General features: G+C 42.1%; 1 protein-coding gene, 2 long non-coding RNA genes, 1 other non-coding gene and 1 pseudogene across 5 annotated transcripts; 2 read left to right on the top strand and 3 right to left on the bottom strand.

The window, feature by feature from the left end:
- Positions 1–18,577: 18,577 nt before the first annotated feature.
- LOC121459816 lies at positions 18,578–34,770 on the bottom strand. 2 transcript variants are annotated; one of them, XR_005975979.1, is made up of 5 exons: positions 34,673–34,770; positions 26,065–26,132; positions 23,808–23,928; positions 21,772–22,004; positions 18,578–18,711 (listed from the first exon to the last, which is right to left on the bottom strand). It is a non-coding gene; the product is annotated as an uncharacterized LOC121459816 (long non-coding RNA). The 2 variants fall into 2 exon arrangements; XR_005975980.1 differs by lacking the exon at positions 34,673–34,770 and adding an exon at positions 27,111–27,174.
- Positions 34,771–58,590: 23,820 nt separating this feature from the next.
- LOC121459817 lies at positions 58,591–64,715 on the bottom strand. Its single transcript, XR_005975981.1, has 4 exons — positions 64,597–64,715; positions 63,583–63,744; positions 61,943–62,108; positions 58,591–58,698 (listed from the first exon to the last, which is right to left on the bottom strand). It is a non-coding gene; the product is annotated as an uncharacterized LOC121459817 (long non-coding RNA).
- On the bottom strand, positions 61,738–61,866 carry LOC121459956. The gene has a single exon (XR_005976017.1). It is a non-coding gene; the product is annotated as a small nucleolar RNA SNORA44 (small nucleolar RNA).
- A 26,163-nt stretch (positions 64,716–90,878) lies between the features above and the next one.
- Positions 90,879–141,442, top strand: Peli1 (pellino E3 ubiquitin protein ligase 1). The gene is made up of 7 exons (XM_041669131.1): positions 90,879–91,285; positions 130,877–131,016; positions 131,135–131,264; positions 135,085–135,186; positions 138,126–138,323; positions 138,409–138,597; positions 139,127–141,442. The coding sequence occupies exons 2-7, from the start codon at positions 130,946–130,948 to the stop codon at positions 139,691–139,693; spliced, it is 1,257 nt and encodes a 418-aa protein (XP_041525065.1). The 5' UTR covers positions 90,879–91,285; positions 130,877–130,945; the 3' UTR covers positions 139,694–141,442.
- LOC121459255 lies at positions 99,189–100,528 on the top strand (annotated as a pseudogene).
- Positions 141,443–144,179: the final 2,737 nt, after the last annotated feature.

Here is a 144,179-nt window from a genome sequence, read left to right as displayed (position 1 = left end):
GGTGAACTATCAAGAGCAAAGACGATCCTGGGTGAAATAGCTGTGTACCTGGTTTAGATTTGCTAATAGAAGCCAGAGAAAGGAGAAAACACTAGACAGGAGGCTCAGGATGAATGTATACTTCAGCTCAGCTTCCTGGAGAAACAGGGATCCCTAGACAGTTACGTATAATGCTGCCAATATGGCTGTCCAACCACATTGTAAGCCGGTGGATCTTGTCATCTGCTAATACTTTTCTGCAGCATGCTTCTCAGCACCTCTAAGAACTCTATTATGTCCTTCTGTTAATAATTCTCCTCATATTAGATGTGATGTGAGATATCCTTCAATATATGTGTTACTTTTATTGGATAATGAATAAAACTGTTTGGGCCAATGGCTTAGCAGAGTAAAGCCAGGCAGGAAATCTGAACAGAGGTATAGAAAGAGAGTAGGTGGGGTCAAGGAGACTCCATGTAGCTGCCAAAGGAGAAGGACGATGGAATCTTACTGGTAGGCCACAGGCATGTGGTGATACAGATGAATAGAAATGGGTTAATTTAAGATGTAAGAGCTAGCTAGGAATATGCCTAGGCTATTGGCCAAATGGTATTGTAATTAATAGTTTCTGTGTGGTTATTCAGGTCTGAACAGCCAGGAAATGAATCAGCAGTCTTCGCTTACATAGACACTTAGGTTGGTTTCCATTGGGGACACTATCAGCCTGTAGCTAAATCTCTGCACACAAATCCAACTCTCTCTCTATTGAACAATGAGACAAACATCTCCAACTCTATTTGAGGAAAGCATCATCAAGTCACGGTTGGATTTTAAACTCATTTCAAAATTAAAATTAGCCCCTACCCCATCTTGCCAGTCAAGTCACCAAATGGCCTACTTTGTTTCACAGGAGGTGAAAACCACAAGTACTTAGAAAAGACGTTTTAAAATTTCTACTAATGAAGAAAGCTTGAAAATTTTTCCTTAGGAACACGCTGTGCATGATATTTTACCCAGGCCTGAGATCAAAGCCTCTAATTCAAGGGCCACAAAGCTAGTAACTTAAAAAACAGCATGGAACTGCATGTTTATTTACTCGCGCCAAGATGCTTCAATATTTATTCGCTTTGCTTCAATCAAAACTGAAAAAAGCTTTGGGAGGGACCATCTGGGAGCAGTTACATCTTGTCCAATGGAAGCAAATAGTCTTTGCTAGAGTTTAAAAGTATATGTGACTGAATGAGACTCCTATAAATCAGCTGTGGATCCTGTCATATTTCCACGAAAAAGCTCAAGTTTTCTACATTAATGAGCTTTTTAATGTGTCGATGTGGTGGAGTGTTTTGTTTCTGACCTTTACTGCGTAACACTCTTCCTGGGGAGCTGGGAACAAATCTCTGCTCACACTGAACAGAAAACTGACAACAGACCAAAGTATGGATACCATCAAAGTCCGACTTTAGTGAATCAACGAGTTTTATTGGGGTTATTCACAGAAATATGGGTGCATACCTGACTCTAAGACGGTGTATCATCAAAGCCTACTCTGGTGAGAATGACAGCTCGTGAAAGCTGGAAGCTTGGAGTTCACCTCTGCCTGTAGTCACTCAGCAGGCTGGGAAATGTTCTTTCCAGACAGCCCAGTTGGTCTGAGCCTCCTCCAGGCAGCTTGTCTTGTCTGAGAGTGTCTCTCAGTGGTCCTTACTGCTGACACAGGCTTGAAAAGGGAGCCTGAGGGAATCTGGACAACTTCAAGGATTTCCTGAAGACACCGGGTTGTTTACTTACAGAGCTTAAGGCCTACCCTGCAGGACGGAATCCTTTGCCTCCCGCATTCTAAAAGGTGTCCAACTCTCAAGCCTTTGGGACCCACTTACCCACACCCACGCCACCAGGGCAAGCTCTACGGTTTTGCCCAGGCAAGGTGCTGGGCCTGTTCTCCTGAGTGTTGTAGTTGGTGAGGCACAGGGCCAGCCTTCCTGCCTGCCATAGGTGGCAAGAGGCAGAGTGGGGAGATCTTTTCCTCACCCATACAGCCACAAGGCAGGGAAGTCTGGGGGTGGGGTCAGCTCTCCTGCTCTCTCTCTGTGAGGGCCAACTCACCTGCACCCTGGGGGCCAACAGGGTCAGTTTAAATGTGGTACTCAGGTGAGGTATAGGGTCCGGTCTCCCAAGAGCTGCTGCTGGTGAGGGACAGGACCAGCTCCCCCTCTTTCTTGACCTGGGGGCCAGCTTTCCTGCGTGAACTAGGTGGCAAGGGGTGAGGAGCCACCCCTCCATTGCCCACCACACCACAGACAGATATTGGAGCTCTGCTCCTTGCTGCCTGCTGAAGTGAGTGTGCTAGCCACACTGTGCCCTGCTGGTGATAACGAGGGACAGTTGGCTGACTGACCAACCCAGCTACCACCCAGGCCCAGAACCAGGGCTATGAGTTAGCCCACCCCAGCATCCACCTCATCTATAGACTACTGGAGCGTGTGAAGACATCCAGACCTGCAAATCCAAAGTGGCGGAATCTCCATGACACAAGACAACAACAGGAAATCCAAGAGGAGTCCAGGATTGTTAGTGTAGTGGAAGCCAGAGGCCTCAAACCAGACTCATTGCAATGAAAGCTTACAAGCAAAGATGGATGGACTACAGGATGAACTGATACAGTATAGCTTCTACACCAAGACAGTTTTTTTTCTTTTTTTGTTTTTATTTTGCTTTGTTTTCATTTTGTTTTATTGAGGGGGCGCTGCAAGGGCAGAGGGAAGATGTGAACGGATGGGGAGATGAATGGGATTGGATTGCATGATGTGAAATCCACAAAGAATCAATAAAAAGTTAAAAAAAAAACTAAAACAAAATTTACCCCTAATCGTGGAAACCGCTAACTGATCCCCCAACCTGCCAAACCTTTCCTGCTGGCTGGCATCTTTCAGATCTTTATGCTGTCAGGTGAATGCTGCTGTAGGCGGGTGGGCATGTGTGTGTGGTGTGAGCCTGTGAGTTTCTGCCCGGGCATGTGTAGGTCAGAGGAGAATGCTGAGGTCCTCCTTTCTTGTTCTCCTTGAGACAAGGCTCTCACTACATTGGAAGCTCACCTTTTCTCCCAAGCTGCCTGGCCAGAGTCCTCGGGACCCACTGACTTCATCTCCGGATGCTGATGTTACAGGCACATGCAGTCATACCTAGCCTTTTTATACAGGTGCTGGGGATTTAGAGTGGGGTTGTCATGCGTGTAAACCAGGCATTCTTACTCAATAAGTGATTTCCCCAGCTTCCCGGGGAACTAATTTCATGGCTATGACAAAGGCCTTAAGATAGTGTACTAGAACTCTGATGGTCAAAAGATCCTGGTGTAGGGGAATATGGTGGGGGCAGGAGAGGTGGCTAAGTGGTTAAAGGGTTCTGGCTGCACTTCCAGAGGTTCTAGGTTCGGTTCCCAGCACGCGGGGTCATTTGTACGTCAGTCCCATGGAATTTGACACACTTTCCTGGCCTCTATAGCACTGTTTGCAACCGGTGCATAGAAATACACATAGGCAAAACACCCACACTCATGAAAATAAATAAAATTGAAAAATTATTTTGTTAGAAAGCACAATGAACAAGAATTTGTCTAAGAAATGTATTCCATGAACTCTGGTTTCCAGAAACAATGCCAGAATTATAGAAGCGATTTTCATACTCACCTCACCCCAAGACAGTGGGAGAGGTACTCCTGCCCATCAGGGGAAAACTTTCTGGATCTAATCGATAAGGTTCCTCAGATCACTGCAGCCTCGACTGGGTGCCGCTTCTGCCTCCAGTGGGTGCTGCTTCTGCTGCTCCCACCCTCCTCAGTGACCTGTGCTCCACAGACTCAACCTTCGGGGGTCCACTCTTGTTTGGCATCCCACTGTCACCTAGAGCTGGGAGTTACCCAGTAACTCTGCTGGGTTGGCATCCTGGTGTCACTGGCAGGTTCAGCCTTTGTATTTTTCGTTATTCTCTTATGTAGTGAATTAAAGTTTTCATTAGTTTACCCTCTGCTGTCTGCGCGCTTCATTCTTTTTTTAAACAGCTTTTATTGAGCTGTATATTTTCCTTCACTCCCCTCCTTTCCACTCCTCTCCCTTTCTACCCTCTCCCGTGGTCCCCATGCTCGCAATTTACTCAGGAGGGCTTGTCTTTTTCTACTTCCCATGTAGATTAGATCCACTATGTCTCTCTTAGGGTCCTCTTTGTTGTCTATGTTCTCTGGGATTGTAATTTGTGGGCTGGTTTTCTTTCCTTTTGTTTAAAAACCACCTATGAGTACATGTGATAATTGTCTTTCTGGGTCTGGTTTACCTCACTCAAAATGATGTTTTCTAGATTCATCCATTTGCCCCCAAATTTCAAGATGTCATTTTTTTCTGCTGTGTAGTACTTCATTGTTTAAATGTACCACATTTTCCTTATCCATTCTTCGGTCGAGAGGCATTTAGGTTGTTTCCAGGTTCTGGCTATGACAAACAATGCTGCTATGAACATAGTTGAGCACATGTCTTTGTGGTACGATTGAGCATCCTTTGGATATATACCCAAAAGTGGTTATTACTGGGTCTTGAGGAAGGTTGTTTCCTAATTTTCTGAGAAATTGCCACACTGACATCCAAAGGGGTTGTACCAGTTTGCATTCCCACCAGCAATGCAGAAGTGTTCCCTTTTCTCCACAACTTCTCCAGCATAAGTTGTCATCAGTGTTTTTGATCTTGGCCATTCTTAGAGGTGTAAGATGGAATCTCGGAGTTGTTTTGATTTGCATTTCTCTGATGACTGAGGATGTTGAACATTTCCTTAAGTGTCTTTCAGCCATTTTAGATTCCTCTGATGAGAGTTCTCTGTTTAGATCTGTACCCCATTTTTAAATTGGATTGTTCTTTTGATGACCAATTTCTTGAGTTCTTTGTACATTTGGGAGATCAGACCTCTGTCTGATGAGAGGTTGGTGAAGATCTTTTCCCATTCTGTAGGCTGCCATTTTGTCTTGTTGACAGTGTCCTTTGCCTTACAGAAGCTTCTCAGTTTCAGGAGGTCACATTTATTGTTTCTCTCAGTGTCTGTGTTACTGGGGTTATACTTAGGAAGTGGTCTCCTGTGCCAATGCGTTCAAGTATACTTCCCATTTTCTCTTCTATGAGGTTCAGTGTGGTTGGCTTTATGTTGAGGTCTTTGATCCATTTGGACTTGAGTTTTGTGCATGGTGATAGATATGCTTTCTTTTTTCCATTTTATATTTTTTGCCTCTTTGTCAAAAATTAGGTGTTCGTAAGTGTGTGGATTATATCTGGTTCTTCTATTCTGTTCCATTGGTCCTCCTGTCTGTTTTTATGCCAATACCAGGCTGTTTTCAGTACTGTAGCTCTATAGTAGAGTTTGAAGTCAGGGATTATGATGCCTCCAAAAGTTACTTTATTGTACAGGATTGTCTTAGCTATCCTGGATTTTTTGCTTTTCCATATAAAGTTGAATATTGTTCTTTTGAGGTCTGTGAAGAATTTTACTGCGATTTTGATGGGCATTGCATGGAATCTGTAGATTGCTTTTGATAAGATTGTTATTTTTGCTATATTAATTCTACCTACCCAAGAGCATGGGAGATCTTTCCATTTTCTGGTGTCTTCTTCAATTTCTCTCTTCAGAGATTTAAAGTTCTTGTCATACAAGTCTTCCACGTAGAAGTTAGAGTTACTCCGAGACATTTTATGCTATTTGTGGTCATTCTGAAGGGTGTTGATTCTCTGATTTCTTCCCCAGCCCTTTTATCATCTGTATACAAGAAGGCTACTGATTTTTTTTTTGAGTTAATCTTGTATCCTGCTACATTACTAAAGGTGTTTATTAGTTGTAGAAGTTCCTTGGTAGAATTTTTGGGGTCACTTATGTGAACTATCATATCATCAGCAAATATTGAGAGTTTAACTTCTTTTCCGTTTTGTATCACCTTGATCTCCTTTTGTTGTCTTATTATTCTAGCAAGAACCTCAAGTATTATATTGAATAGATATGGAGAGAATGGACAACCTTGTCTTGTTCCTGATTTCAGTGGGATCATTTTGAGTTTCTCTCCATTTAGTTTGATGTTGGCTGTTGGCTTGCAGTATATTGCCTTTATTATGTTTAGGTATGTTCCTTGTATCCTTGCTCTCTCCAAGACCTTTATCATGAAAGGATGATGTATTTTGTCGAAGGCTTTTTCAGTATTTAGTGAGATGATAATGTGTTTTGTTGTTGTTGTTGTTTTCAGTTTGTTTATATGGTGGATTACACTGACAGATTTTTGTATGTTGAACCATCCCTGCATGTCTGGAATGAAGCTGACTTGATCATGGTGGATGATTTTTCTGATGTATTCTTGGATTCAGCTTGGCAGTATTTTATTGAGCATTTTTGCATAGATGTTCATGAGTGAGATTGGTCTGTAATTCTCTTTCTTAGTAATGTCTTCGTATGTTTTGGGTAACAGGGTAATTTTAGCCTCATAAAAAGAGTTTATCAATGTTCCTTCTATTTTTATTGTGTGGAAAAATTTGAGGAGTATTGGTATTAGTTCTTCATTGAAAATCTTGTAGAATTCTGCTCTGAAACCATCTGGCCCTGGGCTTTTTTGGTTGAGAGACTTTTGATGAATGTTTCTATTTCTTTAGCATAATTATAGGTCTATTTAATTTGTTTATCTGGTCTTGATTTAATTTTGGTAAGTGATATTTATCTAGAAAATTGTCCATTTCCTTTAAGTTTTCCAATTTTGTGGAATACAGGTTTTCAAAATATGACCTAATGATCCTCTGTATTTCGTCCGTGTCTGTTGTTATGTCCCCCTTTCCATTTCTGATTTTGTTAATTTGGATATTCTCTCTCTGCCTTTTAGTTAGTTTGGATAAAGTTTTGTCTATTTTGTTGCTTGCCCCAACCCAGGGTTCTGCTCACTGCAGACTCTTAATACACGTTAACTGGCTGAGTTACTACTCTTCAGACGTAATAAGCAGATGCTAGGAAGCACATTCTCTCCCAGTCCCCAGCTGAGCAGGGATGGAGATGAGGGAGCTGCCTTTGAGTCACCTGTGCTCTGTAGGTAACCCCAATAAACTCACTGGTTCATCAGGCCGGGCTGGGGTGTAATCATTTGTTTGCTCTGTTGATGCCCTGGCTGGAGTGAATAGATGCAGTCTCTTCCCAGAGAAAGTTGCACAACATTCCAAGGTGAAGTTCAGCATCTAATTAGCTAAGCCCATGCATGCCCTCCGGAGAGCATGTGTACTTTATACTCCTCCTTTATATTTGCAGATCCAGACACATAGCATGGTAAGTAACATTATGGTACCCAAACAGCCACGGGCCACCACTGGTCTGGCCCACCACTGATGAGACCAGAAGATGAGAAGCAAAACTCTAAGGTAAATGGAATCTGAAGTCTGGACCCAGAGAATCTTCAGTTCCTTGACTTTATAGCTGAGTAAATTTGAATTGAACTTCTCAGTCTCTGGAGGTTGACTCAGGAGGTAGGAGGTTCCAGGTTCAAGCAAGACACTGTAAATGGCCACAGAAGATTGAGAAGAGACAAGTTCTCATGGAGAGGGTATGAGCTCAGGGCTCAAAAGTGCTGGCTTCATATCCAACCTTAACATTCACCGTCTAGACCTTCAGCAATCTAACTGCTCCCAAACTCATTTTCCTCATCTATGAAATGAAAACAATAATGATCATTTTGTAGTGTCTGTGGAAATAGAAGGTGCGATTTGAACTGGTGGCTCGATGGCATTTGGGAGATGAAATAGCAAAAAAAAATGTTGGTCATAACTATGCCCCTGAGAAGATCAGACCTTCAGAGGTGGCAGGAAGGTTTCTACTGACTCACAGAAAGCAACTTTGAAGTAATTACTAAACATAAGCAGGGCATTCAAGCTGCAGGTCACGAGGACATGTTTTTCAGCGTGAGAAAATGCTGTTCAGCCACACACAAGCGCATGTCACCCTTGACCCAGAAAAGGATGCCCCCGCTTCTCCTCACCACCTACGCTGCGTACTACCTGCTGGTATAGCATAAACCTCATAGACTACATTTGCACAACGGGTTCCCAAGATTGAGGCCAGATGTGCTATAGTCTTAAATTTGCTGAAACATCTTTAGGAAGAGAAGTAAGTTACTATATGATGTCTGTATCCAAAGGAATGATTTGTAACAGGGCTACCGAAAAATGCAGTTAGGGAGTATTCTCTTCCAATCCAAATCTGCAGTAAACCAGCCCTGTGAGCTGCTTTGGGATTTTGTTTGAGAATTTAAGAGTTGATAACATCTATATCGGTGTTGGAGGTATCCCCTCTCACACTGGCCCCGTTGCACAGGGAGTTTATATTTCCAAATGAGAGATCCTTGGAGAACTGAACCTTGGACTCACGAGACTGCAGATTTTGGATAGTACCAGTGTAAGAAAACCTCAATGGTTGTGGCAGCTTGGATGGAAATGGCCCCATAATGTAGGAAGTTTCTGTCCCTATTACCCACTCCCAAATAACCACTCAGAGACTTAATATTAATTACAAATGCTCAGCCAATAGCTCAGGTTTATAATGAATGAGCTCTTACAAGTAAATTAACCCATTTCTTTTTCTTTCTTTTCTTTTTTTGGTTTGTTGTTTGTTTGTTTGTTTTTTGAGACAGGGTTTCTTTGTATAGTTTTGGTGCCTTTCCTGGAACTCTGTTTGTAGACCAGGCTGGCCTCAAACTTCCAGAGATCCTCCTGCCTCTGCCTCCTGAGTGCTGGGATTAAAGGCGTGTGCCACCAACCACCACCTGGCTTAAATGAATCCATTTCTATTCATCTATGTGCTTGCCCGAAGCTCATGGAATTTACCTTTCTGGCATGTCTTGTTTATTCTCTGTCTGACTGCTGAATCAATGACTCAACCCTTCTTCCTCCCAGAATTCTCAGTTGGCTGTCCCACCTATACTTCTTGCCTGGCTACTAGCCACTCAGTTCTTTACTAACCAATGAGAGTAGTATATATTCACAGTGTACAGAAGGAATGTTCCACAGCACCATAGGTTCAGAGGGAGTAACACTATTAGGTATGGCTTTGTTGGAGTGGGTGTGTCTTTATTGGAAGAAGTGTGTCACTAGGAAGTGGGCTTCGAGGTCTCAGACACTCAAGCCTGGCTAGTGTGTCACCGTCACTTCCTGCTGCTGGCAGATCTAGGTGTAGACCTCTCAGCTCCTTCTCCAGCATCATGTCTGCCTGCTTCCTGCCATGATGATAATGAACTAAATCTTTGAAACTGTAAGCCAGCCCTGATTAAGTGTTTTCCTTTATACAAGTTTCCATGGTCATGGTGTCTTTTTACAGCAATAAAACACTAACTAAGACAGTGGTCTTCTGACCGTCTGAATTACAGCCAGTAACCTCTGAACCCATCCTGACTGCACAGGTGCTATTTAACAGAGAATCCATTTTGAAAATGTGAGAATTGCCTCTAAAGGGCAGTCATATTTAAAAAGAAAAAAAAAAGCATAATGATTATCAATTTAAAAAGAGAACTGAGCCCACAGTGAGTCTGATGTCCTTGTGACTTTCTTACTCCTTTAGGTTGCCGGAAGTCAGACCACTGCAGGTTGAGGAAAGCCAAAGTGGGCTTCTAAATTAATTTACGAACTTACGATTTCCTTTGACATGGTCAAAGCTAAGCTTTCTGCAAGGAAGTTTTCTCAGTAATCAAGGCAAGAAATTCCACCCTCAAAGATCTTTTCCAGCTTACAGCAACAGCTCTGGTTGCACAATATCCCGTTTGAGTTCTTTTTTTTTTCTAAATTAAATTTCACATTTGTAAATGTTGATCAACAAACTGGTCCTGCCCTTGTTCTTGGATTTCCTGAGACATCCTGGACGGTTGGGGGACCCTGCAGAGCTGTTTAACTTGAAAGGGCTGGGTTTCCTCTGCCTTCTCCTCAAGGGTGCTCCAAGATCCATTCTGCCATCTTCCTTCGCTTTCTTGCCTTACACTTCCACACTGCTCTTCGATGCTGGCAGTTCTTGGCCTCCTTCTAACTCTGGCTTTTCTCCCAAGTTTCCCTTCTCTGTAGTCAAATGCATCGTGGTCATCTCTGCCTGGATGTCCCTTTCTCAGACTCGCTGTGCACATAAGACAGTCTTCTCTGTTGCACACCCCCTCTTGTAGTGTTTTTCCCAGCTGGTGCCGAGTTCCATCTGTGCACAGTTTTCCAGGAGCACAGCAGAGACTCTGAGGATAGTGGTGGTGGGGCGATTCCTAGAGACTTAAGTATATTAGTTGGGGCAGGGCGGGCCATGCAGAGATAACAAAGAAAAGCAATTTTCAAAAGAACCCCAACGAAAAACTTGTCAATTGGCCAGTTTTCCTGCTATAAAACTAGGATCCAGTCAACCTCTGTCCCGCCATCTCAGGGTCAGAGCTCTGCATGTCCTAGGATGGGGCAAGAGGCATGAAGCCCGCCAGGCCTTCCCTTAGGTCCCTTGAGCCAGAAGCAATGATCCCTTTCCACTGTTCTGCTTGTTGAGAATCTGGGTCCCTGTGTTGAAGGTTGTCCCAAGGGACTGCCTACGGTCACGCGTGGTTTTGTTCACCCACGGGGCTATGTCTTGGTCAGTGGGAAGAGAGTACAAGGCGGTTAACACGATAAGGAAGACCCCTGTGTTTACACCTACCTGAAGTTGCCAAGATTCAGGTGGAGATGAAGGAATGGCAGGTAGCCTGGGGCAGCAGGGGAAAGCTTGTGGGTAGTCTGGGGCAGCAGGGGGAAGTCTGTGTTCCTGTGAAAGGAGGCTACTTGGAGAGAAATGCCAACCTCAGCTTTAGAGCACCCAAGGTGACCTTGGTGAGCAGCGAAGGAATCACACGTGAAGTTGCTTAAATAAAAATGTATTGCCACGCATAAAAAAATTACAAACCCAAACAAAAACCCTTTGTACTGTTTGTAGAAAGTCTGCATTTACTTTCAGCTCAAAGTTTCTCTAGTGTTTTCTGTGGAGGGAATAAAAATTTAAATTAACTGTTAAAAAAAAAAAGAGTTTGGTCATTGTCTCAAGTTAACTGTGAAAGAAACTAGGGCAAACGTTCTCACCTGTTCAGGAAGAGGGATCAAGCAACCAGCAACCAGCAGCCAGCAACCAGCAACCAGCAGCCAGCATGCTTATGAAGTTGTAAAGAGTTAGCAACCTGGAGGCCAACGGGGATTCAGGGATTAAAGTGTGTTGTGGAGAGATGGTGGATGGACGGGTCAGGAGAGACAGGAAAGAAAAGAGAAAGTCAGTTTCCCACTAAGAAGGGCTGGGCAGGGCAGGCAGCTGCAGGTCCTAGCGAGGGAAACATTGCAGAGTGGAGGATAGCAAAGACCGGAGCCAGAAGGGCAGGGAGTGTGGTCTGTAGCAAACTTAAGATTCAAGAAAGGAGCTTGCCTTCAGAACCATCCTGGGGTTGGATCTCACTCCTTTCAGAATCAGTCAAGTGCAGACTGGGACCAGCCTAACCTGAAAAGCTCCCTGTGGCGCTGTGATCCGTCCCCTCAGGTCTGGGTGGCACATTTCCTCAGGGCAGCGCCCTCCAGCTCCGCTGCTCGGTCACCTTTGCTTTCTTTCTGGGGCAAGGCTTTCCCCTAATTTGCTGGATACCTTTGATTGGCCCTTTGGCTTCTGATGGGACTCCACCTTCAGCAGCGCTCCCGCTGATTGACCGTGCCCTGTTTGATCCAGATCTGTCCAGTCAAAGATAAATTAGTAAGAAGGAAGACGAGGTTAGTAGAGTCCTTGCCTAGCCCTGGGATCAGTTCCCAGACAAGCACAAAGTGCTTCACTACAGGCGGGACAGTTATTCATCTCTGTGCGGAATCTCTTCCTCCTCAGAGCGAATCCATTAGGTAGGTATACAGCAGAAATGAAGGAGGCAAGAGGGCCATATCCACAGAGCTAAAGAGCGCAAGCAGGACTCGGAGTTCAAATGTCTGGCTTTTAATTACTGTGCTATCCTAAATGAAGGATGGGGTGGGAGGGTGCGGTGGGGATAGAGACAGCATAGTTTTGTGATCGAAAATAAATAAATGTGCGGAGCAGATGTAATCACAGAGAAGGGAGAATCGCAAAGCGGGAGGTGCCACCAAAGGAGAGAAGGCCTCCAATTAGCACAAGCACTTTTCTGTTTCTAGTTGGACAAACTCAAAGAGAGGAGACGCCTGTGCGCTGGCTGGTGGGTGGAACGAGATTTGAGGTCCCTTGAATTACAGCGTCTAGGCTTTAAGTCAGAAAGGCTTGGGTAGATAGCTCTTGCACTGGGCCACAGGGAGGGTATCTGAAGTCAGCAAAGCTCACAAAACAAGAAATGTGGAGAGCCTTTGGGTCACCCTTTCCGCTGCTCCCCGCTGCCAGAGACCCTCGGCAGGCAGGGCCACACCCTCTGATGAATATTCATGACCCCCATCACTTGACTAGGCTGGCTCCTGTAATTGGCCACCTGACCGATGCGAACGCTATGAAGTAGCCCAACACAAAATCGTGAACATTTTGAGATTTTAAACAGATTTTATTTTTCTTGTGGGTTCTGATTTGTTTAATTTTGACTTAGTGATGCTTCTTTGTAGAAGACAAGGTGGTGTGTCGGGGTCAAAAGGTCAGACATCCTGCTAGGGGTTCAAAGACTTTTATAACGACTCTGAGAGAGAGGAGAAAGGAGGGAGCTGGCCTTTGAAGACTAAAAGAAGAGGAGGCACGCATAATCTGGGCTTAGAGAGAGGTCTCCAACTGCTAAGCCAAGCCCCCCACCTCACACCTCATTTGTGACAGTGCACCCTGCCCCTTGGATGGATCAAGTCTTTCAATCCACTTCTAAGCCAACATGGTGCAAATACTGGACTTTCCCAGACAAGCTCTGTCTCTAGGAGACAGGAACATGACAGACGGGCTTCCGTGCCGTTTTCATAACTCACACATGTATTTCAGTTAGTTCAGGCTCCAATCAGCTCAATACACGGTTGAGACACTGGTATCATTCAGTGTTATGGGCTATCAATTTTTAAAACCATTAAAGATACACTGGTTTATAAGCAATCAGATTGGCCATGTGTTAATACTTGTATTTGGTTTTCTGGATTTTGATTGATGGAGATTTTTTCCAGCACTGATAATGTATGTTAGTAAATGCAGGTGACTGCTTTGTGTACAAGGTAGGCTTTGGAGAAAACCGGAGCCACTGTTTTCTATTGTTATTGCTGCATCAAGAGTTCACTTTAGAACCCACTTAACAGAAATTACTGGAAACGTTCTTGAGTACATCTATTCCATTAGTTCCTCTGCTTCCTACCTACAAACTAGAAATGGACGAAATCACATTATAAGAGGAAAACCAAAGACCAGGGTAGGCTGCAGCATGAAAGCATTAGCTTCGCTACCCAATCAGTCGCCCCAAAGCACTGAGCAAATTGGCACCGCTGTGAGCAGCCTCTGGCAAGTGGGGTCAAAGTCAGAGAAAGGGCACAGACAAATGTCCCAGTAATGCCTGTCTGGACTTTACAGCCAAGCTCACCATTAATCCCAAGCAGAATTCCAGATAGGACAGTTACACAAGAAACTAGAGAGAAAGTTTACAAGATGGCCACTGGGATCCGATAAGAACTTAAGGAGGTGGGGAGAGGAAGGGGCGAGGTCAAAGTGGCGGCTCAGCATTAAGAGCATTTTGCTGCCCTGCAGAGGACTCTGATTCAGCTCCCAGCGCACATGGCAGCTTCCAGCCCTCTGTAATTCTAGTCCCAGGGTATCGACACGGGTTTCTGGCTCCCAAGAGAACCAGGCATACACATGGTGCACATGCAGGCATGCAGGCAAAACTCTCTCTCACACAAAATGAACAAATCTTAAAAAAAAAAAATTTTCTAAGGACTGGTCAGACTTTATTCCTTTAAAATAATTTCAATGAAGATCTGAAATTTATCACAATCCAAAAATCAAATCAAATAAAAAGTCTCTCTGCCTCCTCCATGCTCCTCCCTGTCCCCTGCCGAATTGATATTCAAAATCTCCTAGCTGAGCTTATAAAAGTCAAAGAGGCTAGACATAAACATATAAAAACTGGATTAAGTACAAAGGTAGTTCCAATTACCCGTGAGTGATTTGTTTATGACTACATGCATATCTTTGTACGTGTGAACACGCAGTACGAGCATGCCTTGGGAACTGCATGCCTTTCATGCTATGCTCTGCCTCTTACTAGCTGTGTGAGTGCATTGGACATTCCTGGGTTTCAGCTTCACAATTGCAAAATAGGAATAGAGTAAGTTCTTCATGCATACTGAAGAAAAAAAAACATGTGACGTAGGTACCAACAAAAGGCAATCAATATTAACAGTGTATTTTAAAAGGTAAAAGTGAAATGTAAAGGGTTAGATAGATAACTCAGTGGTTAAGAACACTGGCTGCTCTTCCAAAGGGCCTGGGTTCAATTCCTGGCACCCACATAGCTGCTCACAGCCCTTCATAACTCCAGCTCCAGTGGACCCAGGCTGCCTTTTGGCCTCCACAAGTACCAGGCACATGGCATACAAATACACATGCAGACGAAACACTCAAACACAAAAAATATTTTTAATTCAAATATAAATCATGAAAGAAAAGAATAAAATTCTAATTTACTGAAAAAGTAACATATAATAACCAAATATTATATTTCAGGGACAAACTGAAGCTTCTTAAGATAATTGACATTATCTTAAGCTAAAACGAACCATCTCAATTAACTCTAGTTGGTCAGATCCTATTTAAAATTCCCCGGTCCTTTCCGGTTAGTATACTTGAGAAAGAGCAAGGGGAAAACTACCTAACTTCTAGAATGGTTCAAGACCCCAAACAATAATATCAGAGAAATGCATGGAAGAAATGATGCTTTTATCTAGAAGAAGAAGTTCCACGACAGCTGTTGGTGTGTAGAATGACATAACCTTGATCCTCAGAGCACCAAACAGCAGGATTAGAACAAATGATTACCACGAGATAGAGAGGAGTTACTATGGGATACATTTGTAATTCAACACATAGAAGAGGAGTTCAACAATGCAATGAACATTCTTGGAGAACAGCAAACGCACAAGTACTCATAGTAATTCCATGGGGAGTAGGGGGTGGAACCCAGTGTGAAGAAAAGAGCAGAAGACTCTGTTGCACCAGAGAAACCAGTATCCCAGTCTTAGAGTTCATGATGCTTCCTAGCTGGTCAGGCATGACTAATCAATGACCACTCTTTTTCTTGCAGAGCTAAGCTAGCCTGGCAATCCCTTCAGTACAGTGCTTCCAGCCATGATGATTAACTCACTGAAGTTGACTACCCGCCCAACGCAGATGACACCTTGATGTCCTAAGATGCCACCATTTAGAATTTCCCCAATTTCACAACTTTATGTCTATAAATTAATTAGAACAAAAGTCATAGTTAAGCACAAAGGTACTTCCAACTACTCATGTGTGCATTTGTTTATGTCTACATAGCTATCTTTGTACACATCTGTATATGTGGACCTGTAAAGCATCTCTTGGTCCTAACACAAAATGAAGATCCCATGAGGGAAATAACGTGCATGGACCACATGATCCTTTAAACCATGGATCTCAGCTGTTGATACTTTCTGACATTGTTTTACGGGTACCCATTCATTTCTTACCTGGAGAAATTTCAGGCTTTTTCTACCTTTTCCCAAACTGTATAAAATTCCAAATTTTATATCTGATACCTCCACCCTAGGCCTCAGAGAATGAAACAGGAGAATTATGAGTTCAAGGCCAGTCTGGGCCACATGGTGAGTCTGACACCAAGCTGGGCTATATAGTGAGGCCCTGCCCCAAATTAAAAATAAAGAAGAAGACAGGTCAGTACAGACAAAAACCTAAGGAAGAATGCATGCAGAGAGGCTGCAGACAGGTAAACCTGCTGTACTGATAGCCACCGCTGCCCTCTCCACATTGCCTTCAGGAGTGGACACGGTGTCGTGGGCCCATCCAGGCAGGACAGTTTTTTAATATAGAGCTCTGGTCACAAAGGAACTCTGTCACGTCACATGGGTGTGGGAAAGTTTATGGGAAGAAATGAGTGGAAGCCTGCAACCCATCACTTCCCTAGATTCCCAGGATCGAAAGCTTTGGAGCCAGGAATGGAAATCCCAGTTGTTGCTGACCCCCTCGCTGGTTGCTGCTTTTAGCAGCTGGATCCGGACAGAGCAGACTCTGCTGGATGGGCCAGAACCCGACCGGGGAAGCTGTCAGTCTCCGGCTAGGAATGCTGGGTAAAGGAGGAGGTACCACACTGCACGTCTCACGGCTAAAACCCCCTGACCTTAAATTATGACTCCGTTTACAGTATCGTCTTTTGTAAGGATCGAACGCCATTATGTTAAGATTTGGAAAAGAAAGCCAGGAACAGATCTCTTCGAGGATGTCTTCCCACCGGATAATTTTGAAAAAATAAAAAAAAAATCCATTCTTTTGGAGCCATAAAGCATGAGGAATATAAAGGCGATTCGTCTGCTCCTGTGTTCAACTCTACTTCTGCCTTCTATCAGCTGTATAAACTTCGGTTTCCCTTTCAGTAACACGGGAATGGTTTTTTTAAGTGAGGTGTGCATTTAACACACCATAAACTAGAACGGCCGAACATGGAGCCCACTCACCAGCGAGGCAAGGCTCCAAGACGCTGGTGAGCTGGGCAATGTGCTGCATATAAATTAGAGCCAGAACCTCTTTTAAGGATTGAAGACTTCCACTTTTCATTTCCGTTTCCTTTCCTCTCTTGATGGTTGAGATCATCTACCCGGTGCCTCCCTTCTTGTGCCAAGCTACGACCGCTTGCTCTAAGATTCTCCGTGGCTCCATGGTGACCCCCCATCCTTGTTAACACCCCTACATTGTGAGAGCCCAATTCCATCTGTCATTTGATGGATGCATAGCCATCCCTCAAGGGGTTAGTAAATGCCTCTTCTCTGAAGCGCCCTTCCCTTTGAAGCATAATGCAATGTTATAATTTGACTTTCAAGAACCACTCAGGATGGAAGGAATGACCAGACAGGTCGGCACATACACGTTCCCCCACTCCTTCCAGGCCGGCTCGACTATAAATAATATCAAAATGTGTCCTAGATCTAGCCACAAATCACCTAATGATTTTCTACTTCTAGGCTCTCAAGAGCCCATCTCTTAGAAAGCAAAGCTAATGTGTTTGTTTCTGCCCCCATCCCTTTGAATAATAGACAGAGGCTATTATACCTCCAAAGAATTTTAAAAAATCATCTAATAACACAAAGTAATCCAGGTAGAAATCTCTGTTGCCCTCCCAACTCTTTCCTCACCGTCTGTAAGATCCTATAGGTTTGAGTCATAAAATGCAGCAAGTTTTAAGACTCCTAGCTCACCAGAAGGACAAGCTATTTAGAAATTAGGTCACATCTTAGGGCTTCTTGCCAGACTCTTGGACAGGAATAGGAAGATCATTGCCAGAGTATCTTTGAACACAAAGAACAATGAGAGATAATGTTCTGTCGGGAAATGCTCAACAGCTATATCCCTTGTGTGTGGGGGTCACTTGGAGTAAAAATTCCCCGACAAAAATAAGGGGCCTGAGTAGAATGCATCCAATGTCTGCCTTCTATGGAACAGATTATTTCTGTGTCGGGTTTGCTATTGTGATTTGTATTTCCTGTGCTTTGAGCTCTGCAGGATGGGTTGAAAGGGGTGGGGGTAAACAGATGAACTTGCGTTGTTTCAACTCCTCCTCGGTTTGCCCACCCCTTCACCTCCCTGAGACACACATAGAGCTCCATTCCTCTAGTTCACGCCTCAAGGCGTCCTTACCCCTTTAAACATGACGTAATGTCATGGCGTCGTAACTTTCAAAATCCACTCCGAAGGGGTGGAGACACAGGGCCAGGCATCCATTCAGGACTTCGTGTCATCAAGTGGCCTTTGCAAGTGTAGCTCCCTGCTCTTATTAGGAAAAAGAGTAAGTTCAAGGTCCCACAGCATTTAGCAACTGGTACCTGTTGGCCTCAGTTCAGACCCAGAACCTGCTTATGATGGAGTTCCCAGGACAGATTTGCAAATCATCAGCTGAAGCCCACGTGAAAGATGGATCCTGTAGAAACTTCGTCCGCCTGCTGTTCTTTGAAGATGTGCAGTCTAAGGTTGTGTGGCCAGTTGACAACGGTTTTAGGATAAGAGAAAGAGACAAGGAGCCCACCGGACTCCCAGAAGTTGCAAACTGACAGTACTCTTCAGATGCATGGCAAGGGACAGAGCATCTGCTTCCGGGCACAGAGGTGCACTGTGGGCTCAGGCAGGCTTCTGCTTCCGGGCACATTGAGGGCTCAGGAAGACAAGTGTAATTTCCTCCTGCACATCTCAGTGAAACTCTGAAACTGTCTAGGGTTTCTTGTTATTTTTCATAAAAAACTGCTGCCAAAGCATTTCAAAACTCCGGTGCCTGGTTGTCTCTTAAAAGAATAAAGCTCCTTGGGGAAGTCCTATTCCAGGAGAGATCGATAGAAAATGTTAAACTGTCAGGGATAAATTATTTTATGTATAATTTTATTTATTTATGTATTGATTTCCATGGCTTTTAGGGCTGCTAGTAGCAACAGAGGAAAGGCTAATCACTCTGGAATGTGCGTGCCCTTGGAGCATAGCCCCAGGGAGCAGGGAGCTCGCTGGTTAGTCGAAAGCCTGTAATAGGGAGAGAAAGTTTCCTTCAATGTAATGGAATCCTCCATTTCAGCTCTTCGTTAGCATTTATAAGACAAACAATACCAGGAATGGAACATTTAGCAGCCATCTGCTTTGCATGCAGAATTGGACGGAATGATTCGCATGCAGAGTGCTACTTTAATCATTTCTTTAGAATACTGCCAGAAGCATTGTTCAATGAAAAACCTCTCTTTAGTGCAGACACATGCCAGGCCACAGTTCTGCTGTCACAGTCCTTATGAGCAGTGCTGGCTGGGAAGTTCTATTTTAGAGACAGCATATGCAGTGTTTGAAGAGACCGCCATGGGATGGAGAAAAGATGCAAGAGAATTCTGGAAGCATCTACTACCTGCATTCCTTAGTAGACTGGATTTGTTCCATTGCTACATGCCCCCGCATTCAAGTTCCTCTCTGGAACCTTCTCTGAGCTCACACTATAGACTTCTCTATGGTCTCGTAGCAAGTCATGTGACCTTCCTGGACAACACGAACTTTCCACTTTACCTTCCTGATGTTTGTGACACTGCCCAGTCCTCTCCAGGACTGCCCTGAGCGCTTCTTTGGAGGTGTACCTTGTCCATCCCCGCAGGCCCCATCTGTCACTATGTTCAGCACACTGTGCAGTCCCTAAGTAGTCGTTGATGTGAGATCTCACTGGCAAGCCTCTCCTATCCCTGGCTGAGCAAAGACCAAAATCAGTACAACAAAGCCAGGTCTGTGGGGAGAAGAGCGGGAATCCACCAGGGGTTAATTCTCAGTCAATCACGATTCAGTCAGTGTATACTTAGACGGAACTGCTGAAACTGCCAGGAAGCTTCAAGGAAAAAGTACAGAGGGCAAGTAAAAGACAAAAATACAAAGCAGGCAGGATTTTATCAAAGTTTTTTTCTTCCTGATACCATCTGTCTCCTCCTGTCTGGTTTCCTGTTTCCTTCTTTGCTCATTCGCTCTGCCCTGCCTGTGTATCTAGTGCCGTTCTTACCACTATATGGCTGTAAGTAATCAGGAAATGGAGCTGAAGTCTGGGTTGTGGTAGGACTTCAAGGATGTCCGCTTCCCAGAAATGGATCACAAGGGCTGCCCTTAGGTTCTTAGAGAATGCATTTTAAACCTTAAATTTATTTAGTGTGCGTGCATCTGCATGGTCAGAGGACAACACATACGATTGCTTCTCTCCACTGTGTGGGTCCTGGAGATCCGATTCAGGACCTCAGGCTTGGTAACCAGTTCCTTTACCCACTCAGCCACCTTGCTGGCCCCTAAGCTTTTAGAAACAGGAATGGGGGCGGGGAGGATTTTGAAATACGGTGATTATCAAGGACTTGAGAATAAGGGGGTCCAGATATCCCTACATTTGGACCCAGAAAACAAACTGTGGCCCTGTGCCATCCCCCCATGCTACCCCTGTATGTGGAAAACAGGGGGATCACAAAGAGATGCTAACTGGAAGGTTAATTCTTTTCTCCTCTCATAAGAGTTTCAGTGTTGCGATCTGGAAGTGGGAAGTAGAATGTGCTCTTTGAGAAACTACTGGAAGGGAGGCAGGAAGAAAGGAAAGGAAAGGGGGAAAGGGAGGCAGCCGATGTCTCTGGCTGAGTCCCGACGGCTAGATCTGTCAACCTGGCAACCCAGATCACCTGGGAGGAGGGCTTCTGGTGAGGGATTGTCTGCACCAGTTGGCCGGTGGATAGAACTGTGGGAATTGTCTTAATTAAGCTAACTGGTTTGGGAAGACCCAGCCCTCTGTGGCAGCCCCACTCAGGAGGCTCTAACAGTGGAAGGGCCCCAAGCACACACGTTGGTGAGCAGGTCTGTATTCACTTCTCTGTTCTCTACTGTGGGTGTGCTGTGTCCAGCTGCTTCACACCCCTGCCACGCTCGCTTCCCCACATCGATGGACGGTAAGTTGCTCCTGAGTCAGGGTTTCTATTGCATGACTCAAAGCAACTTGGGGAGGAAAGGGATTATTTAATATATAACTCTCAGGTCATACTCTGTCACTGCTGGAAGTCAGGGCAGGAGCCCAATGCAGGAACCTGCAGGCAGGAACTAAAATAGACAATATGAAGGAGTGCTGTCTTATTCCTCATAGATTGATCAGTCCACTTTCTTATTCCACTCAGGACCACCTGCCCATGGACATCACTGCCCCCCTCCTCTCTCTCTTTTCTCCCATGGTCCTGGCCCTCCCACACCAATCATTAATCAAGGAAATGGCCCCCAGGCTTGCCTACAGGCCATCTGATAGGAGAATTTTCTCTCCTGAGGTTTCTCTTCCCAGAGAACTGTGTCAAGTTGACAAAACAACCTAGCCACCAGGATATTTCATCACCACAACAGAAATGAAGTAGGACACTGAGCTGGAGAAGGACAAGTGGCCTCAATCCCTCCACAGCCTACTGGTCTAGCAGGTCAGTTTGGAAAACAAAACCGAGTCTCTGCTGTGAGTCGTTCTGCAGACACTGCGAGTCACCTGTCACAGAGTCTCCTCCATTGTCAAAACATCTTCTAGAATCTTGAGGGAAACAGTATGAGAAGCCTAAACTAGTACAATGAATAATATTGCTTTCCTCCACATTAGATGAAAGTTCTGATAATATACAAATCAAAAAGCAAGAAGGCACAGACTGTCAGCGTCATGGTGGCTGCAAAGCAACAGATTTTGAGAGGGGAGAGCTGAAGTGGACAATCTAAGTGGTTCTTGTGGGCCTCCACATGAAAAACCTAAGTGCCTACCTGTGTGAGCAGGGCAAAGCCTGGAGACTCGGGTTATATTCGCATGCAGGGACTGGCAAAGACTGAGCCAACAGGAGCCACACTATAGCTGACTTCCTTATTTTCTTCCCTGTCTAGTTATGAAGACAATGATGATGGAAACTTTAATCTCACAGCAACTACAAGAGCAGCTTCCCCAGCTAAGTGCCTCGCGTTCCCCGGAGCAAAGAAGGAATGAAGGGAAAAGAGAAGCTCTCAGGGATGACAAATATTTAAGGGGATCTACTTTATGGGCAAATGGTGGGACTTCGTTCCGAGCCAAACCTGGTGACAATGTGGCACTTCCCCATCGGTGTTAGTTGTTAGTGAGGACACGGGAGGTATTTGAATGACTCTTGAAGAGATGGCAGCATTCCTGGGGTCTAATTCCTGCTTGTGAAGGCAGCGGATGGAACGCATTGGCTGCCTGCGTTCTGGTATCTGTGCTCGCATCTTTGGGTGACGTTACAGTCGCACCCCATGTGTCAAGTGCTAGATTGTGTTATTGATCATCAGGCCTGCAGGGAAATAAAAAGAGCTCGTTATCAGGGAAAATTTTAAATCTATCCAGTTCTGAAAAGGAATGTCACAGTTCTGGCACAAAAATACTGAACCAATTTTTTTTAAAAAAAAAAAAAAAGGAGAACCAAAAAGAGATTATATTTCTTAAAAATCTGATCAGTATCTTACCCAAAGAAATAGGTTAAAATCATCAAAGGGGAATTCCAAAAAACAAAATCCAGAAAGACTGGTGAGGGGCTTGGCTAGTAAGAAAGACAGAGGACCCACTGAAGGGATCACAGCACAGTGCTTATGAGCCAGCTCCCCCATATAGTTATCCACATGTGTGTGGCTGTCTACTGTCCACACCACACCTGTTCTTAAAGACTTCGGCTATCATCTTCAGATACTGAACGTCTTTAGAGACTCGAAGGGCAAGATGCGGCATGCCCGCCCAAATCCATGAGCCTATATATCATATACAGTAGTTTTGGCAACAAGTAATGGAAAATAGATTCAAACTGGCTCACACAGGGGTTGGCAAAGAGCAGCCTGTAGGTTGGCCACCTTTTCTACCGGAACACACCGACATGTTCCCTTCTGGCAAAAGAAAGAGTGGTTTTCCCCCTAGGTACGGAAGAGAAATTTTCAATCAGACTGTGCCAATTTAGAACACGTGTGTATCACTGGAGCGGAGTGCATTTTTGACCCACGTGGAAGCCTGGGTAAAGGTGGGTGGCTCGCACACAGCAAGCGACGAGAAATGCAGAGTGGATGGTAAGTACGTGGGTAACAGCTTCTAGCCGCTCCACCATCTCCCCTCCACCTTCTCCCAATCTTTGCTTCTATCTCTATCTCTGGCTTTTCTCTCCTCTACCTGGTTTTACGTTTTCCAATACCCAGTGGAAAATGCAATTGAAAGTCTCTCCAGGGGTGTCAGGCTTCCCTCTCAAACTAATGCCTCATTTTCTCAGTCTGATTTTCAAGTTTTAGAGATAACTTTTGGTTTCCTAATCAAGGTTAGAATCATCCCTCAGACAGAAGTGGGGCCGTGTTCTAAGGAGTTCTCATTATACCTACAGGAGCAGATAGATTCTTCAAGAGAGAGAAGGATGGGCAGGTAAGCCCATAGGTATTGACTAAACAAATTTATTATGTCAGACATAGGTCAACATTTCCATTCTAAGTAACTGATTGCATTAGGGTTATTTTTTGTTTGGGGAAATACAGACATTTAGACAATATGTGCCTTCCCTATGAAACTCTAAAGGTAGGAATGTGGTTTGGCATCCCGGCCCCTAAATACAGTACTAGTTAACCTTGACTCCATGGCCCAGTATGGCAGCGAGCACATACGCTGTTGTAGGCAGCAGCAGAAGGGAGGTGCTAAGAAGCGGCAAGAGGTACACACCAATTGTCATTAAGGAAAATTCCAAAAGACGACATATCCAAGTTGAGCAACCCGAATTCCCAAACTGGAAAGAGTTTGAACACTGAAATGACACCACAGTTGGAAAATCCCACATCATGAAACATCATTTCACGCTCCAAATTATTATAAATACTTTATAAAATTGCCTTAAGGCTAGGAGTATCTGAAAAATAATTCCATGTTTGAACTTGTGCCCCATTCACAAAACGTATCATAGTTTCAGGAGTGCAAGGGGGCTGGGGATGTAGTTCCACCAGTAGGCATCTTGCCTAGCACCTGTAATCCAGGAAATGGAGGCGGAGGACCAGAAGTTCAAGGTCATCCCCAGCTATTTCATGAGTTCAAGAAAAGCGGAAAAAACAAACAGAAAAGCAAATATTTAAATAACCTGAAGTCCAGAGTCCTTCTGGTCCCAAGCACTTCAGACGAGAGAAACTCCACGTCTTGTCCTCTCAATCCCTTCCAAGGGAAACAGTCTCTTTCCTTTTCATGGACACCAGTTTGCCCAGCTTAAAAAAAAAAAATCGTAGTTTCTACCACTGCAGAGTAAGAAGACACGCACTAACGGACCAACAGCTGCTCTGTGTGTTCATTTGCAAACTGTGCAAGACTAAAACCATTTCTTTAAAAAAATTGTTTTATTTATTTATTTTTGTTTGGTTTTACATCCTAATCTAAGTTCCCCTCCCTTCCCTCTTCCCAGTTCCCCCCCACACACACACTCCTTGCCTCCTGTGGACATCAGTTAGCCTTGAGACTAAGCTCCTCCTGTTCTATTAAGACTGGGTGAGACAGAGGCAGGTGGATCTCTGTGAGTTTGAGACCAGCCTGGTCTACAAGGGCTAGTTCCAGAATAAGCCTCAAAGCTACAGAGAAACCTGTCTCAAAAAACCAAAATAAAAATAAAAGACTGGAGAGGTAATCCTGTAGGAGGAATAGGTCCTCAAAACAGGCAACACGGGCAGACAGCTCCTGCTCTCGCTGTTAGGCGTCTCTCTGAAGACAAACTTATACAGTTGTAACACATATGTGGAGGGCCTAGGCCAGTCCCTCTTTAAGAGAGACATACATAGATCTACTCATAGATCTAATCTACACAAGATCTCCTGAGTAAACTGGGAGAATGAGGACCTTGGGAGAGGGTTGAAGGGGAGGGGAGGGGCAGGGAGGGGAGCAGAGGAAAATGTAGAACTCAATAAAAATCAATTTTTTATTTTTATGATGTGAGTGTTTGGGTTTTTTTTCTTTCATTTATATGTATCACTGTTTTGTTCAAAGGTATGTCTATGCGCCACTCGCAGGACTGGTGCCCTCGGAGACCAGAATAGGGTGCTTGATCTCCTAGAACTGCAGTTATGGACAGTTGTGAGCCTCCATGTGGCTGCTGGGATTTGAACCCCGGGTCCTCTGGAAGAATAGAGCTTTTATGCTGAGCCATCTCTTCAGAGTCAAAGCATTTCATTTTTATTTAGTTTATTTTATATTAACAAATAATTGTTCCTATTTCTTTCTTTTCTTTTCTTTCTTTTTTTTTTTTTTTTTTTGGTTTTTTCGAGACAGGGTTTCTCTGTAGCTTTGGAGCCTGTCCTGGAACTAGCTCTTGTAGACCAGGCTGGTCTCGAACTCACAGAGATCCGCCTGCCTCTGCCTCCCGAGTGCTGGGATTAAAGGCATGCGCCACCACTGCCCGGCTAATTGTTCCTATTTCTAAAGTACAATAAGACATTCTGGTCTAGAATGATAGAAATGGTAGAAAGAGCCCATCGGGATAATTAATTTATTGTTATAGTTGGTTGCGAGATGTCTCCTGGAGGTTCATATATTCAAGGCTTAACCCTCAGTGCAGCAGAGGAAGTCACAGGATTCTGAGGGCTCTGGTAGGAGCAGACTAGTCCATTGATGGAGTCCAGATTTGACAGACTGTTGAAAAGTGATAGAAACTCAGCAGCTGGATCCAGCTGGAGGAAGGGAATCCTCTGGGGCGTGGCCTCAGAGGCTGTATCTTACCCAGGCCCCTTCTTTGGTCTGGTAGCACGCTACACCACATGCTCCCTGCCGCGATATCCTACCCCATCATAGGAAGCAAAGCCAAGAGACCACAGGTGGAAACCTAAAGCCAGGAGACAAAATGCATCTCTCCATCTTTAAGTTAGTTTTCCTGGGTATTTTTTCAGTGATAAACAGTGAGCCTGGTTCTCTCTCACCTACCAATTCTTTTTTATTTTTTTCCTGTGTGATGAAGTTCTTTAAAATCTATTAGCAACTTTGAAGCAAAAAATCCAGTGCAATTCTCTCTAACTCAGGAAGAAAAAGGGCAGTCGTTATTAAGAAATGTAAAGGAGAGTTTAGCAAAACCACTCAGATTTATGACCTTAGGTTGTAGTTGCTTTTTTTCGTTGCTGTGATCGAACCCTGTGACCAAGGCAGCCAAGGAAGAGAGATTACTTTGGCTTATGGTTCCAGAGCGATAAGAATCCGTGAACACACAACAGAGGCAGGTGGCTCTGGCAGGAAGCCAAGAGCACACATTTTGAATCAAAAGAACAAACCAGAGAGAGTGAACTGCAAATAGGGTGGGGCTTTAAATGCTCAAAGCCCACCCCCCCAGCAAGGCCACACCTCCTAAACCTCCCCCAAATAGTTACCGACTGGGAACAACGTGTTCGAACAGATGAACCTTTGACATTCCCATTCAAGCCGCCACACCCTGTAACTGAAATTTAAATACACAGTTACTGTTTTATTTATGTCATGTGGGATATCTGTTATAAAAGCGATGCTGTCGTGCTAATGAGGAATGAGCCTCCTATGTCAAGTTGATGCCACTTGAGGAAAAATCTGCGTTATTCTGTAGGTGTCACACTATAAAGGGAGATGGATAAGCATTTCTTAAATTCTGCCTCAGACCTGGAAGCATCAAATGCAGGAAAGCACCTTCTACTGGCTCCACTATCACAATGGTCCAGACTGACCAGGGTTATTTGCTACGGAAATAGCGTCCTAGCACCGTCTGCTACCATGAGAGCTTGTAACGATTCCATCCAAGACCTCTCAACTGATCACTGACAGCCTGCTCCTTCACCGTGCGCTTCTTATGGAAAGGTGATGGACACAATCTCCTACCCTGAGGGATGCGCCAGTGGTTACTTATTAGATTTAGTAAACCAAACGAAGATCAGGTCTCATGCCTGTGAAGAAACAGAGGAGGGAAGGATTTTTTTTTTTTTTTTTTTTTTTTTTTGTGACTGAAAAGTTCCAGCAAAATTAAACTTCACTGCGGAGGTTATGCCAGCCTTGTGAGCCAACACCCTTCCTGCAGTCAGGGAGCTTGAGAGCAATTACGTCAAGTATTATCTGGCAACAAGAATAGAACATTATTCTGAGCAATAAAGTGTTATTCAAATTTGACCGAAGTACACAGATGCAGTAACATGGTAATTATTCTAAGAAAGAGTGTCTAATTTAGAAATTACCTAACCTTTTGGTTTCTATTTTTGATGACATTTGTAATCTAAATGAGCAACCAACCTGCTTCTCCCAGGCTTTTACATCAAGCTCAAAATCTGATTTGCAATTTTATTTTGAGCTCAACCTCCCATTTATTAGCATTCAGTCAATATCTTAAAGGCAGAGACATTTTAGGCCCGGATGATTCACAGACAAAGAATAGAGAAGTAAAGAAATCAGTTACATTGTTTCTAGCAAGGCAAAGCCACAGCCATGTTACCAGGAACTGTTCCTTTTCTCTGTCGTGCTGTCCCGTGAGAGGAAGTCACAGAGTGATTAATGTTTGCCCAGTGTTGAGACTTTGACCTCTCCCCAGGAACTAACAAAACAATCCACAATTGATTGTACACAGTCAGCTTCCAATCCCCCGAAAAATCACTCATTAATTCATTAGTTTGGCAATAATTTTCCAAGCTCCTGTTTCTACTGAGCTCTATGCTTAGTTATGGGCACATGAGGAAAGACCAGGAAGAACCCTCAGTCCCAGAGACTTTATCTTTCTGTGATACTGTATCATTCTTGTTATAGGAACAATCTGCAAGCATTTAGTAAATGATAGAAATACGCACAAATGACCAGAACAGTTGGATAGAATTATAGGTACTGAAACATCCCATAATGCTACTCTATTCCTATAGTAATTCTTTTAATTTAAAAAGTTGTTTAAAATACTAGTCTTATATTTTGAGTGACAAATTATTTCTTCAACTAGAGTTACGTTGGGAGGAAGCTTTATTATAAGCAATAAACAAAGAATCAGGGTAGCGCATGCCGGTATACCCAGCACCTAGGAGGTGGAAGCAGAAGGATCCTGAGTTTGAGGACATCCTGGGCTACATAGAAGTCCTATGCCAGTCTACCTTATAAGATTCTGTCTCAAAAGGAAAAAAGGCCTTCTAAGAAATACATGTCAATTATTTTAATCATATTGCAGACAGATTCTATTTTCATGTGCATCACACAGTTGTTACAGAAAAGTCACAGGAGGCCCCAGAAGGGGCATGCGTGAGAAGGCCGGGCACTGGCTTCTACAGAATGAAGAGCAGTGGGCTGAATAGCGCCTCTAACCTCTGTGCCAATCACACCGTCATTTTTACACCCTCGTGAGTGTGTGATGGCCAACCTCACCAGAACATATTCTTGAGCAGTTTCAGAAAGGCTAATTTTTAGCATGTGTAGCTTTCCTCACAGTACTGAGAATACTTCATGAAGTGTCCCCAAAGGGAAGTGTTGATCTAAACATGTAATATTTGTAGCTATCAGCACACCTGAACTCACGGTGGTCAATGGTTTCACCCAGAATCCCACCAAGTGAAACAGGTCATGTGACTTCAACAGCTGTCTAAATGCTACCAGTGCCTCCTACCAGGGACTTTTCCCTGGACACTGGCATAGAGCCAATAATGAGGCGCTTGATCATGAAATGCCACCCAGTCTGTCCTCTAGCTAAGTCCCTTCAGTCCCTCCAGAGCAGAAATACCCTGGCCATTCGAGGATTTCAAAGGAGATTACCAAAAGGGGAGGGGTATGGGGGAAAAGTGGGGCTCTTAGGGTCCTTCCACGGCAGCCCGCGAGCTGACCAGATTCTTGTAAATGCTTTATATCTGTGAATATCTAAACCCATATGCTCATTTTTTGTGACCAGGAAGCGAGAGATATACATCCCCTTTAAAGTTACTGAGTCAACACCAACAGACTTTCTTTATGCCTGCCATTCCCATCTTGGAGGTTTTGAACTCCATTCAAATGTATTTAGAGTTTCCATCACAGTAAGTCATTTCAACATATGCATAAAAGACAAGGTGGGAAATGAAATACGAGGCCAGGGTGAGGTCCTCGGAGTGCTGAGCACAGATGGGGAGAATGGTCCAGTTTTAAAGTGCAAGCAGCGCAGGCTCCACTGAGAAAGGAGGTGAGGTGATGGGACAATAAGAAGAGCATGCAGATTAAGGGCTCCCAGGTGTCTTAGGGAATTGGAGGGACAGGTAAGATTATGGCTGGGGGAGAACAAGTGAACAGGGGACTAGCAGGAGTTGAGACCAAAGAGACAGCGGAACCAAGCGTCTGGGATGGGTCACCCTTTGCAAACACCCGTTTTTACCCCAGTGAAATGGGGCAGCACTGTGAGGTCTTGCACTTACATTTAACTTAGGTTTTTCAAGCATTACATTGCCTCAGAGTAGTCAGCTAGGAACAGGCAGCCTTGTTGGGAAGCTACTGCCATCATCCAAGAGAGAAGTACTGCATCTCGAGAGAAAGCAGAAGTGCTTAAAATTAGTTGGGCGTGGATTATCAAAAGATTTGGGGAAAGGAAGAGGCATACAGGAGGACTCCAAGGTTTTGGGTGAAGAGACTACCCACTGAGCTGATATAGGCTGCGAGTGGAACAGTCTTCAAGAGAAAAGATGAAATTCAGGTCTGGACTTAAGTTTGGGATATCCATTCTGCAATGGTAAAGGTGTGAGGTTTAGGAGAAAGTCAAAGGTGGAGACGTGTGTTTAATGGATGCTGTATGATAGTCAAGGCCGTAGACCACGGAGGTCACCGACGGGTGGGGAAAGCCCAGAAGGCCAAACCCCAGGACCCTTCACCATTGTGAAGCCAGGGAGAAGAGGTAGACTAGCAAAGGGGTCTGAACAGGGAAGCCGAGGACACAATGACAGTGGTGAGGGTGGCGGTGGGGAGTAGGGGTGGTGTCCTGAAAGCCATGTGAAGAAGCTGCTGAAGACTCAACAGCTGGGCTGTCTACTACCAGCACATGTCCCTATGATGTGGCATGAGAGGGGTCCAAGGACTTCAAAAAGGCCAATCTCAGTAGTGTGGGTGAAACACCCCTTTAGGAAAAAAAGAATTAAGAGGTGTGAACAAGAGAGAAAGTAGAGACAGTGAATGCAGATTCAATTTTAGGACAATGTTACTTTTAAAAGAACACCAAAAAGGGGCACTATAGCTAATTGCATTTTTCTTAGATGTTTTCTTTGGGTATTAATGTGAAAAATTAATACTTGACAAATGAATGCATTGCTTTTTCAGGAAGGCAAACATGCCTAACGCCTAATAAATGTCTACAAAATACTGTGAAAACGGTAGAAAATTAATTTACTATTGAATGATCACAACTGTGAATATTCTTCTGCAGAAGACAGTTCAGAAATTATAAAATCAGCTCTGTGACTAAAGATAACTTATGCAGAATGAGGCCTCTTAAATAGAGAGATGTCTTGGCCTTGATCCCTCTCAAATGCTACCATTTTTCTAAGAAGGCATTTCGGAGTAAAGGAGAAGCCAGGCGCCTGTTGCCACTCCCCAACACCATGTACCACCTACAGCTGAGGTCTGGGATCCAAGACTCAAGAGCAAAGCAAATGAGTCAGTGTGCAGACGATGGGAAGGGAGGGGGAGGGGAGGAGAGCAACTGCTTCTTAGATGCCCGCGCTAATTCTGTGAGTAATTTCTTCTATGATTCTGGCGTCTTGCTCTAATAACTTCCAGCCCAAGGGTACATGTGTCTTTTTTCACTTTTAAAGCTTAATTTATTTGGGAGGGGGTGGAGGCAGTAGGTTTTGCTACTGGGTTGTTCGCCACAGCCATCAAAGACGCACCTGATATCTAAGTCACAGCCAACGTTTAATCTGAAAATACCTTTGAGAAAGGGTAATAATGAGGGCTGAGTCTGCAACCAGAGGTAAAATCTCTGAGTAAAAGGGATATGGTTGCAGGGATCCTACCTCTCCTATGTGAGCAGTTTCATTGTGTAAGAATAAAATTTGAATCGTATTTAATACACTACAGAGAAGAAATTTGGCTGATGCATTTTAAATCTACTCGGAATGCTTGTTTTCAGAATTGTGGTCATCAGAAGCTAAAGCCCCTGTGAGGAAAATTCACTGCTTGGCTAGCAACTGTCCAGGAGCCTTGCATTACATCCCACCACGGATCACTGGGACTGCAATGGCGGTGGTGACCTGGGAGGGACAGTGAAGATGTGACCCCCCTCTCCCAGGTCCACGGGAGTGCTGGAGCTGGTGACCTTCATGGAAAAGGGTCTGGAAGGATGAAACATCAGTACATAGGGCTGTGGTGACAAAGGGCGGTCCACGGTGCCACCATGTGCAGACCTGCTGACCTTCCAGGCAGAAAAGTTCGAAGACCAGCCAGCCCCAGCCAGTCATGACTAGATGGACACAGGAACATGGAACATTTTTCAATAATCAAGCAGATAAAACAATAATAATAATCTTTACCATGGCTGCCTGGGGACTGCTTAAAAGAAGAAAATGCTTTGATTGATTTTTTTCCTTGTAAGCACTACAAAAGCATGAAAACATCAAGAGTTACATTAGGCTCGAATAATACGATAATCTTCCACTAAACAATTGATTCTTACATGTTAGTTCACAGAAACAGACACGGAGGTAAGCCATGATGCATTCTGGGCCACCGGTAGCCTGAAGGTTTTCTACAGCCAGGTTTCACACGTGAAGAGCTTGTTTTACAGTATAGATCTCTCTTGTATTCAGCCAGCACCCTTGGAGGTTCCCAGTGTTCTTGGTACCCAACAATAGGCTGGCAGATAGTCCTAATCTGCTGGTCATTCTGTTTGTTGCCCACTTCTCACACACCATGAGGCCCAGCATATACCAGGAAAACCACCACACCATTTTACATAGCCCATTAAGTAAACCATGATATAATTTTTAATTTAAAGAGAGAAACATCCTTAAGGGTTATTTGGTCTGGTTTGGTGGTAGTATTCAATTTTGAAACTGAGTCAACTATGGAGGCACAGGTGTGCAGTTTCTTCCTGTGAGAGGTGGAGGCAGGAGAATCAAGGTTAGAGGGTGGCTGGAATTACATAAGACCCTCCTCAACAAACAACAAGGCTTCACATTAATATTCTGATCTGTAGATGGTTGAAATTAGAACCTCGGCAGCTTCTGTCAGATGTGCCAGTCTGGACACCAAGACAGAGCCAGGCTATTTTTGAAATTCTGGAATATTCCATCTTTCGTCTGGACACCACATGGTTCAGGAAAGGCTCTTGCCATTCTGTGAACGGTAAACAGAGGCCCCACTCAGCCCCATTTGATGGTCCTCTAAACTGTGGTCCCTTGGCCATCTGCGGATTTTGAGAATAATGTGTATCATCGTCTGGGAGGGGACACTAATGATGAATTTGCGGCTGCTTACTTAGAAGAATTGTGGGGGGCTAGATTTGGTCTGAAAGGACTTGTTTTGTAGTTGTGCTTTCTGGAACAGAACAGGTCGGAAGCCTAACCCTGGCACTGGTTACTCAGCCTCCTGAAGTTGGATAACCTGCTGAGAAGTCCTGGCAAGAGTGAAGACAGTCTCATCGTAGCCCAGGCTGGCCTTGAACTCAGAGAGATCCGTCTGCCTCTGTCTCCCAAGTGCTGGGAGGCACCACTGCCTGGCCTCTATGACAACTAGTGTGGCTAGCTCTGGATTCTGATCTTCAGGCAAGCTTTATTTGATAAAGCACAGATTTCTTTAGAGGTTTCACTTTTTAAAATACTTTTTATTTATTTTTATTTTTAATTAAGTATATGCTTTTGTGGGTATGTGCATATATGTGCAGGTTGTGAAAGCCAGGGTCTCCATTTGCCCCCGGAGCTGCAGTTGCAGCCAGATGTGCAGGTAGATGCCCTCCGTAGATGCTGGCAACCAAACTCCAATCCCCTACAAGGGCATCCACTCCCTGTCACTCAGCCGTCCCTCCAACTTCTAGTGGTTTCTTTGAACACAGACATATCTATTCATCCTAAATCAGGAGAGAAAAATCTAACGAAATTATACTTTATGTGGCTCATGATGACAAGGAACATTCCAGATACTTCTTCAGTACTGTCCGCCCAAAGCTCTCAGCAAGATTGAGGGGACTGGTTTACAAATTCAATGTCACCGTGGTCTAGGGGCGTGCGTCCCTGTATTATAAGCACAGTTCAAGTTGTCTGTCCCTTTGATAGCTTTCTAGTTCCCAGAGAGCGGAGGCCTCTGGGAATCAGGAAGTAGTGGTGTGCCAAAGAGAAAACCCCCGGATGGAGATCAGCAGTAAATCTCTCCAGGCAACACTGTGGTCAGAAGGCGGGAAATTCCTCCACCTGCCCTCACCAACCGTCCCTCAAGAAAGGTTAGAGACGGTTAGTTTGGGAAATCCCCTCAGAGACAGCAGAAAGGAGATGGAAAAGCTGCTGGCGAAGAGAATCTGTATGGAGACGCCAATTAGCAGCTGCTCCAGGCAAAGCTGCTCAGCCCCGCCTCCCGCCTCCATCCGGATCCCCTCGGGTACCCCGGGGAATTAATGCCTGGGTCTCCTGGTCCCTGGCCTGAGCCGCTAACCCAGATTCACTTCCTGCTAGGCCCTCCCGTGACCCCCGCCCACCCCCCCCCACCCCCGCTCCAGTGGGACCTGTGAGTCTCCCTCACTGTCGAGCTCAGCAAGCTCATCCGGTTTTACAGGGTTCTAATCTAAATGTGACTTTGGGGTCACATTCTTAACTGCAGTTATGCAGAGAGGAGTCCTTCCCACGGGGAAGAACACACACAGACACACACACACAGAGAGAGAGAGACAGAGACAGACAGAGAGACACACAGAGAGAGAGACACACAGAGAGAGACACACACACATACAGAGACACAGAGACAGGAGAGAGACAGAGAGAGACAGAGACACACAGAGAGACACACACACACATACAGAGACAGAGACAGACGAGGGGGGGGGGTGGAGAGGACTTAGAACGGAATATCTACAGATGAGTTAACACAAGAGAAAGAGAATAAATGCTTTCGGGGAAGGATCCTGGCTAGAAATTGCTTTCCAACCCCTGATCTACACAGGCAAGACAGACAGACACACACAGGTCAGGACCGCCGCCAGGGCTCGTAAATCGTGCCCATTTCGGCAGGACTCCTATTTGAAGTCTGTTGTGTGTGGAGGATGAAGGTCGGGCGGGGGTGGGAGTGGGGAAGTGGGGGTTGGGAGAGAGAGGTGTGAGACAGGGTCTTGCTACAAGTCCCAGGCTGGCCTCCAACTCATGCCTGTCCTTCCACCTCAGGCTCCTGGGTACTTCCAGGACGCTGGAATTACAGTTTAGCCCCACCAGAACTAGCTGGTTTTCTTTTACATGTGACTTCAATGATTGTTTCAGCAAGATGACAAAAAAAAAATTAGATTTTAGTAGAAGAGGATTTAAAACTGATTCCGTTATGACAATTTAAACTTATCTTACTATATCCTTACCCAAATGGGTCTCAAAATGTGAGGGTGTTGTAAGGCAGGAAGTACTGTGGGTCTAAAATCCTTTAAGAAACTGTGGTCTATTCGAGCACACGTGCCTTTTTATGTAGTCAGACCTGACCATTCTGTGATTGGTGATGATGAATCCAATTGTCAAATAGTTTCCCACGCCTCTAAAACACCCTGGGAAAACCACCACTTCAATGTCTTCAGACAAACTTGGTTCTTGTTCTTCTTAATTTCTGAATTTCTCTTAGGATTGATTTTCCAAACATTGAAGCGATCCTCAGATACCTAATGGCTCTGATTAGAAAAGGCTAGAAGCCTCTAGCTTGCATCTTCCTCATGATTAGAATAGTCTTTAAAGTCAGCTGCTCTTAGCAAAGAATTATGATGGTGAGACCTTAGCTCTTGTCCAGGACTACCACCCCTGAACATTCTAGAAAGTCAGTATAGCCTCAAGAGGATCTTATTTCTGTTCTTACCTGGACATCTATGACATCTTCAGTTCTCAATTTCCACCAAGGCCAAGTATATTTCTGATTTCAAGGTAAGTTTTTTTCACTTGCTTTCAGCAGTCCTGTAGTTATGAATGTGAAATTAATTAAATATCACAGAGAGAAAAAAGTCTTTGTACAGGGACAGATGCAACACGGATTGGTTGAGGCAGATTCCAACACGGATCTGGGAGTAATAAATAAATTAATAATAAAAAGAAAGCACAGGGCAGTTCAGATGGAAGCAAGCTTTTGCCTTTGCCCTGGGAAGTTTATAGTGTTTTAAACAATTGTAAACATGTCAGTGTACGTGGATACTGTTCCCATAGCAGCATGGCAACAGTTAGGAGTTTCTCAAAACATACCCAAAAGGAAACTAAAAATAGCTCGCCTTCCATATCAAAATATGCACGCATACATATTCAGGCAGTGTGCACAAAAATGATATGTAATTAGAAGGTTGCAGACACCAGACTTTCACAAGGCATGCCATAGTTAACAAAAAAAGAAAAGGGGGAAAAAAAGGAGTCTTCATCTCAGTGGGCTGAGGAGCTATTGGCAAGTGATGGCTGCCAGGGAAGGGAAAGTTGGTTTTATTCAAATGCAGCCCTTGGTAGGTGCTCCAGTGGATGGCCCTACACCCCTGTGCATGCCGGCACTACAGAGAAAGGGCCAAAACAGGAGTGTGTGACCCTGGGAAGGAAAAGTGCTCCGGCTATGGGGGCTGACGGGGGGCCGGGATTTGGTCCGAATGATGAACCTCTCAAACAATGGCTTTTTCAAAGAAAGCTACTAGTCCGGTTCTTTTAGAAGTGGGGTAGTGAGTAGGGCGTGATGGTTCGGATGCTTGGGAGGCAGTGACTGGTGCAAGTTCAAGGCCATCATGGCCTTCAGAGTGAAACTTGTCTAACAAAACAAAACTCCAGAGGCTGGAAAGATGGCTCAGCAGTGAAGACTGCAGGATGCTCTCCTGGAGGACCCGAGTTCAGTTCCCAGCACCCATGTCAGCTCACAACCACCTATAACTCTAGGAGTTCCCATTGCCTTTGACTTCTGAAGGCACCAGCGCTCACAAATACAACCCACACACAGACACACACACACACACACACACACAATTATAAATAATAAAAATTTAATTAAAAAGAAAAAGCAACAGGAGGCTAGTGATAAAGCTTTGTTGGCAGAGTGCTTGACCGACAGATACAAGGTCCTAGGTTCTAGCTCCTGCACCACAGAAAGTGGGATGTGGCCACACACAAGGTCATCCTCGGCACAGGGAGTTCCAGGCCAGCTCAGACTACGTGAGACCTGGGCTCAAAACAAAGCAAAACAAAAGCATAGGGTAGAGGCCAAGTAATCGAAGAGAAAAGGGTGGAGCATGGCTAGAAGTTAAGACTAGAGGCTCTCTTTTTCCCTCTCTGTTCCATTTTTTATTCTTTGATAATTTTATACAGGTGCATAATGGATTTTGATCACCACCCATTCACGGCTCTCTCATCCCAGCCTACTTCCTGTTAAAACCCTTCTTCCCAGCGTATCTCCCTCCTATCTTCATGTCTATCATTTATTTATTTATTTATTTATTTATTTATTTATTGGAGACAAGATCCCTGACTGTCCTGGAACATGCTATATAGACCAGGCTGGCCTGGAAGTCACAGAGATCCACCTGCCTCTCCTTCCCAGAGTGCTGGGATTAAAGGCACGCACCATTGGGCCCAACTCCTGTCTTGTTTTGGGATCCACTGAGTTAGGGTTGCCTGCTAAAGCATAGATGGAGCATTACTGATTGGAGCACGGGCAACTTCTCGGTGACTGTACCACTGAAGAAAATGACTGACTCCCCTTCCCAAAGCAGCCAAAAGGTGCCAGGTCTCCGCAATAGGGATGGGGCCTCATGAGCCCCTCTCCCATCCTTGATGAAATACTGATGGCCAAAATGGAACGCCAAGGCAACTTCAAGTCCTAATTTCCTTCCCTGTTCACCTTTCTCCTCCTTATGGCAGTATGAGGTTTGAACGCAGGAGATCACTTGTGCTAGGCAAGGGCTGGACCACTGTGCTGCCTAGAGACTTGTGGCATCAAGGACATCAGCCATGGCTTTGGCTGCTCTGACAGACACTTCCCTTGTCCAGAAGGAACTTCTGTCTTGTTTTGTCTTTTTGCTCCTCTCCAAAATTGAATGTAAGTGCACAATCTATGCTGTGATCTCCAGTTACTGCAACATCCCTCAGTTTCTTTTTTCTTTTCTTTTTTTTTTTCCGAGACAGGGTTTCTCTGTAGCTTTGGAGCCTGTCCTGGCTCTAGCTCTTGTAGACCAGGCTGGCCTCGAACTCACAGAGATCCTCCTGCCTCTGCCTCCTGAGTGCTGGGATTAAAGGCGTGCGCCACCACCGCCCGGCTCAGTTTCTTAAATCACCTTGCCTGTTTGGTTATCTTCCCTTCCCTGGATGGTGGCTGCACTTTTAAAAATAATACAGAATCAAATGTTACCCTTTTCCCGATGAACTTACTTAAACTGACACCGAAGGACTGAAATAGTGATTCCAAAATAAAGACAGAATAGCCAGTCCATGTTTTTGGACCTCCGCTGCTTGTGCTTTTTATTTATATCCAAGAATTAGGAGTATTTCAAAAACATCATCTAATGAGTATTATTACTAGAGGATGTGTTTATCATCCAAATGGAGCAACTTCTGAGGATGAAATAAGGTACTGTTTATGCTAATGCTGAGGAAGCAGTTGTAAGCCAAGACTGTCCAGGGAGCAACCACACGTTATATACAAGAACCCAAGTATGTAAAGGGAAGGGGCAATGCTCAGCTTCTTTTAGGGTCATCTTTTCCTGCAATACTTCACGACTAAAAAGGGAAGATAATTGCTTAGCCGGTGAGTAGACTTCATTGTTGGCTTGTGTTTTTATGGAACTTGCTTCATATGAAAAGCAGCTGAGCAGGCCACTTTTTCTTCAGGTCTACAGTCACAAGGTTGGGTGTCAGTGAAACCTCACCTGGCACCAACGAGTGATTTTCTTCTCTTCATCATCTGCTCTCAGCTTGAAAAGCAAAGGGGAAGCAAATGGAAGAGTGAACACATGAGTCATGGAGAAGATAATCCTATCAGTCTGGAGTGCTTTATGAAAGCACTAAAGGGGTGAAAGTATGAATTCAGATAAGAAGCCATTTCATAATGTCTATGATGTTTATTATCCAGCTTTCATTTTCTTTGCCAGGAATGCTGGCCCTGAGGGAGAGATGCGGAACAAGTGTTGAATGAGTTCTCTCTGACAAGAAAAGATGCTGTTTGCTTTCTATGTTGTTGAAAAAAGAATCAGTCAGAAGGGACGGGGTATCTCCTTGTTCTGCCTGGATCCGCCAGTAGCAAAGAGGATACCTTACACAAGTCCTTTCTCCAGGCAACAAGCCTCCGTCTTGGCTTAAAAACTCTACAAAGAATTGTAGACATCCGGTTCAACTGAAGCTTTCTTCAGTCTTCTGTAAGGAAGGCTCTAACTCTCCCCGACCCTCAGTGAAGAGGCAGCACAATTTGGGAGGCAATGTCGCCTGTCTCTATGATCTCAGATCCTGCAGCCGTGCTGGTTATCTGACCTTGGGCCAGATTATTCTACAGGATGTTGCCTAAACTCTCTGGTCCCAGGTGTCTTCCTCTTGCAAGGAAGGCAAATAATCTTTGTGCCTTCTCTAGAGCTGCTGGGGAAGCCAAGATACCCTCGTAAGTACTGAGAATATAAATGTGAGCAACGGCTGTCTCTTTGCACAGTTAGCAATGGTACCACTAGGGGAAAGTGCAAGGAACAGCAACAACGATGCTTTTGTGTTTCTACTCCAAAGAAACCCACGTGGGTACCTAACGCCAAAAGTTAATGGCTTAGCTATACCACATCCTAATTTCATCTCTGTCCCCTGAATTCAACTGTTTATTACTCTAACACTAAAGAGACTTTGCGTCATATCCACCTATCCATCCATCTGTCCGTCCATCTATCCATCCATCCATCCATCCATCCATCCATCCATCTAGTGCAGGCCAGTTAGTGTCTTGGACCACAACTAGTCACTGTAATTCAGGAAAAGCTGAAGGGTTATATTTCAGAAATGGCATCTCTTTTATAATGCCTAATTTAGAGACTAAGAAAATTCCAGAAAAATGAGTTTCTTCACAAAATTGTGAAAACCTTTAAATTTAATGAATTTCTGTTTCTAAGAGTGGGGGTGGGGAACAGGCTCTTTATAAATATCAAATCATGTTGTTAGCTACAGAGTCTGCCAGTTGGTTAAATAGAGCCAAATTCTGTTCAGTGCAATAATTACTGAATTTGACATTCACAGAGGTTCTTTTATAATTCTGGGAATAAGAAATCCACAAACTCATTAAATTACAAACTGTTTCAACCCTATTACCCTAATTCAATTACCCCATGGACTTCATCACTGCAGGAAGTCTCTAGGACAGGTTCTCCTGTTTACACTCGGTAACGGGGACTACATTCATGTAAAAGCTACCACAGTATGGCTTTTAAAAATAAAATCCAACATTAATCTGCCCAATCTGGAGTTATGGCAGACAATTCTAAGGGGATTTGATTACCCGTGCCCCCCACAGAGTCTTCTGTCTAGCAATTCTTCCTCAGCATTCAAAGACGAAACACAAAGAAAACAGGACCAATGCTTAGTGAATAATATTTGGGCAGGGGCAGGAAACCTGACCATAACAGTTACCCGTTTCTTTTGAATAATAATAGCAATAATGAGTTATTTACCAGTATTTCTTCGTTGGCCACGTCAAGGGGAACCTAGTTATTTCCCACAAGCTAACGGTTTTTACTGGAGGTTTTATTATTAAATGCAGTTAATCAACTATAGATGTCAGATAACTCCTATATTTTCAGAGAGCCCTGAGTTCTTCAAGCTCCTGCTGAAATGTCACGTGCTAATGGCTGACACAAGCGTGCTGGTGGGGACTCGCCAGGCTGGGTTGTTCCTATGGCAGCAAAATGTTGGAAAACAAGAGAGGCATGTGGTCTCAAAATATCACCCCCAGAGTATTTCATAATTACAAAGGGGGGCAGATATGTCTAAAAATGGACAAACCTGGCAGATCCCTTCTTAACCTAATGAGGACACTAACCTGGAAATGCAGGACTCCATCCTATGCCCACAGCAGGTATCACTCACAGCGTCCATGAAGCCAGGGCAAGGCCTCAGAATCCTTTTCAAGATTGATGGCATTGTCCTGCAGAAGAGGGTGAGAAGCTAAACATGGTGCCATTGCTGTCCTACATAGTGGGGAAAGTTGTGGACATGGCTCCCAGTGACACCCCTTTCTCAGTAAGGACCTTGTGGATATTTCTCAAGTGGTGCCGAGGTTTTGCTAGGGGAAATATTGAGAGTACTAGGGCTTCGCAGATACAACAGTCTGGATGGTTGTACTCAGAATACTGCCCCCCCCCACTGTGTGTGTGTTTGTGTGTGTGTGTGTGTGTGTGTGTGTGTGTGTGTGTAGGTAAAAGACAAACGAGCAAACCAAACAGCCAAAGCAAGTTGGTTACCAATTAGTCAGCGCTGCCGAATAAGATAGAACATTTTGCTGTCACGGGCAACCCAACAACAGATTATTTTTGGACTTTGAAGTATTACTTCTGTGGCTACCAAGCTGGTTAGGGTCACAACCGCATGCCCTACAGAAAAGAATCTTGCTGGGGGGAGAGTGAGTTCTGCACAGTTGACTCTGGCTTCCAAATTGCCCTCTGAAACCCAGGCCTGCTCACTGCAGCCCTTCCAATGGTGGCAGGGTCCCTCCTCTAAGACTAAGTATGTGCTTAAATGTCACTTTGCCCACCTAACAATCTCGCTGCTTGTTCCTTCCCTGGCTCAGTCCCTCCTCTGTTTACTTCCGACTGCTTATCCCATCTGGCAAGTATTTGATTAATTTGTTTCTCAGTATGGCATCTGGGAGTGGGTTGGGTCAGTATTACTGATATAACATCCATCAACTCCGACAGAGCAGGAGCTGTTCCTGAATCCTCAGCTTCTACCACAAGTCCTGGAACACGGAGCCACTCGGTAAATATCTATTAAGCAAATGAACCAGGAAATGGAGAGATAAATGAGATTCGATGTTTTTAAATATCTCCACCTCTTTGGAATTCATTTCAAAGGGGAGGAAAAGAAGGTATCAACCTGTGTCATGGCGAAAACTTGAGGCAAAACGTGAAGAATGTAGTCCTAAGTGATTGACAGCCTGGCATGCCAGGTGAGGGAGCATCTCCAGGCAGGGCTGTGCAATGCTCTGAGCAGTGGTGTGTTGTGGATAAGCATCCCTCTTTCAGTGTGATTCCTGGAGTGCTACACACTTTGTATGACTCACCTAACACACGAAGATGAATGTCCTCACCATAAAGACTTACCTTCTAACACTCCCCTGTTGTCAGCTGAAGCCCATACATACCCACAGTGTTCTTTCAGTGCCAAGAAGGACTGGAGTCAAATGGCAGGTCAGATGAACCCTTGCATCAGGGCTGAAATGACGTCTTAAAAACACAAGAATCCTCATAGAAAGAATAAAGATCAGTGTTTAGCTTCCTGTCTCCCTACTGAGCATTTCATCGCTCTTGTGGCCTCCTGTTTGGCCATGTTCTTCATTCACTCCAGTTTGTTCTTCAGGGGAAATAAAAGACTCGACCTACGAGTCAGAGTAATACAAATATAAAACATCTTCATTTGGGTGGTGGTGGCGCACGCCTTTAACCCCAGCACTCAGGAAATAGAGACAGGTGGATCTCTGTGAGTTCGAGGCCAGCCTGGTCTATAAGAGCTAGTTCCAGGACGACCAGGACTGTTACACAAAGGAAACTCTGTCTCAAAACACACACACACACACACACACACACACACACAATTTTTTTCAACAAATACAAAGTTTGCATCACGGTACCTGTACCAAATTATAGAAAATAAGTCATTCGCTGTTGTATTTTAAAACAGTTTCATGAATTTTTGTTACTAACCAGGTGACTTTATTAACTACCCTCAGGTAAAAGGAAGAGGCAGCAAGTATTGCTGCCTAATGATCTTCCCTCTTGTCTTATGTACCGAAAATCCATGGTGCTACGCATGGCACAGGCTCATTCTTGGGTTTTTCCATTGCCAAGGGCTTAGTGCTTTCCATACCGCTGCCAAGGTAACAACCAACTCACACCACACACCCACTTCCTAATTGTCACACATGTGATTTAATCTCTTAATGAAACACAGATGTTAGGGCTACTGGAATGCTGTAAGTCAAACTGCTCACTGGATATTTTGCTTTTACAGCTTCTGGTGCAGTTCAGGTGCTGCTTCTTAGCAACCTGTTGTGATATAATGCAGTGTGTGGGAAAGACCTGAGCCAGGCACTTGTCGGCACCCCCCTTCCCAGTTCAGAAAATATCCATTAAGATCACACGAAGCAGCCAAGTTAAAGCACAGTAATGCTCCCTTATCCAGCAGGTACATTTGCCAAGACCGACAGTGGATACTCAAAACTGCCGGTGAAATCTCACGAACATGTGATCAATAGAATCCCAATCAAATAAAGCAAGTCAGTGTGACTCATGGGAGGGTAGCCTATACAGCATGGATGGCTCAAGGGTCAGATGACTCACATTCTGGAAAAGACAGAGTAAGATGACTCAAAATTTCATGGCACACGTTGGAATAGCATGCAAAAATATGAAACTTCCACTTTCTGGCTTCTAGAAATTTCCATTTAATATTTTCAGGACATGAGTGACCATGGGTAACTGAAATCTTAAAGTAAAATTCCAGATAACAGGGGACTAGTACAATAGAAAAAAAAGGGGGGTGGGGATATCTGCCGAATGGAATACGTTGAAGGCATGGTCAGTGACACTCAAAGGGGCCACAGCAGGAGTTTACCAAAGCAAAGCCAACTGTTGCTGTTATCGTTTACAGACTACTGTCATGAAGCACCAAAGACAAGCATCTCCATCCCTATGGTAGAGAGCTTGCAGAATGAAACAACTAACGGTTGTCACCTAACGTCTTTATCCCTGTCTTCAATGGCTACCTAGCATTTGGCCTTCTGCAAAAACGAGAAGTTCCATTATCTGTTTTCGTGTTTGGCCTGTCTGCATCCTTTTCATATCCCATGTTCCTGACAGGAGGAAGAGGGGGTAGGCAGGGTACATGGCTCTGGGGTTGGAGGAACATAGGAATTGCTTTGGTTTGGATGTGAAATGTCCACCACAGAGTCATACGTGGTCTTCAGCTGTTGGTACTGCTCTGTGTGTGTGTGTGTGTGTGTGTGTGTGTGTGTGTGTGTGTGTGCGTGTGTGTGTGTGTGTGTGCACGTGTGTATGTGTGTGTGTGTAACATTAGGGTTACCTGGCAGATTTAGGCTCATGGGACCACAGGGGCAGAAGTGTCTCCCTCTGCTTCTGGTTCATGGGTATATAAACAAGTATGCATGCTCATGCTGCCACGGAGCTGCCTACTGCCATGAGATCCCCCACCACTGTATGTATATCCCCTCAGACCATCAGCCAGAATAAGGGAAGTAAGTAATACAGGAATTGTTAAAGCATTCACTTGACCTCCAGCTTCAATTCCCCTCTTTAGAGGAATTCTTACTTGACAGAAGGAATCCAGTGTTTCAGTGGGGCAGAGGCAGCTCATAAACTTAATGTTTTATTATCTAATTTATTAGCCTACAACTTCATCAGTTTATGGTTTTTATTATTTATTTATTTATTTATTTATTTATTTATTTATTTATTATTTTTATTGGTGCTGCCAGAAACAGACATATCTCACTGTCATGAAAAACCTTATGTTATTAAAAAATCTTAAATGCCATAATCTACAGGTCTCTGAAGTATTTGAAGACTACCTATATACCTAAAATATAGATACATGTCTATTTCACCTTGACAACATGCCTAACATGACTACAAGTTTGATTGTTATGGAGGACTAATTACTAACCTGTATTTTGTAATTATCCTAAATAGTTTGTAACAATAGCTTTCAAGGATTAGAACTTTACGTTTTTAAATGAAGTGCATAGGTACAACACCTTATGGTTATATTAAAACAAAATAACCTAAAATTTGTGGCTCAGTCAGTAGAGCATGGGACTCTTAATCCCAGAGTCATTGGTTAGAGTCCCATATTGAATGCCAAATGTAGCTGGACTTTCTTTGGACTGCCAACTCCAAATAATGACATGGAGACTTCTTATCAAAGACTGACCTTATCTTATACGTATTCCCAATTTGCTCTTAAAACTTAAATTAACACATTTATATTAATCTACATTCTGCCACATGGCTTGTTACATCTCTTCAGTACCATGTGACCCACTTCCTCCATGTCTGGCTGGCCAATTACCTGCCTCTTAGATTCTTCCCCCAATTTTCTCTCTGTCCCTAGAAGTCCCTCCTATCCTCTCCTGCCTAGTTACTGGCCGTTCAGCTCTTTATTAAGAGCACCAATCAGAAGGTGCCTTAGCAGAGACACATCTTTACAGTGTACAGAAAGATGATCCCACAACACTCCCCCTGTCGTGTTTTCCTCATCACCTGACTCCAGGAGTTGGAGAGGTGTGCCTTGCTGGCAACTGCAGTCTGTCTTAGGAGCTACCACTAAGCCACAACTCCGTAATAGAAGAAAATAGGTTTTTAATGATCTATTAGCTATTTCTTCCACACAAATTTCTGTTTTGAAGGTGCTCAGGATTATTTCAAGATCCGCTTATCAGGAAATAGAATAGCAAAAAGATTTCAGGAGCTTGTGGTTTCAGTTGTGCTGATGTTTTTTGTGTTGTTCTTCAGAGATTCTAGGGACTCAATATCAAGGCAGCAGCTACTAAAAATCTTGCCACGGTTCTGATGTTCCAAAGACCAAGCATACAGTTTAATTCTTGGTGGTTCCAAGGGGACATATTAGTTTCACAGTCGTCTGTTAGGTTTTCATGTCCAGTTTGGGGTTGTGCCATCCCTAACACAGTTGCACTTGTCTTCATAATCTTGAACTTGCACGTGCAATCCTAGGTTTGTTAGTTTGTTTATTTTCCTCAACTATTCAAGTGAGAAAAATAATTTGTCGCCTTTAAGTTCAGGTCTGAGAGTTGGAGAAAAAACTCATGGAAACTAGGAGTACAACAACACAGACCAAAATTGAAACGTGACCTCAAGAATCTCAGATGGCTACTTAGAAGTAGCTGCTTCCTCAGTCACCTGATGTGGAAGTCACATGTCTTGCTCACCCACCTCCCTCCTCCCCTACTAAATCCCTCCTATTTCCTAGCCTAAGCCTTTCACTTATGTCTCCTCTAAACCTCCTGTGGTGGCTGCAGTGTTGGCCAAGATAGTCCCAGGACTCCCAGAGAATCTTGTTTGTGTCTCTTCGGTAGCACAGTTACTTTCTATCTTAGTAGTCTGTAGACTACTGAGCATCTTTTCTCGGTAATAAGGCACTTGGAAGTAAGATCTTCATTGTGTTATCTAGCCCCATAGTACTTATCTGCCACATAATCAGTGCTTAACATTTTCATTTGAATTAGGTCAAGTTACAGATGACTTTGGGGTCCAACTCTGCAATCGAGGTCATATTCAAATAGTGCTTCCTCAGGTCTCCGACAGGATGTGCGGTTTGCATCTGCTGGGTCAAGCACACCCAGATTGCTACTTTCTGCCTCATATACCCTCCATTTCTGTCTCCATTTAAACCAAAGATGCTGATGTCACTCAGTCTTGCTTCTCCTGCTTCACGTGCTTGAAGAGGAACTAGAGAAGGAAACGGAAACTTGGCCTTGCCTGCTCCCTTAGCTTCCTTGTTTCCTTTCTTGGTTTCCATGTTGGTCATGTGGCAGCCCTGGGAAGATGCCTTAGGGTTCCTACTTGGAGGCTTCTGAAAATGTACCAAAGCTCCTATGTCGCTAAGCCTCCTTATGTATGGCCCTCCTTGTCCCCATTCACATTTGGGAGCCCCAGAATACATCCCACCCTTTTTAGTTCTTGAGAAAATTGTCTAAAGCCAGACAGACCTTTTAAGTTTCTCTATTGTTAGATTTCACACATCTCAGTGGTAGATATAAGAAGCAAAATCCCAGCTTTACAGTAAAGAAAGAGGAAGGAATCAAGGGAAAACCCAAGCTGTTGGAGTCACGGGGCCTTGAGTGTGAGCTCTGCTCTTTTCCTTTTTATCTGGGGGAGCTTGACCAAGCTAAGATGCATGTGGACCACACTCCTCAGTCCAGGATGAGAATGTTCAGTAGGCCAACTCTAAAGTCTTTCCTAGGCCGAGAAGCAGAGTCATTCCTGTGGAACCTGTAGTCTGTCAGAGGGTGATATAAAATCTTATCCCATGGATTAAGTGAAATTTACACTATTTTTTATTTTTAGAAAAAAAGATCACAAAGTACACATCCTGTCCTAATAAGTCAGAGCTCCACTTTTTAAAACTATGTGACCAGCGGAACAGTGTTTTCCCAGAGCTGCTACCTGTCATGTCTCCCCAGTGTGTCCCTTCCACCTTGCGCTCAGGAAAGGAAGCCTTAAGGTCTCAGCTTGAGGGTGGGTGGGTTCTGCTGTTTGCCAGGATGTTCTAATGTGATTCTCACAGTAGGAGCTAGAGGAGAGAAGACTCAAAAGCTCTCTGCATACAAAACAGAAAAGTCTAGCTTCCTGTGGGTGCAGGAATATGCTGCAGTTAAATGGTGGGGATTACACTTAATTTAAACTAGTCAGTCTCTGCGATCCCCCCATCCCCCCCCTCTGTGTGTGTGTGGGGGGGGGGAGCAGGAGTGAGAGGTGAAGGCATGATAGTCTCCTATTCACTCAACCAAAATCTGCAGGGACAACTAGAAGTTTCCTACAGCTAGTCAGAGAAGGAACTTGAAGGGGACCTTTCCACTCAGAGGCCTGGAGCTTGCTGCTGACTGTCCCACTAACATCCCCAAGGGCGATTATTGGATAACTGGGAGTTCAGCAAAAGGAGTTGTGGTATCTTTAGACTTTGAAGTCCAACAGAAAGAAGCATCTACTACTGATCACAATAGAATTTCCCTTGGTAAAGAACTAAGAGGTAAAGCAGAGCTCCCTGCATCTCCTGGATGTTCTAGACGAAAGTGTAATCTGAGGACTGGAGGGAAGGGGGAAGCTACCTAAAACAGGAGAAGAAGAAAGGAGGAAAGGAGGGAGGCATGAAGGGAAGAGGAGCAAGAGGGAGGGAGGACCACCATGTGAGCACTGGCACTGAAGGACCTGGGAAAGTGTTGGAAATACTGGCGACAACATAGGGACACTGCACACAATTTAAGTTGTCTTAATTGCCCTTATATATGAACTCTTCAGTGTGGCCAATACCAGCCTCAAAGGGATAAATATTAGTTCTTGGTAGGTGGGGGAATAAAGATATTATAATGTCTCAGGACTCTCCAAAAGACCACACAGTAAATTAGCAAACACGATCTGTCTGTGGTGTTTAGATTCCACAGAAAGGGGTGGAGTTTGAGGCCAGGCAAACTAAGGACAGCAACACTTTAAACGACTTCTCTAGGAAAAGGTAATGAGGGGGACAAAACCAACCAAGTTGAAGGACACTGTGCGAAAACAATCCGATTTCACTTCAGTTTCTCGTTGGTAGCTCTGGTTCCAGTTCCCTCTTGTAGCCAACCCGTGTATATTAGGTGGGGTGCGGGGAAGTCAGGCTTCCACATTCGCTCTGGGTCAGGGGCTATTCTAGAGAGCAGCAGGAGGACCTCTCTCTGGGGTGGGGGTGGCACTAACCCACAGCAGAGGACTGTGGAGACCTCTGCCAGGGGGCAAAACTGCCAGGGGGCAGGCAGTCTCCCATTGCAGCTCCTTAAACCGTGGTCCTCCCAGTCAGCATCACCTGGAACTCGTGAGAAATACACAATCCCAGGTCCTACCCCAGACCGGCTAGATCAGAAACTCTGTGGGTTGGGTGCAGCCATCTGGTTTATGACACCCCTTCAGGTTTCAGAGCCTCTGGCTAAGAGGCAGATGCCCCAAGGGCACAGGCAGCCAAACTTGGAGGGTAGATAGAACAGGAAGTGGAGGCTCAATACACAGAAATGTTCGATTACTCTCTAGTTTTGGCACATCTTTGAAAATTTCTCTTAGACCCTAGTAATCTCTGTGTTCCTGTTTTCACAGGGGAAGGAAACAACCAAATGTGGTGGGCACAGAGACAATGGAAGAGTGCACTGTGCTGGCTAGTTAGGGCCATGAGAGCAATGGGGGCAGGCAAGTGAAGACGCAGGTTGGCAGGGGAGAGGAGAAATCCAAACAATCAAGGAATCGCTTCATTTTGGGCTATCTCATCACAGGGGAAACGTCTGTAAGACTGTCTTATCCTACCTAAAAGGTTGCGTGATTTGCCCACGCCCCAAACCAAAGAAGGCAAATTAAACTAAGGCTCCCGCTGAGGCTGAAAGGCGAGGCCCACACGTCAAGCTTCTCTCCAGTCATCAAGTCCATTGCTTTTCTTCTTTCTTAGGAACTATGGTATTTTTATTTAGGACTTACTATCTTCTATTTATGAACTATTCACAATGCTTTGCACTAACTTATTATTCTCTTTCAAGTAAGAAGAAATCGGATTAGAAGCAAACGGAGTGGTAAACCCTCGTTTTGGGTCGCACCTCCTCCGTGGGCCAAGGATATGAAGAGACCGAACCCTAGATCAAGGACCCCACTTTCCAGTGAGGTCTGGTACTGACACCTCTAATGCCAGCACTTGGGAAACAGGCTAGCCTGGGCTACATAGTGAGACTCTGGTTCCATGCAGGCACACCCCTGAAAAGATGAGCGTAGGCTTCCCAGGGTGCTTTTATGAGAGCTATGGTCATAAACCAATTGCAAAAGAAGCACAGTCAATGGCTTCCAGGAACTTTATCATTTTGAGGGCTGGGGAAAGGTGGGGCGGGGGGGTGGGGAGGAATTCCAGCTCCTGGGTTAAAACATAAATCTAGACTTCAGTGAAAATACAGCAATGATTATTTTCCTGACCCAACCAGCCAGCGCTCTAGGAAAAAAAAAAAAACTTATTTGCTGAGTTTTATGAGCTTGAAAATAGGAAACATGTGTCCTGTTATTCCTAAGTAACTTCCCCCTCCTGATTTTTTGAGAGAGAGTTTCTATGTATACCTGCTGGTCCCGGAACTGGTTCTATGGACCAGGCTGGCCTTGATCTTAGAGATCCACCTGCCTCTGCCTCCCAAGTGCTGGGATTAAAGGTGTGCGCCACCACCGCCCCACTTCTGTCTAAATGAGCCCACATACGGTGTTTTGACATTGACCATCTAGAGCAGGGGTTCTCAACCCTCCTAATACAGAAACCCTTTAATACAAATCCTCGTGTGGTGATCTCAACCATAAAATTATTTTTGTAGCTACTTCATACCTATTATGAACTGTAATATAAATAACTGTGTTTTCAGATGGTCTTAGGTGATCCCTGTGAAAGGGTCTTCCCACCCTCAAAGGATTGAGATCCACAGGTTTGAGAACCACTGGGAAAAGGTTGTTGTGCTCTCTCCCCATTCTGACTCAATAACCAAATGGAAGGAATCTATGTTCATTATCTCCTCCCTGTCTAACCAGGCCAGGTGATATTTATTGTGACGTCACCCTTTTCTCAACGGCATGTGTGGCCCTGCTGACACATCAGGTTCAGGTCCTGTGAGTTCTGTACCAGGTGGATGATTGGAAGTTCAGGAAATCCTTCTCCCTATGGGCTTTTAAGTCAGGTCTCTTTGAAGATTGTACAGAGAGCTGCCTCTCTCCCTCCCGCCCCCCCCCCCCCCACGCAGACTGCCCTGAGATTTAAAGACAAGATATTCTTATGCGAGAAAGGAGCTGGTCTTCAGATGGTCTAGGTTTCATTGTTGTTGTTTTGCTGTTTTCAGTGCTCTGTTGTGTGGAGTTTTTAAATTGCCTTATATTATGAATAGGTAAGGGTGAGACATATTAAATGTCTTGCTGCCAAGTAAGGGCAGATATAAGAAACTTTAATTCTTTTTGTTATTTGTGATACTAAATTTGCCAAATAACCCGCACTTAGTGACAGATAAGACCTTCTTTCATTTCTGAAAGAGCTCCAAGCTTTCTGTGCTCATGTGTGCGCTTTTACAGTGTGCTCTCCCACAGACATTCATGCTCCAAAGCAGGCCCAGAATACCAAGTAACAATCGACTCCTTCCTTTGTCCTCTGATCAGAGATTCTTGGAGTCCAGGCACCCACATGCTCAGCCTTAAGGACTCCACACTATGGATCAGTTATCATTAGCTGAGCGAGAAAGTCCGCAGTCTACAAAGGGAAGAGGGCTGGTCTGTGAGTGGCAGATACACTGTCCTCTCCACACAAACAAACACTGTGTCAGGAGCAACTGGAGGGAACAATTGTTCTGTCCTCACATTTGTCCCCTTAGGGGCCTGCTGTATCTCTGCCAGGGGACAAAACCATGGGGTGGTTAGTTAGGTAAAATACCCAAAACAGGCACATTCAACTCCATCAAGGTTGTTAGCCACACTTATTTGAAAAGTGCTTCAGGCATCATCCAGGAGCCTGGAAGTTTGAGATGATAACCACACGACTGGACTCCTAGAAAGACCAAACCGCAGCACAAACCATCTCTCCTTATTCCAGTCAGCGAGGATTTACGGTGTCTCTTGTGAGCCAGGGGTGAGAGCACAGACCAAGATCCTGTCCTCATGGGACCTCACAACAGCTTATACTGGGAGACTCTTAAGAAATTCCCGTGACAGCTGGTCCGGGGGCAACTTCTCCAAACATGCTGTAATGTTGCTGGCAGTGTTGCTAAATCACACCATGTTCTTCAGGCACTGGCTTGAGACTTTGCTTTACTCCAGCGTCTGTATCTGGAACCAGAAGCTTACAGGGGCTAGCCATGCTAGTCCAGCTTGAAGTCTGCTTGCCAGGTTCTGCTGTGTTTTCTTTTTTATTATTATTATTTATTTATTTATTTTTTTGGTTTTTGGAGACAGGGTGTCTCTGTGGTTTTGGAGCCTGTCCTGGAACTAGCTCTTGTAGACCAGGCTGGTCTCGAACTCACAGAGATCCGCCTGCCTCTGCCTCCCGAGTGCTGGGATTAAAGGCATGCGCCACCACCGCCCGGCTCTGCTGTGTTTTCTTGAAGATCACAGCTAAACATTTTTATCTGAGGAGAACACTAACAACCAACTTTAACAGACAACTTGAGTATTTCAGTGGGAGTTTGCCAATAGTGACTAAAAGATTTAGAAAGTGCCAGAACCTCTAACAAGGGGGGGGGAGGGAAGAAAATACATATTGTTTTAGGGGTTTGACTAGAGTGTTTTCCTGAAGTATAGACAAGAGTTAAACACTGTCCCACATTCTGAGTGACTTCACTGCTGAGGAATCCCACGTTTCTTCCCTCGTTTCCTAGCAAGGCCCCATCCCATGCCGGACACTGTCTTGAAAACTTTTCCAATACTGACCATCTCAAAAAACTTCTTGCAAAAAATTTGTAAATTTTATATCATTTCTTGAATTGGGGCTTGGGATAGTCTTGAAGACACTGATGTACCCTGATTGTGGGTAACCCCATCCCATGGGCTGGGAGCTGTATGGGATAGGAGGGGGAAAGGAGAAAGTCAGCAGAACATGGATACCCAGATTACTCTGTTTCTCACTTTGCTCTGCTTCTCCCCACCATGATACCCACCGCTCCCCTCTCCCTTGCTCTTCTCTCCGTGGTGAGCTGGATCCTCTGGACCATGAGCAGAAACAAACGTCTCCTACCTTAACTTGTTTCTGTCAAGTGTCTTGGTCATAGCGACACAAAGTAGCTAATACATTCATTGTTCTGTCCAAGAAAATCAGTTTCACCTTAAGCTTTTCTTGGCACTTGGAAGAAACTAAGGTCTGTACTTTGGATCTATAAACAGAAGCCAGATCAAATCACATAGTAAAAATATAACTATGAGGAAGCAGGCATGGTGGTGCATATCTGTAGCCTTACCACTCTGGAGGCTGAGGTAAGAGGATCGCAAGTTCAAGGCTATCTCGGGGTGCACCTTGATTTCCAGGCCAATGTATGCATAGGTGTGTGTGTGTGTGTGTGTGTGTGTGAGAGAGAGAGAGAGAGAGAGAGAGAGAGAGAGAGAGAGAGAGAGAGATTGATTGATTCCCGGTATTTGGAATCCAGGTATAGATCTATTTTATCTAAATCTGATTTGGCTTTAGTCACTATAACCTATCTATATATCTACCTTTTCGTTCATTCAACAAATATTTATTGAATTCTGGGTGCATTACTCATGGATCTACCTCCAAAGATTTAGTATAAAAGGAGAATTCATGAAAAGTCGAAGGCATGGCAGGTGCTAGAGGAAAAGCAGAGGTAGAACTCTAGGGAGTCCCAAGAACAGCAGTTACTTCTTACAGGAGAGAGAAGGATCATGGGAGCCCCCAGGGCCCCATTCACTTTCTTAAAAGACAGGGCCAAGGAGGTTAGGTAGAGTAAGTGAAAGCAGCCAGCCATGAGCTGATCCCATGGAACCAAGGGTGGATGTGGTGATACTTGGTTTGTACAAATAAAGCTGGCCTGAAGATCAGAGGGTGGAGCTAGCCACTGGATAACATAAAGGTCTGGAGGTCTGTACAGACAGACAGGAAGCGATACAGCCGAGCAGAGAGCAGACAGGAGGTCGGCCCTTTTGCGGCTGAGCAGTTAGCAAGGTGAGAGTCAGCTGTGGTTTGTTCCTTTGTCTCTCAGCACTTTCAGCATTTACCACGATATCCAGCTTCGGCTTTTTATTATTAAGACCAATTAGAACTTGTGCAACAGGTGGAGGTCTGTAGGAGTCCGGAACACTATTGTACATTAGAGCCTCTCTAAAATTCAACATTGTAAATGTTTAAAATAGTCTATAAGACCATTTGCTTAAATTACATGTAAGATACAGTATGCATCCCATGGCATGCCTGGGCAGAGGCCATCTGTGACCAGCCAGGAGATGGACTGAATTCTCCCCCAGTCTTGCCATTCACAGACACCTACCCAACAAAAGACTAGAAAAAATGTTGGCAGATGATGGCAGAGCAATGAGGGCCTAGACATCCTCTTGTGGCAAGTGCCAACTCTGGGACTGTCTGAACGTCTCTGTGGGTTTGTGGGAAATCAGTGCTATCAGTAAAGTTCCAAGGTCTGAGAGATGTGTAGGCTGGAATTATGGAGGGAGCAGCATCCTCTCACTCCCAGGCCTTATAGAAGGAAACACGTGGCGCCGATATTTGTGGCTGACGCAAAGCCGTCAGTGATACATTGACCCAAGAATTCTCAATGGCTGTATGCAGCAATCCCTCCCACAGAATATTCCAGAGTTATAGTGATCTCTGTTAGTTAAATATAGTATTGCTTTGTTATATTTATGTGTGTTACTTAACTCAGAGCCTCCCAAGCACTTTGAAGAAAGAACTAGAACAAGAGAAGTAAGCTCCGGGACTGGCAACATTCCTTAAGTCTGGGCGGACCACCATGCTGTTGCCCAGGTGGACCACTGCGTACAGTTTTTGTTCTCTTTGAGGGACAGAGTGAGTCTGTAAGCATTTCTCTCTGAATGTTTGCTCCGGCTCAGGATGTTTTGAGGAGGCCGTACCGTCTTAAGACAAAACCCAAATTAAAGCTACAGCAGATAAAATTAGAGAGTCACATTCTACTTTAATTCCATGCCACCATATTTTCACGGCATCTCATTTGAGAGCGCATAATTATTTTCAGATTATCATATATCATTTCATAGTTAAGCTTGATTATGAGTTAAAACTTCCAGGGAGATTGGAATTCTACATGAAAACAAGGTTTTAATTCCTACTTATTAGCCTCTTGGATCCTTTCGTTTCCTGAACCCTCAGATCAACTGTTTCCCAGATTCTCCTCTGAGGGCAGTGGGAAAATTTAAACAGACAGGATCAGTGTTGTTTAACGTGGCATAGTTTCAAGAGACACAATTTCTCTATATTCAAACTCTAACTAGTGTTCAGTAGGGATGCATTTTTCCAAGAACATCTTGAAAATATTTCTTTAAAGAAATAATTTTTTTTAAAAAAAAAAAGTGTATTTACTTAATAACAAAGAGGCTCTTAAAGAGGCCTGAGTCAGAATGACTTGGGAAGTTCCGGATACACTGGGGCTTGCTCTTTTGTGTTCAGTTCCCACAGCTTTAATGCTTCTGATGACCTCCACTCTAAAGAGAATCAGTGGACTTGTTCACATACGTACTCAGTACGAAAGATGTCCAGTCTTATGTCTGCTCACCCCGTTTCATCTCTGTGGCGTCGGCTGATAGAATCCATCCTTTTCTAGGTCAAATGTCTTTCAGATCCTAGGTCACGGGTCATTTCCATGGGAGAAATCAGAAGACCTTAAAGAGGCCGTAAAGCCTGGGTTTCTTCAAAGAAACCAGCCTCTAGGGCTAATCATCCTTCATTCAGAGCCTCTAATTCCCACCGGCTGTGAGACCGTTTGATTGACACTTATCTAATCCAGGAGACTACTTAACTTCCATGAAGCTAGGGTTCCATGCCATTATAGTCTCGGTGATTGGAACAAAAAAACACATCCAGCAAACACTGGTTAAAATAGTGGAGTAACTTAAAGGGATTTCTCTGAGAGATTTCAGCAATAACCCTGTAGGACTGCACTGCTTAACACAGCAGCTCCTACCGCAGACGGGTGGTGAAACTTGGTCTTAAGCTAATTAAAACTGGAATTTAGCTCTTCCGTTGCACGACCCCCGTGTGAGATGCTTAGCGTCACCCGTGGCTTAGCCATAGTTGATGGTGCAGATTAGAGAGTATTTCTATCATTGTAGACATTTCTATTGGATCATGCTGTTCAAGTCAGTCGAAAATTCTACCCCGAGAGGATATTATTTTTACATGATCAATCAGATTGTTATTGTTGCTTTCATTTTAAATATTAACTGTGTGACTTAGACATTTTCAAAAACTATTCCACACTAGTTGATTGAACTTAGTCCAAACACTTCATATTTCTCCAAAATGTCCAGTAAATAATTTGGTTTACAAGGGGTCTATTATTCTGTATACTTCTCTAAGCACTCAGAAAACATCCTGAAATTGAAAATACTCCCTCCCCCAGTCTTCTAGGCCAATATACTCCTGCTCCTCCTCCAGGTCACAGTCCGTTAGGGCAGAGTGTCATACAACGGGTGGTATGGAGGGCCTGGATACTCATGTGAGGGTCTCAGGACCCTGCCCACCCTTCTGTGGGCTATAAACCATCAACAAGCTTAATGGGTCTGAACTTCTGCAAGTGGATACAGCTAAAGAACCAAGATGGTGGTATTTGGCTCAGATCTGGTCCTGCAAAACTGACTTCATGTGCAGTGGTATGTGTACACCCCCACACACACTCACACACACACACAAAGAAACGTAAAAAAATTAAAAGAACGTTACTCAACTTCATATGGAAAAACAAAAATCCCAGGATAGCCAAAACAATCCTGGACAATAAAAGAACTTCTGGAGGCATCAAATCCCTGACTTCAAACTCTACTACAGAGCTACAGTACTGAAAACAGCCTGGTATTGGCATAAGAACAGACAGGAGGACCAATGGAACCAAATCGAAGACCCAGATATTAATCCACACACCTTCAAACACCTGATTTTTGACAAAGAAGCAATAAAATCAAATGGAAAAAAGAAAGCATATTTAACAAGTGGTGCTGGCATAACTGGATATCAACATGTAGAAGAATGAAAATAGATCCATATCTATCACCATGCACAAAACTCAAGTCCAAATGGATCAAAGACCTCAACATAAAGCCAGCCACACTGAATATTCTAGAAGAGAAAATGGGAAGTACACTTGAACGCATTGGCACAGGAGACCACTTCCTAAATATAACCTCAGCAGCACAGACACTGAGAGAAACAAATAATAAATGGGACCTCCTGAAACTGAAAAGCTTCTGTAAAGCAAAGGACATGGTCAACAAGACAAAATGACAGCCTACAGAATGGGAAAAGATCTTCACCAACCCCTCATCAGACAGAGGCCTGATTTCCAAAATATACAAAAAACTCAAGAAATTGGTGTTCAAAAGAACAAATAATCCAATTTAAAAATGGAGTACAGACCTAAACAGAGAACCCTCAACAGAGGAATCTAAAATGGCTGAAAGACACTTAAGGAAATGTTCAACATCCTCAGTCATCAGAGAAATGCAAATCAAAACAACTCTGAGATTCCATCTTACACCTATAAGAATGGCCAAGATCAAAAACAGTGATGACAACTTATGCTGGAGAGGTTGTAGGGTAAAGGGAACACTTCTGCATTGCTGGTGGGAGTGCAAGCTGGTACAACCCCTTTGGATATAGCCATTTCTCAGAAAATTGGTAAACAACCTTCCTCAAGACCCAGTAATACCACTTTTGGGTATATATCCAAAGGATGCTCAATTGTGCCATAAGGACATGTGCTCAACTATGTTTATAGCAGCATTGTTTGTCATAGCCAGAACCTGGAAACAACTTAATGCCCCTCGACTGAAGAATGGATAAAAAAAAATGTGGTACATTTACACAATGGAGTACTACACAGCAGAAAAAGATAATGATATCTTGAAATTTGCAGGCAAATAGTTGGAGCTAGAAAACATCATATTGAATGAGGTAACCCAAACCCAGAAAGAAAATTGTCATATATACTCACTCATAAGTAGTTTTTAGATATAAAGCAAAGGAAACCAGCCTACAAATCACAATCCCAGAGAATCAAGACAACAATGAGGACCCTAAGAGAGACATACATGTATCAATCTACATGGGAAGTAGAAAAAGACAAGATCTCCTGAGTAAACCGGGAGCATAGGGGAGCATGGGGACCATGGGAAAGGGTTGAAGAGGAGGGGAGAGGCAGGGAGGGGAGCAGAGAAGAATGCATAGTTCAATAAAATCAATGAAAAATTAAAACAATGATTTTAGTTAAACTTATTCTTCAATTTTAATCAGATATTTTGTTTTTGAGAACCAAGTTCCAAAGCTTAAGAAAATAAAATTATAAATTTATACTTAACTAAAAGTAGTCATTTTATTGAAATACCAAGTAAACAACCCTCCCCACCCCCAGACCCTTGTGCTGGGGATAAAACTAGGGGTTTGTGCATGCTAGCCATGTGGTAAATCATCATTCTATTCCCTGATCCCTAGCAAAATTCATTTAGTACTCTAACATCCAGAGACGCATAAGAGAAAAGTTAAGATGTAAAGAATCTGTACTTCACTCCCAGAATCCAGTACACAATCCAGGACGAGCACACCAGGAGACACCTGCAAGTGCCAGTCCCAAAGTTCCACGTCTCTCCTTAGTAGGCATGAATCTATGATGTGGGGTTCCCCTCTGTATGCTGTGAATATCATTGGTTAATAAAGGAACTGCCTTGGGCCTATAGCAGAGCTGGAGGGGAACAGAGCTAGGTGGGAAAAACTAAACAGAATGCTGGGAGAAAGAAGGGCAGAGTCAGAGAGAAGCCATGGAGCCACTGCCAGAGACAGATGCTGGGAACTTTACCTGGTAAGCCACTGCCACGTGGCAATTCACAGATTAATGGAAATGGGTTAAATTAAGATGTAAGGGTTAGCCAATAAGAATTTAGAGCTAATGGGCCAAGCAGTGATTTAAATAATATGGTTTCTGTGTCATTACTTCAGGGCTAAGTGGCCAGGAATGAAAAAAGTGGCATCCTTCCCACAAATATAATCCCATTTATCAGCATAGCACCATAGAAAAAGGAAGATTCTATCAAGCATATTAATTTTAAATGATATGCTTTAAATCTTGCCAGTTTTATTATACAATGCCAAACCCAGCTTTTGGACAAGTCATTTCCTTGCACTTTCTGGTTTCAGTGAAGTTAAACATTGAACACAGCACTACTTTAAATTAATGATTTGCCCTGAGTTAAGTGTCGCTCTGGCCCCTAGGCTGGCCTTGGACTCCAAGTCAGGCCACCCTCCACACCCAGCACTACCTGCATTATTGTTGATAAGTATCCCTCGTATGCTAGAAATGATTACCACCACATCCAAACACCATCACTCTTCATCTTCTGGTGTCTTCAACCCTTCATGCTATACATCCTCCAAACTCTAGGAAAGCGAGTGTTTCCCTAAGAGCTCACCTTCGAGCCTCGAGCTCCACAAAGGGAAAAGCACTCTGTTAGCCCTTCGCAAGTGCACTTGCGGGGAATGCACCTGCACCTGCTTGGGGGCAAGTCTGCTTTTCCTGGGTGCAACCATCCTTTATGTCTCAGGATTTTTTTTTTCAAAATAGATGTCACATGTGACAAAGATAAGATTGTGCCATTTGCCCACTTGGCCTTGTGAACAGTTCAGGTCTTGCTTCGCAGAGGGTGAAGCTAGGGGCAAGTTTATCTGTAAAAGATTTTGGGGAATGGCTGGGAGAGCAGAGGGCAGATAAGTAAAAAAGGACAGAACTGAAAGCCTGTACTCCTTGTCCGCTCATTTCCATGTGGATATCAGGACCAGCCCACCTCTTCTTAATTTGTCCTCCTAGGGACCAGGGCTTGGAAGCCCGCCTGCCCTCTAAGATGTGGCAGGTAATGATGAATGAGCACGGCTGGGAGACAGACGCTACGGAAAGATGGGTGGAGACTGTGGTAGGTGCCATCTGAAACATTTACTACTTTTGAAAGTATTGAACTGCAGGCCCACTGAGTACAGGCTTTGGGGGTGAAAATTTGGGGTTTTGCTTCAGGAGACAGTTTGTATTTAGGGCAGGGATTTGTACTCTCTCCTTCAATTTCCTTTTTTTCTTTTCTTCTTTTCATGGCGTTTTCACGTGAATGGTGATGCTACCTGGTCCACAGGCTGTTAAAAACACCAAACCATTGATGCCTGAAGAGTCACCGTATACACAACCTAGAAAATAATACGCAATATCTTTCTGTTCCACTTTCCAATCATCCTGCACACGGGTCACACGGCAATGATGCTCAGAGACTTGGTGATGTTGCTCAGCCAGAGCTCCCAGGAGGGGCTGAGATGGAGAGAAAATCATGAATGGCGTCTGTTGGGTGCTCACTGTATGTCTCTGAGTAAAGTACTTCCTTCTCATGTAGTTAACTTTGTTTAAATTTTCACAGCATCGTTTATGATATCCGTTATCACTGATAACTCTATTTTGAAAATTACTCGTGTGGTGAGTTTTGTTTTACTCCACCAATTAAATTGAATGAGAACTTAGGTTCTCCAGAATCTTCTTTTTGTGTGATTCTGGGTTTCGATTAACCCAAAGTGGAATTTGCATGAGATATGGAAGACAGAGGGAAAGCTCAGTCATTGCTTTCTGAAGATCATGTAGTTAAATTGAGTATTGGACAGACAGAGGGGTCAGCAGGTCTGGCTGTCTGCTTCCTTTGTTCCACATCCTGATAAGGTTTTTGAAATCTCAGGCACCATGGATAAAAAATAGCATCACCTAATGCTTGAATGTGAAACCCTCCATGGATCCTCGACCAGCTCCTGTCTGCAATCCCATTTCACTGGTTGGACTTGTCTGCCTTCTCAAGGGACTAGCGGGTGCCTCACTCCCTCACACAGTAGCCTCTTTAGACCTTCATTCCCAGTGTCTCCCACGGGGAAGGTTCTGTTTCTCCATCTCAACCCCGATCTAAATACACGGTAATAGCATCAGGTAAAGGTAAGTAGCTTAGCTAGCACAAGGAAAGCCAGAATTGGAAGCCTTAATCTACTTTTCCGAGCATATGCTGCTAATAAACGCTGTGCAGTTTCGCCTTGAGAGAAATGAGGAAGAACGAGATGGGGAGGAAAGAGAGGAGATCAGGCTTAAAGACTGCAACAAAAGATGGAGGAAACAGGAGACAGAACAGCAAGGGGAGTGAGAAGGAAGCGGGGAGGGAGTAGGGAAACAAGATAACAAGCAATGGGGAGAGAAGAAAAGTAAGGAACAGCCAGAGCCACAGGGAAGTGGGGTACCCCTCTAGCAGTCAGCTGGCAAAGGGAGGTGGGGTAGCCCTCTGGCAGTCAGCTGGCAAAGGGAGGTGGGGCACCCCACTGGCGGTCAGCTGGCAAAGGGAGGTGGGGCACCCCACTGGCGGTCAGCTGGCAAAGGGAGGTGGGGCACCCCACTGGCGGTCAGCTGGCAAAGGGAGGTGGGGTACCCCACTGGCGGTCAGCTGGCAAAGGGAGGTGGGGTACCCCACTGGCGGTCAGCTGGCAAAGGGAGGTGGGGCACCCCACTGGCGGTCAGCTGGCAAAGGGAGGTGGGGCACCCCTCTAGCAGTCAGCTGGCAAAGGGAGGTGGGGTACCCCTCTGCTATCAGCTGGCAAAGGGAGGTGGGGTACCCCACTGCAGCCAGAGCCAAAGGGAGGTGGGGTACCCCTCTACAGTCAGCTGGCAAAGGGAGGTGGGTGCTCTATTGCCTGTCATCTGGTTGAATCAGTGCTTTTAGCCCCAAGGGGAAATTTTAGGCACGGCTAATATCTGCCGGAGGCCCCCGAATTGTAGTGCCCAGCCACTGAAAAGCGGGAGCCTTTTAGTTTTACTCTCCCAGTAGAGGCTCCTAATTCCCATGAGTATAGCTGTGTTGCTTCAGACAGAGGATCTAAGCTCTCTGGTCATTCGCTCAGGTTGAAGCCATTGTTATTCCGGTTTTCACGGCTCTGCATAGTTTTGTGATAAAAGACTTGTACAGCAGCGACTTTTTCTATGCATTTGATCTGAGTTGAGAAATCAAACATTCCAATGCAGTAGGACCCTGACTAATAATTTAATTGTAGTTCACCACACTGAAACGATTAGCAATTTAACTATGTGATGTTCAACATGAGGCATGTGGCAGATTTTGCACATAATTCCAAAATAGAGGTGTGAAATATCATTTCTCCCTGTGAACTGCTTGGTTTACCCTAGATATTTACTATGTATAATATTACGGCTGCCAAGGAAACATAGAAATGAAAAACAAGCTAAAAAATCCTGTTGAGTTTTATTTTCTACTTTGAGGCAGCTAAGGCTCTAAAAATATCCCACGCAGGGAACAGAAAGTGTTCTTCAACCGTCCTAGTGTGCACGGAGGCTGAAGGACTCCCAGGACAAAGCGCCTCACCCACACCATCATCCCACATGACTGTCCTTGCACTGTTCTCCGCTCGATCAGAAGAGCTGGGCCGTGTGCATTTGGCAAGCATGCCAGGAGAGCAGGTTTGGTGGGGAGATAGCCTTAGATGTGATCACCGCGCCCCAAGCCACTGATCCCCTCCTGAAGAGCTGGCCTCCCTGAAGCTGTGATGCTACGGCTCCTCGTCCAGGTGTCAGTTTGGAAAGGGATGAAGGGGTACCCAACTTGCTTTTATATAGTGTTCACCTTCTGTCTCAAGATGAAGCTGAGACGAATGCTTGTTTCAATATATTGCTTTATATGCAGTTATTTGGAAAAGTTACATTACACACACACACACACACATAGTTATATATGAAGCATTTGATTAGATTGCAGTGAGTTTTGCCTCTTAAAGGCTAGCACGTTCCTGGCATGGTATCAGAAGACAAAACTGTATTTATTATTATAAATAACACACATGGTTACTAATTATACGGTACTTATAATAAATAATTGATAATTATTTATCATCACTGTGACTGAGAAGAGACGGTTTAGGTTCTGGGAACGCCTTGAAGCAGCCCATCCCGCTGCAGCCACCACCACTATAACTGCAGTATGTACAGGCAATGAGCACACGTAACTGAGCACATGTTACAACAGCGTGCCGGAAACAACTGAGCACACGTGATTGAGTACATAGCAATCGGCACATGTAGCAACTAAGTACATGTAACAGGGCACATATGATGAGCATATGTAACATTTGAGCTCATGTAACTAAGAGCATCCGGCCTTTGTCTCAGACTTCTTTGTTTATTTTTTTATTTTTTACATATATAGAAAAGTCGAGTGGCAGCTGCAGGCACTGTGCTGGCCTGGGCTGTCAAGGTCTCTCCAGTTACTCTGGCATGCAGTTGGAGACCCCATGGCTACCACCTCTCATACCTCTTTGCACACACTTCTGATACTCCCTTCCCTACCTGTCTTCAGTACTCCAGAGTCTAGCCTCCTGGCTATTGTCCTGTGTGTAAGGTTACCTGTAAGTAGGGACCTGGTCTCCAGTTCCAGAGCTTGCGTCTCCCTCCCACTGTCCTCTTCTGGAGCGCGCTGTCTCATCAGCTCTGGCTGGAGTCAATCAAGACTCCTCGGGAACCCAGTTAGGATTCCTACCTCCTCTTCCCAGAGGAGAGAAGGCTGCTCAAGCTGTGGATAAATCCCAGAAACAAGTCAGCAGACATGAAACCTGGCACCACTCTCTGATTCTCTCGCTGACTCTGTCCTTGAAGGAAACCTGGAGGTGGGAGTGACCTGAAATCATTATGTTGGTTCAGTTCTGCCCTCTGTATCAGGAGTCTGGACATTTCTGCTGCCTTAGATTATTCCCTAGGGAAGTATTCCTTAGTAGAATCTGCCTTCTCATTACCAGCTGAGATCTTGGTTCTTGAGAGGAGCTCTGACTAGGCAGTATATTCATGTAGGAGGGCCCCAGTAACAAACAGCTATTATCCATTCCCATCTGGACCACCTGCATTGTCACTGAACTCTCTCCCATTGCCTCCTGGGAAAGTGGTAGCTTTTGTCTCCACTTTGCCCAAACACTGGGATTCTTCCATTTGCCCTAATGTAGTCAAGAGTTAGAGAGAGATGGCTGAAATGGACTTTCTCTTCAATGGGCAACGGGTATACTGTGTACTAATAGACAGTTCCAAAGATGGATAAGAAGTCCCAAGAACCAGGTTCAAGAAACTGAGCCAGAGGAGCTCCGGAGCTGGCTCGGTAGTTTACTTGTTGCTCTTGCAGGTGGCCCGGGTTTGCTCCCAGCACCCATAGAGCAGTCCACAGCCCATCTGTTACTCCTCCTCTGGTCTCCCTGGACACCAGACATGCACATTCACACACATAAAACAATACCTATTTTAAAAACTAAAAGAAACGAGCCAGAGAGCTGAGCATGCTCAACTACAATCCTAGCATTTAGGAGGCAGGAGGACTGTGAATTTGAAGTCAGACTGGGCTATGAAGTGAGACCCTATCTAAAAGAGAGATAGACACACACAGAAAGGGAGAAGAATAGAAAGAAGGGATGAGAATGAAAGGAAGGAAGAAGGGAAGGAACAAAGGAAGGAGACAAGAGAAAGGAAAAGAAAAATGAAATAAACCAGAACCAAGGAAGGCCAAGCGATTAGAACAGCCAAACATGCCTGGCTTTTCTGGTTCACTATCATTAATATTTTCTGTATTTCACAGGACATGATTACCAATTCTGGGCAACCCTGAACTATAGTTAGACTTTCTTTTGGGACCACCAGCTCCCCAATAATGACACAGAGACTTATTATTAATTATGAAAGCTTGACCTTTAACTTAGGTTTGTTCCCAACTAGCTCTCATAATTTAAATTAACCTGTTTCCATTCATCTATGACCTGCCACGTGGCTCTTTACCGCTCCTCCATTCTGTATGTCCAACTCCCTCCGTGTCTCGCTAGCATCTCCTCCCACAGCAGACTCTAACCTTGAGTTCCTCTCTCTCCCCAGAAGTACCACCTGCCTCGCTCTTGGCCATTCAGCTCTTTATTAAACCAATCAGGTGCCTTAGGCAGGTGAGGCAGATCATAGGTGCATCTTCACGCGGTGTAAACAAATATTCCACAGCACTAGACACTGATGTCACTGACCTGAGTGCTCTGCCATGATCCTTTCTATCCGAATAAATTGTTCATCGGCTTTGCTTCTACAGTAGATCACAGGGATGCTCCCTTATTCCTAGGAATATGGAAACTGGCCTTGCGTTTCATTGGTAGGAAGTGGGTCCTACATCCATCCATTAATGGAGTTTCCTAAAACCGAAAGGGTCCAGATATTGACACTAATATCAAAAATCACTATTGTCAACTCTAGTCAGATATGAAATCTCCTACTTTGACACAGTACCTGATCCCAAAGAATTTCAAATTTCTCTTCCACATTGTAAACTAGGCTTCAGCATTATACAGCCATGAGGCTCAAACTGTACCCACCTTGGTGTTCAGAGTTGACAGTGCTATCTGAATTACTTGTATCCAATAGGTATCCTGGGTCAAGCTAATTTTAATAACTATCTACTTGTTTAATGTGGTCAGGTCAGCTCTGCCCCTAATAATATGCTTACCTTCTATTAAGGCATTTGCACAGTTATCTAAGAGCCGAGTTGGGGTTTAAAAATAATAATATTTATTAAAGGCTCACCACATATACTTATTAATGTCATCATTATTGGAAACCAAAGCTCAGTATGGTTAAGTGACTTACCCAGAAAACTAGTAAAGCCAAAATTTAAATTTATTGTGATCTTTCGGGCTGTGTTTTTCCCTCTTTGCCTTACTGCTTCACATAGAAAACTGCGCCTTCTATAGACAGGTAAGTATTTCACAGCCAAAGGCACTACAGAAACAGGTAGATCTAAAATTATGCCTACTAATTTTGACTCAGATGCTACATGCACACTCCTTGTTTCTTGCTTAAAGGTTCCCTTTCTCTACATGCTAAACAAAGAAGGAAGCAGATGCAGAGAGCAGGAACAGAAGAAAGGTAAAATGTGTCTTGGTGCCAAGGAGACATTAAAAAGGAAAATTTTATTTCTGATAAGGTTGTTTTAAGTCACTCACACGTCCACAGCACTTTACAAATTGTAGAAGACATCAGGAACCCACCTTTAGAGGAGCTGGCTTCTTCTAAAGCAAGCAACGATTAGCTTGCATTTCTTTTCCTCACTACTGAGCTGTAATCTGTGGATGCTGCCACGCCTGGTTTGAATTTTCACTGCCAGCGCCTGATAAAAAAGTGGGAGACTAACAGTATAATAATGTAGAAAAAGAACCCGAGGAGAAACAAAGGCCAGTTACCATCACCTCGGTAGTGGTGGAAAAGGTCCAGAGGCCAGTCCAATCCGGATTCTCTTATGCTTGTTTTTATGTGTGTGACACGTCCTCAATACATGGCCCTGGTTGGCCTCAAATGGATGATCCTCCTGCCTCCATCTCGTGAGTGCTAGGTTACAGGGTATGCAGACATACCTGGCTTTTTACTCTGTAATCCTTTATCTAATAGGACAAGAGTCTTTCCCCTAAAATTATCCAATGGCACTTGAAAGAACGTAGATTCAAATTCGGCTAACAGGCCCCGAGTGCTTACTACGTGTGAGGCACTTTCACCTACAAAATCTTATATAAAACATATTGTTTTCCTTGCTTACATAAAATAGACATGTAATGCTCTGCCCAAGGTTATATAGCCATAAGTGATAAGACTAGAAACTGTCTTAGTATATTTATATTTGCTGTAACAAAATACGTGAAGTTGGGTCTTTTATAAAGGTAGTATATTTTGGAAAATAAAAATACAAGATCATCATTTTATCTTCTGTTGGGGACCCCTTTGGGTCAAAGTCATGACACGTTGGAGAAGCAGAAGAGAAACAACCGAGCGAAGAAGAGGACAAGAAAGCAGGTGGCCTTACCTTACAACCATCCACACTCATATGAACGGGTGACATTAATCCCTTCAGGGGGTGGTACCCTCAAAGGCTCCCCTTCTTCCCATAAAACCCCAACTCTTAGAAGATTCTGCCGCCTCTCGGCACTGACAGGTCAGTCCCAAGCTCCCGTAGCAGAAGGTAAGTTTGGTGTCAAAACTCCACACTCATGCTGCTCCCTCTCCCTTCCTTTTGCATGGGCTACCACCCAGTGATGCACCATGTTTCAGGAGAATCTATGACACACTATTTTTAATAGCCCTAAAATAGGGACACGTTTTTATAAATGACAGAATCTTAAATTATGTAAGATTATGGTAATGGTTTCTTAAATATTAGAGTCACAATCCCTGTTCTAGATCTCACCACGTGTGGTCAGGAACTAGTGCAGAGCCTTCCACTCTGCAGTCAGTGTCAAAAGAGTCTGAGACAACATGAGACATTTCAAGAAGAGTAGCGAAATCTATGATTTTCATAATTCTACATTTTCCTTAGCTTCCTCTGATCGATAGCTTAATTTATAGTAATTTAACTAGATTATTTCTTCTTAATCCTAAACTGAGGTAGCAGAGACCAAGTGGAGGTTTTGACTGGCAGCTGGATGCGTAACCGTTAAGGGGTTGAAGCCAGTGGGTACTTCGAAAAAAACTTAAAAGATGTCTCTGAGAAAGTGAAATCAAGAAGGCAGAGTATTACAGAGAAGAGTTTAACATGGAGATAAATACTTTAGGAAGAAAGTAAATTAACATACTCTGTAAGCGGAGGCCAAACAGATGACCACACATTTTAAAGAGATTGTTCCTGGAACTGTTGCTAGCAGAATGGCTATTCTAAGGGCCAAAGGAAACTCTTAGACTTAGTCAGGGTTTTTTATTGCTATGAAAAGACATCATGACCATGACAACTCTCATAAAGTCAAACATTTAGCCGTGGTGGTGGCTTACAGTTCAGAAGTTCAGTCCATTATCATCTTGGTGGAGAGGATGGTGGCGTGCAGGCAGATGTGGTGCTGGAGCTGAGAGTGCTACATCCCGTAGTCAACAGGAAGTCTCCTGGGACACTGGGCAGGATCCTGAGCATAGGAAACCTCAAGGCCCATCTCCACAGTGACATGCTTCCCTCAACCAGGCCAAACCCATCTAACAAAGCCACGCCTCCTAATAGTGCCGCTCCTTATGAGATTATGGAGGCCAATTACATTCAAACTGCCACGCTCTTATTTCATATGTGTAGTTAACCAATGTCAAAGGGGAAGTGAAACAGTTTGCAATGTATGCTTTAACATCAAAACAGTCTTAATGAGTACTCCACTGCCGTAAAGCAATCATTCTGTTTGTGAATATTGTCACCCCAAGTGCTCTCACCGTTGAGTGGCTCCTGCTGAAACTGATCTAAAAGACTAGTCTATGCTGTTGACCATGGGTCATGGTGCCTAGTTTTCGTCTTATTTAGCTCAACAAAAAAAAAAAAATTGACTCAACTCAGGAGCCACTGGTCAATTTTCCAGTTAAGACCAAGATATCTGTTTAATCAGTTGTATGCTCAGTAGATAGAGGACTGTCTGTGTATCACTGACCTGCAGACTCTGCATCTTAGTTTACTGGACAAGCTGATATGATGTGTACCACATGGGAAGGCCTGTCTCACCGGGCTCCAATTAAGAGCTTCTGTCAGGTGGAAGAGGCCTCCAATTCCGGGAAGCATTAGTAGCCATGTTTTATATTCCATGCCTCGCGGCTACTGTCAATGGGTCTGTGTAGAAGGTATCCCTGATCCCCCCCCCCAAAAAAAAACAAATTTTAAGAACCTTTAAGCCTTTGTAGCAATCTGTGTCAAGAACACTTTTAGGGGATGTCCAAAGGGGCTAATTAGGTCCCATCTCTTTACAAGGATGCAGAAGTATAAGGATACAGAATTGCACTGAAAGTCACCTAGCAACTGGAAGTGGGAACTGATGTAGGCAGACCCAGCTGAGAGACTGGGATAGAGGAGCTAAGTCACTCTAGCATGGGGCAATAGAGATGGACTGATGGACAACAAGAAATCTGAAGAACCTTCCAGTTCTGCCTTCTGAGACAGTCAGCTATCCCTGCTTTTCCTGAGACTCCTGTTCACTTGGGTTGTCTTGAGTTTTCCTCAGCTACAATGTTATCAGAAAAGGCTAAAATTTACAGTTTTAAACAACAGAAAATTTCTTTTTCTCTTCTCAACCTTCCTTCTTGTTTCTTCATGTGTGTCATCATCGCCCTCCCCACCCCCCACTCCTGTCTTTTTCTCTCCTAATCTATTCCAGGCCTGGGAGATATTCAGGGCATTTAAGACTGATTTTAAGAACTTATCGCTGGTTTTAAATACTTCCTTCTACTTGTAACAGAGGTTATCACATGGCCCACTTAACCTCAAGAGAGTAATGTGGGCTGCAGAGAGGGCTCAACAGTTAAAAGCACTTGCAGATTTTGCAGAGGCTCCAGGTTCAATCCCAGCACCCACATGACAGCCCACAACTGTTTGCAACTCCGATTTCAAAGGAGACCGTGTCCTTTTCTGGACTCCAAGGGCACTGCATGTGTGTGGTGCACAGACACACAAGCAAAAAAATATCCATGCATGTTAAATAAAAAAACAAATAAACAAGCAGTGGTGGTGGTGCACACCTGTAAATCCCAGCACCTGGAGGCAGAGGCAGATGGATGTCTGTGAGTTTGAGGCCATTCTTGTCTACAGAGCCAGTCTGCAAGTCAAGGCTATGCAGAGAGCCCGTCTCAAAAAAAAAAAAAAAAAAAAAAAAAAAAACGAGAAGGAGGGAGAGAGAGAGAGAGAGAGAGAGAGAGAGAGAGAGAGAGAGAAATGAGAAATGTGATTGTTTTTCAAATACTGAGAGGGAGAAAACTGAAAATATGGATGAATTGGCACCCAGATTCGAAGTACTTTGCTATAGACACTTTAACTTTTCACTGGGGCCCATGTTAATCATTTTAGCTCCTCCCCCACCTCATGGAAACCCATTCATGTCACACCCTTACCTTTGATTCATTCTCAGACACACCTAGCCACACGCCTCGCCACCGGCGTATTTGCCATCTCACAAATGAATGGCAAAGCCTGTGGCAAGCAGGGACTTGCGCGGCTGAGTAGATGCCGTCAGTCACACATTTTCCCTTCTAAAATAAGCACGGGGTGGCGGAGAATGATGGGTTGGGCATGTGGGGAGAAAAACGACAGCGAGAGCCAATGAAACGCCTCGGGAGGACCGAACCACTATGGTTCATTTCCTTGCAAGCTCTTATAAAGGGTGAGTTCAATCTAAAAAGAAACAGGAGAGACGGAGAATAAAAAATTTACTAAATAGCTGCTATACACCATCACTTTATACAGTATTGCCTCGTTTATTAACTACCGGGCAATGCCGATGGGCTAGATTATCCTGGTAAACTGAAGCATGAAGAACTATTTCCCCAAACCTCACAACTAGTGTACAGTGCTGTGGGAATTTAATCCAAGCTGCTAAGTCCAGACCTTCGAATCCATACTTCTTACAATTTCACGAAGCATGAAAAGCAGCAAACCTAAAACATATCTGAGGAAAGATAATCCGGATTTTATGGGGCTATTCCAAAAAGAAATATGGTTCAGGAAGGACTGAACTGATTTTAGGAATATCCCCCTCTTCTCCACATGGCTTTCAAAGATGGCGATCTCTCTTGCTTTTATTTATACACTCGTTTATTCAGAAGGACTTAATTAGGAGAAAAAGCAAACGAAGATAAAAAAGATAAGATTGAATTCCTGTTCTCGCGTTGCTGACTATATTTAGACACAGACACTTGAGTAAACAGGTAATTATGGGATAGCAGCGTAGAGATGTGATGGAAATAAGCAAGGGCTGTTGGGAGCAAGTGTTGCTATGCGGTGTCCCGGGGTGCAGACTCAGCTGCACATCTGTGTGCATGAAGCTCGCTTTCAGGATCAACACCTGTACCGTGAAGGAGAGAAGCTGAATCTAAACGGGGCAGAAGGACAAGCTGGGTCGTAACCAGTTACCATAAACACCTCGGAGCTTCACAGAAGAGTTACAGAGCTAGGACAGTCGGTGAAGCTGTCATGGATAGGGCAGCATGGTCAGGCTCCTTAGCAGATGGTCACAGTATTAGGCTGCTCCGAGAAAGCATGAACTTGAGCAATCATGACCTTCAGCTCTGTTCAACAAGGGCAATTTCCAGATTGAAATATAGCTGAAGTCAGGTGCCGGCATGCTCAGCACTTAAGGGAAGAAGGGTGCCAGGTAGTGGTTATTAGATGAGGATGTATCTGAAGGAAGAGAAGCAGACTCGGGAGGAGACTGGGCCAGTGGTCCTGGATGAAGAATTAGTCTAATACTCAAACCGACAAGTACCACCAGGCTTATTAAGTGGAAAAACTGAGAACACGAAGGAAAATCAATTAAATGTTATGGGTACAGCAATTCTGGAGGGAAAGAGGTTAAGTCTTGCTTTTAATGTATGGTCTTTGGAACATTCATGTAGAGATCTCTAGTTACAGATGTTAGTCCTTTCCCAGAGCTCAGAAAATAAATCTGGGTTAGACATGGAGTCAGAGCTAACCCACAGGTGGAAGTGCAAAGCCAAGGGAGTGGATTATATCAGCAAGAAATAGTGAAGAGGAGGAGACACAGTGAGCTCTGAAGATGTCTTCAAATAAGCTAGCGACAAGGACAGACAGTGCATGGTTCTGCTACGTAAGGAATCTAGTGTTGTCGGTTTCATAGAGATAGAACATAAAGCGGTAATTGCCAAAGATCGGGAGGAGAGAATAGTGTTTAAGAGATGCCATTTCCATTGGGAAGCTGAAAAAGTCTGGAGATGGGTGGAAGTGACGGTTGCACCATAGTGTGAATGTGCTTAAGACTATAGAACTGAACACTTTAAATCGATCTAAATGGCAAGTTTTGTGTAACATACACTCGTAGTATGTATTTTACCGTAATAAAAAAGAGAAAGAGAACAAAAGGATGGTATGAAAATGAAGGACAATGTAGCCCTCCTTCAAGAAGCGCTAATGAGGAGAAGTAGAGTAAGAGCCAAAGAAGGAAACTGGATGGGGAGTGGAGTTTTAGGACAGCCCGTCAGGGGAGGGGGCGGGGCCAATGACGTGGCAAGGCGAGACACAACACCATTAACTGAGCACAGGAAATGATGGTGAAGTAGACACTTTGAGGGCTGCTTCTGAACCTCGTTGCAGTGAACCCTGAGGGAGGAAGGATGACTGAACAGAAGCACGGATGGTGACCATATGGATGGCAACAGGTCTCGCCCTGCCTGGCTCTCTAGTTCATTGGGACCATTTAGAACAGACAGTTGTGAGCCGCACAATTGCCTACAGACTGAATTAGTCAACCACGCAAAATTAGTACAAGAAGCACACTCAGTAGACACAATGGTAATATTTTCGTATGTAAATTTTTATCTTCCAATTATGTTGATAGTGTTTATGTAAGGAAGGGAAAACCATTTGTGAAGATCAAACCAGTCAGTATTTTAGCTTGGAGCGGGGAGGGTTTGCAGGCTCCCACCCCTAACTGAGGTGCTGTGGACAGCTGACTGCTGGAGGAGAGACACTCGGTTTGGTTTGGTTTTCTAAGGGTATAGTATGGTCAACTCCACTCCAGTGGATGGCCTGCACCCAGGAGTGCGTGGGTAACACAAATTTACTTCAGTGAGTTAGGAAAACAAAAGCAAAATCCGGAGGGGGGGATCTGGGAGGCTGGTTGGGGAGATGGGGGGGGGGTTCTGGGAAAGCTGGTTGGGAAGGTCTGGAGTGGAGATCTGGGAAGGCAGGGAGGACGAGGGAGAATGAATATAGTCAAAACAGTGCACAAAATTCAAAAAGAAGGAATAAAATATTTTTTAATATTGTGAACTTTGAAGATTACTATCAAGTTTCAAGAAAAGACTATTGTCTAAATTTGTATGCTTGCCAGGCAATGGTGGCACATGTCTTTAATCCCAACACCCAGGAAGCAGAGGCAGGCAGATCTCTGTGAGTTTCAGGACAGCCATGGCTACCCAGCGAAAGCCTGTCTTGAAAAACCCAAATAAAATAAAATTTGTGTTTTTAAAAATTTATCTGAGATTAAGTTTACTGTATATAATTTTATGATCTATTATTTAAAAGACCTCACCAAATGTATTTGGGTCATAGATTTCTTTGAGTCGTAAGGGAAAAATAGTTAAGCAAAAAAAGTTAACTACTTCAAAAAAAAAAAGGTGTAGGGAGGAGTAATTTCTCTTTAGAAACACCGTATCTAATTTATGGTATTCTAGGTCTACCTAAATGTCCCTGCAAATTATCGTCATACTCACGTGGTGCTCAAACACTGCACTGTATTCTTTTTTCTGTCTAGACATCAAAGTTCATGAACTACAAAGATAGGAATCCGTGATATGTATTTATGAATACGTAACATTCACTCACTGATCCTTGAGGAAGTGTTGGCTGTTGGCCATGATTATGTATGTTTGCATATTTCTTAGTGTCTTAGTTAGGTTTCTATTGCTGTGAGAAGACACCAAGACCACAGAAACTCTTACAAAGAAAGTATTTCAGTGGGGTGACTCGCTTAGTTTCAGAGGTTTATTCCATTATAATAATAGCGGTGAGCACGGCTTTATGCAGGCAGATACGGTGCTGGAGGAGTAGCTGAGAGTCCTACATCTTTTTTTTTTGTTTTGTTTTTTTTTTTTTGTTTTTTTTTTTTTTTTGTTTTTTCGAGACAGGGTTTCTCTGTGGCTTTGGAGCCTGTCCTGGAACTAGCTCTTGTAGACCAGGCTGGTCTCAAACTCACAGAGATCCGCCTGCCTCTGCCTCCCGAGTGCTGGGATTAAAGGCGTGCGCCACCACTGCCCAGCTGAGAGTCCTACATCTTGCAGGCAATAGGAAGTCAACTGAGACACTGGGCAGTATCCTGAGCATAAGAAATCTCAAAGCCTGCCCCAGTGACACATCTCTAACAAGGCCATACCCACGCCAACAAAGCCACACCTACTAACAGTATCACTCCCTATGAGATTATGGGGGCCAATTACTTTCAAACTACCACACTTGGTTTTATAAAAGTACAAGACATAAACACAAATACTCTGTTAGTTCTGGGACCTTAACATGACATACATTTGGAGCTCTAGGTCACTGATTGCTAATCTTGGTTGCCAGTTTCATAGACTTGGAAAGAGGGAACCTCAATTGAAAAGATGTCTCTATCATATTGGCCTGTGGGTATATTTATGGCATATTTTCTTAATTGCCAACTGATGTAGGAGGACCTATTCCACTGGTGGATGGTACCATTCTTAGACAGGTGAGTCTAGGCTGTATAAGAAAGGTGGCTGAATATGATCCAGAGAGCAAGCCAGTAAGCTTCATTCTTCTGTAGTTCTTGCCTCCAGGTTCCATCTTTGAGTTCCTCCCCAATTTCCTTCAAAGACAGAGCTGTAAGATGAAATAAACTCTTTCCTTCCCTAGTTGATTTGGTTATGGTGCTACCACAGCAAAAAAACCACACTAGAACAACATCCAACCTATATACACATAGATGGTCATAAAAACCCCTCTGTTGGGAATATGTGTACAATCTTGTGGTTGTTTGAATGAGTGTAGTGGCATTTCATTTGTATTTTAATAAATAAAGCTTGCTTGAGGTTCAGAAAAGTAAAACTGGTCAGCCTTACAGACCAGGCAGCAATGACACACACCTTTAATCCCAGTAGCCACACTAACTTGCTATAGAAACCAGGCAATAGTGGTGCATGCCCTTAATCCCAGAACTAGAGAGGACTCTAAAACAGGAGGAGACAGCTCTCAATATTGGTCTCATTCTGAGATTCTTGGAGGCAGGATCACCATTTCAGACTGAGGTAGAGGTAAGAGCCAGTGGCTGACTGTTTTGCTTTTCTGACCTTCAAGTTGAACCCCAATTTCTGTCTCTGAGTTTTTATGAATTGTGCTTCACATGGGCTCATATACTTGAATGTTTGGTTCCCAGTTGGTGGAACTGTTTATAAAGGATTAGGAGGTGTGGCCTTTTGGAGAAGGTGTGTCACTGGAGGTGTGCTTTGTGGTTTCAATATGGCCCAATTTTCCTCCCGTCCCTCTCTCTCTGCCTGCTGCTTGTGGATCAAAAATAATCTCTCAGCTATTGCTCCAATGCCATGTCTACCTGTCCCCATGTTCCCTACTATGATGGTCATGGAGTCGTCCTCTGAAACTATTAGTAAGTCCCCAAATATATGCCTCCTTTTATAAGCTGCCTTGATCATGGTGTCTCTTCAGAGCAATAGAACAGTAACTAAGACAGAGTTCATCATTACAAATATCAAGGTCCCAGAATGGCATAGGTATTATGGTATTGATATGTCCTAGGAAGAGGAAGATGACATTGTTTTCTGAGGTCTGAATTACATGAACCAGCTAAAAGCTGTAAAGAGGAAAAAGAGAAGAAACCAAAAGATTGACCTCTTTTTGAGAAGATGGCAAGCAGATGAAACAAGATTACCTGCCGACACTTTCATAGACAAGCAGGAGGCAGTACGTTCTGTTGTTACACTGTCACTACTCAGAACGCTCCCTTCCTTCCCAGAGGAAGGAAGCAGGCATTCCATGCCTTTATTCTCCATGCCTCATCTTAGATGTACAAAGTAGATTTTAGGCCAATTATGCAACTGTTGCTTCAACAAAGCCTATCATATTAGTTCAATATTTAAATAATCCTTTATAAAATATAATTAGAGTAAATGTTTTCAAAAGAAGAAAAACATTCTCTTACACCATAGAAATTCTAGCCCAGTAGATGAGGGCCTACCCTAACTAGGATTTTAATCAGTTTGCTTGATGAAACCCTAAGATGGAATCCTAGACCATATTTCAGAATTTTTTTGTTTTTGTTTTCCCTGAGACAGGGCTTCTCTGTGTAGAACTTCCTACTCTGTTGGAAGGTTAACCTTGAACTCAGAGATCTGCCTGCCTCTGCCCCTCCAGTACTGGATTAAAAGGTATGCGCCACTACCACCACCTGACTCAGAATATTTCTGAAATCAATTAGAAGACCTATTCAAGAATCAGCAGCTCTTTATTAATGAAATGCTCTAGATTGTGTGTGTACAAGGGTCTCACATGTGTATGTGCACATGTGTGTGCTCATGCACCCAGAGGTCAGAGGTCAACCTCAGATATCATCTCTCAGAATCTCTCCACCTTGCTTTTTGATTGGGTGAGGCTCCCTGTCCAGAAAGACCCAGGCATCTTTCTGTCTTCACTGTCCCAGCTTCAGGTTAACAGTGCCCACCACCATGCTTAGCTTTTTAATATGACGTCAGGAATCAAACTCGGGTCCTCAAACTTGTACCACCATCCTATGCTTTCCATGAGTATGGAGCTCACTTTTAAAAGTCCTCTGATAGTGCTGAAACCATTCAGAATCAGAGAAAAAAAAGGAGATTTTCCTAAAAGTCAGTCTGAAGTAATTTTAAAATATTACTATCATGTTAATGCTTTAACATGGTGTTAGGAGAAATATTGAAAGTAGAACTCGTGGAGCTGGAGCGATGGATCAATGGCTAAAAGGACTTTCTGATCTTCTAGAGGATCCAGTTTCCATTTCAAGCACCCACGTGGTGGCTCACAACTGCCTGTAACTCTTGTTCCAGAGAGCCCATGTCCCCTATTGGCCTTTGAAGGCACCTGCACACACATGGTGCACATAAATTCACACAGGCACACATACACACAGAAATAAAACTGGAATGCTCTTGGAAAATTAGGAAGATAGTTGTAGTCATGCATCATCCATGCTATAAATGGCTAAGAAGAAAACAATGGATTTTTTGTTTTTGTTTTTCTTGTCTTTAAACTACATTTGCTTCTTGGTTCCTGTTCCTTTGTATTTTCTTTGCTTTGTTTTTAAAACTGGGTCTTATTGTGTAGCCCAGGTTAGCCTTGAACCCATAATCCTAACAAGGTCTCAGCCTCCCGAATGCTGAGTTCTGATACACCTGTTACCTCACCCAGCTTGTGTTTTTTACAACAGCTTCCTTTACCAAAACCCTTTACCAAGGCTTGTGCCTAACTATTACCACTTTCAGAGGCACACATCTTTAGGTCTAAATTAATTACTATCTTCACAAAGTTCCTTCATATAAATAATGATAGAATTAGTTATGTTCTGTTGTTTGAATGTTGTCTGTCTACAAATATTTAAGCACTTGAAAAATCATTGTTATTTTTAAATTATTAAAAATTTTTCATTAACGCATATCAAATCTCTAAGCATGACGGGGGCATTAAACATCTATAAGAATAATGCATAACCGATGAAATGTGTTGTACAAATTTTTTCAAAAGTTCAAAAGTTGAAGAATAACATTTTCTGGTTTATATAGTAATGTTATCTGAAGGTTACTAAACATTGCTGATCAATTTTAAATGATGGAACTCAAACACATCACTCTCAAGTTACACTAAACACAGTTTATCTTTGTGTATCTTTTCATGTCTCAGATTATGGGTCATGATTACCTCTGTGAGATTGGCCATCATGGAAAAAAAAAACTACCCAAAATAGAGTGGAAGGCCACGCGTGGTGGCGTATGCCTTTAATCCCAGGACTCGGGAGGCAGAGGCAGGCAAATCTCCTTGAGTTTGAGGCCAACATGGTCTACATACAAAAGTTCCAGGACAGCCAGAGCTACATAATGAGACCGTATCTCAAAAACAAACAAACAAACAAAAAGACGTACCAAATATATCATTGTTTTCAGAACCCCCTTTGCTTATTTAGTGTGACTATGTGAACTTCTAGTTCAAAGGGTTTTTTTTTTCCTGAAGAATATTTGCTGTTTGTCACAAAATTATAATCAGGGGAAATCCAATTATTTCTCTAACAGTTTGAGTTCATGATAAATTATATTTTAAACAATTTTAAGTTATTTAAGTATGTTGTTTTATTCAGAACTAACACATAATACAAGTTATTAAAGAGTAAGGACTTTGTGTTGGTTTCTGTGACCCTGGACAATAGTAACCTGTAATTTGCATGTCTATTTGTGTGATTGTCCAGCATAGGAATTTTTATCTAGGGCTGTAGAAAAAGGGATTCTACACAGGAGAATCTTCTACCCAGTTTAAGCTCATTCCTCTAAACCTAAATTGGTTTTAACTGTTGTTTTTTAACTTGTAAGAATATGCTTATGCATTCCCCGCTTTCTTTATTTGGGGGGTGGGATTGGTTTTTTTTCAAGACAGGGTTTCTCTGTAGCTTTGGAGCCTGTCCTGGAACTAGCTCTTGTAGATCAGGCTGGCCTCAAACTCACAAAGATCTACCTGCCTCTGCTTTTGCCTCCAGAGTGCTGGGATTAAAGGTGTGTGCCACCACTGTGTGGCTCCTGCTTTTCCAAAAAGTTAGAAAACCATGCCCATTTCTTGATGACTGACAACCGTTGGGGTATGCATTTCACACACTCACTTTGTGGGAGAGCTCTGGTGGGTGTGCTCAGGGCTGCTGCCTTCTCTGATGAGGACAATGCTAAGGGGCTGTGTTTGTGGAGAGCTGTTACTGAGCTCCTCCAGGGGAAAGAAGTAAGCCTGGATGTCAGACAGACTCGGAATTCAATTCCAGAGCCACTGACCAGCTGTGCATGCGTGGAAAGGTAGTCAACTGTTGTTTTTTAATTAATTAATTTTACATCTGGGCTGAAGTTTCCCCTCCCTCCTCTCCTCTCAGTCCCTCCCTCCCTGCCTCTCCCCTCTACCCTCTCCCAATCCACTCCTCTGTTTCTGTTCAGGAAAGGGTGGTCTCAGCTATCAAGGACATGAGCCCCATCCCTCCATTGCCTTCCAAGTGTGCTGTACCTAGTGGTTTGCTATTCTTCATTAGATAAGTGGGTTCTAGTGAAACATTTGTGTCTGAATCCAGACCCTACTACCTTTTACTGCATGGCCTTGGACAAATTATATTCAACTTCTCTGTCTCAGTTTTCTCATCTAGAACATGAGGTGAACAGTAATATTTACTTCAGAGATTTAAGGTTAGCGTAAGCATCCCTCTCACACGTGATCCTAAGGCACAAAGTTAGGATCTATGAAGACTGGAGAAGCATTTCTGTTGCTTCTGGTCTTCTGTGGTCTGGGGAATTGACGGAATCATACGTACTGAAGAAGTTGAAAATTAATTAGTGAAGTCTGTGAGCTTAGTCATATCCCTTGTTACACCCTTTGCGGCTGCTGCATCTTCCCCTCCCCTCCTTTCCCTCTTTCTCCTTCCTCCTGCTTAGTCATTAGTAACAGCTCCAATTTACTCTGGCTTAGGAGATACTGCTGGACTACTGGGTAGATAGATGGTCTCGAGACATTTGATGTTTTTACCTTATAGAACTGGAAATAACCTATCTTTCCCCTTCTGTTTTTCTTGTTGTGTGATTGGGCTCCATTTTCTCTGTTCCATCTACAAAGACAGATTTAAAGGTTTTTCTTTAAGCCAACCAGCATGCCAGCATTATCATGTACAAATGTTTGCCTTTTATTCACGAGTGGCCGATATGTCAACAGCCAAGTCCCAGCCTCACCATGTTATAAGTAAAAGTTCCCCGTGGTTATGTTTATAAAGCTTAACACCTTACTCATTTCATACTTAGACAATAGTAGAAAGTATTTGTACCGTGCGTTCTGTTTCTTTGTGTTCAAATAGTGTCTGTTTGTCTTTGGCCATTAGCACAAGTCTAATCCTCCAGTCGAATGACTTACAGGAATTTAGAAATGGAGAGGGAAAAATGAGGGTGAAGAGTTATGCTTGAAGAATGAGTAGCAACAGATTGTTTGAGACTGAAATAATCTCATTAAGTGGTATGTATCTACGGCTGTATAGAACAATTAAATCTAGAAACTGCATAAACAAAAGTTTGGCTGAGCTGCGAGTTATGAAAGGCCTTATTCAGTCTCATTGCTCAACAGCCATAGAACAAGGTTCTTACTGTGTGGCCCTTATGCTTATTTATCAAGACCTATGATGCCTATTGATTCTCACAGTGATAGAATTCTAACATTAATTTCTGGGTCACATACAGAAAATAGGCACACATACCACCTCTTCTAAGAAGCTCCTTCGCTTTGGCGCTTCCCCTGAACAACCTAAGAGACCGTTTGAGGCACAGATGTGTGTCAGGGTTGGATGGCCAGGATTTAGGTGTGGCCTGATAGAGGCTTGGAAATTCAAAAGCTTTCCCACAGAGGAGATAAGAGCTTGGAGAAGAGGTTATAGTTGGTGAGATCAGAATATCCCAGGAGGCATTTGGCGTTTGCCCAGTGATTACAACACAGCAGTCGTCTTTTTTCAAGGGCTGAGAGGCAACGGTGACTGCCAGCTAAGGACCCTTCCCAAGGCTCAGATCTGGTTCTAAATTTAACATTACACAAAGCACTCATCCAGCCCTTTGTTACCTCTTGAAGGCAAACACGGGATCTGTCTTCAGAATAACTAGACATGCTCTGATTTGATTTGTGAAGTGCCACCGGCTTCACCATGACCTCTCGCCAGGTCTAACCCCACAGTGGAAAAGTCTGCTGGGATCGGGAACTGGGGAATAAGAGAACAAGTAGGTAGTTATGGTTGAAGGCTACACAGCAACCAATTGTTTACAATAGCCAGAAAACAGTCTCAAAAGTTGAGTATCACTCAGTCAAGACAATGAAACGCAGAAACTGCATAAATAAAAGTTCAGAAATCATGTTTGCTTTTATTTTACAGCAACCTGCTACTTTAAACAGAACAAGGTTTTTGTTGAATTCCACTTCATTCTTATTGATTAGTAAAACATTTGTGATGTTTTACTTTCGTGGATTCTACTTTCTGAGAGGTAGGCATTGCTTCTCACAGTTTCTTAAATATTGTTAAATATGGCCAGTCAGAAATAAAAATGGAGGTGTCTGTTTTACAAGGATCACCTTAGATAAGTGCTTTCTTTAGGAGAGTATGCTTTTCACCTCTCCCTTCTCTCTCTTTGGCTTTGAGAGACAGTGTTTGTTTCTCTGTGTATCCCTGGCTGTCCTGGAGCTAGCTCTGTAGACCAGGCTGGCCTCCAACTCTCCCACCTCTGCCTTCCAAGTGTTGGGATTAAAGGCATGAGCCACCACCTCCCTGGCCCCATCTCTTTATTGTTAACTTTTTTCATGGTCTCCACATAGTCTTTGAAATTCTCACATATAGAAAACAAAACCAAAACACGGTGAGTACAAGGAAGCTGTCCAGTAAGAGCGTGAGACCCAGGCTATGGTTTTGTGTGCTGCTGAGGTTTCCAGCGAACAGTAGGAGGGAAATCTAGTGGACTTTCTCAGGCATCCTGGCCGCATCTCAGCCGGGGCTATAGGTGGTAAGACTATAGATCTGAAGCTTCTGCTTTGGTATTTCCACTCCGACAGAAGCATACCATAAGTATCTTACAGTGCTTATTTGACCTGAAGGAAAGCTTAAGGGTGAAGAAAAACAAAAGTCTATTGATGTATTTGCTGCTGTCGTTGCCCAAAATAACCGCAGTGGATCTAATAGGGAGATGATGAACGTGGGAGGAGATGAAAATGCTAATTGTCCCGATTTCATCACTGTACATTGTGTACATGTTCAAATGATTGCTCCATACCCAATAAATGCATCCAAAGAGTGTGTGCTGGGGTGTGTGTGTGTGAGTGTGTGTGTGAGTGTGTGTGTGTGTGTGTGTGTGTGTGTGTGTGTGTGTGCCAGAGAACAACTTCAGGTGTCTTTCCTCGGGCATCAGTCAATTTTTTTCTTTTGTGTGACAGGGGCTCTGATTGGGCTGAAACTTGCCAGGTAGGCTAGATTGATTGGCTGGCCAAGCAGCCCCAGAATTTAGCCTCTTCAGCACTGAGATTGTAATGAGTCACCATAACTGCCTTTTCTGCACCCCCCAAAAAATATGGGTTTAGGGGATCAAGTTCAGGCTCTCGTGCTTGCAAAGCAAGCACTTTACCAACTGGGCTATATCTTCAGACCTTCATTTTCATTTGTAATAATGATAACAATAAATAGGTCTGGCAAGATGACTCAGCGGGTAAGAGAACCCACTGCCATGTCTGATGTCCCGAGTTCAAGTCCCATACGGTAGAAAGAGAATATGGACTCCAGTAAATTGTCCTCTGACTCCTGCATACATACTACCATGGTAATAAGTATATTATATGAACATAAAATAAATCAAATGTATTTTTTTCATAAAAAAAAATCAAGTCAAGTAAACTACAGCCTGTGAGTCAAACCCAGCCAGATGCTCACTTCTGATAACACTGTATAAGAAGCACACACATTAAGGGGTAGTAATGCGAGTTAGAAGCAGGCAGCAATAATTGTCCTACTGAAGCACAGAGAATATGGCCTTCATCTTATATGTCACTTTTATTGTGCTGAAAGCCTTCCTGTGCGTGTCTTTTTTGAGGTACTGAGGGTTAGAGCCTCGCACACACCAGGCAAGCACTCTACAACAAGCTACATCCTCGCCTCAGAAAGTTGACTAAGTTGACCTTGAACTCACTCTGTAGCCTGGGGCAGAGGGACCTTGAATTTGTAATTCTCCTGCCTCAGCCTCCTTAGTAACTAGCTAGGATTACACACCTGCACCACTAGGCTTGTTTGTTTCAAAGAAATATGTGATGTAATATATGTATATATTCTCTAATATATATGTATATATTCTTAGACCTCAAGTAAAAAATCTGGAGATTTGCGAATACTAGAAAATAGGTTTGTTTTTTTTTTTATTTTTTAGGTGTGATAATGATATTATACTTGAAAAGGGCTGTTTCCTATTTAAGGGGGGCATACACAGATATAAGAGGAATTATACGGTGTTTGAAGTTTGTTTTTAAATGACCAGTGGGTGTGGTAGAGGCACCAACAGAACAGGACGGTCGGCTGTTTGGAGCTGCTGAAGGTGAGAGAGGGGACTGGTGGGTGGGTTTGCTCTTACTGTACGTGTTGAAATGTTCAGTAATGCAAAGATTTGAAAAGAACACTTTGGTTTTGTTTGGTTTTGGAGGCAATCTCCCACCCGTCGTTAAATCTCAGGTTGGCTAATCCGAGATACTGATTTTATCAGAATTAGAGGTAAGGCCTATGACAGGGAGCCCTGGCCAGTACCAGCAGAAGGGGGCGTGTGGTGACTCAGGTCGGTGGGGAGGCTGGGAGCTTCCTACGTGGCACAGTGGGTGGAATTGTGCAGCAACTCATACCAGCGGTGACGGTGGAGGCAGCACTAGTTAGAGGCAGATGAGTAAGGCAGGAAGTGAATCGAAACTGCCCAGCGACTCCCTGGAGGCTGGAGCAGGGCTGGAGTTCCAGAACACTGGAGCGCAGAAGCTGGGAGCCAGGGTTCACACATTGGAAGCTCAACCTGCCTGAGTCGCTCCTCGGGTCTATGAAGAGATTAAAAAGAAACAAACTAAAACGTTCAAGGAATAACTCACTACTTGAATTACTAAAGGAAGAGAGAACTAAAGGAAATTAACAGGAAGAACCGAGTTATTTGGATCTCCACTTAGCTGAAGGGATGAAGCAGAATCAAACGGAATGTCGTGAACTTTCATTTCTTTAACTCATCAAATTGAAGTAAGGCTGCCACCCTGACCTCTCTCCCCATCTTCCCCATCTAATATTCCTGACCTAGTTAGGGTCATTACTGCTACGACGAAACACCATGATCGAAAACAGTTTGGGGAGGATAGGGTTTATTTGTCTTACACTTCCACACGCAGACTATCACTGATGGAAGTCAAGACCGGAACTCAGCAGGTGACGAACCTGGTGGCAGGAGCTAATGCAGAGCCGGTGGAGACTTGCTGCCCAAGGCTACCTCAGTCTGCTTTCTTACAGAGCCCAGAACCACCAGCCCAGAGGTGGCCCCACCCACAGCGGACTAAGCCCTCCCCCACTGATCACTAATTAAGAAAATGCGCTACAACAGTGGTTCTCAACCTTTCTAATGCTGTGACCCTTTAAATACAGTTCCTGTGTTGTGTTGACCACCAACCATAAAATCATTTCGTTGCTACTTCATAACTGTAATTTTGCTGCTGCTATGAATCATAATGTAAATATCTGATATACAGGATATCTGATACACCACCCAGAGGGGTTGCCATCTACAGGCTGAGAACCACTGCTCTGCAGGTTTGCCTACAGCCCAATCTTAGGGAGGCATTTCTCAACTGGGGTTTTCCCCCAGAGATGATTCTAACTTGTGTCAAGCTGGCAGAAAAATTAGCCACCACAATTCCCCAACACTCTAATTCTCCATAGTTCCTCTCCAGAGGTGCTAATTCATAGCAGACCAACTATTTCTTATTTTGCTCAAGAAATCTACTATGAAATGGCACTTTACAAAGTCAGGTGTATGCTTTAAAGTGTTGGGAAGAATAAAATAGGAAGGCATAGCAAAATGTTTGACACAGTGTTTAAAGATGAATAACATTGCTCTTACACGGGCTACAGTGTGACACTGGCTCAGGGGACCCCTATCATACCTCAGGGGCTGGGTTCAATCCCCAGCACCAGGGTAAAGAGGGCCCTGCAGCATGACAGTCAGAACAAACTAACCTGATACAAAGACGTGGATGGTACAACATCCTGGCTGGGAGCTGGGATGTGCAAGGGACACTCAAAGCCATCAACCTGCACGCTCAGGGACCGGGACCAGGGGTTGAATGATCCTACAGGGAAAGAAAACGTGCCCTTGTCCCTGCAGTTTGGAGCTTGGATTGGGATTCGTGCTAAAGCCTGGACTTGCAAACAGCTGTGCAGTCTGCAGGAGCTAGAAAAGAGTCACCTATCAGACTGGACCAGTAGCAGATAATTTGTTTCTGTCCTGAACTATGGGTAAAGAAAAAATTTTCTGAGAGCCCAAAATGCAAAGTTTCATAATTGTTGAATGTAGGGTCTACATTTATACTACCTTTCTGATATGAGAAAAATAAACTAGAATTATAAATATATACTATTCTAGTATATATATATATATATACATACATATCAGTGCATTGTATCACACACATACACACACACACAGAGAAATCATAATTAGATAAATAACCAAAATATATAAAGAACGCCCATTAGCAAGAAGACAGATGACAAAATAGACAAAATTTTAACTTAGACTCTTCAAAGGAAGGATTTCCAAATGGCCAGTATTCTTTCTAAAGCTGTTTGGCTTCCTCAATCATAAAAAATTGTGTAAGTAAAAATTATAATAGGATGATGATATTCACTGGAATAGGAAAACGAAAGCCATAAGAATATAATGAAGATTGGTGAGGATACAGACAAACACCTTTTTGGCCCACATCTCTCACTCTCTCACCTGCACTGTTGCGCACGCGCGCGCGCACACACACACACACACACACACATTATTTTTATTTTATTTTATTTTTTGAGACAAGATTTCTCTATGTAGCTCTGGCTGTCCTGGAACTTCCTCTGTAGACCAGGCTGCCCTCAATCTCACAGAGATCCTCCTGCCTCAGCCTCCTGAGTGCGGGGATTAAAGGGTTACACCACCTCAAGCAGTATCTGTTGCGTATTCTTCGCTATCCACTCTACTCAAACACAGTGTGGTTTGGTCCCTCTCCTCTGTCAGAATCTTTCGACAGCTCCGATTGCTAAACGTCTTGGGATAAGATGACATTCAAGGACTTCTGTGCTCTGCTCCTAGGTTTTTCAGTCTTGCCAAACACACCCTAAGTGGCCCACTCTTTCCTCCCTCTGAGCTCTTTTGACGTTCCAGGCTGTGCTAACCCTCTTGCTAGTCACCTACCTGGTCAGCCCCTGTTTGTTTTCTAGGGGTCAGCATGGCTGCTGCCTTCTCTCTGACATAGTGTTCTGACTGCATTCTCAGAGAAAATGGATTATTTTCTTCTCTGCATTCCTGCTATTCCCTAGGCATATTTCTTTAACAGCGCCCATAAAACACTATTTTACTTCATTTTCTTGATTAAACTTTATTTTGGGTGGGGATGATAAGCCAGTTTCTGTATCCATAGTCTGTAACCATAGTTCATGCAATTAAAACAAAACAAAATAGGCGTGGTGGTAATTAATGCTATTACTTTGGAAATGGGAGCAGGAGGATCAGAAGTTCAAAATTATCTTCAGTTACATAAGGACAGCTTGGACTGCATGAGACAGTATCTCAAAAGAAAAATCAATCCGTCCACTGGCAAAAAGAAAAAAAAATGTCAGTTTTAAGGATGAGAAAATACCTAATACCACTTCCCATTTCATAATTTGGCCTGCTTTATCCTTTGAGACAGAGTCTAACTACATAGTCAAGTCTGGCCTTAAATTTGCAATCCTCCTGCCTCTGCTTCCCTAGCATTAGGATTATGGATGTGTGCCAGCAGGCCCGGCTTCATACGATCTTTTGACGTTCTACAACAACCGCTCCTGTCCATGTTTCTTTCTCTAATACTGAGACTGTCTCAGCCGTATTCCTTGTTGCACAGGAATATTCCTGTAGAACAGTAACATCTTTACTAGCTTGTCTTTGCCATTTTCCAACTATATCTAAAATGTCATAGCTAGCATTTGGGACCTACAAATCTTCCGAGTGAAAACCCAAGCCTTCAAATTGTGCACCATTCACAGGCTTAAAACGAGAGCAGGCTCCATGCTGCCTACGAGCTAACTGGAGACTTTGAGGGTATTAGGAGAGAATAATTTTATTTTGGGAAGCAATGTTGGAAGGCTTCAGTTCTGAGAGATAAACTACTTGTGATTTGAACATCAAATGAACACAAGCACACAAAACTGTCACTTGGAAGTCCGACAAGTTCCTCAGGATGCAGTGTGTGATTTCGGGTCTTGTTGGTCCTGGGAGGAAGAAGTCCACTTGGAGCTGTTTAAAACTGTGCACCCGAGAAGACACAAACATATGCTCCTTTGCAGCAAATGAACATTGCCATGAAAGAGAAAAAGCCTGCAATGGTTTCCTCCAGTTGCAAGAAAAGATTGGCATGTCCAGTTAACCCTGGACGGTTTACCAGAAACTTCTGTATTCATTGCATGTTCTTTAGAGTGGTTTGTATCTCGCGTGTCTCTTCAAGACTCATGTGGCAAATGCTTGCTTCCCAGAGAGGTGTCGTGGGGTAGAGGTGTGACGCGAAGAGGCGGGGCCACCAGCACTGTCCAGGCTTCGAGCAAGCAGCTTCACTATGCACTTATATACTGCAATGTGCGGCTTCACCCAGGCTGAGAAACCACCGAAACCACGAGCCCACATGAACCCTTCCTTCTTTCTCTTCATAGCCTATCTCATATGTACTTAATGGAAAGCTGAGTGGCACGGTACCCACATTGTGATTTACAAAACAACAAACCCCTTCTGTTTATATCCTAAATATTATGTGTTTGTCTGAGGAGAGAGTAGAAACCGAATTTTAGTTGATTCTTGCAGTCAGACGGCACAGCAAAAGCAGACTTGCTTTGGCCAAGGAAATATAGACATTTGGAAGCTGAATGGATAGGATTTGGAAGTGCACTTGTTTTCCATGACAGAACTGTCCTGAATTCAAAGGCTTGTCAATTCTGAAGAGCTATATGGAACTATGTTGTGAAGGTAAAGACACAGTTTCAAAAGGGGCTTCGTGATGTATGAACATCACTGTGGTTTCTACACCTATGTTTATAGCACGTATCTAAGTTGTGTTCTATCTACTTTATCACCAAAGTACTGCGAAGTGCTGACTATGTACTATGTCTATATCCTAAGGACTATACTAAATATGTGCACATGTCTTTATCCTTCAAGAAAAACTGGACTTGGGCATGATGGCACATGCCTGCAATCCCAGTATTCAGGAGGCAGAGGCAAGAGGATAGCAAGTTTGAGGTCAGCCTGGATTACACAGCAAGTTCGTGACACGCCTGGGACACATAGGAAGACATTGTATCCAAACTAAACAAAAAATTAAAAAGAACCAGAGAGGGCCACATTTGAATGTGATACCCAGAACCCATGTGAAGGTTGCAGGAGAGACTTGAGGAGAGACTCAGTTTCACAAAGTGGCCCTCTAGTACAACGACTATGCACACATGGAATAATAGGAAGGAAGGAAGAACGAAGGGAAAGGGAAAACAGCTGGGATGAAGTTGCAGGCAAGGTGGCCAGATGCTGTGTAACGTGTGGATACACCTGAGTCCGAGGAACATAGTCTAGTCCATGAAACTGCTGTAGGCTTGATCTGCTTCGACTGAACTGGGCAGAACTCAGACTGCTTTAAACTGTATAGAAATTTATTTTCCTCTGAATCTTAAACCAAAGCAGAAGGCAGAGTCCAGAGCGTGTGTGTCAGCGCCATAAACATCAAGGACATAACTGTCTTCTGTGTTTCTGTTTCTCCATCCGGGGTTCGCTTGCTTTAGGATTAGAGTTTCTTTTCATCTTCACTATTGTGTGTTCATGTTTGTTTTATTTCTGACGGCTATTCTATATTTCAGAATGTGCCCTTCTAGTGTACCACAGTTCTGTCTAAACAATATGATTCTATTTCCTCCTTCAGCCCACAGAGCTGCTTGCTGCAATACATTTACTTCTGCCTATGTTGTGGTCCTTATCACGCAGCGTTGTCGTTTTGCTTTAGATGATCTTTAGACTGTTTCTAATGAGGGGCCTCTTTCATATTTCGTCATATAGTTACAATTTCCAGCACTCAGGTCGTTAGGCTGGGGAGTAAGCACATTTACCCCACTGAACCATCTCACAAGTCCTGCAGTGGTTTTCATAAAGGTGTGCATGTGCCCTGGTTAGTGTTCATTTAACTTCTCAAGTATGCGGGTTTATAATTTCCGCCATATAATAAAGTATTTTCAGACACGTTACTTCAAATCACTTCTGTGTCACCCGCTGCTGGCTCTTCTCTTACCAGGGACTGCAATCACAAAAATATTAGAATATTTGGTACTATCCCACAAACCACACTATATTTGAGGGACTTTTCTCTTTAGTGTTTGGGGACTTTTTCTTTAATGTGTGTGTGGTGTGTTTAATGTGCTTTATTTCAGAGAAATTCGATTACTCTGTCTTCAAGCAACCATTTTCATTTTCTTTTAACTGACTTAATTTGCTCGGTGGCTAATTGTCTCTGAGTTCTAATTCTATCCAGCAACACTTGTATTTTAGAAGTTGTAAAGTTAGTCTTCAGATTTTTTCCCCCTTCTCTAATTTCTCTTTCAGTTCATGGAAGAAGCTTATTGCAGCCTCTTTACTGTTGATGGCTAATCCTATCACATTAGTCCTTATGGCTTTTTGTAGACTGACTTCACACCTGGTGACAGATTTGGTACACCCCCACTTCTCCCTGCCACTCTGCTCGCCGGGTTCTCTTGTTACTTCCTGGGAATAGTCTCCATTTTGCTGTGTGCTTCTTCGGTGCCAGCCAGTGTTCTCCCAGGTTCCGTTACTGATTCCTCCTTTTATGTTACGCACACCACAGCATTATCCTTCCCCGCAATTTCAACAGCAATCAATTATGATGGTCAGTCCACTTGTGTCTGTTACTGCCCTGATCCCTTTCCAGAGCCCATGACTCGGCACTACATCCCCTCCATCTAGAGGTTTCAGATACGTCTCAGACTCAATGTATCCAAAGGACGCCACACCAAACCTCTCTAAAAGCAGCTGACACTCCTTATCCCCTCATTTAAGGAATGGCATCACTAGCTTATAAACCTGGAAACCGGAAGTATGGGAGCCATTCTTGGGTCTCCCTTGTAGTAGATATTGTGATGCCCTTCTCAGCCTCCATGCTGCTGATTTTGGGCAATGACCATAATTTTATTGGGATAACCACACCGCTTCATCCTAACTTTGGCAAACTCGCTCTTTCAGTTCTGGAGCCCAAGTGTCTTCATCTTGAGATAAACTCATGCAATTTACTGACCATCATTCTCAATGTATGTGAAGGCACGGGAATCAATTGCTTGCGACTCTAAGGAAAGAGGTTTCAGTCCTTTCTAAAAAGAGACTTTCTTCTTATATCTTCCTAGACACAGATGGTAAAACAGGAGTTGTTGGTAGCTGTCACTTGACCATAAAACTGATACTAAGGAAAGAAAAGTAGTGGAAATGAGAATAAGCAGGCCTTTAATTACTGACTGGGTTGCTGAGTTAATCCTCCTGTAGCCATCCCTTTCCTGGATTTTTTTTTTTTTTTTTTTTTTTACCTAGGTGGGTCAAAAATCCTTCTTCATTGCTTAAATCAGTTGGAGTTTGGTTTCTTCTGCCTGCAACCAAAGCACCCCCACCCATAACTTCCCGTCATCATAACCCCCCCAAACACAGGCAGTTAAGCACCACAGAATTCTGTTCTCTTAGTAGGACTTAATTACACTCAATTCCTCAGTTTCGTCTCTATCCATCCCCCAATAATACTTCAATAGACTTCTGTGGCAGATTGAATAACAAGGCCCCCCACAGATTCATAGATTTGAATGCTTGGTCACTAGGAAGTGGCATTATTGAGAGGTGTGGCTTTGTTGGAGGAGGTGTGTCACTGGGGGGTGGGCTTTGAGGCTTCAGATGCTCAAGCCAGGCCCAGTGTCTCTCTCTTCTTATTGCCTGCAGATCCAGATGTAGAACTTTCGGCTCCTTCTCCGGCACCACATCTGCCTGGACACCGTCATTCTTCCTGCTGTGACAATAATGGACTAAACCTCTGAATCTATAGGCCAGCCTCACTTAAATGTTTTTCTTTATAAAAGTTGCTGTGGCCATGGTGTGTCTTCACAACAATGGTAAGACTAACAACTAAGATATCTTCATACATACTACATCTCACAGACTGATTTTTATAAAGCATATATCTTCTCGAAACTTCATATGTTTATAGTCTACTGATTCCAGAAGAAAAAAAGATGGCATTCTTTAGTATATTACACAAGACTTAAATGGGCTTGGCTGTCTCTTGTAGATTTTTTTGAGTTTCCTCTTGCCTCTCTCCCCAGTGCCAGTCGACCACGGCTAGCAAAAAATACTCAAGAGCCTTTGTGTCTTTGCATTTTATGCTCTCTTCTCTCTTTCCTCTTTGCCTCTAAAACACACGAACATAAAAACTGTGAGTCATCGCCACATTCAAATGATCTTTGAAGCATTTCCTGACCCTGCCCAAGGCTGAGGTCGTATGCATTTTCCTATGACAGCATAGCTCACACTGAGTCCATTCATCTGCCTCTTCCTGGGCAGAGTAAGGACTTTGAATACAAAATATGCTTCATATACACACACACATATATATATATTTGCTCTATTTTTAAGACTCAATAACGTGTCTAGCACATGGTAAATATGTTCACTTGTTTTTTTTTAATATTTTATTTAAATACCTACATTATTTAAAAATATTTAAAATATAGGTGTTTTGCCTGCATTATGTACTGATGAGGCCAAAAGATGGTAAAGGCTTCCCTGGGACTGACGTTCCAGATGCTTGTGAGTCATCACACGGGTGTTGGGAATTGAACCCAGCTCCTTTGGAGGAGTGCATTGTCCTGGCTATCTCCACACTTCTCGCCACCACCACCACATATACATACCTGGGCAACTAGAATGGGTGTAGGCTTAGCTGAGCAGCCCAACAACATACCCAGACCGTGGTTCAGGTTTCTTGTTACCAAAGGAAAATTGCCTAATATGTACACTGAAAAGTCTTAGACTCTCCACTTAGCTTTTGAACTTCTATGTATGGAATCTGGATGTCTGAATAAGTATAGATTTCTTAAGATGAGCAAGTCGCATTACAATGATCAAACGATATTATTAATGCTGACCTTCACCTTTGCCTGGACTAAAGTTAAATGTAACTAGCTGAGCAAACCAATCATGAGATTCTGTTAATGGCCATGCTCCTAACCGTTTTATAACTTAATTGTTAAAATGCTAAGAACAAGTAGACCTAGTGTCTTGTGTAATTAATTCACTTGAAGGAGGCAAAGGCAAGGGGTATTTATGATTTCTAGAAGAAATCTGACCAGCCAGGGAGACTGCCATGTCGGGAGGAAGTGAGATTTCACTGGGCACTTGAAAGTGGTGAGGCTAGTTGTTGGGGGTGGGGCGAAGCAGGAGAGACTGGCTAAGGGCCCGAACCCGATGGCACCAAAGACACAAGACCAGCCTTGTTTAGTCAACTACAGTACTGAACCTTCAGGCTTAGTGAACCAGTGACCATGGCAACAGTCCCCGCCCCAATGCCCTTACGCATGCGCAACAGAGCGAGCCGTAGGCGCCCCCACAATAGACGCTTTTTTCTCTCAGTCGGAGAACTACAGCTCCCAAGAGCCTCCTCGGCACCGCCTCCCGATGTGGCCCTGCCCCGTCCTCTTGTGCCCCGCCCTCCCACTAGTCCCTTCCCCTCCCTCCCAGTGTGTGTCAGTGACCCAAAGGCGGTTAGAGGCGGAGGGACCGTTGGGGGCGCCGCCGCCGCCTCCTCTCCAGCGCCAGCACCAGCAGCGGGAGCAGCAGCAGCAGGAACAGCAGCAGCAGGAGCAGCGGCTGCAGCGGCTGTGCGGCGCCACCGGATCTGCCTGCAGCCCGGGGAAGGCTCACCACAAAGCGGGCCCGCGCCTCTCTCCGGTCCGTGCTCCTCGGCGCTCGGCTCGGCTCGGCGTTCCACTCGGCCTCGCGGGGCTCGGCGGCTGGCGGGAAGGCGGCGGGCTCCGCGGGTGCCTGCGTTCAACCGGTGCTCGCGCCGCCCCCGCGCCCCTGGTGTCGGCGCTCCGGCTCCTCGCGGCGGGCCGAGCTGGCGTTCCGGCCCCCAGCCGTCGTCCGGTGAGTGCGGCGCTGGCGAGGGGAAGGGGGCGCGGGGGCCCGGCGGCGCGGAACTTCCTCCGAGGCTGTGCCGGTGGCGGCGCGGCTGTGCGCGCGCCCGGCCGCCCGCGGGGAGGCGGCGGGGAGCGGAGTTTGCGGCGCCGCATCCCGCGCTGTGGGAGGAAGCGCCTTTGTGAGGAGCTGCCCGGAACGCCCTCCCCCCACGGCTGGAGCGGCCGCGCGGCGGCTGCGAGCCCCCCGGGCCGGCTGGCTGCCCGGTTCTCGGTCCCGCGGCCGGGCTGCAGGCCGGCCAAGTGGAAGGGGAACAAAGGGGCGGTGGGCTTTTCTTTTGTTTGTGTGAATCTGGTTAACTTCTGCTTCCTTACATAACGCAGACTTCCAAGTTAGTCATTCTTTTTATTGTTATGATTATTGTCATCATCTCTGTGTGCCTCTCACATTTCCTTTCATCTTTGGATCTCCGAGCGTTTTAAAAACATTAATTAATCCCGCCTCCCGGGCCCTTGCCAAGCCCGTTTCCCTAAGTGGGTAAACTGAGGTCCAGAAAGCCCTCAAATTGATGGATACGCTTGATGTACCGCGCCTGGTGTCTGAGGCTCGGAAAGCGTTTATGAGTAATAACTCATTCTCTAAATGCCCTGTGGAAAAGTTAAAGATGCTCATTTTACTTACAGGTTAAGTGAAGTCTGAAGGAAGCCTGGGTAATTGTTAGGTAGTTGAGACAATAATTCCTTTAAAATAGTGTTTGAATCTTAAAACCTCAAAGAAGTTTCTGGAATATGTTCCGAGTGGTGAAGATACTCAACGCCATAAACTCACTTCGCCATCTATTATGTCTGTATGTGCAGGACTCTTAGGAAGTCGGAGAGCAATGAGGAGAGGAGGGGATAGTTTCTGCTTAGCCTACGTTTAACACGTTGTAGTCACTAAACACAGCGTTTTGCGCTGTGGTTCGAGCCCCAATAGTTCCCCTTACCAATTATTATTGAGCACGTCATCCATAGGACGCTTGATCATACCGAGAATTGGAGCTTTTGTGTATCAGTAGGCTGTCTGTTTGGGGTCAGAGGCTCTTTACTTACTTAGTAGAACGTCTTTGTGTGTGTCTTCGGAGCAGGTACTTTTGTGACAGATAGGACATTGTCTTGTCTTCGCGTGGGACTGAGTTTGCCTAGTAGTGTGGGTTTAAAGTTTTTGAATTATGGAAAGGGTGCAGTTCCTCAAATTCTTCGGTTTCGGTTTATGATACGTTTTTGCAGGTAACCGAAAATATTTTCTCAGAGTCCTCAGATACACATACTTGAAACCTCCTGGTTGTCTAAATACAACAGATAAATTTCTGTTGTTTTCTTTTCACATCTGTAGTAGATAGAGGGCAGTTAATCCCGGTAGGTTTTAAAGTATTTTGGTACTGACTGGAAGATGTGAAAAGTATAAATCAAATGTTATTTCTACAAGTTCTTTTCCTCAGTTGTGTGAGACTCAGAACTGTAGTAGCAGTATTTTCACTTGGATAATTTAATTTTGTAATGTATAGCAGCCCCTGGGTTTTAATCTGGTGGGTGTGTCAGAAAATGAAAGTGAGACCTTGTTTTCTTCCCTGTTCTCCAACCTATCCTGTTTCTGAAGTTTGTTGACGGATGATACATTTAATAATTTGAAAATGGGACAGTTAAGTGTGTGGGAGATTGCATGTTATGGTTAGAGCACCTCGACTTTAAGCTTTTAAAGAGGAAACTTACACCTAGGTTTTTAGTGTAATAGAAGCATTGTTCTGTTTATTGACTTGAAACAGTAAACTGAAAATCCACCTTAGTTGCATATTTGGGGGTTATTTATGTGCTCCTTAAAATTGGCATTTAAGTAACCTTATTTTGAACTTTTTCCATGGTACTTACCAACCAGATTTTTCAGGGCCATTTGTACTTTTAAGGGAACTACTAACTGTGCCTTTGCTCAGCCCGATCCCAGGAGTCCAGAGGAGGAAGTAAGTGAATTTTGGCTTTGCAGGTTTCCCAAGCTCTTTGGGAAACTTTTAAAACAGATGGCCAAAAAATATGGGGCAGGAAATGGTGCTACTGAGGCAGGTTTCAGGGGGAAGCCTCCGAATGTTTCCATTTACCTTAGTTTCAACTTCCTTTTCCCTTTCAAAATGTCAGTTGTGTTTTGAGTCCTTTGATTTAGAGCGAGCCCCATTGTGACGGTGCAGTGGAGAGCTGTAAAGGGCTGTAGAGTTCTGCCATTGAACAGATTTGCAGATAGAAGCTTCTGTAGGTAGGAGACGCTTTCAGCCAAGACAGCATTGGAAACTGTCCAGCATGTGTATACATTTCCCGTGGAGTGGTAAAATAGGCCCTATCCCTTCAGTCAGACTTACAGAGATCTCTCCCTCTCTCACACGCACACAGATTATGTTAAAGCATTGTAAATGGCCTTTGAGGTGGTTTTGGGAGTCATTTTGGAGAAAAAATATTTTATTCCAGTTATAATTTTAACTGAGAAACATAAAGCATATTCTAAGAAAAACCATTGGAAGAAGGAAAATTAATAGGTAAGGAAAACTGACAAAGATTTTAGGAAGTACAATAGTAAAGATTCCTGAAAACATTTATAAATAATTCAACCAAATTTTAGTTGAAGCCCCAGACAGTGACTTACACATAGCATTTTCTGTTTCTAGGAAACCCTCCACTCATGTTACAGAAGAGTAAATAAAAGCATGCTTTCAGATGATTTGCGTTGTTCTAGAGTTTCTTATTAGACATTGTGGTAGAGTTTTTACAATTTGTTGTTTTTCTTTGTTAAAGTTTGACCTCTGCTAGACAGAGTCTCCCTCAGCCCACACGCTAATATGTGGGACCTTAAAACAGGTACGGGTCATTCAAAGATCTGGATGTGATTTCAAGTCATCTCTTAGTCTTTTTTGTGTTATTTTAAGTAGATCAATAGTTGGAAATACTGGCTAGCATATTATACTTAGGAAATTCTTAAGTAATTTTTGTGCTGGTGAAACGAGTTTTTGGTAAAGAGAAAAAGCATGAAATTTCTTGAGTGAATGTCAGGGGATTTATAGGTTTGTTTGTTTTAGGCGATCCCCCACCCCAATAAGATTTTGCCTTGTAGCCCACCGAATCCTTGACACCTTATCCTTGAACAGAAAATCCTCCTTCTTAGCCTCCCTAGGGATGCTCCATTCTGGAAGATTGGAATCTTTTGGTAGACTAAGTAGTTCTCTCAGAACATTGCACAGGCTGTTTTAGATGATGATGATGATGATGATGCTACAGCAAGCTCTACTTCAGACAAACAGGGTTCTTCATTTTATTTTTGTGTGTGTGGAAGATGCCCGTCTGTTACCCACCTACAGAAGCTTTTCCGTACAGGTAGATGCCAGAGGACAACTGTGGATATTGGTTCTCTTCCTTCCACTGCGTGGGGCCAGAGATTAAATTCAGATCATTAGGCTTGGCTGAAGTCTCTTGTAGCTCTTGTATCCTGTAATATTACACCTCACAATACCATTTAGAAAAATAGAATGTACTTATGCCTGTAAATGAGAAAATCCTGACATCTGCCAGTTAATCTTGACCATTTGTGTAGTTAAAAATTAATCCAACACACATGGAATTTACTTCCTTTTCAAAGCATTTGTTGTTGCTTTTATTTTGTAATGAACCTCTTGGGATGTGGCTAACTGTAAAAATATGTAGTATCTCTAGTTTCCCATAATTTTCTGCCTCCTTCTTTGTCGTCATCTTCTTCGTTGTTTTTGCTACAGTTTGTTCTCCCTTGCCCAACTATCTAGAATAAACAAAGAAATATTTAAACACACTTAAACACTCTAACTTATTATACTGCATTCCTGCTGAATTTCAACATACAAAGTATGGTCAGCTCTTGTTTTAGAAGTAGATGTACACTTCTAAGGGCATTAAAGCAAGCAATAAAAATAAATACATGCTTTCTACCCAATTCTGATTGCTTAATAGTGACTGCTTGATGTGCTGCTGTGTTTAGAAAGCAGGGGGTCCAGGTTCCACTTACTGCTGCTAGACTTTGACATGAATGTCAAATAATTTATTCAATGTACACTGGGTACTTTTTCTGTGTCAGGTGCTGTCTAGTTGATATCGCCCTAACTGCTGTTTTACATCATAATCACAAGCACAATAAAATGAATGAGCACACTGAGGGTCTTGCTTAGCGGTTGCTAGTATCTATGAGGCCATAGGTTCAAACCCCAACACCACCAAAATTAAACATTTAAAAATATTTCATGTTTCAAGAGAGAAATGATCATGTTTCTTTCAGACATAAATGGCAGAAAGTAAGAACAGAAGAAGAAACTAAGATTTAAATTTGCCTTTGGAGGGCTCTCTGCCAAATGTAATAAATGGACTTTCATTGAATGGTGCTTTGAGCAAGTTAACTGTAAAAGGATATCTGGAGCCGGGTGGTGGTGGCGCACACCTTTAATCCTAGCACTCGGGAGGCAGAGGCAGGCGAATCTCTGGGAGTTCGAGGCCAGCCTGGTGTACAAGAGCTAGTTCCGGGACAGGCACCAAAGCTACAGAGAAACCCTGTCTCAAAAAACCAAAAAAAAAAAAAAAAAATACAGATAGTTTAGACTCTGAATTTTTAATGAAGAAGAATTGTCAGTTTTTCTTTTAAGGTGTGATGATACAAATCTTTACTTTGTAGGAATAGTTAATGAAATATAATTTCTAGGGGCTGTTGAGATGCGTAGTCAGTAAAGTGCTTCTTGTTTTGTAGTAGAACCTGAGTTTGTTCTGTGCATTCATGTAAAAAGCCTGGCATGGAGTCACCATAGACAGGACAATGCCTGGGACTTGATAGCCAGCCGGTGTAGCTGAATCAAAGATTTAGTGGAGAATATCTAAAAAGGTGGAACCAAAAACCAAACAACAATAACAACAAAAAGCTAAAGGCCCATATTCTATGTCAACTCTGGCCTCCAAGCATAGGTGCACACACCTATAAACAAATGATACAAATGTGCATGAACCAAAAATAGGATGTCTGGATTGTTTTGTTTGTTTTAAATTATTTGAAAAGGGGAAAACATTGATGGTATGTAATTGGCCTAGATTGAAAATGGTTGGGGATAGATGCCATACAGATAGATACAAGAAACCTCATATATTCTTTCTACTTTTGTGTAATACATAAAAATTTTGTACACATGGAAATATATCAGGGAAGTAGTAGAAGGACCGTGGAGAGAGCGGAAGGTAGAGGATCATTAAGAAAGACTTCATTTAGGGAGTTATTCTGTATAGGTGAATGATGCTCTTCCCAGAAGTCTTACATTATTAAATAAAAATCCCATTTCAGGTGTGGGATACCACCTTATGAGTTATTGGTCATGGAAGCCCCAAAGGAACCCCAAACAATATAGGCTACAGTCAGTTGCCCTTGGTTACCCTCCAGAACTAGATAAGACCACATACCTTGGTTGCAGAACATAGAGAAGCCATGCCGAACTGAGCGCAAAGCTTCCTCCCTGCTGACCAGCTTTCCCAGTGCTAGAAAGTGCTATTTGGCTTCTAGTGAAGAAAAGTCGTCAGGGATCTTAAAGCAGCTGTGAACCATGTGATCTGCAGTTCCAACCTGCCAGCTAAGATGTGCCCACTGGGACAATGGTGGCATAACTGTTAAAGTGGTAACCAGCCACTTTCAGGTTGTTTTATAAGCCTACCACACAGAAATAGTTCATCCCAGGTACCCTGAACCTGGTCCCTGGATGAGGACATCTGTATCACTCCCTGTAAGGCTTAGGAAGCATTGTTAAACAAGGGTACAATGAATGCGAGTGCTGGGAGATGGAAATCAGTGCTGCTAAAGCTGCGTTCTGGACCTGGCATGTTGGTTGCACCATGAACTCATAGTAGCAATGGCTGTCTGCACAAAGTTGAGCCCATCAGTGTTCATTATAGATGGTGATAGGACTCGTAAGGCCCCATCCTCCCCAAGGAACTATATAGGCAGATAGTGATTGCTGGGGGAGAGAAGAATCGTTTCTCAATGGTGTAATCATGATACATTGCTCTTGGTCAAGTAAATAATTATACCACACCCATATTTATCTAAGTAATTTGACTAAATACAGTGGGTCTCCCCAAAAAATAAACCCTGAAGGTAGAAAAGTAGGAAAGGTACTTGCTGGAAAGAAGGGGTTCAATGGGAGGATAGAAGGAGATTATGATCAAAGTATTTATATACATACATTTGTTGATATAATGATAAATATTTGAGTGAAGGCTTTGGGATGTAAGAGTGCAAGTCTAATCTTGTCAGACATGCTTGATAAGGGGGGCAGCAGGTACAGTGACCCTGAGCTGCAATGGCCCTAGACTGCAGAGACGATGAGTATGGGAGTAGGCCTGGAGTGGGCTCGGTGGTTTTAGTGCTTACTGTGAAGTAAGAAGTCTGGAGTTGGCGCCCATATCAATGCTGGGCAAACATGTTGGCCTGTCTCTAATCTTAACATTTGTGAGGCAGAGACTAGAACCCCAGAGCAAGCTGGTTAGTTAGACTAGTTGAGTCAACAAGCTCTGAGTTCAAGTGAAAGACTCTTCCTCAGTATGTAAAAGAAGAGGGTAATTGAGGAAGACTCTTGATGTCAGTCTCTGGCCTCCACAGGTACCTGCACATATGTGAATGTGACTATGCATGCATGTACAGACAAAACAGTATCAGGAGATAATGTGAGAATAGTAAAAAGTATAAGGCTCGCTCTCCATCCTTGCTTTAATTGTGCCTGTGTGTGTGTGCTTGTATATATAGTCTTTAGCCATTATGAAAACCATGTTCATCAATATGAAGATTGCTCAGAATAGTTTTAGAAGGTTTTTTAATTGCTTTAAAAGCCTGTCTGACAGCCACACATGAAAATAGTTCATTATTTTGTATTAATTCTTTGACTCCTTGTTTTTGAGGAAAGAAGGCTTATTAGCTATAGGTTACTTCATTTTATTTTTCAGATAGGGATTTTGACAGGAGAAAAATAGGAAGTAATATGAGGCTATTCTAAACACCACATCCACTCTGAGAAGGCAAATACTATTTCTAAAAATTAAATCCACCCATGATCTGAGGGGTTTAATAATGTTCTGAACAATTACAGCATTTGGATGAGTATAACTCTGAATGTGACTGTGTGAAAAGCAGTAAACTTGTTTGGATATTTATGTTCTAAATACTAAAACAGATATACACACATGACTATGTCCATTTCTTAATGTTTAAGTACTCAAAAACAGTTGTTGCAGGTAAATTTCATATGTATCATGTATTTAGGACTAAACAGTACATTTAATGGTGACCAGTTAGTAAAAGGTAAAATAAAATGCATTCATTAACAAAAGACTGGACTTGAAAGTGTAGGAAAATTGTGGAACTTTCTAGTTGCTGTGGCATACAACTGGGGAACTGGAAGACTGACAGGTATAATGTCACGAGATGAATGTGGGGCTTGGGAGATGGCTGAGTCAGACTGGCACCCATGTAACACAAGCCTAACCTGTGGCATGTACCTGTAGTCCCCGGCACTGCAGAGGTGGAAACAGGAAGCTCGCTGTAGCTCACTGGCTAAGCCAGCTTTGCTGAAAGGCTTGCTCCAGGCTCTTGAAGAGACTGTCTCAAAAACGAGAAGGAGAGCAATTGAAGAAGACACCTACATCAACCTCTGGCCTCCACACATGTACATGTGGAATATGAGTCTGAATCACAAATTGTGTATTCATGCTTAACTTCTCAGATCTACTGAGAAATAAAGTTGAATCTTCAATATTAGAACTATAGAAAAATAGATCCTTTAATATTTTTATTAATTCCTTGAGCATTTTCATTCAATGTATTTTGAACATTATTCTCTCTCACTCCTCCCACATCTACCTCACCCCATCTCCAACTCATCTTAAAAAACAAAACATCCAGTCCAGCTTGTGCTGTCCATATGATCGTGGGTGAGGGGCCATTCACTGGAGCCTTGTTGACCTGCCAGGGGTCACACCCTTTAAAAACTCTCTCTTTTCTAGAATCCATGTTCATGAGGGGCTCATGAACCCCTTGGGTCTCCTTCCATGTTAGAATGTTGACTGACTTGATCAATTGCAGACAGCTATAGCTGCTGTGAGCTCGTGAGCACATCTGCCCTGTCAAGTCCAGAGCACAGTTTCACTCCAGTCCCTCCTGACTCATGGCTCTTAAAATCTTTCTGCCCCTCTTATGCAGTGGAGGAGACACATGATACAGATGCTCCATTTGTGACTGAGCACTCCACTGACATTTATTCTTTGCACTTTGACAAATTGTGAGTTTCTGTATTAACTGCTGTACCTGCACAAAGAAACTTCTCTGATGAGGTCTGAAAGCTGCCCTAGTCTATGGGTATGGAGGTATTAATTTAGATGGCCATTGGATCCTATGCCATTTTAGCAGAATAATAGTATTGGGTCATCCCTGGACCTTATGAGCACTCCAACCATAGGCTGAAAAAAAAAAAAAAAAACGGATCTTACCCAAATGTTTAAATGTCCAGAAACTCTTGATTAGAGATTTTTAGAAATTTGTCTATAGGACAATGTAGATATTATTAATATATGTAGATATTATTAATTTTGAAAAATTAATCTTTGTACTTTCTACAGTCAGTGTTTCCAACCTGAGAAATGAAACTTATTTGATAATTTAATAAAGACTACATTTTTCTATTTATGTGAAATGATAGAGGAAGTATAACTTTTTCATTCATATTTTTTAGAATTTAATGGCAATAATCAGAATTTGTGAACTTTAATTATAGCCATTAAGATTATAAATACACATTTGTATTAAGAATACTTTATGGGTTCTGGGAAATGAACCTTTCACCTTAGACCATGACCAAGTTCATCAGTAACTTCTCAGACAAGGCTCTGGTGCCAGTAAACATTGCCATGACTTAGTCAAAGTCTTGATTGACCACATTTTGGCACTATGCCAAGACTGAGCTGGTTCCTCCAACCTCTGCTGAACTCCTACAACTATTCGGAGTGTGAAAAAAAAATAATTCAAAGTACTAAACTGGTAGCTTCAAACAGCTTACAGTTAAGGAAACTGCAGAATGGTTTGGTGGCCACTGAGTTGTGGATGTGGTTTTACATCAGAAAGATCATAAGCAAATGTGGCATCATAGCTATGATGTTTGAAGACCAATCTTTAACAGTGGATCTTATTTGAGTTCTTATTTGAATGTTCTAACCACATGTGTTGCGACTACCATCTGGATAAATACTGCCTGTCAGATTAAAGAAAAGGGAATACGTTATTAGTGTTGGTTGGTTGATTGATTGAAATAGAGTCTCCATATTTAGCCCTGGCTGTTCTGGAACTCACTACATAGATCAGACTGGCCTTGAACTCACAGACACCCGCCTTCCTCTGCCTCTGGAATGCTGGCACTAAAGGCATTGGCCACCATGCCCAGCTGTATTAAGAGTACTTTAGCAAAACCCTGTCTTAAGATATTTTCTGTAAATTGTTAGAAATGTAATGTGTGTGTGTGTGTGTATATGTATAAATACCCAGACTCAGTCCTTATGTAAACATACTGTGAGGATGGATGTATTAAAATGGATGGATTAATTAATGTATTTTAAACACCACTGTGCTAGCATGAAATACAGAGCAGCCTATGTTTAATTCTTGGGCTTTATGTTAACTCTAAAAGTTGTAAAAGCTGTCTTTGATTCACTTGTAAAAATAAAAAGGCAATAAAGGGTAACTATGTAGCAATTTCCTGTTTCTGCCTTAACCTGTTCCTTTTTAACTTCTTATCTTTGCCTTTGTTTTGCTTCTTTTTTTTAAAAATGTGTATCTGGTAATGTGGTGTATTCTGTCAGACACAGAGATACAACTATTTGACCTGTGGGATGTAGATTTTTAGATCAATATAGGAAACCGAAATAGGCATACTGAATTGGAAGCTTCATAAATTAATACTACATTCAGGTAGGAACTATATGTTGTTAGACCAACAGTTGGTAGCAGAATTAATAGCTGAGTGGAATTTCAAAGGGTATTTTCTGCTCTTAGTATTTGTTGTCTTTTCCAAAATGTGAAACAATTGGAGCCTTAATTAGCACTATAATAATATAATTTGAGGTGACCTTAGGAGAGAATTGTCTGGATTTCCGTTGTTGCGTTTTCTCCTCATATTCAAGCAGAAGATAGGAGAAGATGGGTAATGTGATAAGTTTCTACCTTCCTTCCACAAGAAAGAAACGAAAAGTGATTGATTGGCCTTGATGTTTCCTAGTTGTTTATTATAGTTTTCAACATATAAGTGGGATTAATTTTTTTGAAGGCTCAATTAAGTTTAGTTTTATTTTTTAACAGTAAGTGGAACCATTAGGAGGTGCTTTGTTGGTTCTCCAAACCTCAGTGCTGTATTCCTGATTCCTGGCAGACACTATCCTTAGTACTTCAGTTCCTCTGTGTTTACGGCAGATTAGTGAAGTGTGAGTACTGGGCGGTAGTTTTCTTCATTTCAGGCTATGGTTAGCATGAGGGGTTTTCTTCAGATTGTTCTCATTGCCATTCTCTGCATTTAACATAAAAGGACAAGAGCATCCAAATTACAAACCTAATTAAGTTTATTATTCATGAGAAAATGTGTTGAGATATGTCTTTGTAAAGTAGTGGCTGTTGTAATTAGAAACCACAACCTTGTCTATATGTAGACTCCCCGCATCAGAATACTCTACATGGGCTCACTGCTTTACTGTAACTTTCACATAAAGCAGGGTGATTCAGTCTTTTAACTAGTTCTTGCAGTTTACCCGAGAGCTGTGACAGATGTTGAGGAGGCTCTTAAACTGTTGAACGTAGGGCATACACTGACTTAGTGATACCAAATCAAAAAAGATGTGACATTCAAAGAGAAAATGCTTCCGCTGAAAATTCCCAGTTGTGTGTTCTTTAAACAAATAAGAGGTTTTCTTGTATATAAATCATCTCTTAAAGACCAGTCTTTTAATAAGGCTTTCACCAGAATTTGCCTCCTAAAGTTGCTTTGAAAATGGTTTCCAAAAAGGATTTGCTGGGTTTCATAACTGTGTAGGCTGTTAATGATTCAGTAGGCCCCTCATTCTCCTCCTACCCCTTATATTGAAAGCTCCTTCATAGCGCCGAGGTGCCCTGAGTCATAACGGCTGAACTCTAAAAAGAATTGTCATATGGGAAAATTTGCCATGAAGTGAAATTGTCAGGAAACAGTTTGAGTTAGAGATTCATTGATCATAGTGATAGAACCTAAAGGTTCAACCTTTATTTAAATCTTTGAATGTACTTACGTGAACATGTCTTTATTATAGAATTGCAAACCCTGTAATAGCCTAATAAAACCTTCAAAGGTGTGTATTCCCTCCCTGTTAAATTTTAATTGGTTTGACTTTTATTATCTGTTACATAAAAAGAACATTTTTATTGTATAAATACATCAGAGAAAAGAGGCATTATGTGCTGGATAAAAATCCCAACCCTAAAGTTAGACCTAGAATTCTGATTTGTTTATTTTGTTGCTGTGTATTTCTTTTAGCCCACCTTAGCCTTAGTTTCTTTGTCTTTACAAAGTCACATGCTTTGTAGTACTTATGTTCTCTTTGGAACCCCACATAAAAGTTATAACTAAATGTCGATCACAAACCAGCTTCAGATGACTTTTGGCCTTTTGAGTCTGGATCGTTGTGTTTCCTGGACTAACTTTATGGTTATCCTGCCTTAGCTTCCTGGGTGCTGTGCTGTGCTGTATTACAGATATGCACAGCAGCACCCAACCAGACTCTTTTCTTGATACAGCATTTAATATATAGTTGGCGCTTTAGATGACATCCATCTGTCATCTCAGCCTTAGTCTCTTTCAGCTTCAAGATTCCATGACTTCAAATTGTCTGCCTATAGGAAGTCTCACTTCCATACTGATTTGCTTCTGTAAAGATAGTCTGTGCTAATGCCTCTTTATATTCATGATTCACTCTTTGACACTACACGAACTTAAGAATTCTTTGTATTCAGGGATAGCAGTTTAATGTTTCATTAAAGATATTGAAAGATTAGAGAAAATTTACAGGACACCAAAAGGGATAGAACAAATTAAAATACTTAGCAATAAATTGATTTACAATCATTTCAAGTTCTAAAGATTCTCTAGCGTGAATCTCATGTAAATGAAGTTCAGAATGATGTTTGTAGACAAACCGTGAAACCAGAGATTAAAAACCTTAGTTCTAGCTCTATGGACTGGCTTGTGATGTGGTTGTCTTCTTTATTTACTTAATGGAACCATACCATTACTTCTCAAATATTACTATATGAAACCAGGGGATGATATTAAGATGCACATTTTCATTCAATGTGTCTGACTAGAACCGAAGTTCTTATTTGTTTACTTAGGATTTTTGAAACACATTATTATTATGTAGTATCTCAGGCTGGCCTTGAACTCTCTGTATGGTCTAGTTGGCTTTGAAATCAGCTTCCCAAGTGTTGAAATTATAGGTGTGCTACTACTGTGAGCCATGCGCCATATTTTACTTACGAAACAAGTAGTAATTCCAAGGCCTTTGGATTTAGGGGTCTTACAGGTGCTCTTGTTTCTTTCCCTCTAGTTCTTATATCACTACTAAACTGTTCTTTGGACTCACTCCCCATACTTCAGTCTAATAGCACATTAATCATGGTGTTTTTTCCACTCTGCGTATTATTCACAGTAAAGATAGGGTAGAATAACAAAAACTTTGACTAGAAGAAAACTGGATTCAGATCCTTACTCCATGGGATTAATAGCTCTGTTGCCCTGAGCAGTTGACTTGATTTACTTAACCTCAAGGATCTAAATACCTTTCTACCAGCTCTGAAAGGGATAAAGACACTTTGTTCAGTCCACAACGCAGAGCAAACATAAAGCAGATACTCAGAAATTAGAGACTAATTTTATTGTTATTAGCATTCTGCTATGATTATTTTTATTTGGTGTCCCTGGTCCTAGTCACCACATGTTTCATTCATCCTCCATATTGCTATCAGAGTTATTTTCCTGTGTGTTGAGAAAGTGCTGTGCAAGCATTCGGTAACCAGTGCAAAAACAAACCCAGGCAGTTCTTTCTGAATGAAAATAACAGAATAGGGAGGGAGATATTAAAAGCAATTAAATGTACAAATCAGTACAGATCAGGTTGCTGTGAGAGAGCAGCAGAAGGGACCCGTGTTTTATTGGCTAAAAAGAGAGCTCTCTGAGTTGAGTCTGTACACTGTCAGGAACACCAAGGCACCGGTTAATTAAAGAGAGCAGTATTGTTCAGGCTAAGAGGATGGCATGAGCAAAGACCTGGTAGTGTGTGCCGAGTCTGCTTTAGAAGTCAAATAATGGCATAGCTGTGGGATGGTTTCTAAAGGATTATGACGAAGGGAGCATTGAAGACTTCAGTTTTCTGGTAGGATAGTGGTACCGTGTACTGAGCTAAAGACTCTGGAGTGGGCCAGGTGGGATCAAGAGATGGAACGCCTTGAGCTTGTCAAGTCGAGGGTCTGGCCAAATAAACTCAGTTTTGTCAGTCCCCTGCACTGTGTTCCCATTTCCTTTTATGTCTGTTCAAATGCATTATCTTGGCTTATAAAGTCTTTATGTGGTCTCCTTTACTCTAGCTATAATCTCCCCTTCATTATCATGCTTGTATTAATTGCTTTTCTGTTACAGTGATAAAGCACTGACCTTAAGAAAACCCTTAAGAAAAGGTTTATCTTGACTTATTGTTCTAGAGGAATAGAGTCCATCATGGTGGAGTCAACATGGCATGTTAACAGGAACAGAAAGCTAGCTAGTCACATTTTATCAGCACACAGGAAACAGAACAGGAAGTAAGGTGAACTATAAACTCTCAAAGCCTGCCCCCAGTGATATTCTTCTTCCAGCAAAGCTCTACCTCCTAAAGAGTGCCTGACCTCCTCAAATAGTACCATCACCTTGGGACCAAGTATTCAAATACCTAAACCAATGGGGGAGCATTTCTCATTTAAACCACCACAGTGCTTAAACCACAAAGACATTCTTATTCTTTGCAAGGTAGTTTTGGACCTCTATATATGTTAGTCCCTTTGCTCGAAATAAATGCCTTTGCCTGATGCCTTTCCATTACACCAAGCATTTTGGGTAGTATACAAGAGACTCTTCTCGAGTTAGGGCCTCAGGCCTCTTTATTGTTTGATTAATGTCTTTGTGGTAAAACGTAAAATCTCCCTCCCTTCCTTCACCCTAGCCTCTCTCTCTTCTTCCTTCTCCTCTCTTCCCCTTTTTTTGTGTGTAGCCTCCTGAGCTTTGTAGCCCAAGATGATCTTGAATTTTTGATCTTCATTCTTTCCCTTGACAAGTTCTATAGCTACAGACAGCACTGCCAACCCAGAACTTAATGCATGCCAGGCAAGCACTCACCAGCCTAGCTACATCCCCATCCACTTTGGTAGGCCATACCTCTGTGTATAGAGATCTAAATTCACTAGGTTTTGCTCCTAGCGTCTACAAATTATGGGAAGAACTCAGCAAATTCGGTGAGTGGGTGTTGTTGTTATCATCATCATCATTAAACCAGGCAAGCCTAAACCCCTACATCCTAAACTTGGATGTGTGTTCTTTGCTCCCCTGAGGCCCAAGCACTATTTTACTAGATTAAGTTGACCTTAAGTTGTTTTACATAGCTTTGTAAGGGCAGGGGTCAAGTCTTAGTTTTCTTGTTTCCCTGGTGCCTAATACATTTTTCATGGTTTTTGTTTGTTTGCTTGCTTGGTTTTGTTGTTGCCACGTGTGGGCGCGTGTGTTGACAGGGTCTTACTGTTGTCCTCCTGCCTCAGGCTCCTGAATTCTAGAAGTTGCAATTGGGAAAATTGCATTAGATCCTAGTTTCTAATTACATTAGATCATAACTCAGCCACAAAGTTCATAGTAGATAGGTAGTAGTGGTGGCTAGTCAGGGACAGAGTTTGAATGTAATTATCAGCATGTCTCAAATGTTTGCAAGATTTATTTCCTTATCTTATTTTACATGATGAGTGTTTTGCCTGTTTGCATGTATAGACACCACATATGTATGTGCCTACTGCTCGTAGAAGCCAGAAGAGGGTGTTGGATACTCTGGAACCTAAGCCATAGGTGTCTGTGAGCCTCCATGTAGGTGCAGGAGCTGAACTCCCAGGTCTTTTGCAAGAGCAGCAAGCTCTCATTCACACAGAGCCATTTCTCTAATTCCTCAAATGCATGCTTTCTAAGCTTGATTATAATATATATAAAGATGCTAATAATAACTGAAATCTCAGTAATCCTTTGAAACAGTTGTGAAGGTCATACTTCATCACTTCAGTATTTTAAATATATTAACATTGTTTCCTTGTCTTACAGCCTTTAGCCACCTTAGTTTTAGGTTCTCTCTCTTTCTCCTGTCCTCTCTATACTCTTTCCCCAGATCAGGTAATTCTGTTGGTGTTGGGTTTATATTCCAGTCCATCTCTCTCTTCTAGGCTCAAGAGTTGTATATGCATTTGTTTCCAACACCTCCCTTGGGTATTTCAAAAGTATCTTAAATTCCCATGCTTAGGCCCCATAAGAATTTCCTGCGTTTTTCTCCCTCTTCAAGTAATTTTTTTTCAGCAAAAATTACTTTCCATATTAATTGTTTTTATTTTTCAAGATAGGGTTTCTCTGTGTAGCTTTGGAGCCTGTCCTGGAACTCAACTCTGTAGACCAGGCTGGCCTTGAACTCACAGAAATCCACCTGCCTCTGCTTCCCAAGTGCTTGGATTAAAGGTGTGCACCACCACCTGGCATATTAATTTTATTTAAACTGACTGTATAGTCTTGTAAAGAGAAACTGTCAAAGTACTAATTATTAAGATGTGGTGTGCTACTACTATAGTCTAGGTGCTTAATATCTTATGACGATACTGTGAAATTAAGTAATATTGTAGGATATAATGGTTGTGTATATAGGTCCTTAACCAAAATTTTTATGATTTAGTCCTAAATGTCACTTAAAGAGTGGATGTGTGTGGATGTGTTGCCTGCATATGTGTTTGCATACCATGTACGTGCATTACCCACAGAAATCAGAGGCAAGAATCAAGTCTTCATGATTTGGAGTTCCAGACAATTATTTGCTGCCCTGTGGATACTAGGAATAGAACCTGGAGAGGAGCAGCCAGTGAGCCATCTCTCCCAGTTTTCCCAAATGTCACTTTTTATTTTTGTGGCCTCAGGCAATTAAATTAGTTGATTGGGTGTTGGTTTCTTCCTCTACAAAATAACCAATAGTACTACTTTTATTATTCATCTACTAAGAACATTATTAAGAATGAAAGACAACATGTAAAATTCTGATACTTGGCATTTATGATATAGGCTGCAAATATGCCAGTTATTTTTATTGTTATCTCAAGTTTGCAAGTAAGGAAATTGCTCCTCAGTGGAAGCTAGTCCAGTTACAGAAACTAATGTTGGTGTCAGCAGTCAGACAGAGACAGTCTGGCTCCAGGCCTCCTTTAATATCACTTTATTTTATTTCATCTCAAGTAATAACTGATCTCATCAGCGAGCATGCAGACTGCATATTAAAAGCCTCACTGTGATGAGAAGTGTTGTGATTTGCTCAAGGATGTGCACCTGGTGCTTTAAGGCGTGCTCTAAAATGGCCATGTGGAAGCTCACCTTGGTGAGATCTGGGAAGCACAGTATGTGCTATAATTCCACATTAATTCCATGTGCATTGTTTGCTTTTCTCTCTTCTTGGTCTAAATCGCCAACGCCCAGAAAGCTACTGTGCGTAGCTTCACAGTATTACTACAGTGACTTTAGCTGTGATTTACTTTGTTGAGCCTTTTGCTAACCAAATTTTTAGGATATCTTAGGCACTCAGTAACATGTCATAATCACATAGTGCATATAATCAAGAATTTTTACTTTATGATTAACTGTTACCTTTTGACATTATGCAATAATTTGCCTTATTTTTTTTGTCTAAGATTTTAATTTTTGAGGGAGTTGTTTATGAATCCCAGTTTTTACCAGGTGCTTTTTAAATTGTTGCCTTTGTATTAAAATTTGTATATTGAATTTCCTTAATTTTCTAAGCTTTAGTCACTGGCTCTTGTTTAACCCATAGGTAAAAGCATACCTGTTTACTATTTACAGCATAGCTAGATGGCTTACCCCATCTCCTCCTCCTGTTACTTGTTACTTTATTTTTTTTTCATTTTTTTATCCTTCTCGAGGAAAAATAAAATTCTTTTTATTGATAATATGAGGCATAAAATAAAAGCCCTGTGTCTTTGAGAGGAGGGCAGACATAGAAAAGACAGAATCATCTGTGAGGAAAAATATTTTCATCTTTTCTTGGAACTGAATTCTATGACCTAATATTTACTGTAAGGAAAGCAAACATACTTGAAATAGTTTTTTTAGACCATTGTAAGAGAAAACTCAGCTTACAGGATCAAGGGGGGTGGAATGCATTGATTTATATAAATTGGAGTGGCATCATTCTGCTCTAAGGCTCAAATAATGTTACCAGTACTTTTTCTGTTCATTAAATTTTTATATAATGTGTTTGACTAAAGTCTACCTTTACCCTACCTGCTCTCTTGCTCACTTGTATGGCTCCTCCCTCCCTCTCTCCCTCCTCTCTCTTTTCTTCTTCCCTCCTTTTCCCCCTCCCCCCTCAAATGCCCATTGATACCATTTACAGGAGCATTCCTGAATCCCAAAAGAAAACTGGCTCTCCTCCAGCAGCCATCCCCGCCCCCCCAATCTGTGTGGGATTCTGACTGGCTTGATCTTATGCAGGTCTTCTACATGAGTCATAGGCTCTGTGAGTTCATGTTTACAATGGTCCTGTCATGGCTGGCCAACATTGTTTCCTTACAGATAAAGCTCTTGCAGTCTTTTTTACTCCCTCTTACATGTAACTTGGCAGGAAAAAGGTGTGATATAGATGTCGCATATAGAGCTGAACACTCCACAGTTTCTTATCCTCTGTATATTAACTGGTTGAGGGTTTCTGTATTAATTGCTTTCTACTGCAAAGAGAAAATGGCTTTGTAGACATTATAAACTGTCAGATAAAAACCCATTGGGGTCTCATATACTAAGACGTAACAGACTGTTGCCATTGCTCTGTTACTCTCCAGAAGTTGATGTTAAGACCCGATTGCTGGAGACATGAGAAAATAAGATAATACCAACCCTGAAGCTTCATCCCCACGGACTGGCTTTCATGATTCTAGAAGGGAGGAAAGTCTCCTGTGAGCTGCAGTAGTAACTGACCTGGCAAGATAGACCCATTGATGCAGTAGTGGTGCAGGTGTTATGGGAGTAGCCAACTACTTTGTGCTTGGGTTTAAAGCCTGCTTCAGGAGCCAGCACTGAGGTAGGAAGATCTCCGTGAGTTTGAGGCCACAGCCAGAACTACACAGTGAGACCCTGACTTGAAAAACAAAAACAAAAGACAAACAAAAAGCTGCTCCAGTACTGTTAAATGAGCCCAAAACTTGTGGTTGGCTAGGTTAAATGAACATAGTAATAAACTACTGCCAAGTGTCCATGGGATAGAAAGAGAGTCGATAAAATCAAATGTCTCAGTTTATTCAGTGAAATTATAACTGAGAATTATCTAACAGTTTCTGAAAGGGCCTAAAAAGATTTTTGTTATTTCATACTTTGTGTTTATACAAAGAGATGTTCTCAGCATTGGTGATTATAAAAAATGTCAGTCAACTCTGGGAACATTGGAGCTACTTTACACCCTCAGTTGGTTTAACCAACAGTTAATACTCTGTGTAAACATAAGCACAACTTATTACATTCAGATTTTCTTCATTTTTAGTGAACAATAAATTATATATATACACGAAAGAATTGTTTTTAAATTATTTTATTTATTATTAGCAAGTATTTGATTTGTATGCCTGTTTATTGGGGTCATAAAAAATTCTCAGATGAAAAGTGATTATACATATATGGTAAGTTGAGGAAACTCTGATTCGGATAGTTCTACATTCATGAAATTTCTACTGCTGTGTGTGGATCTGGGTCTTCAAGGATCCTCAGTGTATCTGTGTGTTTGTATAGGTCTTGCATTTTTACAGAGTTTGAACAGTTTCTTTGAGATGAACTTTCTGAGATAGATACTTAAGTGCTTAGTGTTGGAAATTTTATAGATATTTGATGAAGAGCACTTTTACTGCTAGCATAAAGAAAATATATTGATTTCGTCAAGGGTTAAAAATTCAAGTCCCCAGATACAACCATCTTTATAGTCATTAAGAACAGTTAAATAGAACCTGTTTAAATATGTTTCAGTTGTAACTTATTGAGTTGACAAGAACCAAATTGATCTAAAGAAAAGACCTCTACATTTACGGCATTCTGCACCTACTATTTTTGCATTGCCAATGCATACGCAAATTTTTCCATTTATGTTTCTTTTCAGAATATCATCCTGACTATAAGTTAATGATTTTTACAATTTATTGCTGTCTAAAAATTTCTCTTTACTTCCCATTTTGTTCTGGATGTCTTGGTTTCTTCCTTCCACCCACACAAAGTGAGCAAGAGTTATGAAGAGACACTGAATTTAAGAACCCTGGCTTTTTTTCAAAACAAACTAACTTTTTAAAAACAGTATGACTGCTTTTTATTGGTACCGAAAAAGGGAAGGCTTTGGCAAGCATTCACTAAATGTGTGAATAACCTAATTGATTTCACCATAATGCGTAGCTTTGCTGTTTGTCCTTGTAGATTCTTGGCTCAGTGAGAATACACTAGTATCACTCTTCTATGGTGAAAAGTTAAAAAAAAAATCCAGACTTACAGATGTGAATTCATCGGCACTGTGCAATATCTTTGTTTCTTTCCTTCAGAGAGAAAGGGCAACATGGTAATTAGATCTTCTATTGTGTTATGAAATAATTAGGTAAACTTATTTCAGCTCAGTGTTTTGATTAATTTTGAAAACATTAAGAGGTTGCTACTGAAGATGGTGAGATGTATGAAATTTAAATTTTAAGCATGCTACTATATATTCTGCAGTAAGATTCTAGTAAAAAGGCCAAGAATGCATAATTAATGCAAAAAAGTAGATAAACACAGATCAAATTATACATTCAGAAACTCACTACAGATGTCATAATAGTCCAACTAAATCTTTAACTCAGGTTAAAATAAAAGATTTTAGGAAAGAATTTGAGAGCCAGTAAGAAAAAAAGAGTTGACTATGGTGCTGGAATGAGGCAAAACAAATAATGATGGGCAGATAAAACCATTGTACCTTTAAAATATGCTTTTTGAAATCTGATTGCTTAAAGACTGTTCTCTTTTAAGACCATCATTATATGGCTAACACAGAAAATCACAGAAAATTTCTATGATGAAAACTGTTTTACCTGCTATGTATGTTTATCTTCTTTCTGAAACCTTAGTTAAAGGCTTTTGATGGGGCAACATTCAATCTTTGTTCCTGTTCTTCGGGCTCACAGTACTAGGCTCTTCTTTACCTTCCAGATGCCTTTCATTCACTTACTACACTGTTGTGTGTTCTTTCTGATAGTCTCCAAGCATACAAAAATACGGCCCCGATTTCTCGTTGGCTTTCATTAGTCTAACCAAATCTTCACTCCAGGGAACCTAATAATTTACCCTTGCCTTAACACACAAAAATAGTTTTTCTTTCCCTATGTGTTTTCCATCTTGATGCAGTAGTTTCTTCCACTTAAAAGTGCTTTTCCTCACTTAGGAGAATCTAGTCTACTTCTTATGGTTCAACTTAAATATCCCTCTTGAAATGAAGCTTTTCTTGGAACCTCTTTCAGCTAAATTATGACACTTTTCTTTAACATCACACAGTATTTGATGTTAAGGAACATTGATATTGTATCTGGGCGTGGGCACAATGGCTTGGTGGATAAAGGTGCTTTGTACTAAGCCTCAAGACTTAAGTTCCATCCCTAGGACCCACATGTTTGAGGAAAGAAAAGAATGGACTCTTCCAAGTTGTCCTCTGACCTCCACAATGCTATATTACACAAGTGTCCCGCTAGATAATAAATTACTTAATCAATTGTTTAAATACTAAATGCCTTGAACTGATTGGGCTCTGAGTGATTGATATATACACTTTTTAAAAATATATATATTTATTTATTTACTTATTATGTATACAATATTCTGTCTGCATGTATGTCTTTAGGCCAGAAGAGCGCACCAGACCTCATTACAGATGGTTGTAAGCCACCATGTAATTGCCGGGAATTGAACTCAGGACATTTGGAAGAGTAGGCAGTGCTCTTAATCGTTGAACCATCTCTCCAGCCCCGATATATACATCTTTTCATAACCATATCAGCTTTTTTTTTTCTTTAGTCTGAATACTCTTATAGCTGCCTTCCTGTTCAGTGTGGTCTGTTAGCAAGTTATTTTGTGGGATTAACTCTGTAAATTTAACTGATAGAATGAAGAGTGAGTGCCATTGCTCCAAGGCCTCATGGTATAAGTCACACTGCTGAGGTGTTTGGGGAATTAATCCTATTTTGAAGGGAAAAATTATGACTTGTTCACAAGGTTTTTTCAGATATGACAGTTTTTCCAAAGGACAACCGCTGCAAAACAGTTATTCCATGTGGACATGTATGTTTACACTCCCGTGGGTCTGTCTATTGGTCTGTCAGCTGTGCACTCCCTGTAGAGTTTGTGGGCTCCAACACTACTGAGCTGTCTATTTGAATATTAAGCCTAATTTGACACTATTGCTAATTTAAATGGTTCAGAAGTATGTTTAATGCTTATGCCAAGCAGGCATAAGCTAAAACCCCTGAAATTCCTTAGAGTAAATGTTGTTATTCATGTGTGTCCCTTTTAGATCATTCTTGAATATATGCACTTGAGTGACTTAGAATGGTTTTTCTTAACAGCCTCAGGATGGGATTGGTCGCCAAGTGACTAGAAAGTAGAACATTGTTTTACTACTGACCCACAAGAGAAGACCAGGATAAGGTTGAGTTTTTTGGCTAGTGAATAAATCTGAGTACTGGAAGTGTTGTCTTAGGGTTTCTGTTGCAGTGAAGAGACACTAGAACCACAGCAACACTTTAAAGGAAAACATTTAATTGAGGACAGCTTACAGCTTCAGAGGTTTTAGTCCATTATCATCATGGTAGGAAGTAAGCTAGCACACAGGCAGACATGGTTCTAGAGAGGTAGCTGAGAGTTCCACATCTTCATCCACAGGCAACAGGAAGTGAACTGAGCTCCATGCTGAGTATAACCTGAACATACGAGGCCTCAAAGCCCGCCCCCACAGTGACACACTTCCTCCCCTGGCCACACTTCTTAGTTGTGCCCTATCTATAGGCCGAGCATTCAAATACATGAGTCTATGGGGCCATTCCTATCCAGACCACAAGTGGCATACCTGGAGAGGGCATGAAAGCTCTCCTGCATACCGTTACTTTAAATGCCTTGCCCTTCCATTTGACTGTCTCTAAGTGATACTATTTATTTTAATCCCCCCTTTTTGTTTTGCTTTGTTTTTTGTTTTTGAGATAGGCTTCTGGGTTTAAGTGATCTCCCTCTTTCAGGCTCTCAAGTAACTGTCCCTGACTTGTATTCTTTATAGTAGACTAGGAAACATACATGAAACATTTTTCTTTTGTGAGTTCTTCTGTAAATAAAACTAATAAATTATAGAACCCAAGAAAGGAGTAAAAGCCCTTCACTTTATATGCATAGGTCAGAACTACAGCTTGCCTGTCTGTGGCAGTCTCACTGTAGAGCAAAGACTGACCTAGAGCTTGTGGTCTTGCTGCCCCAGCTGGGGTTACAGTTTGCATAATACAGTGTAGATGATAGAATTGAGAATGGTATTATGAGACTGAGCCTTTAGCCTGTGATTTCGTGGGTATACATAGTATTAAAATCGGTGTAAAGTTGTTGAATACCCAGTTATTGTCAGGAATTGGTTGATATCAAACAAAATCGAAGGTTATATAAGGTGTCAGCAAAAACATATAGTACAAACCCATCTCTGCAATGAAAGCTACATGAAGAAAAATGTGAGATTTAAAATTCCAAGCTGAATTGTGAGTTTCATGATTTATGATATATTAAGTAGAATTGAAATCAGGCCTTGGTGGCACATGCCTTCAATCCCAGCACTCGGGAGGCAGAGGCAAGTAGATCTCTGAGTTTGAGGTCTAAACAGGGATACCCTGTCTCAAAAATAACAAACAGACAAACAACCAAAAAACCCTTGGATTGGGAAATGCAGCTTCATCTGTGAAAACTTAAACTTATGTTGGTGTTCATATGATTAATTTCCCTCCATTCTGCTCACTCAAGAAGTAGGTTACAGTATCTAGAGTTTAAAAGTTTATGTAAGTTCTAAAGTTGAGTAAGATCAAGTTTTAAATTCCAGGTGAGTGCTGCCAGCATCCAGTCATCCTTGAGTCTATAATCTGTATCTTTTATTCTGGTGCTTTATTTGTTAGCCTATTTATTCTCACCACTGTATCAGGAATAATTTACATACCTTTCAGTTCACCTACTTGAGTATAGTCTTAAGGGGTTTCAAAGATTTGTGTACACTGTCATTGAAATGTAAGAATATTTACATCCTGTGAAACAAATAACCCTTTAGCTATCATTTCCATCTTCTATTTGCATCACATACAGAGAGCGAGATATACACACATTCAGACAGTCCACCACCAACCCACTCATTTCATGTAAGGACAGTCATCCAGAAGGCCTGTACCTTTTGTGACTGGCTCCTTTTCCTTAGCACATTGTTTTGAAAGTTCATCCATGTTGTAACATATCCAGCACTTTATCTCGTTTTCACTGGCCACTAATGCTTTATTATATGGTTTATATATTTTGTTTATTCATAAATTAATAGACTTGGGTTGTTTCCATTCTAAGAGAATTTTGAGTATGTCCAACTTGGGGCAATGCTGTAAAAATAGGTACAGTTTTCTGTAGACTTAGGTTTTCATTTCTCTTGTGTTTCTGCCTAGATATGATTATATTTAAACCTTGAGGAATTATTAAAGTATTTTCTCAAAGTGACTCTCCCATTTTTTTCCAACTAGCAGTAATTAAAAAGTTTTCACTTTTCAGTAACTTTACCTGGCTTTATTATTACTATTACTATGAATATTGCTGTCTATAATAAACATATAAGGGAAAATGACATCTTGTGGATTTGATTTTTGTTTCTGCATTTTTTTTCTGTCTATAGTCTCTGAAGAAGCAAATATTTTCACTTTACCATTTTTTATCTGAGTTATTGTATTATATCAATTTTAAAGTACTTTGTTCAGATTATAAGCCTTTTATTAGATATATGATTTGAAAAATTCCCTTTTCCCATTTTGTGGATTAGCTATGTCAGCACTTCCCATGCCTAGATTTCTTGTGTTTGTTTGAGGAGACTTGCAAGTAAGCAGAGCCCACAAAGTAGGTGTCTGAACAGCTGGTTTAGAGAAGCATGCCCTCTGGTGTACAAAACAAACAAACAAACAGTCTCAGAGCTGGGGAGATGGCTCAGAGGGTAAAGTATTGCTGTACAAACTTGGTGAAGCAAGCTTGGACCCCTAGCATTCACATCAAAGCTGAACATATAACATATAATTGTAACTTCTGTGCTGGAGAGGTTGAGGCAGAGGGAAGCAAGCCCTGAAGGCTAGCTGGCAAGCCAGTCTAGCAGAAACAGCTAGCTCTAAGTCAGTGAGAAACCTTGATTCAAAAAATAAGGTGGGGTTTGGGGGAGCTATAGAGGAAGACATCTGATGTTGACCTTCACAAGCACACACCCACCCCAACCTCCACATGCCTGTTTGAACAAACAACCAACCAAGTCTCTATGGTGCCTGTCATCAGGTTTTTGTCTAATTGTCCGTTTTCCCTTTATAATATAAAACTAAACAAATTAGGCTGGAAAGGTAGCTTGTCAACTAAGAGTACCTGCTGCTCTTGCAGAGGACCTATGTTTGTTTCCCAGTAACCATATGGTGGCTCACAACAGTCTGTCACTCCTGTTCCTGGGGATCTGACACCCTCTTCTGGCCTCTTTGGGCACCACACATATTGCACATACATACATACATACATACATACATGGAGGCAAACACATAAAATAAAAACTAAATTTTTAAAAAATTATAACAAATATAGAAAAGAAGTACTAAAGATTTCACTGTCCTGTGTACACAGTACATTATAATTCTTTGTTGACTGGTGGCTGTGTTCCTTTAGTGTTTGGGATATTACCTCCAAATAAGTTCTGATATGAGAATTAACAAGTTACGCTTGTTAAATTCAGTATGTGGCCCTCCAACCTTCCCCAAATTAACCTGAGCTCGTGCAGCTACACAGACTTGTCTCATTCATAAATAACAGACTTGAAAGGAACAAATTGAACAGTATATTCATTAAAGTTCTTTTCATCTTCAAAATACAATTCCACTAGTGACTTTTTTCTTTTCATTGTTCTTAATCAGGAAGAATTACGCTTTGTTAACAAAACTTGGACTTAATGAACATTTTCTAAAATGGGAGTTACATTGATTTGGGAAGTAAAAACCTGGTCATATTCATGCTTCCTAAAACAAGCAAACAAACAAAAACTTTCTATAGAATAGCAGGTGCCATCTACATGAACTGTATGTGACTAGTTGAGGAACAGGAGCAAACCATCACCAGGAAGGGGAGACTAAAGGAATTTACACACCTGCTTCGGGTGTGGCTAGAGGTCCAGGGACTAAGGAATGAGTCCTTGACTATAACCTTGCAAGTATGCATAGATCATTAGAGAAGCAAGTTCTCAAAGGACAGCTGTGCCCAAAGGTGAAGCCGAAGCCTAGGCTACAGCACTTAAGAAAAAAGACAACAATTAAGGAAAGAAACACTTGAAATTTGCCTAGAAATTGTGAGGTAAGTGTACCTTGTTCTAGTTAACTTGTGAAGGATCGTGACTTTAAAGGTTTTAGGGCCTGTCCTGGAGCTCTACTAAAGTAACTCTAGTAATAGAGAGTGAGGCAAGGAAATGAAGCTCTCATGCTCTGAGCCAAATAGTTAAGAACAGAAGAAAAGTTGTTGGGAATTTAGGTCCATTTGCCAAAGCTTAGTAGCCAATTCCCACCAGCCAAGAAAGCTACTTAAAGGTTTGGTTATGTTTTGTTTTTGTGTTTGCTTGGCTTTCATGACATTATTAATCAAACATCATTATAAATAAAAGCACATGTCAGAAACAAAACAATGTTTTGTTTAAGCAATCAGAACTTGTCTGGAAATTTAATTCTAACCATTCTCTCTGTTAAAGATATGTGTCTTTGGCCTATTCTAAAAGCAACTCATTGTAATCACTTAGAACATGTGGAACACCAAACTTTGTCTTTAGTATCTTCTCAGAGCTCTTTAAGAAAAAACTGTTTCCTGACATCACTTGATATAAATGATGAGGAAATATGTGAGGAAGTTTTGTACTTGTAGTTCTCTGTTTCTATTCATTGAAGTAGGAATGATGACATATTATATAGACTGTTTGATAAGTTGGTTGTCATAGGAATGAGCAAGAGATATACTTCCAAACATTAGAGAGTTGATATTTTGATCCAAAGAATGGCAGGCACGTCCTTAGGTTTTGTTGTGGCATTAGGTATAGACAACTACAACTACATTCTGTTTGGTATGAGTGTTAAACCTGTCATGTCCGGTTTCTTGAGCAATCCTCGGCCTAGAATAACATGGCAAGATAGGGTTCTCAGATAGCAAGATCCTAGAATATATTCAGATTGTCTTCAGTGAGTTTTAGGGCCTGGGCATATCTTTACTAGACATAAAGAGGATACCTGAGCAGATGTATTTCACTGTGTCCAGCAGAAGGAGCAGAAGAAATGTTATGAAGATTTACTGAAGGGCAGTTTTGGGACATGTTGGCACAGTTATGGAATGCTGGGGAGAAGAGAGAGAAACTTAACTCTAAGAGAAGGGTGCCTCGTTTTGTGCCAAGGCACTAGTGACTTGTCCCAGTACTATCTTAAATATGATTGACCTCTGTGAATCAGAGCTGTGTCCTATGGGCACATTGTGATGGAAGGTGTCTTAGATAAACATAGAGCCACCAAAATCATTTATATGAATTTTCAAGAAAGATAAACTATTTCTAGGCAGGACTTTGATTCTCATTAAGATGAGTAAGGGCACCTACTGACTTTGGAACCATGTGTCGCTAGTTAGAGGTACTAATACTATTCAGTGTAACATACTTTAATTATGTCTTAAGTTGTTAAATTAGTGAGTCATTTCCATAGTGGCTGTTAATAATGAGTACCAGCATCAGTTTGGGGGCACTAGTAGAATGTAGTGGCTGGACACTTGAGTGCCACTAAAGAACTTTTTTTCTTTTATGTGTGTGGGTGTTTTGTCTGCATGTATGTCTGCACCACCTGCATGCCTGGTGCCCTCAGAAGCCAGAGGAGAGCACTAGATCCCCTGTATTATCAGCTGAGAATATGATTAAATATTCACCTATATTTATGTTCAGGGTAATATACTATTTTGTTACCAGATTTGTATGTGCATGGGGGGGGGGAATCAAGCTCATTTCATGGTACTTAATGAATATTTTGTACATGTGAATTTTATTAATTTTATTTTCCTAAATGGAATGTTTGATTATTTATTATACTAAATTTGTTAAAATAGGCTATTTTAGTATTATGAACTAGTAGATACCTTAGTATATTTTCAGCATTTACGGAGCAGGAACATAGCCAATCTCGAGTGGCTTTTAAAGAAGGAGAATACTTTGGAAGTGCGTTATTCTATAATTTGCTGTTAAGCCTGTGTTAAAAATTCTTCCCTGCTTCCTCTTCCGTTTCTTCCCTTTTGGGCCACAAACTGTCTCAGGGAGGAGGTAGAGGAGAAGCAAATTCTCAGTTTAGCCAATAGCAGCTCGGCTTCTGGAGTGTTTACCTACTTTGCGTAAGGCAGGCCACCCACACACGTTCTGAGGCACTGAGTGAAAGAACACTGAGCAGACGGCATTGTGCGGTGTATGGTTCCCAGAACCATCCGCAGATGCTTTCGTACTATTTCCACTTTATCCTCTGGTGAGAAGGAGTGTCAGCGTGTGGTGATAGCGACAGAATAAAAAGGTTCGTGCTCTGAGGCTTAATTTTAAGGGCCATTCTGAGACTTCGGGTAAAGGTAAACTTGCAAAAGTTAATTATCCAAAGCATAATCAGCCTGCTTTTATTTTGCATTTTTTTCAATATTTAACTTTAGAATTGTGTTGTATATGGTTAAATTTTCTTCTGTCTTAGGACAAAGATTGGATAAATCTCAAATCCACAGTTTCTGTGTTCTTAGGATATAATTGATAAATTCCTATCAGTGGTGAAGAAAGCCTGAGAAATATAATACCTACAGGTGTTTGTGGCTGTTGATTGCACACCAACAGAAAATGCAAGTCTGTTCTTATTTTTACTGTTTGTGTGCTAACCTACAGTCTTAGTTTTTTTACATATTGTAGAGCCTAATGTTTTTCACCCTTTTTCCTTTCAAGTTTGAGAACTATGTTCTGGGAAGAAGATAACTTAGTAGCTAGAATGGTGTTGCTGTCTTACACCTTTGTTAGCTGTGCTTTAGGGATTGGAAGTGGGGTTTCTACACAATATTTTAATTGTTACGATTTGGGTAAGAAGAGATTGAACAATATTAGAGCTGTTTATTAATTGCCGGGAATCTTCCCACTAAAAAACATTCATCATTTCCCAGCAGTGTTCTGTTTTTACCTAAAGAAAAATTAGAATTGAAATGGTTTTAATAGTAAATTCAAAAGAAATTAGGTCTTATCTAGATATTGGTATATATGTATGATCTTTTTTCTAGCGTGTGAAGAAGTAATCTCTTGTTAATTAAAAATGGCTATGGCAGAAGTCGGAAAATTGATCATAATTTGGTTATTTGGGATATTTGTGATTTGATGGTGTAGCAATAATCAGATGAAAGAAAAAAGGAAATTCATGGAAACAACATAGATATACGTACTTATTTTCCTAATGAAGATCATAGGTTCAAGTCAGACAGGGCCCCAGAAGGGAGAGAGGAAAGTAGACATAGGGTTCCAACCCTAACCAACTGACATCTGCTGGCAAAGGGAAAACCAGTTTTCTTCAATGAAGTGTCACTGGGTCTACAACCACATTCCAGTAATTTAAAATATTCACTTTGTTTTAAAAATATAGATGTTCTTAACCTCCCACACACAGTGTCTCTAAATGACTTTTTAAAAGTTTCTGGAGAACACAGTGTGATTTGCCAGAGAGATCACCTGCAAGCACTTAGCAGGAAATGAAGCTGCAGGATTAACTTACCGTGGTTTGTTGAGAGGAACAGCATTGACATTAGTAATGGCTTCTTAGCACCACCTTCTCTGAAATAGTTATTTTATTTGTAGTTAGAGATCAACTAAAGTTTTCTTCTCATTCTTTTTAAATAAAGCTTACTAAGACATTTTGAAAAAAAAAACACTTAAGTAGTTAACTTCTATAAGAATAGTAAAACGTCCAAATTCATCTGATTTTCCTCTGTTGAAAAAAAAACCACATATATAGCATTTAATCTTAAAACTAATTTGAGATTCTTAAATTTGCCTTAGCCATTAAGTATTATGATTTTTACAATTATTAAATATTAAGAGTATTAGAAAATTAGAAATTTTTATATGGTATCAAAGTTATCTACAAAGAGTTAATTATAAACATTAACTTAGGTACCAAGAAACACAGTTAAGTCTGAGAAAATGGTTAGACTTAAGTTATGGGGCAGCATTACTCTAAGTCAAGCAAATGTTTATTAAGCCCCATTTAGTATTCTTCATTAAATATTTAGACTTTGATAAATATTTGATTTTTTTACATTTTGTGGTCATTGTAAATCACTATTTGCTCTCTTGCAGGTGAAAATTTTATTTTTCATACAATACATTTTAACATGTTTTTCCTCTCCCCTAACTCCTCCGACATCCTTTCTCTTCCTTATCTATCCAACTTTATGTGTATGTACTCTTTTTAAATAAACAAATGCCGCAAAGTGAAGATCAAAACAAACGAAAAGCCAATAAGACAAAAAAAAAAAAAGGCTAAAAAAAAAAAAACAACAACCCTGGAATGTGGTTGTAGACCCAGTGACACTTCATTGAAGAAAACTGGTTTTCCCTTTGCCAGCAGATGTCAGTTGGTTAGGGTTGGAACCCTATGTCTACTTTCCTCTCTCCCTCTGGGGCCTTGTCTGACTTGAACCTATGAAGATCTTGTGTATGCTACCACAGTCTCTGCGAATTCATTAATTCACCAGTCCTATTGTGTCTTGAAGACTGTTTCCTTGGGATCATCTCTTGGCCCTGGTTCTTATGATCTTTCTGCCTCCTCCTCCTCCACATAGATCCCTGAGCCTTGAGGGGAGGGTTTATTGACGACGTCCTATTTAGGTCTGAGAGCTCCAGAGTCTCCACTCTGCGTACTGTCCAGTTACGAGTTTCTGTGTTATTTCCCAACTACTGCAAGAAGAAGCTTCCCAGTGAAGGCTGAGCAAAGCTCTGATCTGTGGGTATAGTAATATGTCATTAGGAGTTATTTTATTGCTATCTTCTTTTAACAGAATAATAGTAGTAGGTTTTCCCCTTAGCTCGTGACCTATCTAGTCTCAGGTCCTGGAGTACGTTAGCAATGTCAGCATGGGTTCCATCTCAGCAGTTGGCCTTAAGTACAATCAAAAAGTGATTGGGTACTCCCATACATAACACCATTGTACCAGTCTATCTTGCAGACAGATCTCTGTTGTAGGTTTGTAGCTGGGTAATGGATAAATTACCTTTCTCCTCTGGTTTCATGCAGAGTTCCTCCTAGCACCAAATGGTAGTCATTAGTAGGGGTGAAGCTTCTAATTGGATGCCAGCCCAGCTTCTGTGTTCAGTGACATAAGTGTTGTCTTTAGCAATAGGGCCTTACCTCAGGTTGTGGGGAGCAACCAATAACCATGGCAATAGCCTGTGATGTTTTCAGCATCCGCTTGGCTAATGGCTCAAGAAGATGTAACCCATTCCTGGCACTGGTGGTTTTAGGAAGCTTCTACTGTATGGTTTTTCCAAAGTCTTTTAGTGTTAGTTGTCCTTCTCTGTACCCTTCCTTTCCCTGGTGTCCCATCCCCATCCTGATTTGATGTTCCTGTTCTGTTTTCCCCTTTTTCTCTCCATAATATTGTATTCTTTTTTAAAAATATTTATTTATTTATTATGTATACAATATTCTTTCTGTGTGTATGTCTGCAGGCCAGTAGAGGGCACCAGACCTCATTACAGATGGTTGTGAGCCACCGTGTGGTTGCCGGGAATTGAACTCAGGACCTTTGGAAGAGCAGGCAATGCTCTTAACCACTGAGACATCTCTCCAGCCCCATAATATTGTATTCTATTTCTTCTTCCTTGGAAGATCCTCTCCTCCTGTCTCTGTGGCTTTTCTAATTATAGTGCACACATCTGAAACTTAAAAGCTAGCATCCCCATAGAAGAGAAAGCATGCAATGTTTGTCTTATCTCAGGATGAGTTTGTCTTCTAGCTTCACCCATTTATCTGTGAATTTCATTTTTCTTAACAGCTGAATAATGTTCCAGTTGGGATAATTTTATGATACTCCAAACTCTATAGCTTTTAGTTATTGGTAATTTTACTGAGGTGCAGATTTGAATCACGTCCTGTATTAGGTTCCTTTGTAAAAAGGAAAGTATATTTGATGAGTGAGCCCAGCACATGGCCCAGCATTGAAATCTTAATGCAGAGTTGTTTTCTCTCAGTCCTCATGACAGACCCTGTAACATATGATAAGTGCTGTCACTGCCTTATAACATATGAAAGTCACATGCTTCAGAACTGGCTGGGAAATTTGAGGGTTCATAAAGAACTGGATCAAGCCCTTATTCAGGGTCCCAACTTTTTGTCAATCTTAAGTAGTGATGACTTTATTTTGCAAAAGTGTCTCTTATAGTTTGAAAGAAACACTATAATGAGATAATTAGTGGTACTTTGAACTTTAAGATTTATATATAAAAGCTTTTTGAATGGAATGTGTCATTCTTTTATACTTCCTTCTTCTTCCTCTCCAGTGAATGGCTACATTAGCAGCTTCCTTGACTGAAGGTTATGGACAAGATAATTTCACCTAGAAAAGGGACATGAGGAACTAGAGAGATGGCTTGTGGTTAAGAGTGCTTGTGACTCTTGCAAAGGACCAACATTGAGGTCCCAGCACACATGTTGAAAGGCCCTTAACCAACTGTTACTCCAGCTTCAGAGGATCCAACACCACCCCCTTGTCTCCACAAGACCTGCATTTATGTGGGCAGGCACATACAGATAAAATCATCTTTAAAAAATTTATTTAATGTGTCTTTTGCCTATGCACCATGTGTGCCTCAGTGCCCAAGGAGGCCAGAAGAGGGCATTGGGTCCCTGAAACTAGAGTTACCAACAGTTGTTAGCCACCATGTAGGTTACAGGAAATTGAACCTGAGTCTTCTGTAAGAACATCCAGTGCTAAACAGCTCTCCAGTCCAAAATTAAATAAATTTTCAGAAAAAAGAGAATGCGAGACCCAGAAGACACAGTGATTTGGCAAAAGTATACAATAGAGAACTTATTTCTAAATCATGTACAGTCTTGAAGGCAAACTTTGGATCTTGAATTCATTTTAAAAAATTACATTTATTTTGTGTGTTGGGATGGGTATGTGCATGCCATGGCACATGTGTAAAGATCAGAGAGCAGCTTTTGAGAATCTGTTCTCTCCTACCATGGAGGTCCCAGAAACTGAGCTGAGGCTTGACTGTAAGTACCTTTTCTCGCTAAACCATTTCACTGGCCCTTGAAATCTTTTTGTTTTTTTTCCTTTCAGTTTTTCAAGGCAGGGTTTCTCTGTAGCTTTGGAGCCTGGCATGAAACTAGCTCTGTAGACCAGGCTGGCTTTGAACGCACAGAGATCTGCCTGCCTCTGCCTCCCGAGTGCTGGGACTAAAGATGTGTGCCACCACCGCCCGACTTTTTTTTTCTTTTTCTCTTTTTTCTGTGAATTCATTTTTTAAATTCCTAGTATTTAAGGAACTTACTTTGTTATCTTTTTTTCTCTATTTTGAAATAATTTAGAAAACTAATACAAGCTCATTCATATACCCTTCACTCAACCCTCTAACATTAGCAACTCCTGCAACCAGCGTATTTGTCCAAACCAGGAACTTGACATTGGTGCAGTACTGTTTGCTTAACTGAACCGTACTAATCTTCAGTCCCTGACAATTCTGTTTCTTTCCTTTTGTGACTTTGGAGACTTCTAACAAACTTTTATAGTTATTTTTTAGATCTGGCAGTTTAGGTTTGCCTAGTGGTTTCTTGTATTTGATTGAGATTCTTTACAACATACCTCATTGCATCACCCATGATAAGTGATGACAAAATGTCTTTACGGGCCGTGTTTAACTTGATCAGTTGGTTTCTGGAGTAACTACCTGGTTTCTCCCACTGTGCGCTTGGTATATCACCTGTGTAATTAGTGAATGTCCTCAGGGAGATATTTTGACTCTGCAGTCACCTTTTTTTTTTATTATTATGCGGCATGCTTGCTTTGTTGAGCAGCTAATATACATGCATTGACTGTGCCTGATGAATATTTCGTGTACTTCACAGGCAAATAGAGCGTTTTATCCTTTCAGGTTTCCTAATCTAGATGAGAAGACAGTTGATTCATCGACTGTTCCTGAAGATGGAGAGCAATTAAGCTTATTTTAGGAAATTTTTATTAAGGAATTGGAGCAAAAGCATATTTTTTACATAGCTCTAATGTTTGGTTTAATATAAATTTTACTTATTATTACTGTGTATGATGTGGGGGAGGCATGTCTGTAAAGGACAACTTGTGGAATCAGTTCTCTCCTTACGCTTAAGTGGTTCCAGGGATTGAACTCAGGGCACCAGGCTTGTGCCACAAGCACCTTTATCTGCTGAGCCATTTCACCAACCATAATTTTTTTTTAATGTTAGCATATCTTCTTTGTACAAAATATGGGTTTTGTACAAAATATTATTTGTATAAAATAATGGATGGCATTTCATGCATGTGTAATCATGTACTTTACTCATATCTGTCCCTTCCCATACTCTCTTCTCTACCTTTCTAGAACCCCAATATTACCCCTTCTACTTTCTTATTTGTATCTTTTTTATCTAGATTTCATGTATGAGAGAAAGGGTGTCTTACTTTATGTAGTATGATCTCCAGAACCATCCGTTTTCCTGTAGATGATATTTCAGTTTTCATTTTAACTGAGAGAAACTGCATTGCGCCAATGTAATGTTTTCCTTATTTGTTCACTTACACAGTTTGGCTGTTGTTGCTTTTCTAAGCAAATAAACGGGGCTTCAGTGTTCTAAAAAGACTAGAGAATGTTCTGTTTCTGGGAGTAATGTAACTGCTCAGCATAATCGTTCAGTAGTACTTCCTATCATTGTCCACTTAAAATTAATATTCCTTACTCCTAGAAATACAACAATATCCGTTACTTGACTTTCCACTATTTAAATTTCTTAAGTTGATAATGATTTGAAGTAGTTGGGAAGAAATTTATTTTGTTTTTCTCAAGTTTAAATTTTATTCCCAGTACAATAAAACTCAGCTTAAAGCAATTGCTCACTTTACTGAGAAAATTAAAGTAATTATTTCTTGTTGTAGAAGTTTATTCTTAAGATTGTGCCTGGTAGGACAATAGAACCAGTTACACAACTCTTGTTCTGTGTGCTTCAGTAGTGCAAAGTTGAGATGTTTTTGGTTTAATGCTTAGCTGCCTTTCCCCTCATGTCCTTTAGTACACAATATTTCAGCAGTTCACAGTAGTAGAGTGGGTTGTCACTTCAGTGTTCTTACCTATTTCATTGGGGCATTGTAATAGCTACTGTGAAGTTTAAATCTCATACATGCAAAATGCTTAGAACAATATGGGCACAGAGACAAAACCCACCATTAACCATTATAGATGGTGGTAGTGGAGGCTAATGTTGTATGCTGACTTAGGAGCTAGAATTCCCTGCACTTGTTCTGAATAGCTGCTAAGTCCCACCAAACTTGCTGCTTTCTATACAGTTTTGTTATTTTAATAGTTAATAGGGGAATTTCCATCTTGCCTTTTGAGAAACATACTCACTTCAGCAATTTAGTTAGCTAAAATTGTTGAATACAGACTAGAAATGGACAAAGGACAATAAACATATTTGTGTTTCTAGTTGTTTTAAAAATACATTTTCTAGTAACATGGTGAATAAAAAAATGATTTGGGGTCCATATGATAAGCTTAAGCAGAGCCTACTTCCCCCACTCAGGAAAACTGCCTGCATTTTCTTCTTGATGCACATTCAAGGAGCGCGTGAGCTTGTTTCTTCCTCAGCTGTCTGGACTCTCTCTCTAGTAATACATGGCTTTCTTTCTGATGGTACCAAGAGTTTGCTTTTGTGCGAGGCCCTGCTTTTCTACCTTGGATTACCTCCAATGTTTAAAATACAAAGTCCATTTACTGAAGTTCTTATTGGTGGTCACTGCCAGGAAATAGGGTTGACAAATACCCTGAACACTGAAGAAGTGACAAAGACTCAGATGGTCTCAGAAAGCACTAGTCATGGTAGTATATCCATTACCAGTTTACCCTAAATTGTATGTTTGGGGTTTGTTTTATACAGCATGCTTTCTAGTTTCCTAAATGACACCATAATGAGGTGTACTGGTTCTTACGTGAGAACTTGTTGTAGAGACCTGCGGGCTGCATTCCTTCTGCCCGGCTCCCAGCTAGCTTTACCCGAAATAACACACAAACTGTATTCATTTAAACACTGCCTGGCCCATTTCTATTAATGTGTGTAGCACTGAGGTGCGCTTACCGGGAAGATTCTAGCCCACATCCATCCTGGGTCAGAGCTTCATCGTTTCTGCTCTGAGAGGAGCTGCATGATTTCTGAGCTCACTTCCTCTTCCTCCCAGCATTCTGTTCTGTTTACTTCGCCTATCTAAATTCTGCCCTATCAGATGGGCCAAGGCAGTTTATTAGCCAATGACCTTCCTCCATCAAAAACTAGCCCATTCAACCTATCTCTGTGTCAACAGTGGTGTTAGAAAGCTCCAGACTGCTTTCCCTCTGGGAGCTTCACTTTCTCCATCTATGAAATGGGAATGGCTGCACTTGTACACTTGCAGAAATTAGACAGGTTGATGCATCTCAAGTTATGGTGTGAATTTTAGTCCATGCTCTTCCAGAGCTATTTGAACATAAGTGTTCGATCTTCCTGTCTAGAAAATGAAAATTAGTAAGATTTTCATATTCAATTCAGATAGCTGTTTTAAGGATCAAATAAAATAATGTTATGTGAAAGCATTTTGTTAATTAGTATTCTGTGCAGGTGCAAGATCTTAGACCTTAACCCATGAGTTGGTTCAAGGTGATTTCCTTTTTTACTTAAAAAGATTTTCTTGTTTTTAACAAAGTTTGCTTCTGAGTTTTGCAAATGTGAGTTTAGGCGTAGAAGATCCCTCCTTATCCGCCTGCAGCATTGGTCTTGAAATCATTTTGTGGTCACCCCAACTCCACTTCCTTTGCTTCAAATATTTGAAGAGACACTGTCAAAATATTTTAAATGCATACAAATGATTAACATCTATCAAGACGAGAGATTCTCCCATTCTCACTCAGCCATCGGCCCCTGTCAGACATTGAAACACAGCTACCTTCAAAACCATTCCCTTTATTAGCCCAAGGCTTAATATAAAAATTTTAAGGACAGTGCTTATCTCTGTGTAAATAAGCAAACATTTTTAATAGCTTTCTGTGTTCTAAAAAGCACACCAAAATAGGGGAAATTTCCTTTGTTAGAATAAATTCTCTTATTCCCAATTTAAGATTTGAGAGGTGGTTCTCTTCATGGATTAAGTGAAGTCATGAGATGCTGGTTGGTTGGTGTTTGTTTTCTGTGTTTTGGCATTCATGTACCCAGTCTAGCTCCGAACTAGTCATCCTTCTGCCCTTCCCTTTCACACCCATGCCCAGTACCATTGAGATTTTTTTGATTATCATAATTATGTGTGTTACTGACCTCTAGGGATGCTTCTGAAATTCCTAAAATACAGGCCAGGCTACTACAGTATCAAAATAGTGGCAGTACTGAGGCTGAACAACCCTAGTTGAGAGAAACAAATTACATCTTTGGGGAAAATGTTAATTGCTTTCCCATCAGGATGCAGTAAGTTATCCTTGTGAGTACCAAAACTCTGGGCATGTCATTTGGCTAGTCTAGAACGGGGTGGGAGTGTACACAGTGGTGCCCTTTATTTATTTTGGGTAGGCAACTGTGGGCTTTCCTGTCCTCTACTGCTATAGTAAGCTGAAAAAACAGAGGGACTAACTTCCAGCTGCTACCTCCGACACCATTGTTCTCTTTTGTTTAGAAAAGCTGCTTATTACTCCTCCTGATCATGAAAGAGCAACGGTGACTGAAAGTACCCTTGGGTCCTTTGCTGCACTGGGTTCCTAAGGCGGCTCCACCACATGTGCACCTAAGCAGTTGGTTTTGAATCATCCTGTTGATCCACTCACAATGGAACTTCATGGCCACCCATTTGCCTGCTAGAATAGAAATGGTTGTCCTTCTTCTCTTCCCCAGCGGGGACTTGTAGCTGTTTCATAGGTGATAAGCAGAGGTTGTCCCAATGTGAATGGTTAAAAATAAAACCTGTGATATTAAAGGCCAAAGATCAGTTTTCCAGTTTCCCTTCTTTAGGAGATACCCGACAGCATCATTCTAACAGCTTCTTTGTTGTAGATAAAATACTGTTTCTGTTTGTTTGGAGGATATTTTCTTTGGCTTTTGTATTTAGAACTTGTATCTTGGTGTGGATGTCTGAGTTACCTTGAAAAAGGATTATTTACTCTCTTGAATCTTTAGTTTTACTTCTTGTCACAAATTTGTTGTCTTCAGACATTAATTCTTCTTGAGTTCCAGTAATGCAAGGGTTAGATCTTTTGCTGTCGTCCCACTCTTGTTGTCCAGCCTGCCTAATGAACCTTTTATTGTGGTTTTACTATGTTTCTTGGTTTGGCAGTTTCCACTTTGTGCCTTCTGTTTGTTCACTGAGACCTTGTACTTTATCTCACTGTCCCAGATGTGCCTGTAATTGCTTATTGGAGCATCTTATCATGGTTGCATCTGACTTGTTGGGTAAGCCTGGGGTTTGTCATCCATCCATTGGTTACCTCTGTGTTTTAACTCTTTAGTTCTTGATATGTTGGACTTACGTGTTGAAACTTGGACATTTTCAAATTGTGTTTTGAGACTATGTGTTATGTAAACCTTCTGTTTGCACTGCCATTTCCTGACCCTGCTTTGTCAGGATAGTGGGTGTCTTCCTGTTACTGACAGCAGATACAGTCTAGGTTCCCTATTCAGCCTCTCTCAGGTCGAGAGAAGGATGCTTCTCACTACTGCTGAGTGCATATGAGATTCCTTCCATGTCATCTCCACTGCTGTCACTGGGATTGAGTGAGAGTGTGCATTAACACTGTCCTCCTGGGACTTTCTGTCTCTGGTGTGGTGACAGTGGTTTTCAAGGCTCCACACTGAACTCTGGCTGGTGAGAATGGAGCAGTTTCAGTAGTCTTTGCTGCAGTAGAGCAGCTGTAGTCAAAGCTTTCTGTCTTACCAAGCTGCCACCTTAGTTCCTTTAAACAGAAAGCAGCTCTTGTTTACTTTTGTCTATACTAGTTCATATTCTCAGGCTGCTGGCATCCTCAGTTCCACATCTGGCATATGTTAGCCAACGAGAGCACAGGGGACTCACTGTTATTCCTTGGATCCTGAAGTGTTTACCGTCTGCCTCTCTCAGCTTTTCATATCTTCATTCATAGATAGATAGATAGATAGATAGATAGATAGATAGATAGACAGATAGACAGATTGACTGATTTATGTTTATTTATCGTGCCATGGTGTGTATGTGTAGGTCAGAGGAGTTTGCTTCTTTCCCTTCACCAAATGGGGTCCCAGATCAAACAGGTCATTCCGGCTTGCTGGCAAGCACCTTTTCTAGTTGACCGTCTTACCAGCCTCCTCCCTTAATAGATTAGAAAAAAAAACTTTTCCTATCTTTTTTATTATTATAGCCAGGATCTTTAATTATACTTTGTAGAAATAATAGGGAAATGTACAAGTGCTTTCTGTAAAGTAGCAGACAGCCAGATGTACATTTGATCTGTTTGTATCAAATACAGAACTATTATCAGGGGAAACATCACATTCTGGGTATTTCGTGTGGTTTGCGTAATGTGCTCACAAAGACTGCTGGAAAACAGTGTCTTTATTTAAACTGGAATCATTCCTAATGTTTTTTTAACAAAAACCATCTCTCTCTAGGAAATAATGCAAAAGGTGTCTCAAGGCTCCTGATCAGTGAACAAAGATTTGAGAAAGACAGCCAAGCTCATGTTTTCTCCTGATCAAGAAAACCATCCTTCCAAAGCCCCAGTGAAATATGGTGAACTCATTGTCTTAGGGTAAGACCTCAGCATGGTGAGACAACCCAGTATGATGTGGTGGGCAAACTATAACCTTTGTTTTGTGATTGCATAATCCTTGAATGAGATCAACTAAACTGCTTTTCTGTTCTACCAGATATAATGGGTCTCTCCCAAATGGCGATAGAGGAAGGAGGAAAAGTAGGTTTGCTTTGTTTAAAAGACCTAAGGCAAATGGGGTGAAGCCCAGCACTGTGCATATTGCATGTACTCCTCAGGCTGCCAAGGTAAGAGAACGTTCTAAAGAAGTTAGTTGGAAATTGAACTGTTCTTTTGTGTGGTCTATATTCTCTAGTGCTTCACATTTCTGTTTCAAATTTCTCCTTTTGTTTGGATTGAGGAAGAGACTTTGGAAACATGTTATTTGAAAGGCTGCCAAATGGAATTGCCTCTTTCTCCCACCCACCCTTAGTGACAGACCAGGGGCAGGTAGGAATTAGAAGAAAATATTTCCAGTTCCTAAGGCTCTGTGGGTCCTCTGGTTTTTATTTTGTTCTTGGCTTCTGACATTCATAGGACCTGGGCAATCATTGGGTTGAATGCAGACAGAGGAAGTGCATTCCTGCTGGACCAAACACTTCTCACCCTCCAGGCCTTATTAATCCTCCCAGCCCTGTTTATTTCCTCACCAGAAGTTTATAGGCTGGACCTCTAAGACACTATGCCTTTCTTAGACATTTTGCCTTGGAATTCCTCTCTTTCCAGTTTATAACACAAACTGAATTCAGTTATACGGTATCCAAATATAAACAATTACAGAGTTCCTTGACTTTTAGAGCTATCAGTACCTAAGTAGCCCTAAGGTGCACATGAACATCACAGCGTACGTGGTTAAGTGTATGGTGAATAAATGAGATGCATTAAAGTTGGTATATGTTGCTTGTTTTTGGTGCCTAGTCCCCGAAGTTAATTAGATTTCAGCTTTGTTTTATATCCAGCGTGGATATCAAGCCTTGATTTGCCCTTCCCTTGGTCACTATTTGAGAGCCAATGAGTGTGTGAGAAGGACTGGTCTTTCTAAGGTGTTTCTTCTTGTACCTTTGTAGAGGAGGATTGTGTTTAGTGGATGGAGGTATTCTTTGTAGTATTTACCCATGAAAGTGCTCTCGGAATTTGGAATATACCAGTTCTTCAGCATGAAGATTGTCCCACATGTTACAGGTGTTTAGTCCTTGGTTCCATATGCACCAAAAGTCATTTAATCACTAGCATCATGTGTCAGCCAAAAGTATTTCAGTATTTTCAGATGTACATAATACCTCTAGTTGAAGACCACTGTCAAGGGAAATATATATATATATAATCTACTTCTATAATACTTTCTCATTTCGTGTGTGTTTATGCATGTATATGTGTGCAAACGTGTTTGTGTGTGTGCCTGTGAAGGCCAGATGTCAACATCTGGTGGCTTTCCAGTCACTCTCTATCTTGTTTTTGAGTCAGGGTCTCACTGAACCTGAAGATCTTTGACCTAGATGGACTGGCTGGCCAGTGAACTCAAGGTGTCCTCCTGCCTCTGCTTCCCTAACACTGAGATATCTCCCAGCCCTACTTTCTCAATTTTTTATATTATCTCGTCCTTCATGTTTTCACCGTTAGCTCCTTTTTAAACAAAAATCTCAGGGATTGAAAATTGATGAATGTCAAATTTTAAGATTTTTCATATATCTTAAAGAAAATGAATTTTTTTCTATATATCTGGCAGTCATCTAGGATGGATTTAAACCCTGACTTTCAGTGGCATACCCCAATGTAGTTCTTAGTAATAGCTAAAAAATAATTACAGCCTCATTATCCACAAACTCTAGAACTTAAGAGTTAACCTTCAGAACAGTGGTAGGGCTGTTTCCTAGTGTGTGATGTCCTGAGTGTTCAATCCCAGCACATCCACTACAACAAAGCTAACGTCAGCCCTGTCGTGTGGTACACACCTGTATTTTCTGTTCCAGAGGCTAAGGAGGGATGGAGACTTGGAGAGCAACATGGATAGCACCTTGAGACCCTGTCTCCTTCCCTTGCTCCCCTAAAGAAAATTCCAGAAGTTAGCAATTATTTGAAAATTTATTCTCTTAATACAGAGTTTCTGTAGATTTTAAAACAGGTGAAAACAATTATACGTATGAATACATAAATAATAATTCTCTGTATTGCATTCATGAGGATGTATACTTCTAAAGAAAGGGACATAGAAAAGGCATGAGGGTAGCCTCAGTTATATTTCAGAGTTTATTTCAAGAACAAAAAAAAGTAGGGGGAGGCACCAAGATCATTCAGTGAGTTAATGAACTTTGCATTAAGCCTGACTGCCTGAGTTGGACCCCTGGATCATGAGAAGAGAGAACTAACTCCCACATGTGTGTGCGAGCACACACACATTCGCAAATAAATAAATAAGGTTTATGCACAAGATGGAATCTGATTGGTTGTCCACACCTATACAATCGCAGCATGGAAAACTAAGGAGAATCCAGAGTTAATTCAAGGCTAGTCTGCACTGCACAGTGAGGTCTGGCTCATCCTAAGTTAATTCAAGGCTAGTCTGCACTGCACAGTGAGGTCTGGCTCATCCTAAGCTACGTAAGACAGGATTTTAAAAATTTAAAAATCAGAAAGGAAGGAAAGAAATGAAAGCCAGGTATGGTGACACACACCTGTAACCACCACACTCCATAGAAACTGAGATAGGATTTCAAGTTTAAGGCCAGCCTGGACTACAGAGTCTGGTGCACTCAAAACAAACAAACACAGAAGCCTACTGTGGTGGCTCATGCCTTTAATGCCATCACTCAGGAGACAAAGGCAGAACATAAAATCTGTAAATTAGAGGCTGGCTTGATCTACATAGCAAGTTCCAGGACAACCAGGGCCATGTAAAGAGATCCTGTCTCAGAGTAGCCCACAGACAAGTGAGATGGAAAAGTAGCACTTTTAAGCTTTGCAAAAATCTGGTGTTTGGTGCTTAGGTATTTATTATCTTTAGATATTTGAAAATTAATTTCTTTTTTTTTTAAATATTTATTTATTTATTATGTATGCAATATTCTGTCTGCGTGTACACCTGCAGGCCAGAAGAGAGCACCAGACCTCATTTCAGATGGTTGTGAGCCACCATGTGGCTGCTGGGAATTGAACTCAGGACCCTTGGAAGAGCAGGCAATGCTCTTAACCACTAAGCCATCCCTCCAGCCCGAAAATTAATTTCTTTAATATTAAAACTTCAAAAGGCCTTACCTATTACAGATTAACTAAAAAATGAGAATAAACATTTCCCCCTCTTTGCTTTGTTTATGCTTGTGTCTTTTTATCTGTTTTCCTTTTGTATGCCTGTTTCTATGTCCTTATTTCAGTAACTAGGTTTTCCCTTCCATTGTCCTCAACTCATTACCATAGGAAGCCTGAAAATACAACAGAAACAGTGGACGTCCACTTAGGACAAGTAAAAATGTGCCTATCATCATGGTATCTATTTCATCTTGTAATGTTTAATCATCCTATAAATTTTTCTGTATCTGGTCCAGTGTATCATAAACACTTGTTGTCTGTAGGATTATAAAATGAGCTGATAATTCTGACTTACCTGTATAATTCTTTTTTTTTTTTTTTTTTTGGATTTTCGAGACAGAGTTTCTCTGTAGCTTTTGGTTCCTGTCCTGGAACTAGCTCTTGTAGACCAGGCTGTTCTTGATAATTCTTTACATCACTTTAAAAATGAGAGGTTTTTTTCTTGCAAGAATTTTGTGGGTTTTTTCCTCACCAGAGAAATACTGCATGTAGGTTTCCGTTTCCACGTGGTAGTTGATTTCGACTCCATTAAATTTACTTTTAAGTGAAAAGAGTTTAAAGTGTATGTTTTTGTTCTTGTCAAGTGTTCTATAACCACTGAGCCTGCAGAAACCAGTCAGAATTGAAGTTATAGACTTCTAGCCTTTGCCCTAAACTCCAGGAGGGAGATACGTGTGTGTGGCAGATATTTTACCTTTCTTTAGAAAAGAGATTTTTTTGATTTGATTGACTGCTAATTTTTGCTATTAACGTTTTCATTCATAGGCAATAAGCAACAAGGACCAGCATAGCATATCGTATACTTTGTCTCGAGCCCAGACAGTGGTGGTGGAATATACTCATGACAGCAACACTGATATGTTTCAGGTATTATATAACATAATTTTTGTCTTTAAAAATGAAAAAATTTAAGAACCCTATTATCGGTGATTTTGCTATGATTCAATTAAATATTATCCTTTCATAATGTATGTTTAAAATATGTATTGATTGTTGAATCTTCATATCTAAAAGTCATTGTAGTGTTGTTTAAAGATGGGCTTTGAAGCTAGAAAGTTGACTTTAAGGGTTAAGACCACTTGCTACTCTTGCAGAGGACTGAGATTTGGTACCTAGCACCCACATTAGGAGGCTCATAATTGCCTACAACTCGGGTTCCAGGGGCTCTAACATCTCTTCTGGCCTCCAAGTACACTAGGCACACAAATGGTGTGTGTACATGCATGCCGGCACTCACACATACACATGAAATATAAAAGGAGAGAGAGAGATGGCTGTAGGATCTGAGTTCCTGGCAGACTTGTCTTAGCTACTCTATGCAGAGAAGATCCTCATGAGCGTGTGCATGGAGCAGATGCAGATCTGAGCAGCTGTCTAGTAAACCCTCAGTAAATGCTTGTTGTTATTATTCCAAACAAGAACTCCAGAAACATTCTGCACATAGTTTGGACTTTCTGTTGCCACCATTTCCTACCTGCCTCTCAGTTTCTAACTATTTCCATCAACTATAGGAATTTGGTTTTCAGCACACATGTGGTCAAAGCTACGGGTATAATGAAAGTCTCTCCCTCTGGCTCCCTTTCTCTGTACCAACCTGGTGCTGACATTTATTTTATATACTGGTAGATTACAGAGCAGTGGAGTCCAGAGACACTAGAATTCTTGATATTTTATCTCTTCATGTTAGGTTTTCTAAAGAAACTTACCTAGAATTGACTATTATCAATCAATTAAAATTGTCCCAGTTAGGTTTTTTTTTTTCATTTTTCTTTATAATACTAAATAAAAACACCTGGAGAGGTATTTAATTTTGATCATTAGCAAAATATGTTTGAGACTCATCTCTTGTCTAGCTCTGTAAATAAGATGTAGATTTGTTTTTTAAGAATAGTATCTTTACAGTTATTATTAGAATATGGTATTTGTTTCTCTTCCTTGTTTTTACTAAACTAAATAAACAACAGCCTTAGTGATGAAAGATTGGATCATGATAAAAATAACATAATAGTAACAGCGTTTTTCCACATCATTATTAACAAGCAATTTTTAAAATGAATGTGGTTAGTTTTCTAAAAATCAAGATGACAGGTAGCTGTTTGCTCACAGATTTGAAATTTAACTTTAAAAAGTACCTTGTATTTATTTATCTTATCCTTTGTATTTGGTGCTTTGTTTTTCTATGTTAATTTTACAATATTAAAAATGTGTTTCTACAAGCATCATCCATATGGAAATTTAAACATATCTGCACTATAAAGTCTAAGAAAAATCAGAAACTAGTCTAGTAAATTAGCTCAATATTAAGGGATGAATTATCTGCCTTCCAAACTGAATAAAAACATTTATGCTGAGCCTGTCAGGTCGAAATTCAGATTCCAGTCCAGTCCAGTTATATGTGGCGGTACTCCTCAGTGTCTCACTGTGAAGTGCAGACTTGTGAGGGGTAAAGACTTCACTCTTTCTTTACTCTGTCCCTTCTGACCAGTTTGATGGGATTTCTGCATAAAGTGTGGTACAAGATTGACAGTTCTACTTAGAGCTAGAACGTGGTCCATAGAAATAACAGGAAATTAGTTTGGATTGACTCTGTGACCTTTTTAAGGCAGCCCTTGAGTCTGCTCTTATCTCCTCTGGAAAAGTAAAAACGTATGCTGTGGCACAAAATTGTAATTCCAGCTACTTGGGAAATTGAGGCAGGAAGAGGAAGAATACTAGGTCCTCATGGGCTGTATAGCTGGACCCCTCCCCAACACAAAGGCACCCTGTTTGCAGAGTTGGGATTTTCTACATGCCATCTTTAAGCTGTTAGTATATTACAGAGCTGATGGCTTCAAGACATCCCGCTAAACCCAGTGACATGTGCCGCTTTTGTCATGTCTCTTTCACGTCTCCTTTCCCCTTCGACTTCTGTGATGCAGGGGACTTGCTCACTCTCTAGCACTTTAAGGATAGTTTACCTGGCACATGCCTCACCGAGGACTCCAGCTACAGGCCTTACTGCTCAAAAATGGAAAAGTGCCGAGGTCTCAGACAAATCCTACAGCCTACACAGAATTCTTTTTCTGTGCCTCCTTGGGGGACCTTGGAACAAAGTACCTTTGAAGTACTGTTCTTTGAAGTTTAGTTATTTGATGTCTCAATCCTTATCAGAGTAAGTGGTTCGAGGAGAGCTTGTTGCTAAGAACAAGCACAACCAAAAGCAAAAACTGACAGCTGCTAACCTAACAGAGACCCCGAGCAAGACTGTGTGCAGCCTTCACAAGGGTCGGTGCTGGTGGACAGCTCGGAATCCAACAACAGCTTAGCTTGTTTAAAATGGTGCTCTGCAGTCAGATGAAAGATTTACCCACATTCCGTGGATTCTGTCAAGGTGGGGTGATACATGGTGGATATATTTCTACCTTAAAAGGGGTGATACATGGTGGATATATTTCTACCTTAAAAGATTTGCCCACATTCCGTGGATTCTGTGAAGGTGGGGTGAGATATGGTGGATATATTTCTACCTTAAAAGGGTTAAAGTCTATGGCTATGTAAGAACTTCAGCCACATTGGATTCTTTATTCCCGAAGGGTTTCAGAAATTCCATTGTATGTTTCCACTTAACTCTGTGCTCCAAGTGACTGCTGTATCAGAGAGTGTGACAGATTAGTTTTCAAAGGTGTAGATGTCTCCATAGTTAAGTATTATAAGTTTGAGCTTTAGAAATTTCAGAGGCTTAATGTTTTTAACCATATCTCTTTCTTAATGGATTCTACTGTGTTCTTTGAATTAAGTTGTATGTTCTTTTTTTTTTTTCCTTTTAGATTGGTCGGTCAACTGAAAGTCCTATTGATTTTGTAGTAACTGACACAGTTCCTGGAAGTCAGAGTAATTCTGACACACAGTCAGTACAAAGCACTATCTCAAGATTTGCCTGTAGGATCATATGTGAGCGCAATCCCCCTTTTACTGCTCGGATTTATGCTGCAGGATTTGATTCATCAAAAAACATCTTTCTTGGGGTAAAAAACTTTTTTCCTAATGCATTCTTTTACACAAGTTTCTGTTTCCAAATTGCATATAAATAGAAGCTCACTATTGTTACAGGAAAAGGCTGCCAAATGGAAGACATCTGATGGGCAGATGGATGGCCTGACCACTAATGGTGTTCTTGTGATGCATCCACGCAATGGCTTCACAGAAGACTCCAAGCCTGGAATATGGAGAGAAATATCAGTATGTGGGAATGTGTTCAGTCTGCGAGAAACCAGATCAGCCCAACAGAGAGGAAAGATGGTAAATGCTTCTATATAGCTTCTTTTTACAACAATAAACAGCATGAGTTGAAGCGGATGTTGTGTGTGTGTGTGTGTGTGTGTGTGTGTGTGTGTTGGTTTTTTCAGCTCTTAGACATAGTTCTGACACAGGAAAACTAAGACCATCAAACACTGACTTCCAAACACCAATTTTAGATGATAGTGTTTTATTCAATTAGAAAAGATTAAGCATCTATTCTTTGTGTATGTCTTTGACTATACTTAACTAATTAAAAATAATTAAGTTTGTTGATTAACCAGGTAATTAAATCATAAGTTATCTTTTATCTTGAAAAAGAGAAGTTACTATTCAATGTGTTGTTGATTTTCAAATTCAACATTTTCATAACTTCTGCTGAAATTTCTATTTCCACATTACACATAAATAGAAACTTCCTTAAGTCTAGCAGGTAGCCTGGAAGGGCTGCCCTCCCCACACTTGCTGGGACTTATTGAAGATCTAATGTAAACACAAGGGTAAAAGTGGTTTTGATTCTTTTCTGCTTCAGGTGGAAATTGAAACTAATCAGCTACAAGATGGCTCCTTAATTGACCTTTGTGGTGCAACCTTGCTTTGGCGTACTGCAGAAGGCCTTTCCCACACTCCTACTGTGAAGCATTTAGAAGCTTTAAGACAGGAAATTAATGCAGCTCGACCTCAGTGCCCTGTAGGGTTCAACACACTAGCCTTCCCCAGTATGAAGAGGAAAGACGTTGTCGATGAAAAACAACCGTGGGTATATCTAAACTGCGGCCATGTTCATGGTTATCATAACTGGGGAAACAAAGAAGAACGTGACGGAAAAGATCGTGAATGTCCTATGTGTAGGTCTGTTGGTCCCTATGTCCCTCTGTGGCTTGGATGTGAAGCTGGATTTTATGTGGACGCCGGCCCTCCCACCCATGCCTTTAGCCCTTGTGGGCACGTGTGTTCAGAAAAGACAACGGCCTATTGGTCCCAGATCCCACTTCCTCATGGTACTCACACTTTTCACGCAGCCTGCCCCTTCTGTGCACATCAGTTGGCTGGTGAACAAGGCTATATCAGACTCATTTTCCAAGGACCTCTAGACTAACAGTGTCTGTAGGACTGCATTATAAATTTATAAGCTAAGGGAGTTGGGTTTTCCAACCCATTGTCCATGTAAGTTCCTCTGCTCTGGTCATTTGCATTAAGATGAAGAATTTTTTAAAATATTTATAATAGCAATTTCTGAGAAAAATCTGGGAACTCAAGCAAAGGAATTTTTGAAAGTTCCAGACTTCTGAATTCTGAGTTTTAAAACTATATTTTGAGGAGAAAAAGACATAGTCTAATCTGATGCCTTCGTTTTAGTGTTTTTTGAATCACCACCCATCCTCAGTGCTGAGTTGTTCTGTATAACTGAGGGTCTGTTGGTTCAAACTATGTTAGTTTACAATTTGTTGCAAACATTGTAAAATACAGCAACATGTATATTAATTTTTTCTATTTATCTTTATCATAGAAAATACCTTAGAATGTCATGATAGAATAGCATGGTGATGATGGCGTCACACACTTTGGTGTGAAATAGTTTAGTGGGCGCATAGCTCAAAGGATTTGCAGTTAAGAAGAAAGACGAGAGCTTCCTTCCCCAGGCACATATAAGTAGGGAATTTGATGAATTAGAGTATTTCATAAAACCAGATTCACATTAATTACATTGTCTAAGAGGTGTTTGTTTTTAACCACATTGAAGTTAATCGGAAAATGTTTTTTCCTTAATGTTTCTCTCAAGTGTAGTACTATAACAAAAGCTAATGCTAAGAGACATTTTATATGCTCCTTTGAATATGCAATCTAATCTAGATGATCTATTTTTCTCCCGTGGTAACTGATCTGTTTTTAGTGCCAGCGACATTTGGCAAGTTTATTTTTTTGGATATAAACTGTGGTTCATCTGTTCACTGTTTCTAAAAAAAAAGAAAAGAAAAAAGAAAAAAATCCTATGAGAAAGTGCATAAATTAACAAGAAATTAACAGGAAAATTACTTGATTTGCTTTTAAAAAAATGAAATAAAAGTATTTAGTTAATTACTCTGTATTTGGTTATTCCAGGCATCAGAAACCTAGAGCTCAAAGGGTTGAATGACAGCAGTCCCTCCCTTTCACCCCGCAGACCAGCCTTAACTCTGGGCTCGACTCCTGAGACAGCGGAGGAGGACACACCGCAGGGTCTCTTAGTTCTCTGATCCCAGTATGTGCTTTGCAAGACAGTTTCTTCTTACCCTAGCCTTTTTAAATGCCCCAGACGTACAAACAGTTGCACTACACCAAACCCTTTTAACACTTGTAGAAATCAGTGTACATTAGATTAGACAAAGTCACCTTTCAGTCTTTTGATTTCTTTTCCTTTAGTTTGAAAAATTGTATAATACTTAATTGACTATTGTCAAATTTTTATATGTGGTAGTATAGCTTTAATTTATCTTACTACATCAATGTTTTGATTTTCTTAAGTAAGACAAAAAAGTCACTTAGAAGCCATGAACTATTTTATTTTATTTGATTGTCAAAATTCTTTGTTTTGAAAATGATCATTTGGGTTCACTCAGGAAATGCATGTCAAGAAATTTGTATTATAAGTTAGCTGTGATGTATCAGTAACTGCTGGTTATTACCCTTTTTTCGAAGAAATTTAATTGATTTTGACGTTTTCTAGTCACATGCTTTGTGACTGATGCAAGGAAATCGAGTCCTGTGTTGTGTTTGTTCTTGTCACTTCTGTTGAGGCTATATATTGTAGCTTAATTTTTATTTGCAATTAATTTATTCAAACTAAGTAAATACTTTTCAAAATAGATATTTGAATTTGTCTCTGTGGGTTCCTTTTTTTACAGTTGAGAATGGGGAAGCCAGAAGTGATAAGTCTACCCCAGACTAAACAGATCGGCTCCACTCTCTGATGCAGTCATATTAAATACATAGGAGTTTGCATTTAGGGGAACACTAAAGTCTCTGTTCTCTAGGTTAGGCCTGTTAGGGAGCTGGAGACTGAGCTACCTGAATTGTGCTTGTGATGATAAAGGTTCATGTTCTTCCCAGAAGCCCTGAATTTTTGTCTTCTATCAGCTAAGATATAAAACATGGCTCATTTTCTATGCAACTCGAGTTTTTAAAACTCAGAAAATAAAAATTCTAAGTCAGACGTTTTTGTTCAAGCACTTTGAATAGTAGTTCTGTTTCTTTGGCGGTGCCATACTTACTCATCTGTGCTAAAGGAATTTCAGGGCCTGGACAGGTGGCTTAGCGGTCGAGAGTACTTGCTCTTGCAGAGGATGGGAGTTTCATCCAGCACCCGCTCGCGGCAGGTGGCTTACACCACATTTGATTGTCTCCAGGGAATCCAGTGCTCTCCTCTGACCTATGAGTGCCTGCACCTGTGCATGTGCAAACACCTCCGCACATGCAAACACATGCACATACTAGTAATGTGTGTGTGTGTGTGTGTGTGTGTAGGTGGTGGCAGCACATAGCTTTAACCCTGGCACTAGGGAAGCAGAGGCAGATGGATCTCTGAGTTTGAGACCAGCCTGGTCAACAGAGTGAGTTCCAGCCCAGCCAAGGCTACATAAAAAAACCTGTCTCAAAAATAATAATAATAATAAATGTTCATACATATTTTGGGCAAAGGAAAAATGGTTATATCTTCTTCTAAATGAACTCTCAAGGAGGGTAACTCTTAAGTCTTATCACATCAAAGTGATCTTATTTAGAAGGCCCTTACTCTGAAGGAAAGGGATTCTATTCCTACTCATGCAGCATGTTCTGGGGCGGGAAGCTCTGTCAGACAGTCCCAAGTATCTTTGCCAGGTTACCCCATCCATACCAGTTAATGCATCCTACCTGTTCTAGGTTACCCCATCCAACCCATTCTGCCTGTACCAGGTTAGCCCATCCTACCTGTACCAGGTTACCCTTGCCTGGCTGTTCCAGGTGGTACTGGAGATTAGAGCTTAAGGCCTACATGTACCTGGCAAGCATTTCATCAGAATTGTATTTTACCAACTCCTTTTGAAGCTTTGCTCTTAGAAAAATCTTATGGAACAGGGTAAAAATAAATAATTATTCAAATAAATCGTTACAGCTAACATTTAAATCCCCCCCCCCCCCAGGATATCTCAAGACTCAGGAGTGATAATGACTCTGACACAAACTGAGGGCTTTGGTAGGTATTCAATTTCTCTTTAAATTTGTAAACAACATATTTAGAATCGTGGCATTCGCCTCAGTGCAGCTCGCCCCTTCCCATGGCTTTTTCTCTGCGCTGCATCGCCGCACCTCACAGCCCTTCAGAATCACTCCTGAGTGTGCTCTGTCTTTCCACTCCCATCACTAGTCCTGGCAGAGCACACACTTGAATGCCTGTGTGTGGAATCTGTGTTCTAAACACTGAGGGATGTGTAGGCCATAGGGTGTGAGAAGGGGGAGAGCGGTCAAGCCAGGTGTGTAGGGGCGGAAGGGTGGCACTAGATCCTGAACCGCCTGAACTGTGAGATAGGAGTAAAGAAATCTGGACAGACAGAAGGGAGAGCGGGAGGTGGGGGTAATCCCAGAGAGCAGTCGGTGTCTGCGGTGGTAGTGAAGGTGGGCTGGATGCAGTTTGGGAGGCATGGCTGGCAGGACTCACTGCCAGATGCACCATGTGAACGGAAGTCTGGAGAGTGAGTGCTGCGGAGAGGGGCCAGGGTTCTATTCGTCATGTGAGCACACGCACACGTTCCATCAGCCTCGGCACCTGGAGTGATGGAATTGCTATTAATCCAAGTAGATGTTGGTGGGGAAACAGTTTAGGAAGACATTGAGATAGTAAATAAAGACTGTAATCATGGACATTAACTCAAGACTGGATGAGATTTTTGTCAGAGATGGATGTTTCCCCTTTGTTTATGATGCTGGGAATGGAGTGTCCTGCCTAGCCGGTGTGAGGCAAGCGCTCATGCTGCAGCTGTACGTACCCAGGACCTCCCTCTGTAGCCCAGGCTAGCCTTGAACTCATGATCCTCCTGCCCCTCCCACCAGAGTGTTGGGATTATAGGCATGTGCTACCACGCCCAGCTTGCTACCTTTTTTAATATTGACACTGAAGTTTTCAACCGTTATAATCAGCGTTGTCTGTATACCCCATGCTGGCTTAGAAACAAATGGAAAGTATTTCTCCTGATGAATGTGGACTCCCTTTTACTGAAGTAGAGTCGGCTCAGCTCTCGGTACGTCATTGCTCTGGCTACCCTCTGAGGAAATGAAGTTCTCTTCAATGGCAACAACTTCCTAGTCTGATGAATTTTCTTACCCCACTCATACAGACTTTTTTTTTTTTTTTAATCTTGGCTATTTTTAAAAGTAGTCCTCAGAGGCCGGCAAGATGGACTGGCTAGTAAAGGCATTTACTGTCAACCTTGGCACCCTGAGTTGACCCCAGGATCCACATGATAGGAGCAGGCAGCTCCCATAGTTGTCCTCCGACTCCGCAGGCACATCATGGATCACATGCGTGCCAATACACAAGGACACACGAAGCAAAATGAGCTTTGAAAACT

The sequence above is a fragment of the Microtus oregoni genome, unplaced genomic scaffold (genome assembly GCF_018167655.1).
Source record: "Microtus oregoni isolate MIOR12 unplaced genomic scaffold, Mior012 000019F_ref0000042, whole genome shotgun sequence".
Taxonomy (NCBI): Eukaryota; Metazoa; Chordata; class Mammalia; order Rodentia; family Cricetidae; genus Microtus; species Microtus oregoni.
Note: the sequence above shows the minus strand (reverse complement) of the source record. Positions and strands in the feature narration are given on the sequence as shown.

Coding starts and splice junctions, on each gene's coding strand:
- Peli1 (XM_041669131.1), top strand. CDS start 130,946: ATGTTTTCTCCTGATCAAGAAAACCATCCTTCCAAAGCCCCAGTGAAA. Junction 131,017..131,134: donor GGTGAACTCATTGTCTTAGG/GTAAGACCTCAG, acceptor CTGTTCTACCAG/ATATAATGGGTCTCTCCCAA. Junction 135,187..138,125: donor GCAACACTGATATGTTTCAG/GTATTATATAAC, acceptor TTTTCCTTTTAG/ATTGGTCGGTCAACTGAAAG.